General features: G+C 39.4%; 1 protein-coding gene across 2 annotated transcripts; it reads left to right on the plus strand.

The window, feature by feature from the left end:
* Positions 1–26621: 26621 nt before the first annotated feature.
* On the plus strand, positions 26622–112075 carry LRRC3B (leucine rich repeat containing 3B). Of its 2 annotated transcripts, none has more exons than XM_012644546.1 (2): positions 26622–27206; positions 110817–112075. In XM_012644546.1, exon 2 carries the CDS (start codon positions 110977–110979, stop codon positions 111754–111756), a length of 780 nt encoding a protein of 259 aa, XP_012500000.1. In that variant the 5' UTR covers positions 26622–27206; positions 110817–110976; the 3' UTR covers positions 111757–112075. The 2 variants fall into 2 exon arrangements, with proteins under 2 accessions (XP_012500000.1, XP_012500001.1); XM_012644547.1 differs by lacking the exon at positions 26622–27206 and adding an exon at positions 28061–28337 and having other exon boundaries at positions 110817–112071.
* Positions 112076–144179: the final 32104 nt, after the last annotated feature.

The following is a 144179-nucleotide window of genomic DNA, read 5'->3' on the forward strand; positions in this document are numbered from 1 at the left end:
CCAGGCAGAGGATCAGCAAGGGTCAAAGCCTGGAAGTGGTAACAATCTTTTTTCTTTAAAGGACGTAAGAAGACCATCGTGTCTGAGATGAGTGCAGTTATGCAGATACAGCATAGCAAAACTAAGACGGTGCAAAGCCCTGCAGGCCAGAAAAGAGGGTTTAGATTTTATCCTAAGAGAAAGGGGAAGAAGTTGAGAGAGTTTTAAGTGGGTAACATGATATGATTTCTACTTTGGCTAATATGTGGAAAAGATTGTGAGCTAGGGGACAGGGCAAAAGCAGAAGAAAAGATCCATAGGAAGCCTTGGCAGTTTTCCATGTGAGCCAGAGTCATGTCCTGGGTTAGGACCATAAAGGTGGAGACGAAGATGAAAGGATGTTCAGACTTCATTGTAAAGTAGAGAGGACAGGACCTGCTGACCCCTCACTGCAACACCATCCACCAGTAATCCGTGTTTCACCCCAGCCTTCTCATCCTGCACCCTACACTCCAGCCACAACAGGCAAAGCTGTCCTTTTCTAAACTCTCCCTCTTCCAGCCACATCCAAACTTCATGATGGTTCTAAAATAGAAGTCATCCTTCATAACTGCCTCTCAAAGCCATTCTCATCCTCAGAACCAGTCAAATCTTATCTCCCCAAAGGCCTCCCAAATCCCTCATTAGAATTTATCTCCTTCCCTATACTCCCTTTGCACTTTATTTATAGCCATCATGACAAACTGCTTTAAAATGGAGATATTAATACATAGTTTTTGTCAGTCTGAGTGGTTAGATTCAACTGAGTATGTCCCTTGATACTGCTTTGGATGCAGTAAGCACTCAATAAGTGTCACATTGAATTGAAGTAAATGAGATAAAGGGTAAACAGTCTAGTTTTTTGTTTTGGAGAAGCTCTCCTGAATGATGATATACTGATGATGACAATGGTGATGATGATGACAATGATAAGTGCCATTCATTGAACACATACGCTGAACACCGTGCTAAGCTCTTTATGCACTTCATTCTCATACAAATCTGTGACACGAGATTTATTATCATTCCCTCTTTCTAAATGAGGAAGCAGAGGGGTGGAGAGGTTAAGTAAGTTACCTAAGATCATACAGGCAGTGGGGCAGGGTGAGGACTTAAACCCAGTGCCTTTACTCTTAGAAAGCTTGTTCCAAGAAAAGTCACTATGATGTCTGTATTGAAGATTGGGTATAGGGAGATAGGAATGGAGATAGGAATTCTAAGTAGGAGACTCTTGTGAAGGCCCTGGCAAGAAAAAAAAATGATCAGTTTGAATAAGTACAGTTCCCACGGTGGAGAAGAGAGGATGAACTTGAGACATATTTATGAGGTGGAACTGACTGTAGTTGATGACTAATTGTATGTAGTGAGTGAGAGAGAAGTAGTTGAAGACCATATTGATGTTTCTGTTTGAGGCATTTGGGTAGCTGTTGGTGGCATCAATAGATTTTACTGAGAAAGCAAGACTTTGCAGAGGGAAATAGTAGAACATCTTGTGGTGTGAGGCGTTGACATTGAGATGCCTGGGAGGCATCAGTTCTGCTATAACACTTGCTGTAAAACCTTGAATTTGTCCCAATGACATTAATATATTAGGAAATAACTTAGCATAACAAGAATTTTGCATTTGATTATGTGTGATTTCATCCACAAGAAACACTAGGTGAATGCAGAAAACTGCACCCGGCTGAATCAAGCCCATAGGAGTACCAAAACTCACACACATGCATATCCCAACTGTCTACCAGACACCTAGATCCCCAGAATGTATTATGAGCCACACCCATCGATGGACTATTGTTCCCCTAACTTCATTTTCCCATGAGTCCTGCTGTTTTATTGCATGATTTTGCATAATGTTGGAATGTATATGACACATAATACTAGAACTGACTGTGGTTGGTTGATAATAGAAATAAGGACCTCAGAAAAGAGATAAAATATAGATTTTGTAATCATCAGCAGGTCAGTAGTAGTCAAGGCCAGGGGAGTGGACAAGAGCTCTCTGGAAGAAATTTCAGAACAGGAAAAGAACTGAGGACAAGACCCTGGGAAACACCAGCATTTACATAAATAGAGAGCCAGTAAAGAAAATTTAAAATGAACTGCTGTGAGAGGAAGAGGAACCTGGGAAAATGATGCTGTGAAAACCATAAGGGAAAGAAATTTGTAGAAGGAAGGGATGGCTATGGAAAGAAAAGGTCACATGAAGTATGTTGGTCAAGGGGAGTGGGGGTTAAGAAACAGCTACTGGATTTGTTACTCAATCACTAGTCCTTCTCGTTAGCCACAACCAGGTGAAGAGACCCTGTAACTACCCAAAGGCGCAAAGGCATCAGAGCCATTTAACCCTATACTCAGAGACACAGAGTGGATGAAAAGTGTTTTATTCAAACCACAGGGTTAGCAGCACTAGAGGAAGGAAGTAGAACGGTGCTCTTTACTAGAACACCAGAATGAGGCTCGGTTCTACTCTTAGATCTGTCCCTACATAGTTGCACAATCTCAAACACTTTCTCCAGGCACCATTCTCCAGAAATACTTCTTTTAATTATGATTCATCTTGATTAAGTGTGTAATTTGTAAATCTAAGTGGAGCATTTGTTGTGTTTTTCCATTTTTATAGACAGTTGTTTATTTGGCATAAATGATGGGGTAATCACTTCTAGGGAAGCCAGGCCTTCTGGATCATAAGGCCAAAAATGAATCATCACCTACTTGGCAGCAATATAATCCAGTTGTAGGCAAAGTGCTGGGTTGGAAGCATAGAGGATTGATGATGAAGGAAGTGGATCCTTGATCAGAGGTTGGCAAATTATGGCCAGCTGGCCAAATCTTGCCCACCACCTGTTTTTGCAATTAAAATATTATTGGAACACAACCATGTCAATTTATTTATGTATTGTCTATTACTGCTTTTGAACTACAGTGACAGAATTGAGCAGCTACAATAGAGACCCCAGGGTACGCAAAACCTAATATATTTACTATCTGGCCCTTCACAGAAAAAGTCTACTGGTGCCTGCTCTAGATCAAAAGGAACATGGTGAATACAAACGAGGGTGTCCAACCAAGGTCGGGAGAGTGAAGGTCAAGGTCGAGAGCACTGATTCAATATTAAGAAATTTGCAGGAGCATGAAGAAACTCAGAGTTATTAGAACTGGATGCCCAATAGACAAGCAAGAGAAAATACTTCTGCAAAAATGCAATATTCGATATTTCAACAAAGCATCGATATATTCATCATGTGAAAAATAGAACTTTCTTGTGTTTTCACAAATTTATTTTATGTTTTTTATTATTTTAATTCACACTGCATGTGACACATGGGGACACAAAGAAGCAACTTCAACTCTTCCATGCTTAAGGCTTCTAAGGTCTTAATTCAATTCAAGGAAGAATTGTGTTTCCAGGACGGGACTTTAAAGGCAGACCAACATGGTGTTGTCAACTAATTGTGGCTACTTCTATTAGTGCGTTTCTCTTCCTGAAACACCAGCTGTCTTTCTAGATTTTGTCATAATTCTTCCACTTTCCAATAGACTACTTTAGTATAACTCCCAAACCCACCATTTTCTGCTATTTTGGGTAAATTCCTTAATCTCGCTCTGCTTCCTGTTTTCATCTATAAATTGGGCATAGTACTATCTACTCAGGAGAGAATCCGTATAAAGTGCTTAGAACAGAATCTAGCACATATTCAAGCATTCAGAAAATGTTCGGCATTTTAAATGCCTGTTTAAATTCCAAATGTACTTTCTTTAAAGAATATTTAATAAAAACTGGAAAAGGACACGTAGGAGTGACATCTTTTCCACTTAGAAAGAATTAGTTTTTTCTCTAGTAATTTTAGATTTTTGAAATTAAACCATGCATCATGTCCTAATTTGTCTAAAATGGTCTTTTATAATCACTATTCTATCCATAAAAATACCAGACACTTTTTGAAAGTATTTTAGTCCAAAAGGAAAGGAAATAAAGAAACTAATGTGCCAGGTTCTATGCTATACCAATGCTATCTACTTAAAACATTAGAATAGTCCTATATAGTAGGTATTATTCCCATTTCACAAATGAGAAAACCAAGGCTTAGAATAACTTTTTAGGTTGCCCAGGACATAGCTAGTGGATGGCCCCTCCATGAACCCAAAGGTGGTCCTGGTTTCCTTTGGTTTTGTGAATGATTTTCAGTCAGGGTGATTTTGTCCTCCGGGGCACATTTGGCAATGCGAGTTTGAAGAGGTGGGGCAGGCATACTATTGACAGCTATCGGGCAGAGGCCAGGATTTCTGCTAAATACCCTGCATTGCACAGGAAAGCTCCAAATTATCTGACCCAAAATGTGAATAGTGCTGAGGGTGAGAAACACTGAGCTATATCACACTGCTTTAGAGAATTTTTTTTAAGGAAATACATGCAAATAAGATTTCTGAAGTACTTGCTGAAATGGTTTCAGTTGATCATTATTCAAAGTTGCTGGTCAAATAGACTCTGTTTTTTAATATTTAAGTTCTATGTTTTAACATCTATTCTTAACCTTGTCCACTGTTCTCTGAGACTTGTTAATATGGCTCTCTGTAAAATGCTTGAAGTATTTCAAGGAGAGAAGAAGACATTATTTGGCATTGCAAATACCATGTGGACATTGCCCCATATTAACAGAATTCCCTCAGAAGAAACTCAGGATGCCAGACATGATTCTCAAGGCCACTGTGAATAACGCTGTGCCAAGCAGGGATACTTAGAGAGAATGCTTTGGGTGTTTTTTTCTAACTAATTGTATCTGTGATTCATGTCTCTTTGGCACTTTGGCAGACATGAGGCAAATGCTGTTGGTGCCCCATCCAAATCTCCTTCACAGATAGGGGCACCTCTGCCCTCACAGCTATTGTGAGTGTTGGCTGCTAAGGCCGCATAGCTGCCCCTTTCTTGAAGAATTATCCTCCATGGAAGGGGAGCTCCTCACCAGGGAGGCTTAGCCCCATCCTACTGAGTGGCCAAAAGCCAAGTACTGACTAAGGGGTACGAAAGGCTGGTCCCCTCGCTTTTAGGAGAACCAATTCTGCAGTACATTTTCTGTTCCAGAGCTCCCCATAAGATGAGGCTGAAGCTAGACTCCAGTTAAGACTACATCTTTGTTTAGATTTCTTCCCTGGCCTACTCTGCTTCCTACACTCCCCTTCTCCTAAAAGCAGCATCCCCTAGTAAAACACCAAAAATACTGCAGGCTCTGGGTTTATGGAACCTGACCCAAAACGCATGGAGTCCACAAATACAAACGCTGATGAGTATTTCAGGTGCTTCTTTCTCCATAATAGCATTCTCCTCACTCTGCCACATGTCTGTTCTTTAGCCAGGAGGCTAACAGAGAACATGGGGACAGTCAGAGCTCAAAAGAGTGTGGTCAGAGATGATAACACACTCTGCCTGCTAATCACAGGCCTATGGGGAGCCTGTTTCTCCAAACTCAAACTTTTCTCTGAGAGAAGTTTGTCTCCTTGGCCTGAAACCAGGCCCCAAGGCAATTGCAGTTTTGTCAGACACCCAGCTCCCATCAAAGTTAATGGGGAGGAATTTTCCTTACTTCACCATTCCTGTTGAATTTACATATTTGATATTGTCAGCACAAAATAGTCCATGAAATTTTGTATCCCTTAATAAGGCTATTAATTATATCTTACGTGAATTGACCTAATTAAATATTTCTCTTTCTATCCATGATACCTGAAGTATTTGAGAAACATTTTGACCTGTTTATAATATTCAGTCTACAAAGACAGACATAGTCTCTAAATAATTAAAATCACAATTAGGACTGTTTCTTAAGTATAATTTTGCAAGCAATCCTTGGTGGGTGTGTGATTCTTTTTTTTTGTAACGTTAGATTTTTAAAACATACAGACATCAGGTTAAAAAGAAATTCATGGTTTTTCTCTCTACTTTGAGCACACACAGGTTTCCAGAGATCTAAGTGAAGACATACATTCATTTGTTCATTTCTCACATGTTGGTCTAAGAACTTATGCTAGGCACTGAAGAGACAAAGATGGACAAACAGACAAAGCCTATGCCTCTCTTGGAGCTCCTTTTCTAATAGGGAGACAGAAAATAAACAGAATACACTAATAGAATAATATCGAATATTGATAAGTGAAATGAAACATTTAGCAGACTAACTCCCCACTTTGATGAAGAGTATGATAATTTAGTTAAGATGGTGAAATAATGTTTTTATAATGTGTTGACAATTTAGGTGACAACTGAATGAAGTGAGAAAATGAGACATATGGATATTTAGGGAGTATCAACTTGAGAATGAAACATGATTGGCCTGTTCAAGGCACACTAGGAGGGTAGATGGCTGGGGCTCTGAGAGCAAGATGGAGAATGGGGTAGGCAAGGAACTACTGCATCCTATCAGAGGTGCTAAGCAGCTGGGGCAAGTCATTTCCTCATAACCTCTCCCACTGCAGGACTATTAGCTTCCTTTGTCCCAGGTATTAAATGCCAGTAGCACCCCACTTATTGTAACAGCAAAAAATATATCCTACACATTTTTCATAACACAGTGGGATATAGTGCTAGTCCCAGTGGAGGACTAAGCTTTCCAACAAGGAAGTGACATGATCAGGTTTGCATTATTAAGGTCATTGAGGATGCTGAGTAGAAAACAGGCTGAATGGGTAGAGGGTTGTAGAAGAGAAGCCAGTTAGTATGCTAATGTATGCTAAAGATAATGATGGCCAGAGCTAGGAGTTATCAGTGGAAGGGGTAAGAAGCAGCTGGTTTGGGGACATAGTTTGCAAGTGGAGCTGGCAGGATGTGCTGACACTGGAAATGAAGTGTGAGTGAAAGAGAAGAATCATAGAAAACTCTAAGGGCTTGCTATTGTTATTATTCTTAATTTTTCTTATAAGCAAGAGTTAGAAATAATGTAGACAGTTGTCTTATCCTCTTCTGGTCATCTTTGCATTTATTTTTTCATGTATATCTGTGTGTGTGTGTGTGTGTGTGCATGTGTGCATGCCTTTACATTTGAAAGTGACTTTCAAATGAATTTCTCAGCCTTGGCACCACTTTGTTAAAGAGCTGTTCTGTGTGTTGTAGGATGTTTAGCAGAATCCCTGGCCTCTACCCACTAGATGAAATTAGTGCCTTCCTCCTTGTGACAACAAAAAATATCTCCACACATTGCCCAATGTCTCCTGAGGGGAAAAATTGCCACCAGTTGAGAGTCACTTCTCTAAGCAAAAGTGACAATGAGTCTGTGGCCCTGGGTGTGCCTCTAATTTTGTGACCTTGGGAAACCCACTGAACCTGTGTGTTTATCATAAATATGAGTAAGACAGCCACAAACCCAAATTGGAAACTCTATAAATTTCTTAACCAAGTCCTTCTTTCTGGGGAATTAACTTCCACTGAATTTCAAATAAAAAGTACATCAAAACTATCTTATTGATATAAACATAAAGTTAGTTTTTCTTCTCGTAGTAAAAAAATGCCCCCACCAATTAAAGGATTGATTTTCTCAATCTAGACCATAATTTTAACAGGCAAATGTGCCGATATGTACTCTCAGATTCGAAATAGCTTCTGTAATTTCTCTAGTTTCAAAGGACAATTGAAGACTTATCGCCATAGCTGTCCATGTGTGTTTGTGCGTATGCGAGTGTGTGTGTTTTGTGGTCCTTATATAGCAATTCATTCCAATATGTTTAGCTTTGGGTTGACAATACTGAATTATTGTAGGCACTGCTGAGGATCATTTTGCTATATCACATCTGTTCCTTTGCCCAATGAGAGCTGTCCATAAACAGATAAAATTGTCGTAACAGACGGATGTAGTAGCAACCTTTTCTAAATTATCCCACAAAACTCCAAGCAATTTTTTTGAAACTACTTCCTCTAAGTAATTGTATGATTTTTCTGATCCACTCCAAAATGTGAGGTTGAGGAGTGATCATAATCAAAAGGATGGTTATTGGAATATACTGAGGCTGATGGAGGTTCACCTCCAACCTCAAATCAAAATGAAGTTGGGATCATAGCTTAGACCTTTTCTTCTTATATTTTGAGCGTTGCTCACTACACCTGCAATGCCTATTGCTTTGCCAGATATTGAGGAAACAGGCCAGCCCGCAGATTTATGGGATGGGCTGTCAATGTGTATTTACAAAATCATGAATAAAACAGAAAGTCAAATGACATTGCTACATATTTGTGCACGTGTTGTAAGGTGGCTAAAAGCTATTCTGTATGTGTGCCCTCTATCTGAGTGACTTATATGCAGGGTTTCTACTTTATGAAATTTGTAGATGCTTTTTATTAAATGAAAAAGATAAATCAATTTTCTATATTTATCCTGCATTCTAGCTTCTCTAAGCTTGATCACTGCCAGAGCCTTTTAAGGAAAGCAGAGTAAGCTGAAATACACCTGCCCCTTTTTGGCTTTTCCTGAATTCTAGGAGGCCAGTGATCTCCTTCCTGACCTTATCATGGTCAATGCTTGATGCCAAATCGTGGATTGATTTGTGGCATTGACTACTTTAAATTAAGCATCTGTGTGTATAGAGTAGTCCCAGAGGGCTGGATCTGATGAATTCGACAGGGATAACCTTGAGATGACTTTCATTATTCCAGTGACAATAAGGCCAATAAACTTCAGGAAGATGGCAGTGACGTGGCTCACCATAAAGAAGACCCAAGATTTATTGACCATCTTGACTCTGAAGAGCTCTGTGAAACAGGGCTCTACTGGGAAAAGATGTTGCATAAGAAAGCAGAATACATTTATAGCCTAAGGCAGATCATCAGCATACCTTAGAATCCATTGTACCTAATTATTGGAGGTTCTAAAATTTTCTTTGGCTAGAGGACTTGCAAAGAAACGATTACTGCCTTTATTTTTCATTCAACAAATAGTAGAATGCCTACTTTTTCACAGAATTTAATGCTAGGCAACAAGGGGAATATAAAAGTGAATAGGACATAGAGCCTACCCTTGGAGAATTTATAAAGTTGCATGGGTCAGATGGTCATGGATAGTCCAGCTGTACTACACATACATGACAAAATAAAATGTATTTTGTGATGGAGGGTGGTCAAATATTGTAAAATAACAAAAGAAAATACAATTAAATCTAGCTATAAAAGGAACTGTATGTATAGAGAGTGTACTAATTAGGATGCCTCCAACTACAAGCAACAGAATACCCAGTTAAAGGTGGCTTAATTTTTGTGAGTGGCAAGAGATATGGATCCTGTTTCATTCTTCTGTATGTGGTTATCCAGTTGTCCCAGCACCATTTATTGAATAGGGATTCTTTTCCCGAGTGAATATTACCGTCTGTTTCGTCAAAAATCAGTTGGCTGCATGTGGATAGTTTTATGGCTGAGTTTTCTATTCTGTTCCATTGGTCTATGCCTCTCTATTTTTGTGTCAAGATCATGCTGTTTCGGTTACTATAGCCTTTTAATATAGTTTGAAGTTTGGTAATGTGATGCTTCCATTTGTGTTCCTTTTGCTTAAGATTTCTATGGCTATTCAGGCTCTTTTCTGGTTCCAAATGAGCTAGAATTATTTTTTCTAGATCTCTGAAATATGACACTGATGTTTTGATGGGAATTGCATTAAATCTGTAAATCACTTCAAGAAATATGGACATTTTAACAATGTTGACTTCACCAATCCATGAGCATGATATGTTTTTTCCATTTGTTTATATCATCAGCCATTTCTTTCCTTGGTGTTTCATAGCTCTTTGTAGAGATCTTTCAACTCCTTGGTTAAGTATATTCTTAGATATTTTATTTTCTTTGTAGCTATTGTGAATGGTATTAAGTCTTTGCTTTGACTCTCAGCTTGACTGTTATTGGTGTATAGGAATGCTACTGATTTGTGTACATTGATTTCATAACCTGAGACTTTGCTGAATTTATTTATCAATTCCAGGAGTCTCTTGGTGGAATCTTTGGGGTTTTCTAGATATAAGATTATATCATCAGCAAACAGCGATAGTTTGTCCTCCTCTTTCCCAATTTGGCTACCTTTAATTTCTTTCTTTTGCCTGATTGCTCTGGCTAGGAATTTTATTACTACGTTGAATATAAGTGGTGACAGTGGGCATCCTTGTCTTGCTCCAGTTCTTAGTGGGAATGCTTTCGACTTTTCCCCATTAGGTATGATTCTGGCTGTGGGTCTTTCATATATGGCCTTTACAATTTTGAGATATGTTAAAAGACTTAAATGTAAGGCATGAAACCGTAAGAATTCTAGAAGAAAATGTTTGAAAAACTCTTATAGATATCGGCCTAGGCAAAGAATTTATGAATAAGACCCCAATGGCAATCACAGTGACAACAAAAATAAACAAATGGGACTTGATTAAATCAAAAGGCTTCTGCACAGCCAAGGAAATAATCAACAGAGCAAACAGACAACATACAGAATGGGAGAAAATATTTGCAAGCTATATATCCAATAAAGGACTAATAACCAGAATCTACAAAGAACTCAAGCAAATCAGGATGAAAAAATCAAACATTCCCATCAAAAAGTGGACAAAAGACATGAACAGAAGCTTTTCGAAAAAGGATATGCAAATGGCCAATAAACATATGAAAAAATGCTTAACATCACTAATTATCAGGGAAATGCAAATTAAAACCACAATGAGGTATCACCTTACCCCAGTTAGAATGGCTATTATTAAAAAGTTCAAAAACAATAGATGCTGTTTGGAATGCAAAAGGAACACTTATACACTGTTGGTGGGACTGCAAATTAGCACAACCTCTATGGAAAACAGTATGGAAATTCCTCAAAGAAATAAAAGTGGAACTACTATTGATCCAGCTATCCCATTACTGGGTATTTACCCAAAAGAAAAGAAGTGATTTTATTAAAAAGACATCTGCACTTAAATGTTTATTGCAGCACAATTCACAATTGCAAAGATGTGGAATCAACCCAAGTGCCCATCAATTTATGAGTGGATTAACAAAATGTGGTATATGTATACCATGGAACACTACTCAGCCATCAAGATGGATGACTTAATGCCTTTTGCAACTATATGGATGGAACTGGAGACCGTTATTCTAAGTGAACAAGCCCAGAGAAATACTATCCAAGGTTACACTAGTAAATGGCAAAGCCAAATTTCAAACGAAAGCAGGCTGGCTCCAGAATCTGTGCTTTTAACCACTAAACTATACCACCTTCCCAAATGAGAGCAAACACTTATACTGTGTTTTCTATATGCCAGATATTGTTCTAAATGCTTTATTCATAGTAACTCTTTTAATTCTCATAACAACTCCACGTTGTAGGTATTATTCTTGTCCCCATTTTACAGCTTAGGAAACTGAGGCACAGATGAGTGAAAAGGTGAAAAAAAAATGGAAAAATGAACAGCACATGTACTCACTATTAAGTTGGAACTAACCAATGAGCACACATATGCATTGAGGAAAGTAAAACTCAATGGAAATCAAGCGGGGGTTGGGTGGGGGAGTGAAAACCTACCGAACAGGTACAATGAACATTATCTGAGTGACAGGTATGCTAATAACCCTGACTCAAGCATTACAAAAGTGATCCTTGTAACCAAGAATATTTGTACCCCTGTAATGCTTTGAAATTTAAAAAAAAAGTGGCTTAAACTCTTTTTGGAGATCTTGTTAAAATACAAATTCTGATTCAGTATTTCTGAGACAGTGACCAGGATTCTGCAGTTTTAACAAGTTCCAGGTAATGTTGATATATCAGGTCCACTGACCACCCCTTTGAGTAGCAAGGGCTTTTAAAATAAGGCTTTGCATTACCTTATATAACAAAAGTTTGGAGGTAGGTGGATATAGGGCTGGTTTAATAGCTAAAATGAAATTAGCATGGATACAGGCTCCTTCCATCTTCCACTCCCCTATCCTCAACATACTGTCTTTTATCTTCAGGGTTTTCTGTTAAGGTCTCAAGATGGCTGCACTGATTCCAGGCATCACATGGAATCATGACAAAGCACATGACCAGTAGAACAAGAAAGATATTGTTCCTCTTGATAGCTTTTCATATGTAGAAAAGCCTTTATTAAAAACCTCCCAGTGAGCTTCCTCTTGGGTTTCTTTGACTGGAATCCTATCTGGTGCCCATCCTTCACTGCAAATGCAGCTGGGAAAGTAAGTTTTCAGTTTCTGTAATGAGATATGGGCTCTGTTAGAAGAATGGTGAGGAAGATAATGGTCATTGGGTGGTCATTATGTGCCATAGTGGGACCATGGGAATCTTGAAGGGCTAGGAATGCCTCAGTAAGTTAGCACGTGGAAGGGATGATTGGAGTCCATCATAGTTTGGGTCACTTAGATAAGCTCAGATTCCTTAATTTACATCAGAAACTTCTCCCCTTATTGGTCCATTCCTCATCACCATCCACTTCTGTTGTCTTAATTCAGAACACTAACTTTTCTCACCTAGAGCAATGTAATAGGGTTCTAAATGGCCTCACGATCTATGTTTCCGTTTACTCCTTTTCACCCATCTGAGTATAGCAGTTAGAGGTTTTTGGTCTACAAATGGTTCTGTGACATACCTTTTTCAAGATTCTATAATGGCCCCTATATCCTTTATGATAAAATACTAACTTCATAGTAAAGTCTTCAAGTCTCATTATAATTTCCTCTCTGCTACTTGCCTGGCCTCACCTTTCAATATTCCCCACTAGAAGTCAAAGTCAAAGTCTTCAGTGTTTAAGAGAATAAGAGAATAATTTTGCTATAACCTATGATTAAATTCTGTGGACATAAAGTTGTCTACTTAAAAATTCCTTTTACCTCTCTGCAGATTATAAAAAGTGGTTACTGAACTTATCCTGATTGGGGACATTTACACTTTCTAATCCATTCCATATTATAGATGCTCGATCCTCAAGGTCATCCTCAAATATGCCAGGAAGCATTAATAGTAAGGACTCTGGGGCCTTGCTACTCCTTGTGGGGATGAGAGTCATTTGGAGTCAAAGTTCATATTTCCTTAATATTACACTTAGTTTGCCTTCCTTTTTGTGATTTATTAATTTCTACCCAACACTAAAGGACTTTCTGGCTTATTGACTTTTCAATGTGCATGATTTTTATTATTAGTATATCTTCCCCATCTTCTCATTACTTTTATCCTCTGCCAAATATAGTTCATAGATAGTTTACTGTTTCCCTTCTGCCTCCCACCCTCCAAATGTGATGGCTTTGGTGAAAATCACAAGCATGCTGATCGACATATTTTAGGCACTTAATAAATGTTCTTTCTGTTCTCATTCTTAGGTAGTTATTGAGCACCTCTTATCTGGTTTGGTGCTAAGGGGATGAAAATCCAACAACATATGGTCTCAGCCTTTAGATGATCAACGCTCGTTTGATTATTGCCATATTGGAAGTATCTAGATGTAGCATTGAAAATGGGGAGGAAATAGCCCTTAGGTTTGCCTGGAGACTTAGGAAAAGCAATTCGATGGTGTTGGGGAGAAACACCTAAAAGGTAAGGAAAAGCTGGCTACATCAGATGCCAGGCAGCATTCCAGTGAAAGGCATAAGAACGTGATAAATTTGGGGAAACTGTGAGCACCTAAGCTTGGCTGGACCATAGAAGAAGGGAGAGTAACAGGGGATGAAGCTAGTGAAACAGGCAGACAGAAGATTATAATGAGATCTGTGGGCTGTGTAATGAAGCTAAAATGTTATCATGAACCATTGCAAAATCTTGAGCAAGGCATGTCACAGTCACATTTAGAGGCTAGAAGGATCACTCTAACGCTGTGCAGAGAATGGAAGGGAGGGTGAGGGGAGAGTTAGGGATGGAGAGACCTTTCAGGAGGGTATTGCAGTACTCAGGTGAGAAATATAATGCCTGAATCAACATCATAGTGGGGCAGAAAAGAGGGTAATTGTGTGGTATAGACCATTGGAAAGATATTTAAGAGTTAAACTTGGTTCTCTTTGGTGGTGCAAATGGAAGTTAAATGTGACTATGATCTAAGGATGAATATATGGTGTGTGAAGAGAAGAATATAACATCCAGGTGCTTTCATTTTGGAAAGATCCCTCTTTGCTGAAATTGTTGCATGGCTCCTTGTTTAGAAAGCTGTTTACCAGACATACACAACAACCTGTAAACATAACACAATATTCATTCCTGGTAAAACTCTAGCAAGTGTCTCTCTCCATTTAACTCTTAAGGACATGAGTACCATGGCTCATAGAAGCAGGACATTAGGCATGTGTAAATATTGCGCTTTTTCTCTAGGGTATGATCTCTATTTTTATTGAACAACTGTCTGTAGGTCACGTAGCATTGCCAACAACACACTGAAAATAGAATGAAGGTAATTACCTCAGCAACGATTAACACAGAAAGTAAAATTGCACTTATGTAATACTCATCTTTCAGGCACTGATACCAGCCTTCGGTTAGTTTCATTGTATCTGTATCAGCGTCATAACAGAAAAGCACCATCCGTGCCCATGTTGGGGGGATCTACCCTCTATACCACTGCCTCTTCCTGTGTTCTCTAACCCATTCCTCACAGCAGACATCAGAACACTGAGCTGCTCCCAGAGATGATTTCCCAGCAAAATGCTGCAAACAGATGAGAGATAATATTAGCTAACAACACATCAGCACTCCTCTGATGTTTGGCAACTACTTGTCAGTAAACTTCAGAAAAATGCTTGCATTTCAGAGAATGGCAGGCCTGAGAGGAACTTCAGAGATGATTCGGGCCAATCCCCTCATTTTACAGAAGAAAACACTGAAGCCTGTGAGGATTAGATGGCTTGTCTATGGTTTCCTTTGTCCCTTAAGCTTAGAAAAAGGACTGAAACCCCAGCCTCTATTCTGAGCAGGGGCATTTCCCCTACACTCTTGGCTTCTTACAATAAAATAGGGACAATAGGGAAAGCTTACTTGTCAAATCCTTGAAACACCCCCAGTGGGTGGAGAAAACTTAGATACAAAAGAAGAAAATCAACCCCATAATTAGATACAGAACTGACTCCAGACCAACTAACAGAAATATTGTGCTGGCTTTCATGAGTGATACAGAAGGAGGAAAGGAAAGCCTGCATCAGCAACTCGAGGCTTACATGTGGGTCTGATGGAATGTTACCATTTTCATAAAACACAATAACAAAAATAGTGCTGGTGTGCAAAAGAAACGAGAGCAAATAATTGCTGAGGAGGGCCACTTTGACATCAATTGTTGATGTCACCCTGCTTTTCCTTTTCTATTTTGCAAATCTCTGTCATTGCAAACTGAGCTCGCTTATTATATCTATTAAATTGTAGTAATAGGAATATTAATCCCACTGCTGGAACTCTGGCTGAACCTTGTCAGGCCAAATCTTACATCTCTAAAGTAACAGGAAGACATGGAGATCTTACAAAGAAATGGGATGCCCCAGACACAGGCACAATAGTGTCCTATACCCCTGGGTCCCTATTTTAGCTGCTTGGGGTGGGGTGGGGGGAGAGAGAGAGACAGACAGACAGAGAGAGAGACTATTTGCCAGATACAGTGCTGTCATATACAGAATCTCAATTGATTCTTATAAGCACGTTATGAGAAGTTCGTTTTATATTTACAGAGAAGTTGCAAAGATAGTACAGAGTTCTCATGTATCTTTCACCCAGCTTCCCCAAATGTTAATATTTTGTATCACCACATGAACCTAACTTTATGAGCTTTATTGAAATATAATTCCCATAGCATATAATTTACCTATTTAAAAGATACATTTCAATGGTTTTTAATGTAGTCACAGATATGGGCAACCATCGCATCAGTAAATTTTAAATCATTTTCATCACCTCAAAAGGGGACCTCACACCCTTTAGCTATCACCCTCTTTTCCCTCCTCCACCCACACCACAGCCCTAAGCAACCAGTAATCTACTTTCTGTCTTTATAAATTTCCCTGTCCTGTATATTTCACCTGAATAGAATTATATAATATGTGTGTTTTTTTTTTTTGACTGGCTTCTTTCATCTACCATATTGTTAAAAAAGTCCATCCACACTGTAGCATGTATAAGAACTTCGTTCCTTTTTATGACCAAATAATATTCCATTGTATGGCTATAACATATTTCACCTATTCATTTGTCAGTTGGTGGACATTCGAGTTGTTTCTACCTTCTGGCTATTATGAATCATGTGGACCTAATTTTGAGAGAGATCAAAACAAAACATAGAACTCAGAAATAAAACCATTAGCTACAACCAAATATTTTGACAAAGCAGACAAAAATATACACTGGGGAAAGGACACCCTACTCAATAAATGGTGCTAGGAAAATTGGATAGCCACGTGTAGAAGAATAAAACTGGATCTCTATCTCTCACCATATACAAAAATTAACTCAAGATGGATTAAAGATTTAAATGTAAGACCTGAAGCTATAAAAAATCTAGAAGAAAACAGAGGAAAATTTCCAGGCCAAAGCAAAGAATTTTGATTAAGACCCCAAAAGCAAATACAGCAACAACAAAAATAAATAAATGGGATTTAATTAAACTAAAAAGTTTCTACACAGCAAAGAAAATAATCAACAAAGTAAATGGACAACCTATAGAATGGGAGAAAATATTCACAAATTATACATCCCACAAAGAAATAATATTCAGAGTCCACAAAGAACTCAAACAAATGAAGAAAAAAAGCAAGTAATTCCATCAAAAAGTGGGCAAGGACATGAACAGAAGGTTTTCAAAAGAAGACAGATAAATAGCCAACAGACATATAAAAAAAATGCTCAATATCACTATTCATCAGGGAAATGCAAATTAAAACCACAATGAGATACCACGTTACCCCTGTCAGATGGCCATTACTAATAAATCAAAAAACAACAGATGTTGATGTAGATGCAGTGATAAGGGAACACTTATACACTGTTGGTGGGAATGCAAATTAGTACCACCTCTGTGGAAAACAATGTGGAGATTCCTCAAAGAACTAGAAGTAGATCTACCATTTGATCCAGCAATCCCACTACTGGGTATCTACTCAAAGGAAAGAAGTCCTTATATTAAAAAGACACCTGCACCCAAATGTTTATTGCAACACAATTCACAATCACAAAGATATGGAATCAACCTCAGTGCTCATCAGTTAATGAGTGGATAAAGAAAATGTGGTGTATATACACCATGGAGTGCTACTCAGTCATAAAAAGGAATGAAATAATGTCTTTTGGATGGAACTGAAGATCATTATCACCAGTGAAACATTTCAGGAATAGAAAAACAAATGACTAATGTTCTCATTTATAAGTGGTAGCTAAACAATGAGTATATATGGTCATAAAGTGGTATAATGGACATTGGAAAGTAAAAAAAGAAGAGGGTGGGAGGGGTGTGAGCAATCAAAAATTACCTATTGGGTGCAATGTACACTATTCTGGTGGCAGGTACACTAAAAGCCCTGACTTCACAATTATACAATTCATCCATGTAACAAAAAACACTTGTACCCCCTAGATCTATTGAAGTAATAATAATTTTAAAAGGTAGATAAATATTTACACCAAAAAAACCCCTTCGAGATGTACTGCATTATTGATAAAGCTGATTGAAAAACGTGATTTTAGATATGTAAGGACCTTAATAAATTACTCGTGAATTCAACTGACTTGTTCATCCAGTTACTAAGACCTTCCCCAGAGGGTAAGCCCTTAAACACATGGCAGAGGGCAGCCCAAACATGCATGCCCTATGAACTTGCTATCTCCAAAAGAGAGGAAAGTAATAGATAACGCCCAGTTTCTTCTTATAGACTCATCAACCAGGCAATTTGACCCTCTCCTTTAGGGATCAGGAGTGAATGGGCCAGAGAGATGCCTTAGCTTGGGTTATCCCAGAAGCAGACCTTTGGGATAAGGGTGTGAATTCAAGTAATCTATTTGGAAAGTTCTGGTAGAGGTTTAGGGAAGTGAGACAAGGATGGGAAGGAAATCCAGTAAAGGGTTCACTTTTGAACAAGTTAGTGTGGTGGGTAATTAGCGCTCACTCATACTGAGGATCTCTGGGAGACAGTGCAGATCATGCTTTAAGTCACAACAATGGAGGGGTAATATGTGGGATATGTATCCATTAATTCCCATTAATCATTGGGGATGCAGCAATAAGTACCTTGGCACTTCCAGAGTACTCCGCAAAAGACTAGGCATAGAGAAGCAGGTGCTTGCAGTTGGATCCTGTGAGGTTGAGAATGGTGACACCAAGGGGATGTGGTGGACCACTAACAACTACAAGGGATTAAGGCAGGGCTGGGGAACCTGCAGCCTTAAGGCCACGTGTGGCCTTCTAGGTCCTTAAGTGTGGCCTTTTGACTGAATCCAAATTTTATAGAATAAATCCTTTTATTTTTATGAATATATTTTGTTCATCTTTTATATTTTCATTTTATTTTTTAAATGAATGTATTTAAAATACAAAGGAATAAAATAAATTTCAATGAAATAATCCTCCCAAATTGGCCAGCACAATTAGAACATTAGGAAGCCATAAGGGCTAAACTGACAGCTGTTATGCTCATGATTTAGTTCTAACTTCCCCTGCCTGACTGGTGCCACTACTCCACCAACTGCCTCTTTCAAGTAGAACCATAACTGACTGGCAGCTTGAATTAGCGTACAACTTAACAAAACAACTTTATGCAATATTTCAAAAGGAAAATATATATTATTCAATTGCTTTCGTGAATCAACTGATATTACTGATTTGGTGCAGGTTTTATACTTCATTCAGGTCAAAACAGAAGATTTTCTTTGCTACAAAGAGTTACTCGCCTAGGGCATTCTTGTGAACAGAACATGGGAATAGATAGCTTCAACAACTTTCAAAACAAATGTCATGAAGTTGGACTAAATTTGGTAAATTTAGTGAGTGTACGTATACAGATGGTGCACCTTGTATGACAGGAAAACATGAAGGGTTTATTGTACAGACAAAAAAATATTAACAGATCCAGATGCTCTCATTTCTTTTCATTGTATCTTGCATCAGCAAAATCTCTGTGCTAAAGCTACTATTTTAAGTGACACTTTGCAACAAGTTATAAGTATTGTTAACTATATGTGTGCAAATTCAACATGGCATTCTCAGTTTGGGAACATGCTAAAGTTGAACTATGAGGTATTCAGTGTGGATTTGCCATATATTAATAGTTCTAAAGTGCATTGGCTATTTTAGGGACAGGTATTAGTGGTGTTAGCCAAAATTTTATCTCTGTGAGAACAGATAGTTAAAGTTTATGAAAAACATAATCATCAATGTGAATTATTGAAAGAAGATTCCTATAGGAGTGCAGCATTTCTGTGTGGTATCATGTGAAATCAAAATGACTTGAATATTTCTTTGCAAGATAAAACTAAATCTATATCTGACATGTGGGTAAAATTCAAGCATTTCAAAGAAAGCTATCTTTTTTTCAACACTTCTTTAAAAGGAAATTTCAGATGAACATCTTCCCCAGTTAGCAAAAGTTATTAATGAGCAGGATGATATATATGAATCATTTAAAGAATATGCAGCTGTTATAGACCTATTAATTGGAGAATACAATTAAAGTTTCACTGATTTTGAGAATTATGACATCACACTCAAATTAGCATTTCTTCTCACCTAGTTGATATCACCAAGGCACCTAAAGAACTATAGATGGAATTGATTGAGCTCTCAGTAGATGACATTTTTAAAGTGATTGTTTGATGCTAAGAAAGATCCAATTGAAATATGGAAAAATGCAGTAGAATATCCACGCCTTCAGCAGCATGCCCGCAAAATGCTTTTTTGTTTTTCAACCACTTATTGCTGTGAATCTACATTCTCCTACCTAACACAAATCAAGACGCCGTTAAGGTCACAAATGACTGATACCCATCTAGAGGATCAACTGAAACTGTGGACCTCCATGCAACAACCACATATTCAAATACTTTCCAACAAAAATCAGACAAAGAAAAGTCATCAAAAGGTTAGTTAACTTTAAAATTAATAAATTTGGTTGGTGTCTGGAGTTGTGTGGCTACATGTTCACACACTCAGTGTCCTCATCTCCTCCAAGGGAATCACTTTTTAAGTGATCCTCATAGTGGTGTTTTAAGGTTACTTTATCACAAAGCTCCTTGGTTTTTGACTTCTGTGCTTAATTTTTTCTTTTTTAACACCATGATGATAGTATATTTTTTCTATTGCTTCTAGCTAAGGGCTTTCAATCCACCAGTAAATGAGATCAAACACTATTAATGTTGCCATTGCCATTCTTCTGCAAATACTGAATTTTTCCCGTCATTTAGCACTATGCTGCTTCTGTCTGTCGTAATGCTGGCATTAAGATCGTGAGCACTTTTTCTCCAATATTGCAGGCTTTGAAAACTTATTAAGTTATTGATTCAATTTGATATTTTTTCATAATCTATATTTAAACAAAATTACATCATTGAATCATCTTTTCTAAATTCATCTCCATTAAAACTTGCCTTAAGCTACCAGATTCCTTTTGCTACCATTAATCATGCTGTGTGTTTGTGCTTGTATGTCTAATTTACTTTCACAATAAACTGTGTAGTGAAAAAAAAAAGTTTTAATTTTTTGAAATTAAGTACATAGATTTTTACAAAATGATGTGCATTTTTAAGTATATCTAATTGAAGTTTCTTGAATGCGGCCTTATTTTATTACAGCTAAATTAAATGTGGCCTTCCAACGTGAAAACATTCCCCACCCCTGGGTTAAGGTGTTATGAGGTCTCCTCATGGAAAGGCAAGAGGGAAAAGAGTAGAGCTTCCATCCTGATAATGAGATTTCACAAGGACACACTGACGTATATTGGAGGCAGCACCATAGACCTCTACCTACTTGACTATGAAATGGGGATGGATTCTGTGTTCATTAAACCCTTGATATTTAGAACTGGAACTGTATATGAAGTAAAATACCCATCCGATTCTACCCTCTTTCAGTAAACTGCCCCAGAAGAGATATCTGTCCTAAAGAGAAATAGCTAATATGTGATTGTAGTATGGTGGAAAGAACACACGTGTTGGTGACAGATGATCCTGGGTTCAAGCCCTGACCCTAACATACAGAACCTGTGTGCCCTTGAGCAAACCGTATAATCTATGAGAAAAGTCCTCTCTCCATCCAAGTTCCACCCCCTACTTCCCCCCCACAAACCCCCAAGGTCTGGTAAGAAATTAAATGGAATTTGGCAACACTTTAGCACAATGGCTGTTTATAGCATGAGCTAAATAAATGATACTTTTTCATATTTCTACTGGGGATAAGGAAGAGATGCAACAAAGAAATACATTAATTCATTCAACGAATATTTATTAAGCTCATACTATATGTAGAATTCTAGTTGCTGGAGTATAGAGGCAGAGGATCCGAGTGCTTTTACACTTAAAGTCCTATTTTTATTGTCTGGAAAAATAAGGTTTAGTTTATATTGTTTGCTGGGCTTTTAACTTAGAAAAATGTAAGCCTCATATCAAAGCGTCCCCAAATGCTCTCTCTCCAACTTATAGTCAAACATTTTCTGAGAGTCATTTCTCAAACCTTTCTTCAATGTTCCATTAGGTGGAATTATTTTGTTCCTAAATGCCAGGAACCAAATTTGAGCTACTTTAAAAGGCAAATTTGTTGAAACAAGACGATGGATAAAATGATATGGCAAAAGCTATGGCTGGGTCTTTAAAGAGCTGCATCCGGGGACACAGATGCCACAGGGAATCATTCTGCTCTCACACCTGTCCCAGTGCAGCAGCTTTGTCACTCATACTTTGGTGTAGCTTTTTCCCCATGACAGACAATATACCTGCTCACGGCTCCTATGATTTACATCTTGCAGCTTTGGTTATCAGAGAGGCTAACCCAACTCTCCCAGTTTTCTTGTACAAAATTCTCAGGGAAGAGACAGTTCTATCTTGGGACAGGGGTTCTCTATTAGATCATGCAGCTTTATGTGCCAGTAATTACATGGCTGGGGCATTCCTAGAATCCCATAGGTACCCATACTATCTGTTAAGACATAAAACACCCAGAAGGCTGATTCTCGGGTTATGATCACCTTTATAGCAAGAAACACATATAAATAGCAGCTCTGAAAGCTAGAGAAATGAACAAACAATAGAGCTAGAAGAGGCCACATCTTATTCAGTCCACACAAGGTGTCTATTAGTAGAAATGAGCCAACAATACATTACTTTCTGCAAATTTGTTGAGTCTATCCAAAACAAACACATTAAAAAGGGATTATTCACCATTTATATGTCATGGAAGTAATAATAACATCTTTATTGCACATATTAATGTTCTTGAAAGCTTCTAAAGTATTGTGGAACTTCAAAACATTTGCCAGTTTCAGAGAATTAATTAGCTCCCCTGTGGAGTAGCTCACGAGCAATATTGCCATTTTGGAGAGGGAGTGATTGAGTTAGAAAGGCAAGAGGTATTGAATTATTCATCTTTTCAATAAATATGCATCGAGCACATACTTCATGCCTGGCTCTGGGCTGAGGGTTGTAGGGACATAAACTGATTGGGAAAAAGTCTGTTCTCAAGGAACTTAGAGTCTAGTGGGAGAGGTAGACTTGTCAATAGCTAGCCCTAATACAAATCTAAACAAGGCCTAGATAAGATGGATAAACATGAGAAGCTAGAGAAGTGATGAGATAGGACTAGGGAGAGTTAAATTATAGAGGCATTTAAAAACCATGAAAAGGAATTTGGCCTTCACTACATGAAGTCATCATTAAAATTTAAAAAATATATAGAAATTAGTACGCATTCATTTAATTGACTAGTCCTCTAATTGTTGATGAAATTTTCTCAATAAGTGGAAGAAAATTGATCCATTTGCCTAACTCATTGAAATGATTAGCTAGTCCACTTCACCTGGTGTGTTCTGGATTAAAATTTGTAATATGATATAAAGACTGGATAAATTTGTACAATTGACAAGGCTAAACTGTTCAGGTTTTCATTATCCAGGGAGGGTCTGATACTTCTTGGCACTATTTGTGAACCATGAGGTGAGGAACCAACCGCCATGAGGTGAGGAAGTCTATGAGAACCTATGGAAAGATGCACATGGAGAGTCCCAGGTGGAGGGAAACTAAGGTCCTTGACTTTCAGCTCCTGTTGAATGTTCCACTAATAGCCAGCACAGCCTGCCAGGCACATGAGTGAGCCATGTGGGAAATGCATCCTCCAGTTATGAGTCAAGGGGCCCCAGGCTGACATTGAATGGGGCAGAGGTGAGCCTTCCTCAGTGAGCCTTGTCCAAATTCTAGATTTAGGCTAAATAAATGATTGCTAGTATTTTAAGCAAGAAGTTTTAGGGTGGTCTGTCCTTAAAAAAATGGTTAACCGGAACACCTTCCACAAAGGATTCTAGATAATAACATCTTCATGCCTTGATCCCATTCATCCATTAGACAGCAGGGTTTCAGGCACCTCATCTATTCAGATTTCAGAAACTCAATTCCTGGGCTCAGAGGAATTTCCATTTCTGTAAAGAGTTTAAAAGGGAGAATACAATTTAAAATTCTAGGAATTTCCTCTACATGCAAAATTTTCTGGAACATATCGATTTTAAAATGATGTGCCCTTACTTCTAAAGAAAGTTAAACTGAAAATGCCAACAAATCATATTCCCCTTTATATTTCTGTAACATTTGTAATATACGCAGACAACTTTTACAAAAGATCCATTTCTGACCCAGAGGAGCCACTCCTTAGATGTGAAGGTCATGGCCCTTCAACACTGGGCTTCCTTCTCTAGTACACTAATCGAAAGTTATAAATATAACTTCTGATGCCTTCTCTCTCTCTCTTTCTCTCTCTCTCATTTTTTCTTCTTTTTGTATTTGCTGTCAAGACAAGGCAGGGGTAGCAACCAATCAGCTCTTTATATTAAACAGCATATTTTGCTGAGCTGGACTTGACTCCTGGTTGCTACAAAACAAATCTAAGTTTATATCAGAGGTGACAAACTCCATGCCCTGTCATTTATCCTTTTTATAGCATAGGTGACACCAACAGCCAGCAAGTCATGTTGATGACTTGTTGATGAATCAACTAAAGCAGAGAGCATCCAAGTCTAGAGGTTTCCCATGTCAACAGTTTGAAATATTTTCTTATTTTCATTAAAAGACAACTAAGTTAAAAACAAATTCCACTGCTTTTTACTATGATTTTTACTTCATGATTACTGTACGAAATTTTTTTGAAGATATCAAAAATCCCAGTACCAACAGCAATAGCTGCTGTAATATATATTACTATAGATAGGAGTCTATATTTTTTTTTTACTAGAAAATACATTACACCTTAAACTCCCTTTTACACATTTAATAATTGCCAAAGAAAACTATATTGAGATTTTACTATGTACTAAGTACTGTGCTAAGTGCTTCGTAAATGCTATTTTATTTAATTTCCAAAACCATTATGAGGTAAATAACATCAATTGGTGTATTGAAGGATCAGGTCTCAGACCATATATCCAGCAAGAAGAAATGCCTGGTTTCCAACCTAGATTTGTCAACTCTAGATTTTAATTTTTACTATTTTATATCTCACCTTGTACATCTGAAATTTTCAATTAAAATTTTAACCATAATTCATAACAATATTCACCTATTCACCTACAACAGTTCAATGTCTAATATTCCATTGTATAGATTTATAATATATTTCACTATTCCTGTCTTGTTAAACATTTGAGTTTAGTTTTGTTTCCTTTTAATTTTCCACTCATATAAACAACACTTCAGTGAATATCTTTGTAGATAAATCTTGCTGTATATTCTTAATTATTTCCTGAGGAAGAATTTGTAGAATTAGAATCACTGGGAGAATGGCATGCAAAAGTTTTATGCTTTCAATAGTAATGCCAAATCTCCCTTCAGAAATATTATACCAAATTTCATACCTGCTATCGAAATGTATCTCTGTCTGGGTTCTAAAATCTCACTGAAAACAAAACAAAACAAAACAAAAAAACTTAAAAAAAAAACCACCTTCAAACCACAACCTTTTAAATCACAGCATTATAGAATCTAAGAAATGGAAGATACAGGAGTCATTTAGTCTAATCTCCTACATTATGGACCTTTTTCATAGAACATTCCTATTCTGTAGAAGGTGGGACAGAAAAGAAAGAATGATTTAAAATTTCCTTAAACTACAAAGTAAATTTCTTCATCTCCCAGCAATGGAACACTGCTCAAATTGTTTTAAAATGCATCCAGAGTAAGAAAGCCTCATTGCAAATGAGGAAACTTTGGCAGGCTTTCAACATACTTGACACAGGTCATGAAATGATAAAGATTTTTTGGTCATTCTCCACCTGGAATGGATTTGCTCTAGGTGCTGGCAGCTGAATACATATCTCTTGCTTTATGCAGTTGCTCAACAGCTTGGTTTTCCTTTGCCTTTGGGAATTCAGCAAATATAGGTGGGGTGGTCGGCAGGGGGAGATTGTCTAGAAACAAAATGAATTAGTTTTACCTTCCCAGCAAAGGGGCTGTGAGTGTAACTATATGTGTCCCCCCACCCTAAAACTCTTAAAAGTTTCATCCCAGAGTCTCTTTAATTCTAGGGACACTGGGATTTAGCTCATTTCTAAGGAGAAAATGACCTTCAACTGGTTAAGGTATGTGCCCACCTTGAGTATGTACCCATTAGATACAAAACACTGCTGGATGTTGCAGTAGAAACAAATAAAAAAAAAAAAAACAGAGGGAATATTCATAGGTGAATGAAGAGATAGAAATTTATAAATATGTAAGTTCTGCAAACAAAAAGAAGAAGGGAACAGTTAATTATGCCTGGAGTAGAAAAGGGCTTTAGAAAGAAGATGGTACTTGTAGAGGCTGAATTCCTCTGTCCCATATTGGTTTCTGGTGTAAATCTTACAAATAATGAAAATCATGAAATGAGAACATCACTAAAACCAAAAATTTGCCTTTATCATAAAACACGCACACATACACACACACTATTTTTAAGAGGCCTGTTTCCGCTGTACATTCAAGTCATCTCCGGATGGGGAAGAGAAAATTGAATTGTAACACATTCTGTCTTGAGAAGCTGGTCTGACGGAGGGTCGAAATCAGGGGCCACAACTCAACCCCAAAACTATGGGCTTCAAAAAATGCTGCGAAACTCATTCTGAGATCTGACAATGGAGCCCTGGGGGTGAAGGGAGGATATCTCACCTTATTTATCCTCCCTCACAATAGACTAGGACAGCACCTGGCACCCAGTAGGCAATCATTTGTGGAATAGATTGTGAGCATCCGCTTTTTCCCTATCGAGGGCAATCAACCCATCGCCACATTTTGCTTTTTCCACTGGCTTGATTCAGCTTGGATCTCAGTAGTTAGAAAAGCAGGAAAAAGAATGGGGCCATAGCTTCCTGCAAGTGGAGCCGTGCTGGGGACTGTGAGGAAGGAAGGGAGAGGAGCGGAGGGAGCTAATACTCCTACCTCAGCTTATCTCCTCCCGAAGCAAACGCGCAGCCCCCGCCTCCTCTCTCCATTCCGGACCCCCAACCTGGAGGAGAGAGAGCAACGCTGGCGAGGCGATGGAAGGCTCAGACTGTCACGTTAATTCCCTGCTGTTTTTCTAGTCCCCAGCCGCCTCGCCCCTCCTCCCTCATCCCCAGCCCGGGTTTGGAGGCGATTCCCCTCTAGTGACTGAGCCGATTGCATCTGGGCGAGTCGCTCTTTTCCTCCCTCGCGTCTTTGTCTCCTCCTCCTGCCAGGCTTCAGCGCCGGGAGCAGGGTCTGCAGCGGCCGCCGCAGCAAAGCGAGCCAAGTCGTGCCCCGCACGGCCGCCCGTGGCCTCACCCTCGCTAGGTGGCGGCGCCCGAAGACGCCGGCCGCGCCACGCACCGCCTGCGTCCCGCGCCCCAGCCGCGGCGCACCGACGCCGCCGCCGCCGCCGTCGCTGGGGAGCCGAGCCCTCCCGGCCGGCCAGGTCCCAGGTGGGCAGCCCGGCTTGCAGCCGGTAGGAGGTGGCGGCCTCTGCAGCCCTGGCAGCGCGCACACCCCTAGGCATACGCACCCAACGCCTCCTCCCTGCGCCACGAGGATGGAGCAGCCACCCCGGTCCGCGACTGGCGCAAGGTAAGGTGCAGCCGCCTGTTGCTTTTCGCAGAGCGCGGGATCGTCCCTCTGCTCGGGTGCCTAGGCCATCCCTCCGGGAACAAGTAGAGGAGAACTATTATCCCAATTCTGAGCCACGTCTGTCTAAAACTCTTGATCCCCTTTGCGCAGACCCTTGGAGAGACCCCGCCCGGCGAGATAGAGTCGACCCTCTTTGCTCCGGTTCAGCCGGCTGCTATGAGATAGTCTGCAAACTTTTGTGACCCCTCCCCTGCGCGATGCTCTCACCCCGTGCCATGCAAGTTGCACGTTTAGTTCTTGCGTGGGCCCTTCCCCCAGCCCCCTTTGCCATATGCATTTGCCCATTTCTCTGTGTGTGTTCTTGCCAGTCGACTTTTCACTCCCGCAGCTCCCGCTCCAGAGGCGAAGGTTTGGGACTCAGCAGTGCTCCTCCTGCCTATAGAAGCTGGGTAGGAATAGAGAAGGTGAAATAGGAGAAGTGGGACGTGGGGGACGGCTATGGCTACCCCTGGGGTTTTGCCAGTGCAGTTGGAGTCTGTCCACCCTTGCGCACGCCACCCCCAACTCTGTGATGAGAAACCCTTGGAGTGGTTTGCGGCTGTGCGCCGTGGGGAACCGCAAGTGCAGATATGGGTGGGTGAAGTAAGTGGTTCAGGGAGGGAAAGGTTGCTGCTGGTAGGGGTGGGGAGGAAGCTGAGGGTCGGAAGTAGATCTGCCTCTGGTTGAGGGACACGAAAAGGCTCTGCTAATGTGGGCAAGTGGCCAACTCTGAGAGGCCATATGAGGAGGAGGAAAAGGGATTTCAGTCCGGAGGGCGCTGGCCCGGGTGTGTAAATACAGATGGGGGAGGGGCTGGGTACCTGGGTAGGCGCAGAGGCACGAATGCAGCCCTGGAATGCCGGGGCCCTGGGGGATTTGGGAAGGCTGACTTCTGGGTGCCTGGGACGGGGCGATCTCCCTCCCCAGGAGCAAACAAACCTCTCCGAGAGAATCTGAACGCGTTGGCATCTTGGGCGGTGACTGATGGTCAGATCATGGACCAGGGATGCTTCTCCTAGCTCTAAGAGGACCATAGTTCTCTCCTTTCTTTGGCACCCGATTGCTTCTACACCACTTCACCTCCGCAGCCAGGTCGGTAGACCCACACCCACCTTCCTCGCCAGGCGCTCGGGAGTCAAGGGTATCTCCACAGCCGCAGTGTGGGAAGGGGACTCCTGGCCCCCAGAAGGAGACGTGTGTGCAGGGTAGGGGGGAGTCTCCAGCGCCTGCCAAGTAGGTAGGGGTCCGAACACTTTGGAGGAGGGTGCAGGGGCGGAGGCTGCAGTGGGAGCCACTTCCCCCCCTCACCCGCCCCTCCGCAAATCGCACCTGGGCGGAGCAAGGGAGAGGGGGAGCCCTATGCTGCGCTGGGAGGCTCCGGAGCGCAGAGCTGGAGGGCGTGCGGGGGAAAGGAAAACGAGGCGCGAGGGGTGTGGGCATCAGGTGAGGGGAGACCCGGCTCCCAGACCCAGGACCCCGGGGAGAGGTGGGTCTGTCCACCTTGCAGTCCCCAGGTAGATCCTTCTGGTTGTTCCAGATGTTTTGGCGGATATGGGAAGGCGAGGCTCTTTCTCCTTTGCATCCCAGCAATCTGGAGTGCAATACCATTTGCAGGAGGGGACCTAGTCTGCTGTTGCAAAGGAGAAACCCCCTCCCCTCTTAAGCTCCAAGTCCCTTTTTTCTGGGCGTGAGGAACACACTGGACTGTTAAGGCCAGGAAGCACCTGACTTAACCCTTCTTTCCCAAGAAGGTGCACACCCCTTTGGCTGAGAGTTTGTCTCTGGTTCCTACTAGCCCAATATGGGAAGCATTTGGAGATTGCATGGATGTGGAGCCCAGACAGCCTTCCAGGCTCTCTTTTCAGACCTCGCACATGTAGGCTTTTAGGGGCAGAACAACCTTTTCTGCAGGTGCCCTGTGGACGACTCCTGCCCTCCTAATACCAGCTGGGAGAAAAGGGTTAAATTAGAGGAAAGCAGAATTCAGGGTAGTCCCCCTACACCGTTTTTTTTTTTTTTGCCCCTTGACCTGGCCAGACTTGTGGAGACTTCAACTCTCCAGGGCTCCCAGGGGGAGGAATCCCGCGGTCAGTCACTCCCATTCTGGGGCACCTCTGGCGCAGGGAGCTCCCTGCCTCTTCCTCTGCCTTGCTGTGGCAAACTCCAGAGCCCCAAGGAGCAGAACGGGGATTCCCTCAGCCAGGCTCCTGGTGCAGCTCCTGAGCAGGAAGGCCACACCTTCACAGGCCAGGCCTCCCTGCGCTTCTTCCGAATTACCTGGATACCTGAGGTAGGATCCCGGACTTAATCCCCCGCACTCCACAAGATTTAGCTTCTGACCCTCCCAGGGCCCATTTCTTTCTGGATGTTTATCATCTGGGTTTATGCTCTGGCCACTTCTTTTTGCCAGTAGAAACAGGTTAGAGCATGCCCTTTGGGAACGTGAGGGAAGTCTGCAAATCCACACCAAGGTGGCTATTTCAGGATGCTGAACTATTCTGGGGAGACAAGTAGTAACAATAATAATTGGCACTAGCTAGCATTTACTGAGTTCTTAATTAGCATGTGCCAGGCACTATCATAGATATTACATGGGCTTGTGTTAGTTTTAACCTGCACAACAACCCTGAAAGATAGGTTGTGTAGATAGACAAAGTTATTTTTTCCCATTTTGTAGGTAGGGAAACCAGGCCAGGGAGAAATATATTTGCTCATTGTCATCTAACCAGTAAATGGTGGGGCTGGTTCACCTGGTGGTTAGAGACCACTGGGAGTGTCCCATGCGCCCAGCCTTATTTAGTACTAAAACCACGTTGTTCAAAAGGAAGCATGGGGAATCCCCTAACTCCAGATCCAAGGGGCATACTGTAAGTGCCAGTCCCTGAGCCCCCATGGCTAGAATACTGGGGAGACTGATGTTACATATGGCCTGCCTCAGGATCTGTTGGGATACACCTTGGTATGGTAGAATGCTAGTATGGAAGCCAATTTAGAAAGTTGGCTACTGGTATGGGACTTCTCTTCTGAACCTTTTAGTAGACATTCCATTTTCAAATCAGAGGAGGAATGGAAAGAGAGCTCCAAATGGGAAGAGAGATTTGCCCTGTGGTCGAAAACCAGAGGAAGTTTAAGGTAGCAACTGTATTCTGCAAATGAGTGCCTCTCTGGGGATTAAATCACAGAATGTTAAAGCCAAAAGGGATCTCATATATCATCCCTCCCAATCCAGACTCGGGGAGGAGATTCAGAGCTGAGCTCAAGGCCATTCAATGTGTTTGTAACGTAACTAGTGTTAGAACCACTGTCTTTTTACCCTTGATCAAATACATTTATACATGAATAAGTTATGTTCACTGCTGCTGCTTTTCAGCATCTTAAAATTAATTAGGAAAAAGACATTTTTTATTAAAAAGATTATTTTGCTTATTTTTCATAAATGTTTCTCAATCAACATAACCAGAAAAAGCCAGTATCATATAATGAATAAGCCACCAAAAAATGTGCCTCTTTTTGCAAGAAAATTTTCAATGGACTGTTCATAAACCTTCAAGTCCACAAAAATTAACTATGCAACCCTGTGGATGATTCTCAATAAAAGTAAATGGATTCCCAGGCATTCTAGCAAAGACCTCTGTTGGCTGGAATAGCTCTGTCCTGCCCTACTCTCATTCGTGAAAATAAGAAGTAATTTTTCCCATCTTCCCAAAAGAATTTTCCCAAAAGAGGGAAAAATTCTTTTGAATACAATGGAATGAATTGTTATAATTTATCCTGGATTTTTTACTTTGGGTTAAACTTTAAGCTGCTATAAATCTGAGACAGAACAATATATTTCTAGTGGATATACTTGGGGTTCAGAAAAAAGAGACATAGTCCTTTGCCACTTCCTCACCCACTGAGCCACTTCAACAAAGGGGAATCACTTGGGAATTTCACTTCCCTTTAAGCATTCTTGTAGGATAGAAGTCTGGTTTCTAATACCTAGCTACAGTATCAGGATCTTCTTTTGGACACAGACCAAGGAAAAATCAGCTGGAGTAAATGGTTGTGGTGGGGGGAGCCTGTTTCTCAGAGTCACATTGAGGGGTAAGACTTACAGGTAGGTGGTGGAAACCTGGTGTCTTTTGTGTCACCTGGAACAGGATTTCCATCTCTAACACTGTGATGCACCAAGACTGAGGCCCTCGGTAGTGACTGGGATGGAAGAAGAAAAGGTGAGAGGAAGGCAACAGTGTTGTTAGAGGAGGCATGGGGTGGGGGAAGATGGATATCAGGCTTGGCTGTGAGAGGCCCTGGGGTGACAGAATGCCCACAGAGATCCAGCATGCACTAAGAGCTGCTCCCTGCCTCCTTCCTTTCCTCCCCTCTGCATCAATCTGCCATCTGTGTCAGGTCCACTGATCTGAATCCTAGAGCCCCCAGTTACCTCAAGGGAAAGCATTCACTTCTTTCTAGAGAATTTATTAAAAATGAATGTTATTTTTCTGCAAGCAGGAAACAATTGCACAGCTGCCCCTCTCTTTAAGGAGGGCCATTCAAAAATCAGATCATCCCAGAAGGGTAACTTTCTGAAGGTGGGGATACCAGTTTAGTTGGATTATAGCAGCGTTAAAGGGAAAAGATGTAACATTGAATTCAGATGTGGCAAAATTCAAAAGAAGTGGTCTCTATTCTAGGAACCACAGGAAGGAGAATCTGTTAGAACCTGGGCAGACTTCCAGGTTTCCAACTCCTAGCTTTTTCAGGGAAGGTAGGGGAATTAGCTATATCCTCATCTTATTTATATGGTCCAACCCCTTCTACTTATTTTACTGTGGCTGTTGTGTGGTGAAGTATCAGAGGTCACACACGACACTTTTCTGGGACAATTCTTTGGGTGCGTATTTATCTTAAATCATTTAAATATGAGTTTGTATTCATTTAGAATAAAAAATCCTGTTAAACAACATGCTTTGAGGCAAAGGATATGAAAAAATAAAAACTTTTTATTCAGATCACAATGAATAAATATGTTCTCAAATATGAGTGAATTTTCTCATTTTTGGTTAGATATTTAAAAATAAAGAATAATTAAGATCCAGAGCATCTGAGCTTGACCTATTTTTAATAATAAGGGAAGCCAAATCATAAGGTTCTGTAGAAAGAGTTTGAAGAAGATATTGGAAACAACAAAAAAGACCAAAGTAGAACCTGAGAAGCTTTATTCTAAAGGATTTTATTTTGAATAAATGTATAATAGCTTAATCTTTATTTAGATTTGAATAATTCATAAGATTAATACATTTAGTATTCATTTTATCTGCAGATTGTGACTTTGATGAGCTTTGTTTGATAAATGGTTTGGAGCCATGATGGATGCTATTATATCTGAGATACTAGTCTATATCTACATATACTTTATAAAAACTTAATGAATTACTACATCTCAACAAAACATATGGAGTAGCCATTTCATATGAGAATGAAATCTAGAATCTTCTCGACAGCTGATAGACTTGGAACACATTATTTCCACACAGGAGTTAAATTAATAGTAAGGGCCATATAATTCTTTTAAAATAAATAAATGTATAAATACTGAAGAAAAAACCACTCCCAATAAAAACAGATTTTATTCTTTAAGAGGATAAATGAACAGATTAGTAAAGGTTATAAAATGTATGGTTTCATTTTATCCTAAGCTCTCTAAGCTACATTTTATGTTAATACTTGTCCAGTGCAAATGTCACTACATTTTCAGGCAGTTTTAAAGAAGTTTTAAGTGCCTTTTATTAGAATGTAAAAAAAATTATTAAAAATATGTGAGGCTATTCTCAATTTTTTTTTTTTTTTTTGGAGACAGTGCTTCACTCTGTCACAGGGGCTACAGTGCAGTGGCTCAATCATAGCTCACTGCAACCTGAAACTCCTGGGCTCAGCGATCCTCCCTTTGTTCCTCCTTATTTCCTTCCTTCTTCTTTTCTTCCTTCCTCCCTCCCTCCCTTCCTTCCTCCCTCCCTCCCTTCCTTCCTCCCTCCCTCCCTTCTTTCCTCCCTCCCTCTCTTCCTCCCTTCCACCCTCCTTCCATTCCTTCCTTCCTTCCTCCTTTCCTCTCTTCTTCCCTCCCTTTTTTACTTCCTTCCTTCCTTCCATTTTTAGGTCATTGCTGGAATAGATATTCAGTACCTTACTGGGAGAGCCTGCTATTTCAAGACAAGTATGCCCCCTGGTGAGGGCAGAGCTGTTGCACAGTGCACTTGTATGTTTGTCCGGAGCTAAAGCACAAAGGTCATGAGGTGGCACAGGCTTTCTACTGCTCTGATTTGGAGAAGCAATCACTGTATGGCCTGCTTACAGAGGGCTCCCCTGTTAGCAGTGACTAAGCAGTATGCCTTCCTTACGCTTCACTGGGAATTTTTGCACTGAGAAGAGTCCTGGTCTAACCTGCTGATCTTCCCTAGATGTCTGGCCATCAGGGATTATCAAGCAGAATACTTTCCACCCTGTCCACGAATATTAATATATTTAAGCTCAGAGTTTCAAAGCTTTCGTCCTCCTGCAATGGAGTGTTGTGTATTCATTTTTTTGGGTGGCCAGTTTGTTTTTTAAATTGTGTCTCAGAAAGACTTTCTGGTAATTAAATGAATATTATTCCCAAAGGGAAGGTTTAGTGCAGACTGTCAGTGCATCTGCTACAAAACCTGTGGAGAAGGGATGGGATGTGGCCAGCCAGAACAGCAGGGCCAAGCGAGAGGCGATAGAAAAGCAGCAGAGAAGGGTAGGGGTAGAAGAGAAGGGGGAGTAAGAGAGGCATGGCCACAGGGAAAACAAACCACCTGAAGGAGAAGGAAGAGAACCCAGCAATTAGCACAGGAAGACGGAGATAATCTGATAGTAAACCTGAACCAGAGGATACGGGAAAAATGTGTAAGAATGAGAGAAGGCAAGGAAAGAGAATGGGATTAATAAAGACCGAAAGAAGAAGATGTGTACGAGGAAAAAGAATGTTCTAAATAATTCCTAATAGTCTAGATCAACTCAAAGCCAGGCTCGCTCCTCAGCCAGAGGGCAATGGTCTCTTGCTCACATCCCAGAACACCTCATTAACGAGGCTTCTCAATCACCAGGCCAAGGGCTTTTTCTCTCATTTATGCCATGATGATTGGCAATCTGACAAAGCCGAGGGGCCTCAGAATGATGCGTTTAAATGCATTAAATGTATTAAAATGCAATACATAAGATTATAACGCAAACCAATTTTATTGAAATATCTTTTTATCTTATAAAATAACCCACTGTTCCTCATTAATGTATGTGCTTCTTACATAATGCATGTATAACAAAATCTAGTGGTGGGACTTATGATTACCATCTTTTCGAAGTAGGGGTGAGCATAAATGCTACTATGAGATAACTATAGCAATTGTACAATGATATGAAAATACCTCATTTATATTGGTGACAAAATCACTGGTACTGCTACTACATTTGAGGCTTGTAGCCTGCATTCATAATGGAATGAAATGCCACATTGCTGTTGAAGGTTAATGAACAGGTTGTGACTTTTATTTTTCGTTCAAGTTCATGAATCCCTTAAATTTTATTGGTAGATGCCTTGGAGGTCTATGACCCCAAGAATTCTGGACTAAAGTGACCATATAATTTATCATCTAGCTCTGAGATACTTTGAAGAATGAAAAGAATCTTAGTTGTTTCTCCCAGACGGTAGCCATAAACTGGATGGGTCTGGGAAAATTGTAATATAGGGTCTTTCTAGCTGTTTCACCTCTCTGGGATCTTTCTCACCAGACCAGTGTTCACTACTCTGGCTCAGGGAATTGGCTTCATCTGCCCTATTCATAGGGGTCAAGGCTGTTGATACTGATGGGCATTGGGAAGTAGAGAAGACCTTTAGCTGAAAGAGGATCCCATTTCAGGGCTCTAGCCAGGCTATAAGACACCTTTGCAAGAACTGAAAAATGGGCTTCCTTGGAGCAGCAATAGCCTCCCAGATCCTGGCTGGCTGAACACTGGCTTGTAATTTAGTTACCAATGGCCCCCTTGGCTAGGTTCCTTGGAACCTTGGCCAATATCACCTATAGTGAGGGTGAATTATCAGACTACATTGTATTTCAGCCAAAAGTTTCCACTTCCCCTCCAACAATTTTTTTTTTAATCAGAGCTGCTGCAGTGGTTTTTAAAAGTTCACTTCCTTTCCCTGCCCAGTTCCTAGCTATCAGGAAATGGCCTCAGCGTAGGCAGGTAGATGGAGATCCATGGGAAAAGGCTGGGATCTGAAGAATTCTTAAACTCGAAAATAAGGCCTTGAATGATGAAGAGGGAACTGTGGTCCTGGAGGGTTTCCTAAAGAGATGGTTCATATTGTCCGGTGTTGGGGGAAGATGATAGAATGTCCTTCTCCTGGAGATCAACGTGTTTTTTTTCTGTTCTAATTAGTGAAACGGAATCTGCTTAGTAGAAGAAAAAACTCTTCTAAGAAAGCATTTGATTTTGCAGGGGTAGGCAACATCTCAGGAAACACTCTCTTTATGTGCATGTAGACTATTTAAGTGGGAACCTGGCAACCTGGTTCTAGTTCCAGCTTTAGCTCTAACCACCTCTGTGGCACTAGGCTGGTTACATTGACTGTCCTGAGCTCTACGTCCCAAGAAAGAGGATTATTGCAAACTAAATGATCTTTAAAACTCCTTCCAGCTCTGTGGTTTATAGTGTCAAGGATGTGTCTGACACTGTTTTATTTATACTCCATATGGTGGCTTCTCTGTTTAAGTTGATGGAGACTCCCTTCTTTGCATAGGCATTCAAGCCCTTACACACTACAGATCCAACAATGAAAGATGACACACTACAATCCTGAGGGTTTGTGACACCTGGAGCACTTCTAGGAGCCTAGAATAAAAGGATGGGAGTGGCAGGGTGGGAGCTACAGAAAGAAGAATAGCTCACTGGCAAAGGGACGAGGTAGGAAAGAGGTGAAATGATTGGTAACTTTCCTTGCAGCAATAATTGTCAACTTAGGCAAGATACAGGAAAGATGAAAGGAGGTTCCTAAAATTTTGACTGTGTGCCCATCTTGTGTCCAACTCTTTGTAACCATGTGGTCATATCACTCTCTGCTAAAAAACCTTTAAATCACTCCCGGTTACATAAGGAGGATTGCATCCTTAGTGTGGTTTAATAGGTCCTTTATCACCTGGCTGCTACCTGTCTCTTAATCTGTCATTTTCCTTGGCATACCCTATGTCCTGGTGTGTTAGAACTGTCATGCATTAGAACAGGCCTGTAGTGACAATTGTCCACATTTTCTCTCTCCAACTCTGTATTCAGTAATGTCATGTTGGTAGCTTGAAATCAGCTGTGGTAGAAGAAGTTACATCTTGGACACTACAAAGCAGGCCTTTTTCCCCAAAAAGCTGGTTGGAAAATTTACCAGCACACACCACGGCCCCTGCCTCATCAAAAGACTTGCAGTTCCTGCAAGAGAAAGTGCTTTTTCATATCTCTTTCCATTTGCCATTTTCTATTCCTCATGGTTCATCTGTTCTTACTTCCCTACTTCTCACTTCCCCTTCTTCTCTCCCTCCCTTTCTTTTTTCTAACTGTTCATCCACCTATCTACCCACCCATCCACCCAGAGGTAGCTAGGCCAACTTCTAATTCCTCTTCTGCCATTCAGTAGCTGAGTGAGTAACCATGGGGAAGTTTCCTAACCTTTAATATGCCTCAGTTTTCTTTATGTGAAATGGGTATAATAATAGGTAGTTGTGAAGCTTATATGGCTTAACATGTATAAAGTACTTGTAACAGTGTCTGGCACATGATAAGCAATGACTACTTAAATCATCGTTATTAGTATTGAGCAAATCATTATTGATTGATTACTGTGTGTCCAGCACTGAATATACACATATGAAAAGATGTTTCAATAAAACAAGAATGAAAAAATATTCAAGAGCCCTGAACAAAGCCTGGTTAGTTATTCCAGAGATATCAGAATTAAATAAATTCACGATACAAGGGACATTAGAACTGAATTCTGAAAAATGATTGGATATATACCCACCAAACTGACAAGACAGATAGGGGGATCCCAGGAGGAGGAAATCGCATGAGCACAGGCTCAGGAGAGGGAATAGAATGAATGGTATGTTAGGGGAGCTGGGTAGTAATGGGTAGCTGAGTATGAGATCACAAAGGAAGTCTTTGATCAGCTATGGGTTATGGCAAAATCCTCCGGAGAGTGAACTGCAGTCTCCTTTTTGTCCTGTTTTTCTGTTGTCTGCACCAGTACAGGTCTGAGCTTCGGATTATCCCGAAAATGTCAGAAATCCAGATGTTCATGTGAAAGCTCCTGATGTTTAGTAGAACTAATTTAATTAAAACATGGTAGAACTAATTAAAAACAAAATAAAACAAAAACTGAAACAAAACACATCTGCAGGCTATATTCAGCCTCCTGCAGAAAAGTGGAGCTCTGGGTTCCAGAGCTTGTTTAAAAATGATGTACAATTGAAATTCCTGATTTTGAATATGATTCTGCCATTAGCTGTGTGACCACAGGTGAGAGGACCTTCAGTTCTCTGAGCCTCAGTTTTCTGCCTACGGCTATCATATTTATTGCCTTTCATGCCTTGCTACGAGGAGCATTTTGGATGATGGAGATAAAAACTCCTGTAAAGAACTAGGCGAGTGTTAGAATTATTCCGAGGCCCTAGCAGCTGTGGCAGAGCCTTGCACTAGTACAGACACAAGCATGGTTCAAGTCACCCGGAGATACCCGAATGTCCTTACCTGCCTTGTTAATTTTAACAATAGATGGGGGAAGAAAAAGGTAGGTGTATTTTTCACCTTCATTCTGTTAAAATCATCACAAGTAGCTTGACATTCCAATTTGAAAGTTTATATGTCAAAGATCCCACTAAGAGTTATTGATTGATTCTGCATGGATTCAGGATGACAGAAAAGGTGCATTCTATGTCTGTGTGGTTTGTGTTGATTGTTTCTTTGAGATGGGGGAAGGATTCTCTGAAAAGAGTTCAGCTGCACCAGTTGTTAGTCAGGGTTATGTCAAAATCTGCACTTGCATTTGTAATTTTCTGTAATTTTCTGTCTTTTGATCCCTTTCCATTCCAGGCTGGCTTTGATCATACACGCTTTTAAGGAAATGATCAAACTCTAGAAAAGTCAAATTATTTCTGGTTGAGGGGCTGAGCTGGGTGGATGTTGGCTTTGACACTGCTGAGAGTTGGCTACGTACCAGCCTGCTTCATTGGGCCTGGTTAAAAGCTCTCTGTAATAACAGCTTTGTGAAAACTTCAGGCTTATTATAATACATTGAATGTTGGTGTTGTCTGATTTGTGTTATCTTTATTTGTTTTGTTTTATTGCCTGATTAAACTTGATCACAAGAAGCTTCAAAGATGCAGGCAGGCCTGGAAGCAAGGATATCTGACTTACAAAAACACATCTGTTATGGATTTGGGCTCCACTGCAGAGATTTTACCACCTCTGCTTGTTTGAAGAGCTGACCTGAGCCTCAGAGTCTGTCTCACTCTCCTCCAAGCTACAAGCCACCTGGGCCTTCAGAACTGAGGTGTCTGATGCCTCTGTAGCTCCCATCCACTGCTGGTATCGAGAGCCCTGTCCTCCTAACCACTGCAAGAGACCTGGAGGAGCTAAAGCCCCATTCTTCTGTGGTGGATTTGAAACACCTTGGTCTACTCAATTAACATTATAGGCAAAATAGCACGTTTGCTGTTAAGGAAGTATCAAAGTCCTAATCCCCAATGTGACGGTATCTGGAGACAGGGCCTTTGGGAAGTAATTAGATTTAGATAAAGTGGAAAAGGTGGGGCCCTCATGATAGGATTAACGTCCTTATAAGAAGAGACACCAGAGAGCTTCCTTCTTCTCTGTCTACCCGCATGCACCAGGGAAAGGCCACATGAGGACACAGTGAGAAGGCGGCTATCTGCAACACAAGGAACGAGCCCACACCAGACACCAACCCTGCTGGCATCTTCTCCAGAACTGTGAGAAGTAAATTCCTGTTGTTTAAGCCACCCAGTCTATGGTAATTTGTTATGGTAGCCTAGCTAACTAGGAAGAAGTTCCTATAGGTTAGCCTGGGCACCTAGTCACCTTGTGATCTTGGGATCGAAATGTGCCTATTTTTCTGTATCTGGTGTATACTACCAGCCTGGCACACAATAGCACTCCATAAGTACCTGTTGAATGAATGAATAAATATGCTAATGAATAGAGTGACGCATATACAGTTTATAAACCAACACTTAGAGAACAATTTATTCTAGTTTTGGGAACTTCCTGAAATCATGGAATCATGATTTGAGATGAAGGAACAATAAATTATTTTAGGTACACACACACACACACACACACACACACACACACACACACACACCAAGATGTTAACAGCCTCTACTTTTTTTACTAGCTCACCCCACGGAGACATAATGATAGTAAAATAAATACAGTCAGCATGCTTTCCTATTTACCCAGCATGCAAGCAAGAGACTGTTTCTAAGCATTTGCAATTTCATCAAGGTCTCCTAGAACTATTCTCAATAAAGAGATGCTGAGTTGGGCTGCTGACCTGCCAAAAACCTAATTAACTTGAGTTTAGTAAAATAAAAAAAAGTCTTTTTAGAAATAACAAAATCATAGAAAGGGACTTCTGAGGTCTTTTTAAATTTAAAACCGCCAGTGGGCAGGTTGCCATAGAAGAATGTGATATTTCTGACAAAATGGTGGTTTTAGAATTCTTTCCTGTTGCTCTTAGAAATTCCTCAGACACTATGAGGAGTGTGCTCCATGGCTTTCCCACTTGAGAATGGAGAAGCTATTTCCTCAAGATGCTATTCATCTTTATTCATATCTGGATGCAGATGAGTTCGCGATGTGTGGGTGTGGGATTTGAAGAGTTTGAAGTGCTTAGGTAACAGTTGGCATGCCAGTTGTGTCATGAAGAATATGTATTGACAATATTAAATTGTGGGCTGAATCTTGTTTTTGGTGTTTAAAGAAATAGAACAAAATTTCTAAAAGCAACAGCGTTGTTTTTATGCCAGTGGCGTTTCTAAATGTTGGGACAACAGTGCTGAGAAATATGGGCCTCCAATATGCAGCACTTTCTTCTGCCCAGCCTGGGTTTACTGTGGAAACCCCACGTAGCTTTCTTTTTAAATGGAGGGTGCTGTAGTGTTTCTAAATATAAATTCATGTTGCACTCAACTGATTGAGGGAAATAGCTTCAGTAATAGCAGGTAAGAGTAATTCCCTTTTCATATCGAAGGTGGAAGAGCCAACTGGCTTCTAGAAAAATTAGTGACAATTTATTGAGTTACTAGGAAGTTGCTGTTTACTTCCCAACCTCAGACCCCTCAAAGTCACCATCAACTTCTAGGGCTTTCTCAGGCAAAATTGTGTGCCATCACTTCTTTTATAAAATCATATTCTGTTTTCTACTTTGCCTTTTCTTTGTGCTGACAACAGTGGAGAAGTCTTTTATCTCCTCCATTGTGAGGGGAGTGGGAAGTGTGAGCACAACTATGCCCGGGTCTGGGTGACATTTGTGGGTTCTGTGGATAGCAGGTGTCTCTCACAATGCATGGATGTCCAGGGTCCTGGATTACTCATGGAATGCCTAGAACAGCTGTTTGCCTGCTACGGATCCCTTTGGTACTCTGGTGAAACCTATGTACCCCTTCCCAGAATAATATTTTAAATGTAAAATATAAAGTACATAGGGTTACAAAGAACAAAACAAATAATACAAAACACTGATTCTCACAGAACTTACAATATTATGGAAGACTAATATCATTGTCCACTTTGTCATCAGTAATAATTAAAAATTACTTTAAATAACAGACTTATAATAGTTTTCTTAACCATCAGATGTGTTTGAACTTGCCTGGTCTAGACTTATAGCCCATATGTCTATCATATTTCAAAAGACAGCAGTAACTTATAAAGTATCAAAAATTCTCATTTGAACTGTCCAATTTTTCCAAACTAGAATAGCTTATTTAAATGACTGATTTCTTTCCATATATTGACAAAGAACAACCAAGTGTAGATAGGAAAGACCATCAAGCATCATAGATGTCTGGGTCACTAGAGTGAAAAGATGCATCTTCCACCTTTTGTGGCTGAATGACTACCAAGTAAAGAGTTGACCAATACTTGCCTCTATGTATTATGAGGCAGGTGCTATGGTCAGGAGGAATTAACTATCAATATTTTAATGTTGTGACATGCAAAAGTGATATTTCAGGATTTGTGGAATAGTAACTGTATTGCCATATGAAAAAAAAAATAGTTGTGAGTTTTGTTGGTGGTGTCACACGTACTGATAAAGGTAGTGTAGTTTGTTACCTGTCCTTAAAATGGAAGGAAGTGCTGGATTTCAGCTGAAGGTCAATGGGAAAAATAAAAAAATATTCTATACAGTTGTGGATCCCCTGCATTCTAGCCACAGCCTCATTGTGGGGCTATGGACCCCAAGTTAAAAACCTCTGTCTTAACGTGTGAATCAACAACTGATGACGTGGAATATAACAACCAAAGCAGCTATCAGACAGATGAGACCTATAAATGGGATTTTAAAAGAATGTCATTTTCTGTTTGTTAATTTATTTAACAAATATGCTAGAATTCAACCTCCAGATTATAGCTGATTTCATAACTAGATTGTTCGGAGAGAGATGCTGTAGGCTTTATTCGAAATAGTGTTGGGTCTTCATTGAGAATCAGTGGTATACTGTTTTGAATATTCTCATCAATGTTCATTCCTAAACTGTTTTGGGGTGGGTCTGGTATTTTGAAGTAAGCCTAAGTCATTTGAATTATGGCTGCTAAATGTGGAGGGTGATCAAGGTATGTAAACAACAGGCTGGGATTTGAAAGTACCAAGGCTTTTCTTCGGAAGGGGCTCATCAGCTACCCCGAAATCTGCTTCATAGCAGGTGGAGGCAGGGTAGTGATGAGATTCAGGTTATTTAACACACATGGGACTGGGGTTACAAAGATACAGATTGTGAGATCCTGTCTCTGATCTCAGAGAGCTTGCAGACATAGGAGGGAGGGACAGACGTATGGAAAGCTGGGTTCATAAAGCCCCGGGGGTGGAGTGCTACTTGGGCCTGCTGGGTGTAGTGAGGACACGAAGAAGACAAGAGTCATATCTATTGGGTTGTGAGCTGGTGAAATGGCTTCAGGGATCCTGAATTGATTCAGGAAAGATAAAACTGGTGTTCTGCCAGACAGAGGCAGGGAAGGACACCCGAAGACTTCATATGAATTAAGGTGTGAACAGGGAAGCAGAGCCACAATGAATGACATGGAATGATGGATTTATTGCCAGAATCAGACCTTCCACCACTGTGGGAGCTGCTCGGGATGCAAAGTCTGGCAGGGCACAGGTGGAGAGCAGACACAAATCACTGGCCAGGGACCATGAAGGGGGCTGGTGAGCAGATCTATGGAGGTTATTGCCTCTACTACCGGTGGTGTGCCTGAAGTTGCTGTCAGTTAGCGGGGCTGAGAGGAGAAGACACTAGGACTGCCATGAGGCGAGGCAAGGGCAAATTGGGACCTGTGAGGATGAGGTGGGACTTGTGCCCCAGCAGCTCAGGTGGCCTGAAGAAGAAGCTGGTGCCTTTTGCCCTAGAGATGCACACGTGGACTCAGAAACTGAGCGGGGAGACCCAGAGGACCTAGGAGCACTGTGGACCTGCCTGTGCCCTCACCAATGAAGTGAGTCAGCAGATGAGTAATGGTGTGTGTCGGCTGGGATGGTGCCATCCGTGTGTAATGCTGTGTAGCACGCCTGCCCTCCGAATCTCAGGCAGGTTGCTTCTTCTGTGGCCAACCTCGACTGGAATCTCACAAGGAAGGGAAATCTGGAAAACGTGGTCCCGTGTAGCTAAGTCAACACAGTACAGAGCAACTGCAGTCGGCTTAGGAAATCTGTGCTCGGGTGGCTGGATGGAGCGTAGGCACGGTGGGGCAGAGGAGGCAGGGAGAAAGGCAGGGTGTTAGCCCATGCTGAGAGGTCCAGCGGCAGTGGCTGGCCTTGAGGGTACTGTCTGTCTGTCAGTGGATTAAAATGGAGGGGTAATTTGATAAAATAAATCTTCTTTTAAAAAAATCACTCCAATACCCATTTTAGGAGTAGTTCTCAAACTTTTTGGTGTCAGAAACTTTTTAGATGTTCAGCAATTATAGAGGATACCAAAGAGTTTTTTATTTATGTGGCTTATATTTATTCATATTAACCATATTGGAAATTAAAGCTAATACATTTTTTAAATGTTTACTAATTTAAACAAAAAATAATAATAAACCCATTCCATGTTAATATAAAAACATTTTTATGAAAAATAATTTTATTTTCCAAAACAAAAATAATTTAGTGATAAGAGTGGCGTCGTTGCACATTTCTGCGTCTCTTTCATATCTGGCTTAATAGAAGACAGTTGGGTTCTCACATCTGCTTTTTCATTCACTCTGTTGTGATATCCCAGTCAGGGAGCCTTTGGAAAACTCCGCTGTATGCTTGTGAGAGAGTAAGAGTAGAAAAGGCAAATCATGTCTTGATAGCATTGTGGAAATAGTCTCATCCTCAGGAATCTCCTGAAAGGATCTCACGGACCTCGGAGTCCCTGGACCACACTGTGAGAGCCAGTGGTGTGGTATAGAGGGTGGCCCTGCAGCCAAGTAGGGACACCAGGAAGGAGACCTTGTAGCAGCTTAGGGGAGAAAGATGAGGGTCCGCACCAAGGTGCATCCACAGGAAAGGAGGAGAGGATGAATAGAAGAAAAGCTAAGAAGACAGAAACCACAGAACTTAGTGACCAATAGGGTGTGGGGATGAAGGGGAGACCAGAGTCCCTGAGAACGTTCTGGCCAAGGGATAGCTAGATGTCTGCCAGCTGCCAATACAGGCTCGAGGGTGTTCCTCAACCACCCAGAGCCGGACAGGTCTGCTGCTCCACAAGCCTTGACCTGAGGTGGAAAGGAGGCAGGAGGTCCAGCCCTAGAACAATGACTGACCTTTTATAGTATGATTATGCATTGGCAGGCATTAAGATGAACAGAGTTACTAGAAGCATTTAAGTGTGGGCTGGCCCAGTTTGCGTGGTTCATATATGTAGTGACACAGGAAAAAATGGTTGGTTGGTGAGCAGCAAAGACAAGGAGTGAAGTTTACAGAATGCTGTTCTCCTCAGGGATACGCATATTTGTGGTTGTAAGAGCATTTGGGGGAGACTCAGGAAACCAGAATGGTTATATGGTTTTATATATATGTGTATGTTTATGTGTATGTATATATGTATATAGGTGTATGGTTGTGGGACTATATGTATAAAACCATGTACACATGCACACAAACTTATATATCCCCACATATATGTGTGTCTATGTTTTCTATATGATTATTGTGTACCTGTATACATGGTTTTATACATAAATGTCTGCATCAGCCCAGGACTCAGCACAGGGTGGTGGGAAGAGCTGGGCTGGGCATCTGAAGTCATGGATGCAGCTCCTGGTTTGCCACCCACTAGCTGTGGCCTTGGACAGCTCACCAAGGATTGTTGGGCCTCAGTCTCCTTGCCTGGGAAGTGTGGAGGGTGTGAAATGTCAGCAATCCCGTGATCCAATATGCCTTTTTACAGTCCACACAGAGTGATCTTCTGGAGGATACAGGGATTCCATCATTGTCAGGGTTTGTCTGAGTAGCATTTCCTGAGCCCCTTGTCAGTCTTACCCGTTGAATGATCAGGAAATGAATGAGGGTGCAGTCGGTCTGATGTCAGGGGACTATACATAGCAGCTGTGTGTATCAGGAGTTGCAGGTCTTGCCATTTATTTGGATATGGCCCTCAGTTTGGCCTGGAAACTTTTGCACCTTCTTTTCTTCTTAGTTTTGAGAAGGCCTTTCTTGCCAGCTAGTTCTACACAGATGCATACTCACATGCGAGAGTGTATACACACACACACACACACACACACACACACACACAACAATTTGGCCACATTTTGCTCACTGTTTCCAAGTACACCATTGTGGCATAATAGATAGTTTTAGATGTGTGCAAATTTTTTTTTTTGGTATTTATGTATATTTAATAAATATTAAGAAAGATATAGCAAGCATAGGAAATCATTTATTTTATTTTATTTTTTTTTATTTATTATTCCAGGGTTTTGTGAGGGTACAAACATTATAGTTACACTTTCTGTCTTTGCCTCACCCAAATGCAGGTTAAAGGCATGCCCTTCCCTCCCTTTAGTGCTCCCCATGTCCTTTAGTTATAGATTTGCCCCCCATCCCCCTAATCCCTAGAGAATATTTCTGCCTTGTGATCAACCTAGTGTTGATCAGTTAGTACCAATTTGATGGTGAGTACAAATGGATCCTGTTCTTCTGCTCTTGTGGTGCCTCACTTTGGATAATGGGCTTAAGTTTAATCCAGGGAAGTATAAGAGGTGCTAGATCACTGTCATTTCTTACAATTGAGTAATATTCCATTGTAAACATATACCAAATTTTAATAATCCACTCATGGATTGACGGGCACTTGGGTTGTTTCCACATTCTTGCAATAGTGAATTGTGCTGCCATAAACATTCGGGTGCAGATGTCTTTATCGTAGAATGTTTTGTGCTCTTAAATCAAAACCACAATGAGGTATCGCCTAACCCCGATGAGATTGGCCTCGATCAAAAAAACACAAAACAACAAATGTTGGCGAGGATGTGGAGAGACAGGAACACTTCTACACTGCTGGTGGGACTGCAAATTAGTGCAACCTCTGTGGAAAAGAATTTGGAGATACCTCAGAGAGCTAAAAATAGAAATACCATTTGATCCAGCAATAGCACTATTAGGCAAATCATTTTTATAGATATTATTTCTTAGGATAAAAATAGTTTAAATAACTAAAATGACTTAAAGAAAATATAGCATAGGTGCTAGAACAGGTAGAACTTGGATGTAGCATAAATCTTGAAGGTAGTATTTGAGAGACTAATGTGTGTGAAGCACCAACTTAGTCATTTTGATAAGGCTTTTATTTTGACAAATTCAGAAGAGGAGACTGCTTTACGAGGTCATACCTGTTACCTATGTTAGAAGTGTTTTAATTCTTCATTGGTTTGATAATTCAGCCTAAAAATTTCTTTTGAGAGCCTGAGTTATTTCACATCACTTAGTATTGCTCATGTTTGGTACTTAGAATGTTAGATTTTAACCTGGATATAATTAAAGGGAACAATAAGACAAATGAAAATGAGGAGAAATTATGCAAAACAATCAGCCCTGGACTTTACAAAAATGTCAGTGTCATAAAGGACAAGAAAAAAACCATGCTGGGGAACCATTCTAAATTAAAGGAGACTAAAGAGATATGACAATTAAATATAATTAGTGATCCTTGATGAGTCCTTGAATTAAAAATAAAAAGTTATAAAGGACATTCTGGGACACTTAAGGAAATTTGAAAACCAACTGCTTATTAGAAAATAGTATAGTTATCAATTTTCTATTTCCTGAGTGTGATAATTACAGTATAAGATAATATTCTTGATCTTAGGAAATTCATATTGAAGTATTTAAGGATAAAGTACATCAATGTCTACAACTAACTCTGAAATAGTTCAGCCAAAATATAAACCTATAATTAACACATATAATGTCCATGCAAACATACATGCACAGATAATAAATATACACATATATACATACACACATTCATATAAAAATGTAGACCCACAGACATGTACACATATGTGCATATACACATATGCACGTACATAGACACAGTCCCATACAAACATACATGCTCCCTCTGTACATGGAGAGGGAAAGCAAACGTGACAGAATAGTAACAGTTGGTCAATCTAGAGTGTTCATTCTGTAATTCTTACAACCTTTCTGTAGACTTAGATTCGAAATATTCAAAATAAATAGTTGCAGAAAAAATACTAGATTTTTTGAGTTAGACAAGTTCAGGGATAAATCTAAAATTTTTGTCATGTGTATTAAGAAGATGTTAAGAAGTTATTTTTTTTTGCACCTACTAAGGAGCATGTTTACATTGTTCAGAGAGCAGTAATTGCTTCACAGCTATTCCACAGACAAGATTCCCTCCACAAAGTAACCATTAGACATAAAGCTGGTCTCTGGTCAGCAGGGATAAAGAGAGTTCATAGTGACTGCCTGGATTCTAGCTTGCATAGGCTTTACTATAATAACTGATCAACAATAGTATTATTCACAGAATGGCCTCTGCGATGATATATGCAATTTTTATGAATTCTGTATTTCTTCAATAAATGTTTATTGAGTGACTACCATGCTCTAGGCATTGTTCTTAGGGGCTGGCAGTAAGACAGTTAAGATCCTGCTTCTAAAGGAAATTACATTCTGTAGTATGAGGGATAAAATTAGCCAAACAAATAATTAAATGGAGTGATGTCAAAAATTGCTAAGCCTTGTAAAGAAAAAAAAAAGTATGAGGGTAACAAGTCAGAGGATGGTCATGGATAGGTTCTCTCAGGAGATGACCATTAAGATCAGGAGGAAGAGTATTTTATTTTCCATGTGTCTACTGTTTATTCCTAATTCCCCCAGTCTTTGCATTTGCCCTAATGTCAAGGTCAAGGGTCTTCTGAAACCTGACCGTTTTGCTGGGCTACCGCAGGTTCTGTTACCACAGGTTGTGATCCATTCCAAGTGACGATCGAGTGGGTCCAGCCCAAAAGTATGCTCTTGGTTCCTGGTTCTCAGGTTGATGAATGCAGATGTTCTGTGTGCATTTATCATTCACAGTGTAGGCCATCTCATTTATGATGGACTTTTAAAGAAGTTTAATCCAAAAACCAGAGAAATCCTATCATTTGTTCATACTGACACATGGTGATGAAAGTGAGTTATAATCCCTGAATAATGCTGCAGGAAGCCTTCCAACCAGCGATTTTCGATAATGCCACCTTGGCACCCCTCTGAATTACTATCAGCTTTTACTAATTCAATATGACGGGTTTCTAAAGCAATTTGAGTTCAGGTAAAAGCAGTGCGTCAGAGTATTCAAACTTGCTTGAAGGAGAGTCGGGGAAAGAACTTATATTGCATTCTCCTTGCAACACCGATCAAGATCCATTTGGATTCATTTCCTGGAGGCATTAAATATGTTTTATCTTCCTTTTTCAGTCACCATTTCAGTTTCTGCTGATAATTATATTCTATCTGCAGTACTCGAACTTACCCCAGAGTGTAGAACCAGCCAGCTGATTCTTCAGCCCAGAGGCCACTAAGGATAGGAGGTAAAGGCAATATTCTTTAGCATTCAGGGAAACTACCAGTTTTAAAATTCAGGCCAAAAAAAACTCTGTTCATGTAAATATCACTCAGGAGATAGGCCAGCAGGTAAAGAGGAGCCTATGTAGGCTTAGGAATATCAATGTTTCTTCTGTTTGCCCTGTTTCCACCTGGGTGAACCAAAGCTGGCCTCCAGATGGCAGGGTGTGGGCGAGGCGGCATGGCGTGGTGGAAGATGGACAGGATTTGGAGTCAGAGGACCTGGTTTGAGTCCCAGTCCCAGCACTTATGGCTGTGAATTTGGCTCAAGGCCTGGCCCATAGCAAGTACTGGACAAATATGAGCCCCACGCCCTCTTCTCCGTCTCGATTCTTTTTACTCAAGTAGGTAGTTCCTTCCTGCCTCTCCAACTCTTCCCTTACCCTTCTCTCCCTCAGCTTCAGCTATGCTGGCCTTCTTTCTGTTTGTAGAACATACCAAGAACACTCCTGTTTCCAAGCTGCTAAGCTTACACTTTCCTCTGTTTGGCGTGTCCCTCCCTCAGAACACCCCATGGCTTGCTCCTCCCTTCTTTCAATTCTCAGGTCAGACACCACTGCTAGGAGTAGCCTCCCCGGCCCTGGTCACTCTCCAGCACATTACCCTGATGGCTTTCCTTCATGGAATCTCTCATTATCTGAAGTTACTTTGATGATTCATTTGGGTTTTGTGTTTACTGTCGGTCTTTCCCTCTCAGCCCTGAGTTCCTGGGAGCAGAGACCCTTGCTATTGTGCTTTCACCTGTATACCAGCACCTGGCACATATCCATTACTCAATGAATATTTGTTGGATGGCCAGGCACGGTGGCTTATGCCTGTAAACCTAGCATTTTGGAAGACTAAGGCAGGAAGATTGCTTGAGGCCAAGAGTTTGAGACCAGGCTTTGCAGCATAGTGAGACCCTGTCTCTACAAAACATAAAAAAAAATTAACTGGGCTTGGTGATCTGCACCTGTAGTCCTAGCTACTCAGGAGGCTGAGGCAGGAGGATGCTTGAGCTGGGGAATTCAAAGCTGCAGTGAGCTATGATCGCAACCACTGCACTCCGGCCTGGGCAATAGATCAAGACCCTTTCTCTCTCTCTCTCTCTCTCTCTCTCTCTCTCTCTCTCACACACACACACACACACACACACACACAAAATATTTGTTGAATGGAAGTTACTTGGAATTTTATAAGAAATGGAACAGCATTGCAGGGCAGTTCTGAGGATTAGATAACATAATGTTTCTGAGAGTGCTTTGAAATTATAAAACACTATGTGAATAAAACTTGTTATTAAGCCTTCCCTACCTCATCCATGAAGAACTCTCTTCCAGTGCCCTAGCCTGAAGTGCCATCTTCATATTCTTAATCACTGTAAAGACCTGGTGTTTCTGACACATGGTTGAACTCCTGGTACAGCTCACTGGCAGAAGTTTTGAATGAAATTTAGAGGAATTTGAGGCAATAAAAAAATCACCCGGCCTGGAAATTGCTACTCAGTAAACAGTTTAGAGCTGTAAACTTCAATTCCATGGAGTACACAAGGCATACAACATTTAAATGATGTCCAGCATCAGAAGGAGACTGCATTAACAATTTAAGCTACATACAGCCTCCTTATGCTAAGTTTTGCTTAAGGAAAATAGCATTATATGCCTGGTTTATGGAAGGCCAGAAATATATGCAGAGAGTCACCTTGGAGGCAGACAGTGGTGCCATGGCCCAGTTTTGTTCATTGTGTGCCTTCAGACAACAGCGCAGTGATGAAGTGATGAAGGACGGAGTTGGTGATGAGTGCATCTCTCCCATGTATGGTATAAAGAGATTTTTTATTTTTTTCCATCTACTTACCTTTGTCAGAAAAATTTGAGCCTTTAATATTTATAACTTTTTCAGGTTTCAATCAAGATATAGTATGTTGGCTTTGAAAGAGCTTGATTTAAATTGTGGAGGGAAAGAAAGGGGAGTTCAGAAATCTCAATCCATTATTCATGATGTTTAGAAAGATGTGTTTTTTAGAAGTGTGAAAATCATCCTGATAAAGACTGAATCAGGCTGCAATTGGCACTGATTTCAGATGGTGGAAACCCCTCCTTCCCTGCAACCTTATACAGTATGGAATAGTGCTATGCCTTTTTGTTCCCCACATTCTTTGAATTTTTACAAGAAATGAGCAAAGGTCCTTTTTGTTTCAGTGGAAATTAAAATCTCCAGTTTAAGAAAATGAAACCAAATCTTGAATCTAGGAGAAATCACTTCACTTGGGGCTTGCAAAATGGATGCTCTCCCCCTTTCCTGAAGTGCAAATATTTCATCCTGAGGCTGTTTTCTCCTGTGCCCTCCCCAGAGAGCCAGAAAGCTGCCCACACCTCCTAGGATGCGGGTCTCTTTGTTTAACTCCTGAGAGGAACCCTCACACAAATGCTTGTATCTGCTGGGAAAAAGAAATGTATATAGCTCAAGGATTTTGATGCTTGATTTGTATTATTTTACCTATAGCATTTTTAATTTTTGAGTGACTTGATGCGTGAAAAATTGCAAAACCAAATTTGTAATATAGACCGTGCTGTAACATCAGCAAGTTATCTGAAATAAAGACAATAAATGTACTGGCTGTCTTCAGCTCTCACAGCTTACATGGATTCTCTCTTAAGACAACTAACAAATAAGAATGGGACATTTTTCTTTACTGGAGAGCTGAAAATTTCTTGTAGGGAGCTTTATTTAAAGAGGAGAGGTAGATTAACTAGCACAGTAGAAATCACAAATTACGTGCAGCCCTGAAATACAGCCCATTCAGAGGATTAAAATACCGTTTTTAAAAAAGCGTTCATAATATAAGCTACTTATGTTTTTAAGAAAAGAATTAGAATTAGAGGGTAGATCTTAAATTCCTAAAGGGGCCCAGAGGTTTCCTACTGTATCATCTGATACTCAAGTCCTGGCCATCCCAGGTAGGGCAAAACACTGGATAGAACATTCTTAGGGCATCATGCAAGTGATTCTTTCCCTTGTTTGCTTGCTTTTTAGGACGGGCAACTTTTACCGGCTTTTGTGGAGAAACCAACATTTGAGTTCTAACATTCAAAAAGAATTCTTTGCCCCTCTGATTTCTCCTCTATACTGTTTCTTTGGAAATTTTTAGTTCAGAATATTTAACATGGAATACTCTATCAAAGAATCAAAGAGAACTTTCCTAGATGCCAGCGTGTGACGGTCTTTCCCAGGCCCTTCTCTTCACATTCCCCAAATTAAAAATAAGTTCAAACTCTGAATGTTAATTTTGTGGTGTTGTCCAATGTCATGCATTTCCATCATATTTGAGGGCACATTTCCTCAACTCAGGTCTTTACCACTGTATGCCTGTGTCCAAATTTGCTCCGCCTTTGCCCTCTCCCTCAACATTGTACTTCATATCACAACCAGATTCATCTTCCTAAAATACTACTTGAATTTGGTTACCTCCTTGTTTAAGGCATTTGGTGACTCTCATCTACCTATAATGTTGAACTCCTTAACCTGGCGTCTAAGGCATCCTATGAGCGCATTCTGCTTCTCCTAATATGTTTCATGCTGCTTTTCTAGACTCACGTTGAGCATTATCCAAAATGTTGCTTTATGTCTTAACACACTCTGCCTTTTCTACACCCCTGATGTAGTCTCCACTGGGGACTTTCTCCCTCCTCTTTCTCTTTACTTATCCAATGCTATTCCATCCTTATAAAACCCAGGACAGATACTAATACAGAAGTTTCATTGACAACCCCTGATGAAAGTAATTTCTCTTTTTTAACAAACTTCTATCTCTTGAATTATGTTTAATGCCTTTTAAAGTTGTGTATATTTCTATGTTTTGTCTGTCAAACTTGATTATAAAAAACTTAAGGTCCAAGACCACATCTCATAACTTTGTGTATCCCCATTTGCTATCTAGCTTGTCATCACACATATTATAGGTACTCAGTAAATATCTGTTATCTGTTCTTGAAAGTGAGGTTATGCTCTTTCTAACAAACATGAAGGCTGGGTGGCTCCCATTTCTGTGGATAGCAAATAGGCGTTTCTTTTGAGCCTCAGCAATTATGTCAATTTGCTTTACTTCTGGGATCTGGGCTGTTGTATTATAGGGTGTGAAAGGTCCATGAAAGAGAGTGTAAAATGTATTTGGAAGAAGAGATTATGCTAGATCTGGAAATGAAGAGAGAAGAATCACACAGCTCCTTCCACCAATGGCACACCTAGGTCAGGGTAGTGGGAACAGCACACCCTACAGACAGGCAGTAAGCAAGTACATAGAGATTTAAAACTCAGAAAATGAACTAAGAGGTGTTCTGCTTTTTATTATCACCAAACACTAGCATTTCTGAACAACATTATTGATAAAATACTCTTTTCTGCCCAAAATATTTTGTTGTGGTGGTTACGGTTAAATTTTTAATTTTTTTTTATTTCAGCATATTACAGGGGTACAAATGTTTAGGTTACATATATTGCCTTTGCCCCACCCGAGTCAAAGCTTCAAGTGTGTCCATCCTCCAGACGGTGCGCACTGCACCCATTAGGTGTGAATATACCCATCCCCTCATCCGCACCGCACCTGCCAAACACCTGATGATATGTAAGCTCCAAATTAGCACGTTATTATTACCCTTGTCATTATTATTATTTAATAAACAGCATAGTCTATATGGAAGTTAATTCAGAAAAATCCCAATTATGTCTACTGACAGAGTCTCAGTTATCCACTAAATAGTAAGTACATAACTGTTCCAGATTCTTCTCTTGCTTCAAGCATAGCTCATGTCTTCAGCCCCTGTTGGTACCATGTATTCCTGTATTTAAGCAGTAGATTTTAAATAAGCAAAGAGAGCAATGTGATTTTAAAAGTGAAGAAATCAATCTTGACGTACATTAATTCTGTCATTCTCTATGACCACACTTATGCTTTTAATTGGTGTTTAAACATTTGGATATTACAAAGTAAATGGCTTCGTTTGGTGAGTGCACCTTTCAGCTTATACTGGAAATATATTTGTTCCATTCCATGATTATCATTGCAAATCATGTTCTCATATAGAGAAGAGGTGTATTAAAAATGGCTTACTCTGAGAGTCATATATACTAGGAATTCCTGTGTATCAGATGTACTTTTATTCTACAGAACAATTTCCTGAGAGGTCACCAGAGAAGGTTCTGTCTAAATATCATCAGAGAGGCTTTCTCTAATCAACCACATGAAACATGTAATCATCCCTCTCCCTTCTCTGCCTATTCCCTCTCATTTTTACCCTCGTTTGTTTTTCTCCATGTGCTTATCACCATCTGGACCATTATAAATGAGCACGTATATGTGAATCTGTGTGTCTATTTACTTGTTTAGTGTTTGTCTCCTCTGCTAGTCTCTAAGTTTCATGGGGTCACAGAAGTTGCTTTATCAATGTTGCATTCTAGTCACCTAAACAATAATCCGGCATAAAGTCAGGGCTCAATAAATATTTGTTGAATAAATGAATGAGAGAAGTGTTATAATATATCCTGAAGAGTCCTTTCATCTATTCACTTCTCTCTGGAGTTCATCTGAAGTGGGGAGAGTGAAGCTGAGCTTCCTATGGGTTACGGAAGTACCCTTTCCCCTAACCTATAGAGTGTGATCCTCTTGAAATACATAGGAAATTGCCTCAATTTCCCTGTCAGTTCAGCTTGAAAACCTAACTCAAAAGATTACCCTGTAATAAAAATTAACATATATTGAGAATTTACTATAGTTAGTACATATTAATAACACTTATTATCTTAATGAATTCTCAAGAATAGTCATTATGTAGATGAGAAAATGACCACTTACCGTGTTAGACATTGCCCAGGATCCTGGAGCTTGCAAGCACCAGAAGTTGGATTTGAACCTAGGTCTAACTACAGAGGCTGATTCTTTTTTTTTTTTTTTTTTAATTTCAAAATATTACAGGGGTACAAATGTTTTTGGTTTCAAAGATTGCTTTTGTATGCTTGAGTCAGGGCTATAAGTGTCCCCCTCACCCAGATAGTGTTCACTGTACCTATTAGGTAGATTTTTACCCATCCCCTCCTCTCCTCCCTTCTGCCTGATTTCCACTGTGTTTTATTTCACTCTATGCACATGTTTGCTTGTCAGTTAGTTCCAGTTTACTAGTGACTACATGTTGTGTTTGTTTGTCCATTCTTTAGATACTACACTTAGGATAATGGTTTCCAGTTCCACCCAAATTGTTGCAAAAGGCATGAATTCATCCTTTTTTATGGCTGAGTAGTACTCCATGGTGTATATATACCGCATTTTGTTAATCTACTTATGAATTGATGGGCACTTGGGTTGATTCCACATCTTTGCAATAGTGAATTGCGTTTCAATACATATTTGAGTGCAGATGTCTTTTTGATAAAATGACATATTTTCCTTTGGGTATATACTGAGTAGTGGGATTGCTGGATTGAATGGTAGGTCTACTTTTAGTTCTTTGAGGAATCCCATACTGTTTTCCTTAGAGGTTGTACTTATTTGCAGTCCCACCAATAATATATAAGCTTTCCTTTCTCTCTGCATCCATGCCAGCATCTATTGTTTTTTGACTTTTTAATAAAAGCCATTCTAACTGGGGTAAGGTGTTATCTCATTGTGGTTTTCAGAGCCTGGCTTTTAACCATCATACAGTCTCTGTTCTTGGCTGCTTACTATATTTTTACTGGGCAGTGGTGGGTGGGTAGGTACAAACTGTGTGATCCCACAGCACTTCCTGTGAAACGGAAGAAAAGCTAGAGGGGTTTCAACCAGCTGAGGTGATGTTTGGCTTTCTGCAAACCCTAAAGAATGCCATATGTGTGTGTGGAAATAACACCGGTGTGATCAACTGGGGCGGCCTGTCCCTAGGACCGGGAGGGAAGGACAGCGGGGGCCTGTGAGGCAAAGCCCAACCCTTACGGAATCCTCTCCATTTCTCACAGTCTCTGCTGCTTTGGCACCTGCTCCTGCCAGCATATGTTGCTGGGAGGTGTTAGATGTCACCACACAGCTGTGAAGTGGGGCGGAAGAGAGAAGCCAAAGGAATCACACAGAAGAGCCGGGAAACTAAACGCAAAGCTGCAGAGGAGTAGGAGAATAGAGTGTCAGCTCAAATCTTGCAAGAATAAAGGAGATGGTCCTCTTGGTGAAGAATGTATAGGAATCCCTTAGTCTTTAGACTCAAATGTACGTAAAGAGGCTGGGCCAGTTTCCTATGTCCATGTACTCATTACGCTTCTAAAAGTACTCATTATTTTCTGTCTCATTCCTTGGATTACCCAAATCCAAACCCCCTTTATTCTTGTTTTAAAAATAATCCACAGATGTTTTAGAGATTTTAAGTTAACTTTTTAAAAAGTGCATAATTTTTTATTTAAAAGTTTAAAATTCTACTAACAAAACTATAACAGCACTAAAGCAATTAAAGCATCTCCCTAAAAAATGCTAAAAAATATTTTTGCTTTATTCTGAGTTTTTCCCTTTCCAGTCCTTGTCCATATCCATGCACATTTTTATTATGGCATAAACCCAGTTTTTTAATGTGCCCAAATCTATTTCTGGAGGGAACTGCTGTCTCCACTGCCACCAGCATAAGGCATTGCAGGGTCAAGGGGGAAGGGAGGACAGGGACGACAGTGCCCCCTGGTGCATTCATACTTAGGAAGAGGAGGCCCCAAAACCTGAGGCCGAACTTTGGGATAAAAAGAATGAATGAAGTATCAGGGAATATGCTAGGGATGAGGAAATGGAAGTGTCTAAAGGACTGCATTAAAAAAAATATAAATAGACACAGGTGGGGAAAGAGAAAAATGAGGGAAGAACAAAATATTAGTGGGAATTAACAAAAGGAAAATGACTTGCATCTCCCTGACCTTCAATTCAGCTGACTTGTATTAGCCAGAGCCTATGCCTGAACCGTTCCTCCATGAAATCTAGAATTTCTGTCGTTTTTTTACAGACAGAGAAATGAAGACTGCAGAAAGCTGATTTGAAATATTCTCAAAGATGAGCTTGGATACACATATGAGTTCAGATGTTGCAAAAATTGGTCTGTCATTAATAATGGTTTAGGAGAAGCTGACATGTCATTTCTCACCAACTTAAGCCTCTGAGAGGCTGAGAGAGATGGAGTATAAAACAAAACATGTAAATTGTCAAAAGGAAGAACTCATAGAAAAGAAAGCTGATAGTGTCCTTTAAATAACAGTAGGATAACCTGAAATCTAATGGAAATTTTGAGATCTCTTTATCATGCTGGGTGTTTTAGGCCTTAAGTCATTTCTCTGATTATAGCTCAGGGCCAGGTGTTAGATTTTTACCATGAATTGTAATGTCACCCATTTAAATGCACTGTGAGCTGTTGTTTTTGAAAGTAGACTGTACCCATGTGTGTGTCCTGAAGTAGTTAGCACGGCCTCCCTGAAAGACAACATATTGAAAATAATAGTAATCTAATTAGTGGCATTTAGTTTATAAAGAGATGAGTTATGCTATATGGATATTGGAGAAAAAGTTTATAATGTCCATACCTGGTGGCACCAGATGGCTATTTTTTTCCGTGTCTAATTAACAACCTAAAATAGCCTGCTTGATACATTTCCTAGATGGGGAAGCAGTCCAAAGCCTGGCTGAATTGCTGTGATGCTTTCCTGTTCCTGGTGATCTGTTTCTAATAACCTGCACAATAATGGAATAGAATCATGATTTAAAATCTGTCAGAGATTTGGGTGTCCTGGAACAAGACCAGGACGGACTTAGAAAAATGCTGAAGTGGCTGCTTGAGTATCTCTCCACTGCCATTTCACCTATACCAAGACAGGCAAATGTAAGGAACTGACTGTCTAATAGCAGAGCTTAGAGAAGACCATGAGTGTGTATAAAATGTGTCTCAAACTTTGCTGCACACTAGAGAATCTCCTAGATAGCTTTGAAAAACATCCAAGGGTCAGGCTGTATGCTATACAAATTAACCCAAAATGTCTAAGGCTGAGGCTAAGGCATCAGTAGTTTTAAACATTTCCCAGTTGGTTCTTATACACAGCTATAAAATAAGGCATGATATAACAAATGCTAGTGAGAAATACCTATACTCGGAATAATCTGGAGAAAAGAGAAATAGCAAAGACTTCTTTGGCAGGGAATAGGGAGGATGCTATAGGCAGAGAGAACAGCATTAGCAAAAACAGAGCGATGAGAAAGTGTGTAGCGGAACTGCGCAAAGTTCTTTTTGGCGATACCCTGGAGGCACAAAGGAACAGCAAGAGGGAATGTCAGAGGATCAAAATATGATGCAGACGGACATGGATGTCAGGCTGAGGAAACCTTACATGTCATTTCATAGGTAAAAATAATCATTGGAGAAAGAAGGTTCTGTTTGTTTGTTTTTCAGTGAACATAGCACCAGCAAGTAAAACATGCCTGGAAGAAAACAGAAATTATAAACCTATGTCACTTTTAAAGCAGATGTCACTTTAAAATGGCATTTCCTAACTTGAGTCATTACCTTACCATCTTCAGGATTTTTGAAGACAATTTCCTAATATTTATCTTTAAATGGATTTACTTGTTTCTACTTAAATACATATATAAAGGATATCTATCTCTCCATTCATCCACCCACCCATCCATTTATCTAATACTTATATAACTCCCTCAATGGAAAGCTGTTAATAGTGTCACTTTTCATAGATAGAAACCTTAGAAATCAATACTATAAAAATAAGGCAAAGTCGTTTCTTGTTAGATACTCTCACCTGCCACAGAATCTGAGTCTGAGGACTGGTCTCATTGTTGGAAAAGGAGATTTCAAGTGGTGTTAAAAACAGAGCAGTGTAAGCAGGATGGTTGCCATGAGGATGGAGTCACCATGAGGATGGAGTAGAGGGAATGGAAGTGAGACAGCTCAAAGGAGACACACCCAGCCTTTGGACAGTGGCCCTTGTTGGCTCTGCACCAGGGAGATGGGCATTTTGTTAGCTTTGCCCCAAAGATCACGGCCAGTCTGCCATGTGTCAACTTGAGTGCTAAAATACCTTCAAGGGATGTGGCTGAAAAACAGAGTGAAGATCACAACAGCCAATCTTTGAAGATGCTTTCAGATCCAATCATCCCCTTTTATTCTGCCTGCAGAAAGGGCAGCTCCTGTTGGTTTGATAATCTCGGGAAAAATGTACTTGCCCTTGATGTGAATGCATTTAACTGGTAACATATAATGTCACCACATACATTTTGATTTATAGATTGCCGTTTTTAAAGTACAATATTGAATAACATGAACATTCGGAATGCCATGGAATTTGGAATTTGCATACTGAATGATTATAGTTTTAGATGGACACATTTATTTTGGTGATTATTTGATTAAATTTGAACCAATGGGAAGATAATGTGTCCATATGTGTGTCTATGTATCTGTGTTATGTTCATTAAGTACTAAGGTAAATGGGAACTTTATAAAATAAAGTTTCAAAATTACTAGGTAAAGAAATTACTAGATATCACTAGAAAGAAAAGGCTTGCAGTCATAGGGCAAACATTATGACCCTATTTTGAAAGCCAGTGACCAACTGAGAAGGAAATATAATTCTCTCTTATTCTCCAGAGTTCTCTTAAAGCCTGTGAGAGGCATAATAATGCCTATATCCTGAGTTACCTGCTGTTTTGTATATCTAGACTATTAGTAAAAGCCAATCTAGAATCTCCCTATGATTGGCATGACTAAGGCATTTTACTAATGAAGAGATTGTGCTTAAAAATTGACTTAGAATTATTAGTAAAATCCAGTAGTGCTAGACAAAAATATTATTCTGTTCCTTTTCACTAACTCATCTTTCCTGTTTGCATTAATAATACTAACCTTCACCTTTTTAGTTTTCTTTCATAGTTGTGTTCATTTTAGAATCCCAAGTGAAGAAGAACTCATGTCTCTAATTCTGCATTATTAACCATCCATATTACCTTCAGCTGCAATTCTAGCTGTGTCATGATAACAGAAAAACTCAGCAGTACGTAGGCTAAATATTAATGATGTCTGCTGGCTTACCAAGTTTCTATTATGTGCCAGGGACTGTGCCAAGGTCTGTGCTAAGCATATCACATACATTGTGATGTGGTTTAAAATTCACCATAACTTTATTCCTATTTATTGTCACCATTTTGCAGATGAGGGAACCAAGACCTAGAGGCTAAGGGACTAGCCAGAATTTGCATAGCTAATAAATGATAAAGCTAGACTTCCAACTGAGATTGGTTTGCCTGCAAAGCCCGGCCTCATCTACATCTCTATCCTGCCTCGAAATGACTGTCCCTGGTTGTTCATCTCCCCAGATTATTTTGGCTACATGATTTACGAGTGTCCTGAAGAATCACTGCAGGGGTGGATTTGAGAGTCTCTGTAAGTCAGAACAAGAGGCGTATTGCTCTTGCTGCTGCTGCTGCTGCTGCTGCTGCTACTGCTGCTACTGCTGTCCCAAGGGAGCTGACATGCAGGGCTGGTTGTGCACTGCAGCTTAGATGGTCTAATTGCTATAACAGACTGATCCAAACCTGTAATGACAACACAACAGAAGTTTATTTCTCAATCACGTGATTGACCAGGGCAGTTAGAGGTTGGTGGCGACGTGGGAGTGGAAGGTGATTTTGCTCCAGGCAGTCATTCAGGGACCTATGCTGACTATGGCTCTATTATCTTCCATACATGCCTTCCAAATTTGCCATTGTTATCTCTATTCTAGTCAGCCAGGAGACAAAAAGGCTAAGGGAAACGCGCATGGGATGATTTTATGGACCAAGTTTCAGAAGAGGCAAACAATGCTTGCACTCCCATTTCACCAGCCAGAATTCAGTCACTTGGCTACACCTAATTCCAAGGAAGGCTGTGAAATATAATCAAACCAAGTATCCAAGAAGAAGAGGGAATGGGTTTTAGAGAGCACTTATATCAGCGAAGGAGAGGCAAGCACCCAAGAAGAGGAATGCACAGATTAGTGTCTCAGTCCTGATGAGCATTGGGAGAGCCACTTGACCGGTTTCTCATCTGAAAATCAGGATCAATGGTCCTGGTTGCTTTCTGCTCCACAGGATAATTTAAGATCAAAATTAGAGTGAAATAAGATATGTGGGTATGCTTTGTAAGGCAGTTTAGGATTCAGCATGGGAGAGTAGACGAAGACCTAGATTGGGAGATGAAATTTAAGTTCAGATTCTTTTTTCTGCCACTTCATATCTGTGCAATCATGACTCACTCATTCAAGCTCTCTGAGGTGCAAAGCCTTTCTGATAATTTAGGAGTAAAAGCACTTGCCTCACCTTCTTTACAGGGTCCAGAGTATACAGATCAGAAACTTATGAGAAAGTGTTTGAAAATTATTAAATGTCAGAGACACTAAATTTTTTGTTTTTAGTATCATCAGAGTCATTTACTTAAGGGCCTATTGCCTGGAGAGGGCTTTCCAAACTCTAGTCTCCCAGATTCGTGCTACCTTCCTGAATGAAGTAGGGCATTTATACATGAAAATAGTAAATTTTGTCAAAGAACTGAAATAGATGCTGACACTCAACACACACCATTAACGACCATAAAATATGTGAAAGAACAGCCTGAATTATCTCCATATTTGAAATTCTTAGTATTTCAATTATATAGTTCTTGCCTAATTGATACGTGTTCAATTACTTTGAACTTTAAAATATACTTTCTGGTCAATGACAAAAGTGTCCGGGGGCTGGCACAACAGTCATGACTAACTCCTCTGGAATGGAACATGCTGCTCTTACAACTCCCGTGTCTCCCTTTGAGGGTAAGGTTTATCCTGAGTGATCACTTTCCACTTTTCTTATTTGCTAAGTCACATCTCTGAAATGATAGTGTTAGTCATTTAAACAGACTCATGCTGCTTTTGTGCTTTAAGTACTGCCAGAATTAGAGTGATTCATTAGGTTATTTTCCTTTTCCTCTTTTTTTCTTGTTGAAGTCTCTCGAAACTTCTTAATTTCTGCTGAGGTGCTCATTACCTTCGAGGTTGCCCTCTGAGCAGCATTTGACAGAGGGATGATTGCCTGGCCTGGCTTTTCATTCATTTCTGGGCTCACCCAGCTATGAATCGACAGGCATAGCCTGTTCTTCTAATTGTAGGAGGGGATGACTCATTCTTATTTTTCTGGGTTGTTGCAGGTGAGGCCACATCTGCCTTTTCAAGCTTTAATAAGTAAATAAGAGATATCAGAGAAAACCAGGGAGAGACTGGCTGGCTTTGGTTTCAAAATGGTTGCTGCATTGTATCATAGTACTTTCTATCAAATTTAGATAATCTTGACTTTACCTACCCACTGAACAACTAGCAGGGTGCCATTCTTTAAATGACCTTTCCAATGAAAAAGAATTCGTAAGTAAAGTACCGGCAAAGAGATAGCCCCATGCTTCTCAAATTTTTATGTGAATAGGAATCACCTGGGGTCTTCTTAAAATGCAGATTCTGATGCAGTAGATCTAGGATGGAGCCAGGGATTTGGCATTTCTAACAAGTTCACCTGGCATGCTGCTGGTCCAGGTCCTACACACTGAGAAGGAGGGAAGAGTTGATGAGGCAGGTCCCAATCTTACCAGCCTCATTCTTTATTATAAAACATTTTCAGACTCAGATGATATGTTCTCTATGATAAGAAATAATAACCAGGCTGCACTTAGGGAAATAGATCAAAATTACAATCAAGGTGAAAGTGGGATCTTTTATGTTTTTTCAACCTACAGTATTTTTACAAAATGCCACCTCTAGGTTATTGTGAGTTTTCACTATTTAGGCAGCTCCAAGTGTAAGATTGTGTATACACTGACAACAAACAGGAAAATAACTGATCCTATTCCATTTAAGTTGTGATGTGGGCATAACTATAGCAAATTACCTGCTAGAAGGGATGACGAACTGTAAGAGCAAAGATGTATGGGAATCCACAGATGATTAAGGATCTGGGCTGGGATTAGATGCTAACTTCCTAATAATTTTGCACAGTGCATTGGGAGTTTTGGGATATCCAAATATAAATATTGACAATGAAATTTTATAAATATGTTCTTATGTTAAAAAGGGTTGGTGGAACCAAGTATTCATGTGTGTATTAATAATACAGCCACATACATGTATGGTGCCAAAGACTTTGCAAATATTAACTTATTTTATCCTCACAACAGTCCTATGAAGTCTGTATTATTATTGTCTCCATTTTATAGATAAAGAAACTGAATCACAAAAAGGTTTAGTATACTCCCCAAATCAGCAGAGCTCAGAGTTTAAATCTAGGCAGGCTGGCTGCCAAGCCCATTCTCTTACCAGGCTAATACATGGGACTCACGTACTCACATACATGTGATTTAAGTTCAGATTTTTCTATTTGCTTGGGTCCTTGAACATGTCCTTTTGTCTCTCTATCCTGATTCTACCATCTGAAAAATGGGCCTAACGATGCCCTGGCAACCTCTTTGGGATTTTTAGAAAGTTGAAATAAGATAATGCATGTGAAATTTTATAAATAATTCACAGCTGTTGAGACAGATTCAAGAATTAGATAAAAGCACATCAGTAGTACATTTGATTACCATTGAGATAATTTGAATAGTATTGTGTAAATATCCAACTTATGTTTCTTTAGTCTCTATTTCTATACTTTTACCACTTCTTTGGGAAGAACTAGTTTTGCCTGGACACTTAAAGGAAAACAACAAAATTCTTTTGGGATTTGCTTTGTGTAGGTTTTCTGAAAATAGAATGTTCTATAAAGGCTAAAAACCAATAGAAGACCCATCAGCAGATTTCATTCATTCCTACATTGTGAAAGATTATTCCCTGTAGATACTTCTCTAAAGTGTTAGCCCATATGGGTTGAAATGATTCTCTAATGTCTCCTGCATTTAGCTCTTTATTTGGAAAGGTGTTTTATGATGAAAGCAATTTCACTATAGAATTTTGGTCTCAGATTTAATCTATAATTTTTCTTATTGCCTTGCCTTATCCCAGCAAATTTCTTATTCTGCAAAAGCCCTCATTTTTCTTTCAGTTTTAATCTTCTAGCTGCACTCATTTTGCTCCCTTTGAATTTTAGCAGGAGATGATATAGGGCTCCTCTCATAATTATATTACTCAGTCCAAGAATTCAGAGGACCTGAAAATACAGAATTGTGATAAGGAAGGATTATGGCGGTTTTGCTTGTGTTGCTATGTCTCTTTCCTGGATGTCCCCTGATTAAAGATGAATTTTCTTTTCCCTTTGTCAGAAAGACATGGTAGAAAAGCCAGTGAATTTTAACCAGACTTTATTCTGTTTCATTTCATTTAGCCAGATCAGAATTTGTTTCCTTTTACGCCACAGACTATGATAAGTCCTTCAGAGTAAATGTTAGAATTAGATATGATTAGGTCTCTTAAATAAATTATCAAATTCAAAACAGAACAAAGATAGAATGAATTTTGTGTGTAAATAGGTAACATTTTAAAGCTGATTTAATAAGAGAAAAATTATCAGACATCATCATTTGCTTTTAACTGTGGCTTCCATGATAGGGTTCATTTGAGTGTTTTAAATGGCCAGCGTAAGATACTCGAGTAGTCAACATGTGTCTGTGTCTGACAGAGCATTGCTTGCCTTCTCTGGTATTGTTCTAGAGCAGACGTTTACAAAGAAAGGTGGTCCATGAGGACTACTAATTTCCAAGGTACCTAGGTGTATATTTCTGATGTAAAAAATGCAGACTATATAGCATAGTGGTCAAAGATGCAGACTTCGAGGTCAGAGCATACTCAGTTCAAATTCTGCCTTTTTCATTTCTCAGTTGCCTGACCTTGAGTGAGTTAAGTATTTTATCTAAACCTTCGTTTCCTTATCCTTACAATGAAGATAATAATAGCAGCTATCTCACAGGATTATGGTGGGGATTATACAATCATAGTATGTGGCGTATGGTAAATATCTTTTAAAATAATAAAGACTGTCAATACCAGAGTTAATTTTTAGATAATTTTATTCTTGACCTATTATTAATCCATGTGGGATCACAATAGCTCCCATAATTTTTCTTAGGTATTTGAACAATTTGAAAAATACTCTGAATGGATTATGAGAGCTTTTCAAATCAGTCAATAGAAATACTGACCCCAGAGGTATGTACAGCACTGACTGAAAATCCCCTCACTACGTACACACACACGCACACACACACACACACACACGCATGCACACATAGGCACAGACATTGGCCTTTGTTTAGGGGAAAGTCTTATACAAAGGGAATACAAAGTGTTATGGCTCCCAATATGGAGCCAAGAAGGTGATTTCCTCACTTAAGACTACATTTATTACCTACAGTAGGTGGTGTAAATGCTCACACTTTATCCAGAGCTCACTATTGTTTTCAGTTCATGTCGTTACTGCATGCGTCTTTAAAGTAAATTGGAAAAATGCTAACAAATCAGAGGAAGAAATGCCACTCAAAGTCTCCTTTCTCAAACACAAATAGTTTTATATTTTGGTGATATTTTATATCTTCAGGTGTTTAGTTGCTGTTCATTGTGATCATATTGTACAGGATATTTTGTATTTACCTTTTTTTTACTACATTTAAAAATGGTTTTAAGCATTATCACAAAGTCTTTGTAATGGCAATATAACTTCACATCTAATGGATACATTATAGGTACTCTAGCCAACTTTATCGAGTAAAACATTCATGCTTTCCGAGGTCTTTGATGTTATAGACACTGCTGCCATGAACATCTTTGTGCATACTAGTGCTGCAGTGTTTGTATCAGTGATCACACCTTCCTGCATATGACAAATCTGTAAAAGTCATTGGAGTTGGAGCTTGGTTGATACAGTTCTTACTCTACATTTCCTCATTTCCTTAGATTCTTCCAGCTCAAAATCAATGCACAAAGTTGATCTCTGACATATCTGGGCCTTTTAAAGACTGCAAGTTCAGGAAATCACAGAGAGGCCCAGAATGGACAGTGGTTACTCAGATAATTTACACAGATAACTGTGTTCTCAGGCTTACACATTCTGACCTCGATGACCTCTGAAAAACTAGTAATCCCCTGAGGATCTTGAGTCGTCTCTGAAAAATGCTGTTATCCTTAACTTATCACCCCAACATTCATTATCTGTTCCAAAACCCAGTCATACCACTTTAAATATAGTAAAAGAAACATGTTGTTCAGATCTTTTAGTGAAGATCCTCCTTTACTGTCTTATTTTGATAACTGAGTCTTTTTTTTTCTGCTTATTAATGCTAGCCTGCCCTATCTTTTTTCCCCCTAGGCCGTTATAGTCAATTAAATTCATTTACTGACCTTAGACCTCTACCAGGCCCAACTTGTGCTCTACATTCTGGAATCTGGACAGTTTAATACAAAAAAAAATGTTCTTGTTTGGTAGGACTAGTATTCATCTGATATGCTTGGGTGCAAACATATAGTTGCTAAAATATCAAAATACATTACTGCTGATTACAAATTTCTGCCACTCTGTTTCTTTAAAGTGTCCCCATTCACCCCTTAACTTCCTCCCACTCCTGCTATAACCTGGCAGCCCCAACCCTGCCTCTGAAATCTATGATCCAGCTCCTCAGCCTTGCTGAATCTATGGCATTGCCCATTCTGATTGGTTGCTGTTTATATCTTCAGATAGACAGACAGACAGACACGTGTGTTTATGTATGTGTGTGGGGAGAAGGGGTATGAGTTTTAACACCACCCTTACTTTATTCAAGCTGGGCTTTGAGTATGTATCTGAATTTCTTGGAGATGGTATGGCTACTTTGGTGGTGGGAATATCTCTTGATTCCTACACTGCCTCCTCCTCTTGCCAGCTCAGCCAACTTCTTTAGTGGACAGTCTTTTCTCAGGTTAGTGGTGGGATGATAAGGTCAACTGCCATTGACCTTATTTTTAGGAAAGCCTGAAACTGGTTCTTTTCTTTTCCTCTTGCTAATTCTCTCATTTTGGGTACCGAGGATTCAAAGTTGAATGGAGCGTGAGGGAAGGAGTTATGTGAAGGTGTACATCTGTGTTACTCAGGGGAGCCTTCTAGGAACCAAGAGACTGAACACTTGGGCAGAAGGGGAACTGAGTTCTTGTGCTGGCTCTGCCACTCTGTCACTTTTGTTCCCAATGCATCAGGTTCCAGAGGCTAGGGCTGGATTGGGCTGTGCTTTAGGCCCTTCTAGGCACAATGACACCAGAAAAATCCTCTTCCAATCCATTTCCATAGACTTCTCCCTTTTTGTGGCCAGCTTTTGGCTTAACTGAGTTCTGTCTCTGAGAAAGGTACACATTTAAGACATTGCCACACTAGGAAAAAAATTTTTTCCTTGGGACCAAGTGTTTTATTATGAAAATAGAATAAAAACTTCAAAAATAAAATGATCCTTTCTAATTTAAAGAAAAATTTGTTATTTTTATTGTTTTCTGTGTTTTTTTTCAATAAAAAGTATATAAAAACTTGAAAATTAGTAATGTAAAAAGTAACATGGAAATTTGAAAAATAGATCATAAGGGTAAAGTGTTTTCTTGATTTGTCAGACTTAAATGTAATTTAAAAGTAAACATAAATAGAAAAATGAAATTTATTGACTTCTATTCATTTAACCCACATTTTTAGAAATAAATTGTCAATATTAGTTGTAACAATAAGAACATCAACAAGTAAGATTTTCACAAACCAACTGCAATGTTTTGTTTCATGAGGCCCCAGGCTCAAAACTACCATGAATTAAATACAACTCACATGGCAGTTAATATGTTAATGGTGATATTTTTGTGCCACAGTTAGGTATTGTGTTTGCTTGTATCCATATAGTGATTTGTGGAATTCATTTTATAGTTTGCCTTGTCAAAAGCTCATATTAATTAAGTTTTCATTGCCACCACCCCAACACACACGTACATCTTCATTTTACTATTTGTTCTTCTAGTAAAATTTTGCATATGTCTGTGTTTAACTCTCTTAAGAGTTAGAATTTTATTAATTACTTAAAAAATACTGGAAAAATTTCATAACCATTCCATTTAAGCTAATCATGCCTAAATTGTGTTTAACTGAAAGGATTTGTGTATTAATTGAACCTGGTGATTTTGTTGATTAGGCAATTCTCTATCACTGCTAATCAGAACTCCATTTTCTTGCACTGACAAAGTTTTCCACTGACAGTGTTGATTTAGCATATTAGTTGTGTCTAGGTTTCCCAAGGTAAGGGAGCAATTCTCAGTGTGACTGTTTTAGTCCTCAGTCTGAACTGACAAAATGCAAAGGATTATGACTAAGTTAATTGCATCACTCGAGCCACAAACTGGATTTGCCCTCACCTTGTTCCTCTCGGTCATTCAGTACTACACTTATTCAGTCAACATCTTGCCAATTTGGGCTGCTACATATTTCTTGGGTTCCATATCCTCCTCTGATTCAGGCCCTTGTCATGTCTTGCTTGGACCATCATGATTGCCTTTGACTTGGTCTTCCAAGTGATAGAATTGTCGCTCTTAATTCAGCCAGAGGATTTTTCAGTGAACACGTCCAAACATGTAACTCTCATGGTTAAAACCTGTCTGCACAGATTTTACCCATTACCCGCAGAATAAAGCCCGCACTGCTTAGAATGACATAGACGTCTTCCTGTACTTTAGAGCTTCCCCACCTTTTCAACTTCATCACCTGCCCCTCTCCAATTTGAACTTGACACCACATGAGCACCAAATTATGCAGGTTCTTCTCCGTTCATTACTCCCATAGTTTGGTCCATGATTTTTGCTGGAATACTTTGTTCACTTTTCACAGCCTAATTAATCTTCATCCACACTTCAGCAGTTAGCTTGGCCTATCATTTCTTTTGAGAATGTTGGCCAAAACATTTCCCTGCCATTGTTGAGAATTTCGATATTGTTATATTTACAATATCCATTCATGTGTCTGTCCCCCACCACTACTGCCACTAGCCCTAAGTTCTCTGAGGGCAGAGAGGGTATCATTTATCTTGTTGTCCCCAGCCTCTAGTTTAGTGCCTGTCATCTAGTAACTATTGCTAATGCAATGCCAGATCACCAGACTTTAAGCAAGGAAGTTGAAATGTTTACCAAAGGACGATATTTTTAGTTTAGTTTCCTAGAAGTGGATCCTGTGCTGAAGATTCCTGTGGAATTGATTTTTTATGAAGTGGCTCTATGAAACCATAGTAGGGGCGTGGGGAAGTGAGACAGGGAAGTGAAGGCCAAATAAGGTTGTGCTATCAAGACAGTCCCACGGAGGATAATGGCTCAGTTCTGCATGGGAGTTCTGGAAACAGTTTAGATCCCACCTCTGATTTGTTCCCGCCAGGGATGAGGCAGCTGGGTCATTGATAACTCTCACATTCATCACCATTGGCTAAGGGCTTCCTTCCCCCTAAAATATGAACTTTTAGTACTTTGCTCTCCATGTGTGTAGGTCAGTGGGTCTCAAAATTGAGCATGTATCACAATTACCCAGAGAGCTTAATAAAGTACAATGTTGGGCCCCAGCCTGAGAGTTTCTGATCCAGTAGATCTGGGGTAGGGTCCAAGAATTTGCATTCCCAACAAGTTCCCAGGTGATATGGATGCTGCTGGTCTGAAGATCACACTTTGAGAAGCACATGTTTAAACGAAAGAGGTTACAGCAGCCCAAGGGCCATTCTGCAATAAAGATGTGGGTGCAGGATGTTGGGAGTGGAAGCACATCAGAATCCGACATCCCTGGAAATCACCAAGGGATCCAAGAGGTTATGCGTAGAGCAGCAATAGCAACTGCTTCTGAGGATTTGGCCTTGACTAATGCCCAAGAGGATCTGAGCTGCTCAGAGCAGAGTCCTCCTGATAGCCCCATTTCTAATCCAAGGCCAGATCCCAATCTGAAGGACCAATGTATCTCAGGATTTAACTTCTAAATCAAACTTCACATTGCTGTGGTTGAAAATCACATTTACTGAACTATTTCTTCTCATCATCTTTGTTCTATTCTAGCCATCCTTTTTCAGTTCTGCTAAAAATACTTTCTGGAGGCATCGTTGCTTTGTCTTGTTGATGTGTTTTTATTCCCAGCTGACTTCTTTTTGTGTTCTCTTTTATTATAATCTACAAAAACAAACTTCAGCATGTTTCTATGTAGTCAGAAAGGAGTGGAGTTCAGTATTGTCACGTTATAGAGAAGAGAGTTGAGGTAACAAACAATAAAAATATAGTGCAAGAAATAAACAAACAGACACTAAAATTGGCTCAATGAGCAAGAAAGAATCTGGAATTTTTTTTTTAAAAAAAAAAAACCTCTTATGTTTATTTGTCATGCTTTCTTTGCAAATAAGTGAGAAACCTTATTTATACAGACTACTGTAGAAATTCTGATCAAACCTTAGGTGTGCTTTTATTTTTCTAAAAGAGAGTTTCCTTCACCATATTCCTTTTGGTTCTTTGAAAGAGTTCACAGAGATCCCAGAGGCATCATCTGATATTCACTAGAGTAGCTCATGTACCGAAAAATCTGTCTAACTCGGTACTTCAAAATAAATGTGAGAGAGCTAAAAGTTTAGTGTTGTATTTAAATATGACATCATGCTTGAGTGTTTGCAAAGGTGACAAATCATTCAAGAATTATGGAACAGTCCATTGACTGTACTTCTTGTTGATTAATTCAAATCAATCTGACAGAAACATACTGAGTACCTACTGTGCAAAACCAAAGGACGGAGAGGGGAGGGCACATCATGGAGCAAAGAGGATTTGTGTCCTGGGGTTTACTGTGGGATGCCTTTGGAGAGCACTGAGCTTGATCCAGATCCTAAGTTGAGTCAAATGAATTTAGAAAGACTACAGAGAGCAAAGATTTCAAAGAAGAAAGGAGAGCAATTGTGAGCAAAAAGTAAAGACAAAAAAGGTTATGGATGGCGGGGAAGAAAAAAACAGGAAAATGTAAAAATGTCTTCCAATTTATGAAGGTTTACCATAAGAGAATGAGTTTTTCGCCATGTGAACATAGAAGAAGCACATGTCAAAGAATTTATCTGAGAGCAGAAAATGTTAAAGATTGGCAGGATTTCCGGAGTGTGCTTGGAAGCGAGGACATTCATTGGATCCCTACTACAAGCCCAGGAGTTTGTACCTATTATCTCAGCCAGTTCTCCAGACTACTTGGCAATAGATATTGCTATTTTAAAAATAAAATTGAAAATTTAGAATGGTTTCAGATGTACAGAAAGTTGTAAATCTAGAACAGAGAGTTACTATATACCTTCACCCAGTTTTCCCCTGTTGTTCACATCTCATATTTGCCTGATAACTTTGTCACAATTAAGACTCTTGGTACATTACTATCAGCCGGACTCCAGACATTGTTTGGGGTCACCCATTTTCCCACTAATGTGCTTTTCTTTTCTAGGATCCACATTCCATGTAGTGGTTATTTGCTGCACTTGTCTCCTATGGTCTGTGATAGTTTCTCAATCTTTCCTTGTTTTTCGTGATCTTGACAGTTTTGAGGAGTACTGGTCAGGTATTTTGTAGAATAGAAATTGCTATTTTTAATAGAAATATGTCAACTACAACATTTTCATCAAATATAGGGATTTGGGCTAAAAAGAAAGGTATCTCTAACAACTTTTCCCAGAAACAATAATTAAAACTAACTGTTTTATAGTGATTTCTGGGCTCCTTGAATTCTGGTAAATTGTCCCTCTGTGATTTTTTTCACTGTTAGTAAAAGCCCACTTTCAAGTAAAAAGCCTCAGTTCGGACTTGTATACCCAATTCCATGTCCTTTCAGCCCCTGGGAGATTTGATGAGGGTGCTGTCCTTCTAAGTAAATTCTTTTTTTTTTTTTTTTTTTTATTTCAGCAAATTATGGGTGTACAAACGTTTAGGTTACGTCTGTTGCCCTTGGTTCCCCCCCCACCGAAGTCCGTGTTTCAAATATGTCCATCCTTCGGGTAGTGCGCATTGCACTCCTTGTGTATACAAATACCCGTCCCCTCCTCCCTCCTCCCCCCTCCTCCCGCTGCCCTTCCCGTGGTACAGATGATTAGGTTAGGTGTGTTGCCCTTGGTTCCTTCTAAGTAAATTCTTAAGGATCATTAACACTTGTGATTCACTAACTGGACTTAGTGTATTATTAAGTATACTAATCATTCTGATTCTGTATTCTACTAAAATGCCTGGGTTCTCATGCAAAATTCCATATCTTCTACAAGACTAGGTTTAGCTACAAGTACAGAAACTTGAAAAAAAATTGGCCTGTGTGTACAGAAACTTAAAGAAAGAAATAATTTATTCTTTTTTCACCTAGCAACAATTCAGAGTAGGCAGTCCAGAGTTAGAAAGAGAGCCACAGAAACTATTCAGGGACCTCAGCTCCTCCCAGCTCACTGCTTTCCCATCCCTGCAGTATGGCCCTCAGCCATCCTTATGATCTAGAAGGGCTGGTAAAACTCAAGTCATCCCATCCACATTCCATGCAGTCACATGGAGCAAGAGAGGGTGTTCCTTCTCCTTTTTAAGAAGATTTTTTGGAAATAATACATAGTGTTTTCTATTTCTATTTTATTGGCCAAAACTTAGTCACATGGGCACTCTGAGCCTGGGAAATATGATCTTCATTGTGAGTGGTGATGTACCTAGCAAAATTAGGGTATCTCTTACCAAATAAAAGGATGAGCCTGGGCATTGGGAGACAAGTAGTGGTCACTACCACACTTGGTGATGTTGTCCAACTTCTCCTGAACATACAGACACAAATCATTGGATTACCAACAATTTTCAAGGCACCATCAATATTGAAGTTTTAGAAATTGTTTTGGGCCTATCATTAATTTTTGTACGAACAGTGTTTGGGATGTATAATTTTCAGATTACATGATGGGCATATCTGGGTTGCAGTCAATTACTAAAAAAAATGGGTTTGCTCTCTTCGTAATCTATGTTGGGAATACATAGAGTAAGTAAGTTGTCTTTTTCTCCTGCATAAATGAGCCCTGTTGAAAGAATTAGAGAGCTTTCATTCTGCAAGATGTGCCTTGAGAAATAACTAGATTCTTCGATGAAGTAGCAAGTAAGATGGCTGTGAAGGACCATGGCTGAGCCAGAGTTGGTTACTTAAGGAAGTGGTTGAGCATGAAGTTAAAGAAGTTAGTGGGGCAGGATCAGAAAGATTTTGGGGCCATGAAATTGCCCTACAAGTCAATGAGGGAGCCGTTGAAGGACTGCAAGAAGCATGACAGGATGACTTTTCAGTGAAAATATAGTTGTTCTGGTTAGAAATATAATTTTGTGGAATGTGTCATAGTTGTAGAATGCACATTTAGGTTTCCATAGTTTCCTACATCACTAGGCAGGAATGTGTCCCCAGGAAAAAGTAGAAGCAACTATTGGGAACATTTTCCAAAAATCTGGGTTTTTAAGTTTGTAGAGGACCACTAGGGCCTTCCTGATGTAGTAGCTTTGAGATTTTTTGTTAAGTTTTTTGTTTTGATTTTTTTGTTTGTTTTTACTACCAAATGGATAAGTAATTGTTGAAAATTTGGAAAATGCAGAAAAGCAAATAAAACTCCCTAAACTATTATAGCCAGCAATGAACAGTTACCATTTTGGTGTACGATCCTCTGACTCTTTTTCTATGCATGTAGACTGCAAATTTTTGCTAGAAAGTGGAATGCCTTCTAAAAGGCTATTTTTTATATCATGGAGTCTTTAGTAAAAGAATAAAGGTTCAGTGGTTCCCACCTGGCAGCTGAAGAACCCCAGGGAGCCACAGATTACTTACAAGGGTCCTCAAATCCACATGCTCATCAAACACAGTCTATAGACTGAACAAATTAATATGTCACACACGTGTCCAACTGTTGGGTAAACACACAAAGATACTATTATTCACTGAGATTAATAAATGTAAATTCATTCAAAAATCCTACTGAGCTCAGAGGGGCATGCTGCCATTAGCTATTTGTTTCAGTCGATGAACATTAAATTAGTGCAACTATTTTATGGTAGGTCCACAGATATACTGATGTTTTAGAGGATCCTTGTGTTTGTGAAGGTGAAAGCAAAAATTTGATGGGAGGATGAGTGACTTACGGAGCCATTGCTATTTCTACTATGTCATACTTGAGCTTGTGCCAGTTGTGTCCTTCCAGAACAACTCCTTCCCCTTGAATTTTCCATTTTCCTTCATTTCATGGAGGTGCGGAGCAGATTGCTCACATTGGTGGGTGGCTCTTGTTCCATCATTGGATTAACAAAACTGAAGAGGCTTAGCTAGGTGTAGAAAATGAAAGATTTGATTTGATTGTTCAATCAAAAATACTATCTGAATTTACAAGTATTTGTAAAACAAGGAGATGGTGCATATTGCCTTTTTACCTTATGATGACCCCAAGAGTCAGGTAGGAGAACCCCAATTTTTACTAATTGCTTGATTTTTATTCTTTAAGATTCACTTCCTTAGTAAAAATCTGTCCTATTTGAAGAGAGCAAGCCTATAACTTGGAAAATAAAAGAAGTTTCCCCTTTGCCATTTAAAGAAAAAAACTATTTCACACTTCATTACTTTTCTTTCCCCAAGTTAAAGCTTACTTGAAGTCATACGATTGCTAGTGAAAGATGACTTCATGGACTTTCTGTAAGCAGGGTGTGCTAACAGATACCCCTTCTGTGTTGATTATGTTATTTTAGTTTATTTTGGTTTGGTTTGGTTGAGTTTGCCTCCTTAGGGGTGAGGACTGGCTCCTAGGTGAAAGATCAAGCCCTCCTCATCCACTCCATTGTATTCTAATTTTTATCGCATTTTCTTGAACATAAAAAAATGTTCCTTCCCCTCTCTCCAACCTACCTTGCTTTTTCTTTTTAAGTTATTTTAATTAATATTCCTAATGCTTTCTGGACCTGATTGAATTCACTATCAGTTTAATGCCTCATTCTAATCATTTTTTTTGGTCCCATTCATTTTTATCCTGTATGTCCTGTTAATTAATCTAGTTCTTTCATCACAGGAGAAGGGAGGGTGGTTTAGGAAAGGATGTACATTTCCTGGTGGATGCTTAGGTTCAAAGAGAAATCATTTCATCACTTTGCCTTTCAGAAATGAAAGACATAAAACAGTCTTCTACAATATAGACAGACACACCAGTAGTGTTTCTAAGAATAACTAAAGGGGTTTGGCTTTGAGTTCTATCCCCTTCCTCCTACCTGTTTACTTGCTGGAAGATCACAGTGGATGACACAGTGGAAGGTTCCTTGGGTTGTGGTTCTGAAGACTCGAATTCCTGTTTACTGTACCACCTACAGCCTTTGGGCATATTATTTCTTCTTTCTGAGCCTTGGATTTTTTAATCTATAAAATGGAGCTAAGGATATTCCCAAGTCATTTGGGAATCCCATGAAATACCACATGTGCTATAAAAATGTCAGGAATTATTACTACATCAAAGGTTTTATTAACAAGCTGGAGGCAAAAGTCATTTGTTTCTTTATTATGGGAAGAAGTAGTGAGTCCAGACATGAATCCTCAGTTCTACAAGCTAACTGTGTGACCTTGAGCAAGTTATTTGATCTCTTTGTGTATCAATTTCCCCAAGCATAATACAATCACAGTTACTACCTTAACAGGTTAGGAAAATGGAAAGCAATAATCTCCATAAAAAGTTCAGTATGGTATTGGGAACATACTAAAAGCTCAATAAGCATTAATGGTTTTATTACATACAAAGAACTATCAGGGAGAATTCTGATATTTTTGTTCTTTCATTTAATGTGTGTTCATTGCATACTATACCAGATGCATAATAATGCACTCAGCATTAGGAGAGGTAGGCACAGTCCATTTTCTCATGTATCTTACAAAAAATAATTTTTATATATGGAATGATCAAGACTAGCCCCATTTTGCAAAAAGAAATTGAGGCCCATTACGTGACACACACTCAGGGTGTGAAGCAAATTATTTTAATCAGAATCACTCTGACCCTTCAGATATCTGTCCTGGAATTCCTTCTTTTACATTTGGAAACTTGATAGAAAGCTCCCAGAAAGGCAAAAATTAAGATGTTGTGGATTTTAAACACAAAATCTATTTAGGTGGTAGAAAATTGAAACCCCCAAAAAGTAAAAATAACTCGTTTTTAAACACATTTAAAGACCTTTCAAAAACATGGTGTTCTCTGTACCCCCACACCCCCTGCTCTAGGCTTCGACAAGTTAAAATAAACTGTTGTCAAGTAACTTAGATATTCATCCCCCCCCAAAACATGATTTCTGGGTATGCAACTCTGTATTTCTATATTATATTTTGATTAACAAAATGGATTTTGAAGAAAATAATTTTGATTTTTCAAAAGGCAAAGCAGAAGATATCAAAGAAGAAGTATCACAGCTTTTAATTAGATAACATCCTAGAAATCACAGTCAGTGCATTTTATGGGGGAGGAAGGTAGTGATAAATAGGTTGCAATAGACCTTGCACTGCTGCCTGCTTGATTTCTTATTTTCATTCTTCCGTTGCTAGGTCAGTTCTTAACTGTTTGATAAGAGTTGGTTACAATGCAGAGATATGGAAATGTCTTCCCATAATTTCAAGTTAATTGTAAAGAATCCCAAAAGGGATACCTTTCTCTTAGGTAATAACACTGGGAAGATCACCTGCCTTTTGAAAAAGGACATTAGTTCTATCATCCTCTTCCTGGACTGGTAGTTCATGCTTAGTCTCTGCTCCCAGCCTCCAACCTAGTCAGCCTAACGGTGCTACCATTTTTATTATTAAACATAAAATCTCAAGTTTATTAAACAGTTTCCATCAGCAACTATAATCTCAGTCCCAAATCTATTGCTCAAATTAGAGTAGGTGTGCTAAGTAGCTGCTTAAGATTTTGGATTCGAAATATTTGATTTTTTTCCCCCTTTTTGGGTCTTTCAAATACATTTCTAATAGAATGTATCCAAGTCTTTCTGGAACATTCTTAATTCAGAAACAATTCCATAGCATGCTTTTTTTAGGGGCCACTTTTTGGAGAGTAGCAATACTTTTAGCATTCCACCAGAGCAGCTGGGCAAGACGACTGCGAGAGAACAGCAAGTCTGCAGTTGAGTTGAGGGTGCTGGGTCACCACTAGGTCACCACCGGGCCACCGCTAGGTTTACTCATTGCCCAAAAGTTTCACTCCACTAGCCTAGTCTCATAACACCTAGGATTCAAATTCTAGCCTTGGCAAATGTCAATATTGCCACATGAAATGAATCTTAGGGGTTATTCTTAAATAGTCCAAACAAAGGTCTGCTGCAGGGGCGAGCAATCATTTTTGCACAGATGTCAAACCAAGAAAAATCAAAGTGTTCATAGATTGCTTTAATTTTTTTTCTAGAAATCAGATTTGAAAAGACAACACAGCATGCAATACCTAAAACTGAGCTTATGCAGTCTTTTCTCTTATCCTAAGGTTTTCATTTCAAGCCATACTGATTATAGTTCTGTGCCTTTAGACATATTTAGTATGAGATGAAAACTCAATGATGCTGAAGAGGGTGTGGGAGATATGTAGATAGGGAGAAAAAATGACACCGGAGTTGAGCCACAGAACAACGGAAATACCCTTCTATTAATATAATATTAAGGTTTTCTCAACTACTTGGGGAGGGTTTGAGGAGCAGTCTTAGACAATGGGGTGGTGCAATAGGGTGGGGTGGACATATCTACTAGTGAGTGCTTGCCTTCCCCATACCCATTCTGAGCCTCTAAAAGAGAAGAGAATATTCCAGGGGTTCCAGCTCCCTGGCATAGGATGAAGTGGATACAGTACCCACGATCTTGCTTCCTGGCTTGGGTCTCTTAGCCGCTCTGCCTTCCTATTGCATCATGTGCCCTGTGAGGTCCCAACTGCCACCTTCCTGAGATCATCTCCATCCCTACCTCAGCCCACTGGGCAACAGCCTCCTTGACTCAGGCAGGAAGTCTGGACAAAATCAGCCAGCTCTAGGAGAGTTTTCTCAGCGCAGCCACATGAATTGGCAAGTCACACACCCTCTTGCCTTCACTCTTTTGCGTTTCTTGTTCCTGTGTCTTTGAAATACATTTCAAATAGGTTTAAAATTCTCCACTTTGAATGGGTAATTTGCGGACCACATTGGAAAGCCAGGCAGGTTGCGGGAGGCCCAATCTCATCTCCTGATCTAGTGTAGATGGTAAATAACAAATAAATGACAAAGAAAAAAATAGGCTTTCATTGATGAGTTTTTGAACTAAGTCAACTTTGTGATTTGATTAGAAATCATTTAAACCACTTGAATTTTTGAAGTAAGCATACTCCGCATTTTACAGGAGAGGTTTACGTTGAGTTAGTTTTCAGATTAATGATGCTGCACTATCAAAAATGTGGTGATGACTTTCATCACCTCCAAAAGTTAATTGATGGAGAAGATCCTTTTGAAGTCTGTGGGAGGTTGCACTATCTCCAATTCAACAGGTTAATGGCAGATATTTGGTAAATATTTTTTGTCATGTTGTCCTAGGACAAAAGCAAAACATTTACTTATGAATGTGAAAAAACATTAAGATGAAATTAAATAGACAAAAATAAAATTTAAGTTTTTGACAAATTTAGCCAAATCAAAATAAAGTAAAATATTGGGATTATGCAAATGACTTAGTACTTGGCTTCTCTTCTTGTTTTCTTATAAAAAAAGAAAGAAGGATGCTCTTTAAAATTTCCAAATGAATTATATATTTCAAAACAAGTTTTCTCAAGGAATAAAAACATTCTATCAGCTACCCCAGAAATTGCTGCTATTTAAAATTTAGGTTCTCCATGGAAGCAGGGCCCATGTTCTTTCTTACCCAGAACACCTAGCACAGGATTTGACAATTAGTAAATATATTTAATAAATATTTTTAGACGGTAAGTCCCTACTAGACAACCTGGAAGTTCCGTATCACCTCAGGCTGAGCATCTCTAAAAACAAACTCATTGTTGCCCCCTCCTTAGCTGCTCCAGCCTCTACCTGTTGCTTCTCCCATGTTTTTCCATCTCAGTGAAGAGTCACCAGGCCTACACCTAGATGTCAGTGTAGACCGAGGCCTGTCCATTGTCCCCCCTGAATATTTCTCAAATAGCATGTGCTTAAATATAATTTAAAATGGGTTCAGAATAGTTTCATATTGGGCTATTGTGTTGCTATTCAATGACTTGACTTGAAATAATTGGAAACACCCTGGAGTATCACAAGTAGAAAGGGCAAGAAATCCTTCTCTTGACATTTTCTAGTCTTTGATCTTTGTTTTCTGTGTCCTTTTGCAGTATGTCTTCCCTGTGTAGTTCTTCACACTTGATTTCCATTGCATATAATTATATACCTGTGTAGGTAGGTACTTACCATACCGGCAGAAACTTTTGTCATTTTTTTAAAATAAAATGGATACATTGAGGCATAGCATATGACCAGAGCCAGTGATTCTTAAAATCAAATCTAACGTGTACGAGATAGTCTGATTAGATGAATTCCAACTGACAGGAGTAGGATTGTGTCAGACTCATGCCATCGGCCCTGGGTCTGAGCAGTGGCTCCAGGTGACATCGTGCAGTATCTGCTGCCTTCAGCCAGACACACACTCTGCCAACTACCCACTGTCTTCCTGGCGCTCTGGAGAGAGAAAGGTGGGAAAAGCAGCTGGCGGCATGGAAACAATTAATTCTCAACTTCTTTCAGTTTGCGCAGAATATTCCAAGCTGTGTGAAGAAGCCCCAGTGAGTGTTGTTTCCATTTTTGCCAAACAGTATGTGAAACTGGAGGTTTGACAATGATATTGATAAAAAAAGAAGTTAATTGGAATAACTGTTCTTTCTTGCATTGTTGAAAATATATACATATATATATATTTACTATATATATAGTTGAATATAGACTCAGGTTGACAAACATGTATCAATTAAATAATTACATAGATAGCATAATTAAAGGAAATTTGTTTTAATTTTATTTAAAATTATAATCATACAGTATTTTTTAAATAGGGTGATATAAAATGCTTTAATGATTGTTTCTTGGGAAAAACTAGCCCTTATTCTAAAATGTTTCTCTTCCTGTTCTTACTGTTAAAGCTGTTACTTCATGTGTGAAATAATGGTAGTAGCTGGCAAAATAAAATGCGGCAACCCTACATCAGTCCTTGGTTTATTTCATTTTCAAACTTTGCATGCTCATGCACACTGGTCTGGCAGTGTGGTTTGTAGGGAGGGGGTCCAGGCTTCACTGTAGACACTCCCTGGGTGGCAGTGTAAATGGAGGTGTTAGTGCTTCAGAATCACGATATAAAGCAGAGGCTGGGTGAAGTGTCCTGGTGGAGTAGAAATGGTGCTAGTCTAGCAGTTAAGAGTTGCCATTCTTATTCTAGCTCCATCATTGACTCGTCATGAAGGTGAGTCATCAGTCCCCTCATTTGCAAAACAGAGATAAAAACCGTACCCTCCTTCCTCACAAAGATGTTGATTAATCAAAGAAAATCATATGCATGGAATACTTTGATATTTGTACAGTATTATACAAAAAGAAGACACTAATCATACAAGGAAGCCATATTTATCTCTAGGGGATAGCAATGTTGGGGAGGGGGCTGATATAGAAAATTTTTAACCTCCACCACAGAGACTGTACTTTTCCATAAGCTCCCACACGAGGGTGAATCTGAGGGAGGTCTGGCCAGTGACCGGCAGTGGTGACTGCCCTAGGCAGGAAGCATTACGTGAGGCAGGCATTTGCCTGTCGTTGACAAGCACTGCTACTGGAGCGTAGGTTCCTCTACCGTGGTTCCAGCCGTCTCTGGAGGGGCTGGCAGGCTTGCATGTGAGGAAGGGGATGGTCCGTGTGAATCAAAGCAGATTGGCTAGTGGGCCAGTTTGTTGGGGACACTAGTAGCTCCCCTGTGCCAATGCTATAGACATTTGAAGGATATTTAGAGCATGTAAGGAATTATGATAATGTCATAATTCCATAAAAAACCACATCATTTATGTATAACATGTTCTTATTGTTAGCCAAAATTAAACATCAATGTGATGAGTAGCCAGATTAGAATTTTTAAAAGTTGTTTCAGGTACATATAAATTCCAAGAGGCCTTATTGGTGAAACCTGTGAATATCTGGCAGAGGTAGCAGGATTCTTGGTCAGCGTTGGCACCCAAGGAAGCAGATTTTGCATCCTGAGGTGTATCTACACTCAACGTTTGCACCTAAGAGCCAGAGGACCCTCAAAGCCACGTGAATAGTATGATGTGGTTCTTGAAGCTTCTCTGGAAGAAGGATTGGGAAAGTACCACAATAGGAGAATATAAAATTATAGATTCATAGAACCAGCCATACAAATGACTTGGGATGTCATCCAATACTCAATTCATATTCTGTTGAAGGTTAACATGAAAGCCTTTGAGAGTAAAGAAGGAATAAAGGATTTCTGGGAGGAAGAGCTATGAATTCTTTCTTAAATTCTTTCCATGAGAAAAATGTATACTTTTCTTTTTTCTCATTAAAAAAAGTGAAAACTGGAATTTCTTTAAGAAGAACAGATCTCCTGAGAATATTTGGGTAGACTCTCTGTTGACAGCAGCAGGTTTGCTATCATTTAAAAAATATAAAAATATTTTATGAGAAAGGATCTTAATAAATATAACATAGGATTATCAGAAGTAGTCATAATCTGGGGAACTAGAACCATTCATTCACCCATTCATTCAGTTATTCCTTCAGTCCTCCAAATACTTGAACAGGAATGTACAAAATCCCAAAGGTTGGACAGTCTGTATCATGTGGGTGCTTCTGCAGGAAAGGTGACAGTGGTAGTCTTTATGTTGTCACAACAACTAGAGTGATCTTTTAAATATGTAAATCAGGTCATCTCACTTCTATGTAGAAAAATCCAGTGGCTTCTAATCAGGTTTGGAATAAAATCCAAACTCTCTACCATGGTATTTGAGGGTCTCCATGGTCAGCCCCTGCTGAGCTCTCCAAATCTATCTCTACCACTGTGCCTCTGCCCAGTCTGCTTCAGTCACACTGGACTTTTCACTCTTCCTCAGAGAAGCCAAGGGTGTCTCAGTGTCTTGGCGCATGCTGTTCCTCTGGCATGGAAAACTGTTCCCATCATTATCTTCATAGATCATTCTTCAGTTCAGTCAGTTCTCTGCTAAAGTGTTACCTCTAATAACCTTCCTATCTGAAATAACACTATCACATCACACATGCTCCATTCTCTTATTCTGCTTTCTATTTATTACTTCCCCTGACATTAAATCATTTATTTCTGTATTTGTCACCTGTCTGTTCTACCCTCCTCCCCCAGAATGTGAAGCTTTATAAGGGCAGGGACCTGATCTGTTGTGTTCACTGCTGTGTCTGCAACGTGGAGAATAGGGCCTGGCTCTTACAAGGCTCATAAGAAAGTGTTAGTTAAATGAGCAAATGAATGAATGAGAGGGAGTGTTGGAAGGATTGGGGTGGGGAAAGCAAAGGAATGCTATGTAAGGAGAACATGGAATCCTGAGCTTCATTTTTCCCATTGGCCACTACCCCATCCTCTGCAGAACTCACTTGTTTTTCGTCTTCAGCCTGCAGAGGAGGCCTAAGCACTGAGAAATCGTTATACGTATACACAGTGGAATATTATATAGCCACAAAACAATGAAATCCTGCCACGTGTGACAACATGGATGGAACTGGAAAACATTATGTTAAGTGAAATAAGCCAAGCACAGAAAGACAAATCTCTCATGTTCTCACTCATATGTGGGAGCTCAATATTAAAAACGATCTCCTGGAGACAGAGAGCAGAATGGTGGTTACCAGAAGCTGAGAAGGGTAGTGGGGAGGCAGGGATAAAGTGGGGATGGTTAATGGGTGTAAAAATATAGCTTGATAGTTAGAGAGAATCAAACCTTCATGTGCAACAAATCTCCCAGATCTTGTCAAAATGCAGATTCTGACACAGTAGGCCTGGGGCAGAGCCTAAGATTCTGAATTTGTAAGTTTCTTCAAGGTGACATCGATGCTGCTGGTCCACAGGCCAGGGAAGGACAAGTATTATAAAGCCTACCCCATGGGCACAGGTGCTTCCCAACCCGCCTGGTACTCACTTCCTGCCCCCCCCCCCACCTTTGGGTCTCAGGTGAGGTGGAGTTACGATCACAGAAAGGAAAATGGAGAACTTGGCCAAGGGAAGGTCCAGGCATAAATCGGCTTCCCACCCCAAGGCAATTAAGACAAACTCCTCCTGAATTAGTTCTCAGGAGCATCTCAATCCATGCTATTTTTTGTTTTTAAGAAAATTATTAAAGGTCAAGGAAACTATAAAATATGAAAACCCAGACTACCTGGAATTCTGAGATTTACATTTTTTTACTGTATTTATTTTTACAAATAAATGTTTTCCCAGGTGTTATTTTGCATTTCAAAGGGAAAGGAAAAGCTTGTCCTAGGTCCTCCTTTTCCTTTAAAGTTACATAATTTCTATTTCCATGTGTCTCATCTTTGCTAAAGAGTGAAAATAACACAAGAGCTTTTTAGTTGGTTAGTTCCTTAATGGATTTTCATATCAATTCATAAAGTTATTTATTAGCCTTTTCACTGTTTCTACTGACAGTGGAAGAAGATGCCCTCTTTGGTAGTCTGGTTATGAATCTGGTACAGTGTTAGTTAACATGATTGGATAATTTCTTAAACAACTCAAAGTTCTGAGATAGGAACAGGTAGTTTTTTCCACTAGGAAATGAGAACTGCATGTTGGATAGCGTGAAGTATCCCATATCTATGATCTTCTCGAAGATTTTCTTGTTAGAACAAGAAAGTAGCTTCTCTCTGTATTTTATTTATGAATAACAGGTGAAGATTAAAGAAGACACATGGGAGACCATATGGTCTTACTTTCATTTTGTAAATAAGTTTACAGACCCTCAGAGCAGTTAGGTCATCTGTCCAGAATTGCACAGCAGAGCTAGGACTGCAAGTCTAAGTCCTGAGCTCTCTCTTCCTCCCTGTGATATTTTGGTGTCACTAATATTTAGACGTAGGAATTATTTGTCAAATAGGTGGTGACCATCTTTCTGGTGTGACATCTGCAGTCCCTGTTATGAAGACTGGGGGTCCCTGTTGTATTTATTTCTGTATCCACAACTCCCTACTCAGTGCCCAGCTCATAGTAGGTCTCAAATATATAGTTAATGAATGAGAGACTGCCATTGCCGTTTGCTAAGATGAATATTCCATTTTATGGAGAATTGTTCTGGACTCAGAATGTAGCACTCGTCTGTGCTAAGTAGGATGCACTGTGGTTGTCTTTCACCTGCCACACTCTTTCCCTTTAGTAGTGTTGCATATCATCCTTCTTTTCTAAGTGTTTATTCACATCTTCTATTCTCCACCCACCCCCTACTCGAACTTAAAAGGGACAAAGTCATCCCTAGGATCCCCATCCAGCATTCCTTATTAAAAACTCAGGCCCTTATTCTACCACTACCTTCCTTAGCCAGATAAAGGGAAGAGAAGCAAGGCCCAGCCCAAAGCCAGGCTTTATAAGTGAGGATTGTAATTTGGAAAGTAGATACCAGTCTACCACCTACCTGTCACAATGCAGCATGGAGATCTATAACTTCATAATTTCAAAGATTCAATTAACAGAGGTAACATCGATGTTATAGTTCACAGGCTTTGGGAGAGAATCGCTGCCCTGAGGATTCACTGCACTGCTATTTTTTATTCTATGAGAGGGAAGTTCTGACCATTGCCTTTGTAAGAATATCAACAGTTCCGTGGCCAGTATGTGATTTTATTCCATTTCACCTGTAGGCTTGGATCACCTGTCTTTATGACTCTACATAAGGGCAAATTTGAGAGTTAGTATAATGACTGGAGAAGCATAAGTAAATCTTGAGGTAGGGACAATTATTGTCCCCATTTCACAGACAAGAAAACTGAGGTACAAAGAGGTTAAGTAACTTGCTGAAAGTTACATGGTTGATAACTAGCAGATTCAAGCCTAAGATGACAATTTTGTTTTTATGGAAGAACTGCCAATGTGTTTGATAGTTAAACCTATTTTATTGTATTGTTTGATTGAGAAAAGGATGCACAAAGGCTTTGATGAAAGATCCTCAGAAAATTTTTATAGACAGCTGAATCTCCTGGTTCCCACCATGTCAAAAAGTTTTCCCTTCTCATAGTAATTCAAAGGTATCAATAAATTGCGATTATTGTCCCAAGATCTCAAGAAGTTTCCCAGTAAGAATGTTCACTGAGAAAGAAAAATTACATGTGTAAATTCTCTTCTTGAAGTTTCTATGTTTAGGAATCCTGCTAAATTGCACTTTTGGAATATATGCCTCATTAATCTATTGAGGAAATGACTTATATCTCTGTTTTATAAATAAAGTAAAAAAGTTCTGACCAGATTTCTCCCATTTGAGGTCTAATGCCATCGGCAGAGATTGTAAATTTCCCCACGTACCTGGGAAATATGAGTTTTTATTTCATCCATTTGCTGGAAAGGTAGACCAGAAATGCCAAACATAAGACTTCGGTGTAGTTCCCCTCCGTCACCCCATGTCACAGCACGCAATTCTTCCCCTGCAGCCCGGCTTGTCTAAATAGTTGACCATGCTTCCCATCACACAGAATGCCTAAAGCCTGAGGGTGATACGCAAAGATTGTTTTGCATGACATTTTGTAGGGGAGACTCTATAGCCAGTTTTCCCCTTGTGGTTTCCAACAACTTTTATTTCTTTGTGATTAAAAGAAACGAAGTATAGGCTAGCCAAGAGAGGGCATACCATAAAACACAGACTTCCAAATATTTTAGAGAAGTATCCTAATCTATAATAGAAAGATGGCTTTACCTTTCCTGTTTTATTATTAATCATAAGATTTTGTTTGGGAAGCCAAAGACCAAAGGTAACATTGGACAGAGTAGAGAAAACCTATTCTTTTGTTCTCTCAACTATTTATTTTTGTCGCTTATATATGGCACAAGACAATTTAATTATTGTAGTCTGGACCAGGCTTAAAAAAAAAATAGCTTTTGAGAGAGTAAGAAGGAAGGATAGGTTGGAAGGGAGGTAATGCTATATAGTTTCTGTTCCTGTTGACATTTGCTTATATTTTTTATTGCTCTTTTGTGTTTATGGAAGTTCTTTTAGACATAATTAATATGATACCAAACCTTTGGGATCACACTCAGTTGTATTTACAGACATAATTATAAGGTACAAATTTGTGGAAGAAAAATGTGTCATATTGAATATATATTTGTAACTGGGAAGTTGATTTGAAAATTAAGGCACAGTTAAATATATTTATGAGAACATATTATTACTAGTAGCACATGAAACCCCTCTTCCTCACAGTCTATTAAGAAAGAATAGACATAAAATCCGTTATTTCTGCTCAGTAAGAGACAATATTACAATATTCCATAATGTCTATGAGCTCAGGCTCTGGAATTGGCAGATCTGGACTGAAATCCAGGCTTTGCAACTTTTTCAAGCCAGCTTCTCTGAGCCTTGATTTCCTCATCTGTAAAAGGTGATAATAGTGGTTCATACTGTCCAGGGTAGCTCTGAAGGTGGAATAGGATGACATGAAGTGTATAAAGCATATAGTCCAAAGTAAGGGCTAAATAAATGTCAGCTACTATAGTTATAATAATTATTCTTATCACTAATTATCATTAATGTCAATCACTGTCAGGTACTGAAGTAGCAAACAGATGGTTGATAGATATGATATAAATAAAGTATTTTTGAAATGACCAAAGCCTCTTGAGTTGAATACAGTAGTCCCCCTTATTTGCAGGGGATATATTCCAAGACCCCCAGTGGATGCCTGAAACTGTGAATAGTACTGAAAATATATATACTGTGTTTTTCTCCTGCACATACATACCCATAATAATGTTTAATTTATAAATTAGTAATAGATTAACAGTAATAGATTGACAACAGTCACTAAAAATAAAATAGAACAATTACAACAATATACTGCAATAAAAGTTATATGAATGTGATCTCTCCCTCTCTCTGTCTTAAAACATCTTATTATACTGTACTCACATGTTATTGGACTGTGGTAGACCACAGGTAACTGAAACCTCAGAAGGCAAAACCATGGATAAGAGTTTCTACAGTTAACCCCCAATCGCTAGTCACACAGGACTTGGCAATAGCTTTGTAGCCAGCCTCTCCTCTCATCCAACTCTTTTATCCTATGCTCTTTTTGTTTTCTTACACATGACCTAAATTTGAGTCCCGCTCTACACATAGCTTGCATTTCATTATTGCCACCCTTTCCCTTGCAAACTCTCAAGTTCATTCCCTCTTTCTCTTTTTTCCCCCTCCCCCACTCCTCCTCCCCCACCCACATACATATATACATTGTCACTTGCAGAACAGAACTTCTGTGGTTGCTTTCTCGTCAAGTCACCTGGTTTACTGAGTAACTACATTTCCTTTTGTTTTTGTTCCTGGTGGGAAGAGCTATTTATTTTTCCCCAGGAAGTGCTGTCACAGAGTTGAGAAAATACGTTTCCTGGCATAGTGCCACCAGAAAGACATATCCCAGTCTGGAGAAAAATCAAATGCTCCCTTTGGTGGTTGCTATTGTTCACTTTGAAGCACTACTGGGCCTCTCCAGGGATCCCTCCTTGAGGGTTGTCACATCAGGGTGGCATTACCCCCGTGGGGTACTTCTCCCCTTCCCGTTGTACATTGCGTATGGTATTCAGCGCAGCACAGTCAGTGCCAAAAGATTGCTGTTTTTCCTTCTTCTACATCAATTAGCTCTGCATTTCCTATTTCACTTTTCCATATTGTTTATCCAAAGCAATGTAAGATCTGAGATTTCCTAATTTACACCCTGTATTTCTCTATACAGGCATTCTGTAGCATGTAAGAATGACACACACAAACAATCCCATCTTTGTTTTTTATACTAGTTAAACCCAGGCCGCTCAATTCTAAGATCTTTTGTATTCTAGTCATGCTCAGTCAAGTTGCAAGACCTGCTGGGACTTCCAGGGCACCGTTTGGGAATGGGGAGAAGCTTAGGAAAGGTCTGGACCTGGGACAGAGAAACTTAGGCTGTGGGACATCCCTTGTCCCACTGAGGAAGGGAACAGCTGTTCACATCACACCTATAGGACATGGTAACACTAACACCACAGCCATCTGATCTGTTTGATACATTGCGGCAGCAGCAGCTGTAATGTCCAAATATTAGAAAAGCCAGATTTGAGCAGTTGTGGCATCACAGTTCCTTGGGGCCCATCAATGTAGGCCAAGCATAAGCTCCAGTAAGGTCTAGGGAAATGAAGAAGGGGTTTAGCAAAGATATGCTGAGAGTTGCATCCTGAGGGGCAGAGGTTCACGGGAGGGCCCCACCAGGAGATGCTGAATGCGGATCAGGAATAAAAGCACAACCATTTTCAATGTCCCGGTGCAACATGGGGATGGAAGGGCTGCGGCTAGGTGGACCCATAGGTGCCTAAAACTTGCACCCCATTGAAGCAATGAAACTAGTCCCAGACTCCATTCCTAAAATACTACCTACTCAAAGCAGGACCACTTCCAGCACTCTGTCCAGCTCATTAATTATCAATTCTTCTGACTTGAGACAGCAGCCTTGCCAGAGTTTCATTTTGTATCTACCTTCCCCTGTGCTTTTTTCCATTTTGTATCCACCTTCCACACCCCCACTTATTTCCATACCCCTCTTTATTTGTGCAGAGCTGGGATGCCCATTTTTCCTAAGATATCTGCAGCAGAATTTCTTGGGAATAATTTTCTGTTCTTACTTTATAGCACTTTGCTAGACAAATCTTGACCCCAGCTCTTCGGGCTCTTTTTGAGTATAAGGCATACTGACGTCTGGCAGACGCTGATCCTTAGTCCATAGAATTTGTTTCTCTCAATATTTTCTCAGGATCCATCTGGCTGAATTGTCTGCTGTAGACTTACCCCATTTCTGCTGGTGAATCAGCCAATTTAGATGATTTGCTCAAATTGTTCAGCCAAGATCATGGCTGGATAAACAATTCCTTGGAAGCTTCCCCCCCGCCCCCCCGCCTTTTAAAAACAAAGTTGGAGAAGTCCCAGCTCTCTCTACAAAGGCTTTGCATTTTCTAATAGTGTCCAAGAAACCAAGGGGGAAAGCAGATTGTATGAAACTGGTCAGTCCAGCTGGTGCCCATGAAATCAAGTCAATCTCAATCTATGTGGCATTTAAAGGACCACGCAATATCAGGAATTGGGCAGGTTGGTTGGAAAATTATGATGGCATCCTGGCCTTTACTATGATATGTGCTGCATTTACACTTGCTCTTTCCTATCTCTTCTCTGACAATTTTTGGTCTTTTGCTTCAGCTCTCTTATTGACTGTCTTAGATCACTTTGTGTTGCTATAACAGAATACCTAAGACTGGGTAATTCATATATGAAAAGAAACTTATTTTCTCACAGTTCTGGACCAGGCTGAGAATTCCAAGATCAAGGCACCAGCAGGTGGCAAGGGCCTTCTTGCTGTGCCATCATGTGGTGGAAGGGTAAAGCGGCAAAAGGGTGCCAGATTCACTGTTGTATAGTGGTGTGAATCCCACAATCAGCCCTCAAAGGTCCCACCTCTTAATATTGTTGCAATGGTAATTACATTTCACTGTGGCGATGGGGTGGGTAGAGAGAGAGACGTGGGGAGAGGAGAGACTCACTTAATATGCTCTTTATTTGCAGATGCATAATATAGTGTTTAACATGGATTCTGCATGGGTTCTAATTCTAGCTTAAGCTCTGTGACCTTGGGAAAACTGACTTCCCTGTGCCCCAGTTTTTTCATCTAGGAAATGGGGATGATAATTGTGAACACCTCAAAAAATGGTTATGAGTATTAAGTTAGCAATTGTGAAATTATCAGAGAGCAGTACCTGAGGCTGCATATGTATTTGCTGATTAAAATGGAATGATGCCACCACACACATTATTCTGCAACTGGACTTTTTTTCTTTTAGTATTAAGATGCGGCAGGGGTTCTCTCTCTCTATATATATATATTCATGTATATATTTCACTTATATATATATATACACACCTCATTTGTATATATACCCATTTCATTTATATGTGAGTGTCTATATATTTCTCTCTCAATATATATACATATATATCTCTATTACTCATTTTAAAAAACAACTGTGTATTATTCTATGAGGATACCTTAATTTACTTAGGCAGTTCAATTGATGGAAATTCCTATAAGATAATTCAGGAATATGTGGGTTTCATGAATCTCTGTTCACTGTGGAGTTTCTTGCTTTACTCCTCTCAGACCTGGGGTCTAAATGCCATGTCAAATGCCCATCAGTCGTTCAGTGGAGAATATGTCCAGATACGCTCTGTTGATAACTTAGTCCAGTCTCTCACTTATGATATCTTTATCTGAAGGGAAACATTCTCTAAGATTATATTTTCAACAGTTCCCCCAAATAGAAAATACCATCATCTTAGGCTTAGTCATACAAAGTTACTTATAGGATTTACATATACTATGACCCTTGCTTTGCTCAGGCAAACTGTTACTTCTTAATTAGCCATGTTCCTTATGATAACTTCAACACTGTTTCTTTTCATATTTAATTTGAAGCCCACTCTTTTTATTCAATTCTCATTTGGATAATACATCACCTTTTTCTCTCCTGCATCCCCACCTCCCCAACTTGCACTTCTTTGATGTGTTACACAGCTTCTCTTCTTGCGATATATACCAACATCATATTCAAAAGTAAATCTTCACCTCAGAGAAAGTAATAACATAAACATCCCAGGTAGAGTGAGCAAAAATTAGTGACCATAAACTATTACAGGTTGAGATTCCAGGAGAGGTGACTCAGAGATGGGATGGCATGCAGTAGATTTATTAAGGAGTACCCTTGGGATCAGCATTTGTGAATGAGATGGAGAGGAACGGGGAGAGGAGGAGGTGAGCTGTGATGCAGACCCAATGACAGCCTCAGGCAACCCACAAGCAGCTCTGGGTCTAGACTGGCCCTTCAAAGCTGTCCCAAACTGGGCTGAGATGGCCAGGCTTTTATCTTCCCCCACTGGCCAGTCACTGGATGTGGGCTGTTTCTGGAGAGAAAAGTGGTTCTCAGCCCCAGAAACAATTCTGAAGGGGCCGATAGCTGAAAGCTCTCTGCCACCAGGACTCCTAGCAGCCGGGGCAAGCCCGTAGTCGCAGGAACAGCTGGGTGGTGCCTCACAGTTTCCACCCCAGACAGAAGAGGACAGGACATGGGCAACTGTAGTCCAACCCCTTCCTATCGTATAAGCTCAGAGAGAAAAAGACAATTCTGTGTGCTTCGGGCATCTATCTTCTCCCTGCCACCCTACCTGCATTGGTGACAGTGTTTTAAAAGTCTTAATGTGTTTTTCTTCCTTTTCATTATCCTTTCGGGTTTTAATACAGCCCTTGCTTGCTTCTGCTTTTGCTGTCCTTGGCATAATCTTTTAAGGAGACTTCCTCATTTTCTTTTTGCTGCTATGACAATCAGTGTATCCTCTGCATTATAATGACTCTAAATATGGTCTCAGCATCCCTTTTCCCCGAGTTCTGAGGGGATAGTGTGCTTCCAAACATGAGTTTGTTTAATAAAATCTGGCTACTCTGTGTGGCATGCTGCCGCCGAGCATACAATTCCTTTTTCCTTTCTTTGAAGAAGCTACTGTTACAGGGAGCTCTCCCCCTGCCTTCTTTTTTCATCCCACAGATCGTTCCCATACGTCCCACTCGATATTGCCTGGCAGCACGGGGGACCAGAATAGCACGGAGAACTGAAACCCACAGAAGAGCTGCAGCCTCCTCCCCTTGTGTACTTGGGAGCCGAGCTGCTAACAAGTGGCAAAATCGATTCATTTGAATTTCATCTCCCTTCATTTTCTCTGCCTTCCTTCTGGTGCTGGTGATAATAAGCGGTGAAAATGACCCAGGACTGAGGAGGCAGATGGGATGGGAAGAGATCAGGGGTTGAGATAATGCAGAGTCTGAATAATCAAGAATTAGCCTTGGCTCCCCCACCTCCTGCAGCTTTATCTCAGCCCACAGCAGCGCTGGACAGAGCCGCCAATCCAGGGATGCTTCACAAGCAGCCTCTGGAGAGACTTGCTAGATTCTTCCTTGCTTTGGCACTGCAAAGACACTTCATTGAAGCTTCCATCTTGGTCATCTCAGAAAGAGACTCAGGTATCCTTGGTGCACCTGGGAGGACATAACATGGACGTTTTATGATGAGATTAATTAACAGATTAATAGGAAAGGAATGAAACTTTAAAAATACATCCTCATTCCTTTCTAGATACCTGTATATCTGTTCTTTTCTGGTCAACCAGAGAAGAATGCTCCCTTGCAGAGAGGCACAGGCACATATTTTAAATACAGGACTACGGAAAGAATAATACTTGTTGCTGCTTTGTCCTAAGGGAGAAAGTTTGGCCTGGTCAGGGAATATTTGCCAGCACCAATATTTGCCCCATCCCACTCCCAGAATCACTACTCAGAGTATACTTTTCAACCACTCCCTCCTACTTCTGGCTGTAGAATGGGAAGCACAGCCCCTGCCATAAATTATTGTGGGTCAGCTGTGAAGAGATCTCCTTGGATCCCTCAACAGACAATAATATACCCTCTGGAAAGTAGAAGAATCAGCTCTTTATGAGGCCAGGCCTCAATTTCCCCATCATGGGGTGAGTGCCACCTGTTTTTGCAGGTGGAGAGACCTCAGTATCTGCAGCCCTACAACATTTGCCTCGACTCCAGGGAGTTCCAGCAGCTGAACGCAAGGAGCCCTTGTAGACTCTCAGATGCTCCATCTCCCTAAAGGTTGATAATGATGTCGCTGCTTCTAAAGTGAAGACAAAGTAGGGGAAAAGAGAAAAATGCTGGTATATTTAAAGTGAAAATTTTACTTAGCATAGACTCAGTCTCTCCCTGACTCTCACTCTCCATAAGTATTTTGCTTTCATCTTTCACTAGATGGTTCTAAAACTTGCTGGCCAGACCAGGGTCACAGGCTCCATAACAGTGTAGCTGGGACACCAGGACCAGTCTCGACATGTTAAACAATGCTGGCCCCCTGCAGAGCCTGACCTCCCTCTGGCAGTGCCCATCCCTGGGGGGCTGCTGGGGGAACAGAGGCACCATCCTCTTGATTTTGCCACATGTCAGCTTTCATGAATTGGACACTGCCTTGTGCATTTCCCCAGTGGGGGAGGCTCTCTGCTTTTGTTTTGAACCTGATTACACAGGAACAGCTCACAATTAGTGTCTATCTTTCCTCCTCCTCCTGCATTTCCGTAGGGACTGCCATACAAATAAAAGGTGGCAAAGTCTGCATCGTTAAGGGTAGGGTAGCCCGCCCCCAGGACTTCAGCCCTCAACTCATCAGGCTTTTCGGTTCTTGAGAAGCTCCTGTCATGCTTTCAGTCATGCAGCCCTTTATTGAGCAAACGTGTCCTGAGTACATACTGCGTCGTTGGCCCCAGTGCAGCTCTGGGGATACCCACAGCTGTGACAGTCAGATGGTTCACAGGCCCACCCACGCATGGCTGTTTTGCTCTGCTCTGTCCAATCCTCCCATCTGTGATTTTGGGAATTGCTGAATTGGAAACAGAAAAGCAAAGAAGTGCTCAGGTGGGCTGACTTTCTACTTAGACTGAGTGTTATTATCAGGGAATCAGGGAGACCCCACCAGGCTCACCACCTTCCTGTTCTCACATGCTGCGACTCTGCACGAAGGAAAATCCACAGGTAGGGTAAGAATAATGGGGTCGCACTTGACCAAACACGGGTTTGTTGAGCTGAATGTGTATAAAATTTGATTTAATATGGTAGCAATTTGGTCATGCTTTTTGAAACCATGCAATGAAATTTGTGACTGCATGTTAATATGATGATGTTTTACTTTTTAAAAATTATGCAAGCATTTAGAGGAGACTAGATGGGGATTTCCATTATCTTGTTCTGAATATGACTGTGTCTCTTTTGACTTTCTTAGCTTCACCTGAACTGATTCTTACCATTTTCACTTTTCTTACCTGCTGGTTTGTTCAGCAAGAACCACAAATACTAGAATGGAGAATATTTATTTAAATTGGCATGTTATACAAGGAGATAGAGGAAGTCTTACTGCATCATGCAGACAATTAATGGGTTTGGGAAGTTTTATTTGGTTGTTATTGACAAAAGCTAAGTCCCTGGGTAGCTGTTAATTTTTCCGGGTGGTTCCCAGAGGAAAATCAAGCCAACTCAGGGCAACATTATTTTCCTGTGGAACTTCAGTGAACTGCATAGTATGAAAAAGATGGGCCATAATCTCAGTTCTGATTTGCTTTTTTGTTTTTTGGGTTTTCTTTACTGCAAAAGGAAAATTTTTCTTGGTTGGAAAAAACCTATGTCTAACTGAGAAGGTAGAAGGCTTAGGTGGAGAACGGAGAGGGAAGAATATTTCTAGACTATATCCAAGCCTTTGGTTTAAACAAAGGCTGCTCCATTCATCCATTGGCATCATTAGTTAAGCAGGATGCAGCCCATCCAATGATCCTACTGTTAGAATTAAATTGCCACCTATAGTATTCCACCAAGTTCTTTGTATGACTTCATAATTCTACAGATAGTGGCTGGTTGGTTTTCCGTTCTGTTTTCTCCTTTAAAGAGAGCTTAAGTTTTTGTTTTTTGTTTTTTTTTTGAAAAGAAAACATATTACAGGATAAAGTAAATGAGGAAAACTTTGCCCTTACATGATTCCCCATGTGATCATTGAGAAGATGAAATTTGAAAATGTACATTATTAGGTTGTTTCACAGAACGAAGATTCTAAATCTGAAATCAAGGGAAAATCCCATGAAGGTTAGAGATGATTGATACACCACTTGGCTTCTGCTGACATATTGGAGAGGTGGCAATTCCACTTGACTTGATGGATAGTAGTTCTGGAAAGGAAGAATTATGAAATTCAGAGGAGCTACTTTGGGTATGAGATGATTCCTGGCTTTCCCTTTCATACGTTAGCTGTGTAATCTGACTCAACCCCAAACCCCTTACCTACTTCACTGACTCTGGAACTAGATTTTTGAACTCCTGGTTAGGAGGAAAATTGGAAGGAAGGATAAGCCAAGTGAAAATGATTTCTCTATTCATCTCTAATTGGAATCAGCATCCGGACCTCAGTCTTAGGTCATCAGAGTGGATAATTCAGGGAGAATTTGTGTGAAATATGGACAAGGCTTGTTGCGGGGTGGGGGGAGGGTGGTACACTCCCTTGGCATCCTGCTTCTCGGGCCTGAATAATGGAGAATGGGCCCTTTGCAGACAAAGCATTGGGTGAGAACCTCATACTATCTGCATGCTGGCAATAACCTCTAAATTAATAAAATGTTATTTATTTGTGTTCTGTTTCATCAGAATTGCCAAGACATGGCATTTAAATTCTTCACTGAATCTCTAGAACCTTTGCTTCCTTTGTAGTCATCTCTTTGATGTTTCTCTTTGTGTTTGTAAAACAGCTTTTGTGAGCTGCAAGCACTAGGATGGCTATACACATATGCCTAGAACTACGACATAGGCTCTGTTTCCAAGCATGTGTTTAAAACAAAAATCATTAAACAAAGAGAAACAGCTAACATTTATTGTGCACTGACTGTGCCAGGTCCTATTCTAAGTACTTTACTCAAATAATCTCAGTTAATTCTTACCACAAATAGAAGACGTAAATACTGCTGTTTTACTCATTTTACAGATGGGAACACTGAGGCAAAGCAAAGTTAATTAAAAAAACTGGGGTTTAGACTCAGACAGTCTTACTCCTGAGCTCCTGCTCTTAACCATTGGGCTGCACTAATAGAACACTGACTTCATACCAGGAACTGTGTTAAACACCAGGGATATATGAGCAAACAATAATATCTAAAGGTATTATTCAGATTTGACCTTAGAATTGCATGAATGTATTTCATTTGTGTATCAGTTTTTCTGGTCTGCTTAGAGGTTACTGTAACAACTTGGAAATTATTGACTGTCATGGTCAGCAAATAGAATCAAATAATTTGGTTTCTAATGATAATGGAACTGTTGATGTCCTTCAGCATTGGGCAATCACGACATTTTTGAAAGAGGTCTCTATCAAACTTTTATCAAGAAACATACTCTTCTATTAGTTATTAGTGTATATATGTTAAATACTAGTCAGGATTTGTGATAAGAAATATGAATATATTAATTGAAAATAGTCATATATCAGTCTGTTTTGCTATATAACAAATATTCCAAAACCCAGTGGCATGTATGTTTGTTCACAAATCTGTGAGTGGCTTGGTGGTTCTTCTGGTCTTGGTTGGCCTAACTCATTAGTCTGGTCAGCCACAGATCTGGTAGTTGGCTCTGATGATCTAGGCTAGGCTTTTACATATATTTGGAATGTGGCTGGCTCTAGGTTGGGGTACCTCAGCCAGGACAGCTGGCTTCTCCTTTGTATGGTCTCACATCATCCAAAAGACTGGCCAGGGCTTGTTGACATGGTGGCTGGGCAGGGTTCCAAGAACAAAAGCAGGAACATGCAAGGCCTTTAGAGAAGCCTAGTCAGAACTGGCCTAGTGTCATTTCTGCCTCACTGTATTGTATGGTCAGTGCAAGTCCCAAACCAGCCTACATTCAAGAACTGTGAAAATAGACTCCACTTCTTCATGGGAACAGCTTTAAGGTAACATTGCAAAAGAGCATGGATAATATAGGATGAGGATTCATGGAAGTCATTTTTGGAAACAATCTACCAAATCATGTGAAATAGATATTATCACTGCCATTTTACAGATGGAAACATCAATGTCCAGTGTTAAGTAATATGCCCTAAAAATCACCAAACAAATAAGTAACAAATTACTAGTAGTAACTAGTAACTAGTAAAACATTGAATGACAAATTTAGACAAATATAGGTATGCCTAACTCCAAAGCCCTTTTTTTAAAAAACACTACTTTATAAGATTTTTAATGCCTTTAAAGGTCATATTATTAAATGATCTCTTCAAAAATAAAAGTGGTGTCTGATGAGAAAATATCAGCATAAAATTGAAACATAATAGCCCATTCATTTTTATTTACTTATAGGCATGAATCAAGGGACATTTCTTTAATTAAATAAAAATAACCCTTATTCATAGCTATGAATTATTAATTTTTTTCATCTCTGCCTACAATAGACATTAGCTGGTGTTGGGCAATTCCCTATGAGAATACTATGCAGGCTGATAGCAATCAAGTACAACTAGAATTTTCATTTGCAAAACTTGTCACCTCATACTCCTCCAGAATAATTTGGCAAAGTGAGAGTGTGTTAGTATTCTTAGTTGTTGTAGTAGTAGAGGTAGTATTAAATGTTTTTCAATTACACCTGAATTTAGCAATGTCTTATTCTGTGGGTGGTTACCTTGCAGAAGTAATGAGACACGGGGAGGTTTTCAGCAGGGGGCCAAGTATATTTGGGATATTCTGGGTTAATAGTTACTTTGCTGCAACTTCGCAGAACCTTTAACAGCCTGATGCCTGTTGTGATTCTCAAGAACTTTCAGCAATCTAACTTTCCATAGAACCCTCAGAAAATCTGAATGTGACTCTGATCCCTTTGAAGACATATGTAGAGTCAATAATATTTGTCAAGTGCCTGTTAGGAGACAGGCATTATCAGAGCCATATCAGAAACCCATGAAATAGGTATTATTCTTATATTATAGTTGAGGAAACCGAGACTCAGAAAAGTTAATTGTCTTGCCCAAGATCCCCCAGCTGCTATCAGAACTGCAAATTGAACCTGGTTTATCTAGCTTCAGGCCTATGGTGTTTACTGTACACTTTGCTGAGGCTCAGAAAGTTTAAATGACTGTCCGGGACGGCTCAGCTGGGAAGGACAGATGCCATGTCTCATACACTTTCGTATCTTCTGTATCTCCTAGCAGAGGATAGGTTATCATTCGATGCCTACTGGCCAAACCCTTTGTTTATTACCTGGTTGTTATTATGATTATGCTCATGGTAAAAAAAAAGACTGCAACAGTAGACAATGGTGGAAGATAAAACATAAAAATTCTTCTCTACTCCATCAGCCTCCAGAACCATCCCCTAAAGCTAAGACTATTATCAATTTTTTATTATTTTTCATAACTTTTTAAATCTTTTGCCTGTGTGTGTGTGTGTGTGTGTGTGTGTGTGTAGACCTTTCTATTCTGTCTTACACAGACAGCATCATACATGTTAAGTTTTCCCTCAGTGATATATACTTGACATCTTTTTGTCAGGACTTGAAGATTGTTTCATTCTTTTTTAAATTGTTTGGTATAACAGTGTCTTAGTGAGAAAACAATTTTATACCTATATCTTTGCAGTTAAGTTTTTAATGGTGAACACTTAAAGACATCGTTTTTCCCTAGTGATTATTCTTAGGAAAAATAGTGGCTACATCTGTTTCCTTCCTATAACGACACTTAAAATTACATTAGGGCTCACCCAATAATCCAGGATAATCTCTCCATCGTAAGATCCCCAACGTAATCACGTTTACAAAGTCTCTTTTTCCATTAAAGGTAACGTTCACAGGTTCCAGGCATTAGGACCTAGATATTTTGGGGGACATTTTTTAGCTTACCACAATCTACCCTCTGGCCTTCAAAGATTCACATTTATCCTCCATGCAAAATATATTCATCAAATCCTAACATCCCCCAAAAGTTTCAATCCATTGCAGCATCAATTCAAAGTCCAAAATCACATCTAAATATCATCAGCATAAAAGTGTCAGAGCTCATCATTTAAATTAGATATGGAAAGACTCTGGATGTGAGCCATCCTGGGGCAAAATTCCTTTCCACCTTTAAAGCAAAGTATTTGGTCTAGAGCCTTTCACATAGTTGGTGCCCATAAGATTTTAGCTACCATCACAATTATCCCCTTCATCCTTTTCCCTCATTACTTAGTTTATTTCCTTTATCATTCTATGATTCTGCTGTAGTTGTGCCTTTGAATGTGGACCATTCAGATCCTCCTTGGAGTAACATAGGAAAGTGAATAATAAATGAAAAATACAATTATTGACTCTCTAGAAAAAATAGGAAAAAGGACAATAAGACTGGGGGCAATAAGACGGGGCTAGTGCTCTGTAGGCTGCACATTGTCACAGTAGAGAGAAGACAAGGTGTGAGATGACGATGATGATGATGATGGTAGAAGTCATAACTCTTACTGAGAGTTTGTCATATAACAGAACCCTTCTAAGTGCTTTACATGTGTTACCTCAATTAATCCTCACCATACCTTTGTGAGGTGGGAACTTTATTACCCCCATGTTCAGATGAGAAAACTGTGGAACAGAGAGAATATGTAATTAGTAAGTGCCCATGCCATGATCTCTATGTTGCCACCAAGTGTAAGTGACATGTCTCATATGGTAATGCACTAGTCCTTTATCTAGTCCTGGAGCTCATGAAGAACATATTGCTTCTTATTTGACTTTGGGTTTCCCTTTTGTGTCTCTCTAAGGCCAACTGGATTTCCTAAAGCTTTCCTGTTTCACCAAAAAAGCATTTCTTCTCCTCTTGAAGTTCTTTAAAAAAAAAAAAAAATAGAATCTCTCCTACACCAAATTTTCATTTGAAAAAATGTGATACTTTTAGACAAGTTGAAAAATTGGTACAATGAACATTTGTGCATCCATCACCTTCCCTTTACAAATTGTTAATTTTTTGCCACTTCAGTTTTACCTTTCTCTATGTAGGCAGATATAGTTTGTTTTACAGAATAATTTGAAAGTTGCAGTTGTAACACTTTACCCCAAAATACTTCGGCATGTACCTCCTAGGAATAAGGATTATTTCTGTTCCACTCATATCATGATAAAGTTAAACAGTTATAAATTTGACAAAATTAATATCTAACATACAGTCTACATTCAAATTTCCCCAATTGTTCCCGTAGTGTCCGTTTCTAGCATTTTCTTTAAATCCAAAACTTGATCTCTTGCATTGTCTTTAGTTGTGACATCTCGTTTCCTTCAATCTAGAACAGTTCTAAAGTTTATTTTTATTGTTGTTTTATTTTCTTTCTTTGTTTTTGTATTTTGCTTTTTTGTTTTTCATCAATGGCCTTTCAGAGTCTGGATCAGTCACTCTGTAAAATGCCTCAAGTTCTGGATTGATCTGGTCCTTTTTTCTTGATTAGATTCAGGTTAAATATATTTTGTCATGAATTGTTTAGGTCATGTGAGAATCATTTCCTTGTTGGTTATAATTAAGAAAAAGAAATGTGAGGCTCTCAAAACAGAATGATCTGATATTTTAGGAATATAACTAATACTAAAGCCTATGGTAGAGCACCATCTTTGAATGGTCATTGACAATTTCTGAAGCACATTTCACATATATTTTATTTTATCCTTGTAACTATGAGACCAGTGAGGTGGATATAAATGTTGTTAGTCCTAGTACAACAAAAGCATGGATGTATGAGTGAAATTTCTGGGATTCATTCTTTGGGAAGCTGAGGTTTGAATTTAGTTTCTGGACCTTGGTTTTGGATCTCAATCCTATGCTTTTCCTGCCATGCCAATGAATATTTATCACAGCATCTGTTGTAAGAAAGGTAATGCAGGGTTAAGCGGGAAAGTTTTCTTTTGTTTTTTTTTAAATGGCAGCAATCACTCATCCTACTTGGAAATACAACTGATTTCAGCGTAAGTTAGGGCTTTCTAAAGGCAGCTTTCAACTTATCTTAGACTCTGGTGAGTTTTTGGGGGCCTACATTTATGTAGATTATGTGTTTAAAGTTTGCAAAACTCTCATGTTGTAAATGCCATAAGCACTTGCTGGGAAAAAATAGTAGAGAAACAGAAAGAAACCAAGATGGATAGTTTCCCACTCAGTCTCCCTATAAACATGCAGCATGTTGCATAATAAATACAGATGTTACCAAAGACATAGTGGTATCTTTATTCTGTGTTTCGTACTCACAGAGGGATGCAGGCCGGGCTCAAAAAGAAGTGTATTTTTAAAATTTGTTTTTCCAGTGGATTCATGGACAGGAAGAACTTGTAAATCCACTCTGAGGATATAAGAGCATTAGATCATGTAGGAAGGAGGCAGTGCATTTAGAAAAGTCAGTTTTTTCCCAAAACGTTGAGAGTTTTCTTAAAGATTTATTTTGCAAAATAAGTTTCAAAAGAGGAAAAGCAGTCCCCAAACCGACCAAGATCTGGAACAAATGGATTTCATGTGATTCTAATAAAAGTTTTGTGTCAGAATGGCCTTTAAGAAATTCTAACAGGAGATTTTCCCAACCTTTGATTTTCCCAAACTTTGTAGGAAAAGGTCACCGGAGGGCTGGTTTGGCATTTCAAACTCAACACTTGTGTTTACAGACTTTTTATATCAAAAAGTAGCCTGGAGGCCAGGCGAGTTGGCTCACGCCTGTAATCCTAGCACTCTGGGAGGCCGAGGCGGGTGGATTGTTTGAGCTCAGGAGCTCAAGACCAGCCTGAGCAAGAGCGAGACCCCGTCTCTACTAAAAAAATAGAAAGAAATTATCTGGACAACTAAAAAACATATAGAAAAAATTAGCCGGGCATGGTGGCGCATGCGTGTAGTCCCAGCTACTCGGGAGGCTGAGGCAGTAGGATCGCTTGAGCCCAGGAGTTTGAGATTGCTGTGAGCTAGGCTAATGCCATGGCACTCATGCTAGCCAGGGCAACAGAGTGAGACTCTGTCTCAAAAAAAAAAAAAAGTAGCCTGGAAAAGAGATGTGTAATCCCATGCATGTTGAATGGGACCTGTTCTGGGGACATCTGAAATCCAGGTTCTGTACTTTTGCTAACCAGTTATGTGACTTTGAGGAATTTCCATCCTGTAAGTCACTCTACTATACTAGAATAAGACTAATGATGTCCACCATGTGTATCTCACAGGGATGTTTAGATATAACCAAATGATAGTGTATCTGTGAACTTGCTCCACAATCATCTAAAGTAGTTCACAAATGTAAGCAAATGTATAATTTTAGAGCTTTTGACTTAGATATATACTTCAGTCTTTCTTTTTTCCTCCCTCTCCTTATCCAACTAGTCTTTCTTTTCAGCATTCGGCAATTTCCTCAATGAAAAATCCATCTCAGTCCTTGTTCCACATCTTAGTGGAATTAGTTGAGAAGGAAAAAAATATATAGTTTAGGTGTAAAATTGTGTATGGCACCATGTTTGAGCACACATGCTCTGGAAGCCAAAGTTAAGGTCTTGCCTCTGTCACTTAGCAGCTGTTACCATGGGTTGGTTACATAACCTCTTTAAGCCTCATTTTGTTCTTCTGTGCAAGGGTCACAATTACTACCATTTAGGGCTGTTGTGAGGATTGTGTAAGGTGATATATATGTAACAAGAATAAAATGCAACTTTACTTTTTGCCTCCAACTGTTTCTTTAATCTCTATTGTCTTGATCATCTTCTCTAGTCCCTAAATGCAAACTTCAGTCAGCCCTATAATCTTGTGTAGGATAAATACATTGTCCTACCAATATTTTAAGTCACGAACTCAGTTAATGTAAACCAAAGTTAAATGTAAATATCATCATTTAAATGTCTAGTTCAAGAGATTAACCAAAATTCTGAATTTCAGTTAATATTCACCTGTTCTCCCCTTCCCTCTGTTTCAGGCTCAAAGGGAAAGGAAGTAGGGTGGGCAGTTTGATCTCTCCTCTCTGCCCTTCCATCCCTCCCCACCCACAGCTGGGCATAGCTGGGTGCCAGCAGCTCCGGGAGGTAGAATGGGATGAGAGGATTCATGGTGTCTGGACCTGGTGTTTTTCTCCGAAGCTCTTTCATGTCTTTCCCACACATGGCTCCCCTGACTCTGGTAGCAGATATATTCCACATGATCACTTCCCCGGAATTTGAGCACTGACCCTACAGTTGCTGGAGTCCCTCTGCCCTACCAAGGAATCCTATGGGATGGTGAGATAAGACCCAACATGCTTTCCCTTTAGGGATCTCTTTCCGCCGAGTGAGCATGTCTGACCCATAGGAAGTAGTTTCCCATCCCTTATTGACAAATTCTGGGGGTGCTGGCTCACCACAACATCAAACCACCCCCAGCTCCTCACCAACTCCATCTTCAAACAACAGGTTAACCTGGATCTTGTTCTAGGAGCTGGATCTTGGTCTAGCTCCAGGGTCACTTGGGGAGATGACAGGGTAGGTACCTTTTGACCCTTTTTATCCTCAAAGTAGGCGAGGAGATGTTAGACTCACAGAACATGTATCAGCCAAGCTTCATGTGGTAACTTAACCCCACCCTTTGGAATTCTACATCCATTTAACCAGGAACCTAGTTAGAATTTCAATTTTACCATCCTGCTAGATGAGTTCATCACTTAATCAATACTGGACATGTAATAATGTCAAGTAAATGACAGCTGTTTTATAATGAAATGAGAATGTATCCTTATTCTTTTCAATAAATATTTATTAAATTCTTACCAGGAGAACTGAGGGTATAAAAATGGGTAAGACACTGACCCTATGCTCTGAAACCTCATGGTCAAGTAGTAGGGAAGATAAACTGAGGTCTTTAACTTGAAGTAGAAATAGTAAATAATACAGTAGAGGCTAGGATATTAGAGAAAGGAGAGTTTGGAGATTTCAGAAGTGCGCTGCCTTAAACAATTTTGGATCTGCAACCAGATTATGCTCCTGTTAAATATAAGGATCTGCTCTTCCTCATGTATCTGCCTGCCTTGTCAGTTCATATCCTTGATTAAATGATCACAGCTGTTGTTATTAATGGGCACCTAAATGACTCATGGGCCAGATCTTCATAATTGGATTTGAAATCAGGAAAGCTATTCCAAGTTGTAGAGATCCTCAGCTGGTATGGCTTCTAATAAATCTCCTATTTGTGGGGTAAAGTACCTTTCATCATCAGCTTTGTCATTAAGCTATGTTTACTGAGCTCAGGTTACTCGGTCTATGTAAGAAAGTGTGATGTGAGGTACAATTGGAAAAGGAGGTTGTTATGAGCCACCAGGTGTCATTAAAGCTTTTTGACCAACAGGATGACACAGTCAGAGCACTACTTTAACCTGACATTGGGAGGGAAAAGAATGGAAGCAGAGAGAGACTGACGGAAGCAGTCTAGGAAGGAGGCTTTTGCTTTTTCAGAACAAGATGGAAGTTTGAACTAGGAAAGAGGCAATGGGAATGCAAAGCAAGGGGCAGGTAGAGGGGAGAATGAAAATGAAACTTTTCAAGAAATCAAGAAGGAAGAAAGGGTAGCTTATCATGGAGGGGTGAGGTCATTGGCTGGAGCTGAAGGGTGAAAATTATGATTTTACTTTTAGATATGCCCAGTTTGAGGCCCTGATGGACTCTTCCTATGGTAGGTAATTGTGAATGGAAATACAGAACTAAAATTCATGACAACACTCAGTGCTAAAGATGTGAATGAAGGAGTTGTATCTACAAACGTGATCCCAAAGAGCAGCAGTGGTGAGAATTACCTACGCAATTTATTCACCTGAATTATTCAGGTCCCAACTCTCTCTAGTTATTTACAATCACACAGACATCATGATGGCTTATGCAACCCATACTCACTTTATAGGAAAGTATAAACTATTTATGGAAAAGACCAAGTACTAAAACTTTAGGTTTTGTGGAAATAAACAAAAACCACCCAAATGAGAACAAGCAAATGCTGTTTATTCAGAGCTTTCTATATCAAGGAAGGCAGTCACCATCCCTTGCATTTGGCAGAGACTCTAATGTAGGCCAGGGAGTGTAAAAAGCTTTATAGTGGGAAAAAAGGAAGGCTTTAGGTATGCCTTGATTAGAGGCTGTTGGCATGAGGAGGTGGAAGGCGGGCTAACTAGAAGAACATCTTCTGAGATTGGTTATGGGTGCATCGTTGGCATTCTCTGGTTAGTCCTAAGGTGGAAGCAGGGTCAAAAATTAGGGAATCTTCAGTCATTAATCAGGCCCTGGATGATTTGGCCAATTGCTATAGAGCTTGTGGTTTGTATTCCATGGCTGATTGCTGCAGATTGTGGGTCAGGGTTCTGTCTTTATATATGGTTAGCCCATCGTCCATTTGTGTATTCAGTCTCTCATCATGAAACATGTTCTGCTTTTAAAAATCCATTGTCTTCTCATTTGCCTTTGCCCTCTTGGCCAACATTGTCCAACTCTGTCATGACTGAACACTTACTTTCTGAGGTATTAAATTTGGGTTAGTTATTTTGGCTAATCTCTAGTCCCTTTATGTTGTTAAATTTTTTAATTTATTATAAAATAAAATACACTTTTATACCAGAAGAAGTTAAAACCATAAAGAAGGATATAAAAAAAAAAACAATTCCTCTTTTCACCCCGACAGCCCCTCAGTTCTACTACTCACTCAGAGGTAACTGTTATTAATAGTTACTGATATATCCTTTTGGAAATGACCTATACATGTGTAAACATATTATATATATATATATATACACACACACAGACACATATTTGCATATTTATCTCCTTTAAAAGCATTTTCACAAATGTAATTATACTATATTCTTTTTCAAGCTGCTTTTGGGGGTCATCTTTGGACATCTTAACATCAGCACAAGCTTGTTCTTAAATTTAAGAATTTTGATAGATATTCTTGAAATCCTCATATATTAATGTAAAGAGTGTACCAATTTATCCTCTCAAGTGTTTGAGTGTGCTTCTCTCTCCACACATTCATTGAGACTAGATCATCTTCCTAATTTTAACCATGATGATAGGTACTTTAACTTGAATTTATTTTACTGTGAGATCAAGAATATTTTCATGTGATTTATTTTGTATACATAGTATACATTATATACATTGTCATTAGTGTATATTGTTTTTCTGCTCCCCCTCCCACCACCCCTTTTTTTTAAGAGATGAGACCTCATTATGTTGCCCAGGCTGGATTTGAACTCCTGGGCTCAATCAATCCTTCTGCCTCAGCATCCTAAGTAGCTGGGACTATAGGTTCATACCACTGTGCCTGGCTCTTCACTTCATTTATATTAGTTTTTTATTCCTTTATAAGGACGTTGTATATTAAAAACATCAGCCCTTTGTTTTCTCATCTGCTTTTTGATTTTTGTGTATGGCCTTACCTTCTTGCCACATAGAAGTTTTAAATTTTAAATAATTAAATGTATGAGGGTTCCCCCTCCACCGGTTTTGTGTTGTAAATTAAAAGGCCTTCCTGTTTTGCTACGTTTTACTGTTTTACTTTTTAATCAAATCCTCCTGTTTCGTAGCAAAGTTACATAGACTATAAAATTAGAAGAAATTGGTGTATCTGGTATTTCTTTCTGAATTGGTACACTCAGTTATTTCAGAGGGTTAATAAAAGCTTTTGGGTTGGAACCCTTTAGTGTCCCTAAGTATCCTTTAATGATGAGAAGAAAGAAGCAAGACAGAGCTATTAATCAGCTGAATAAACTGTCTTCTCGCTGAATGAACACATTGCTGAATGAACACGCTGCTCAATGAACTTTTTTTCTTCTGGAAACTATATTTGATGGTTGCCACTCGGTCCCAGCATTAACTGCTATATCTCAGCAACCTGTGTGGCAAAAAGATACAAGCAAGGCCTGAGTTTGGGGATAAAATGTTCTTCTTCTGGGGCACAGCCTACATCTAAACAGCACATCCAGAAACATTATGGCTTCCTGGTTAACCCAGACACATTTAAAGGGAATGAGTGGATGAGAACAAGGTAGTCTAATGAGTTGAGAATTGCAAAGGGGGAGTTAGGAGGTAGAAAATATGCTGTTTAACTTGGTCTGTCCCTTTCGTGGGTCTTGTTCCTTATCAAAAGGACAGCATTTTCTGCTGTGGCTGTTTATGCCATCACCAGTGTGACCCCAGGCCCTAGTTTATGTTCTGCCCACACATTCTGAAGTTGGTAAGTAGGCACTCTTTCTGCCCAGCAATATAGCTTGTTTACTGCCTTGGGTTTGTGTGGATTTGATTTGAAACAGAGCAGGAGGGAGTTTTAGATTTTCAAGCTCTTCTTTAGCGCTGTACTCTGCTGGATGATAGCCAATGTCAGAAGAATGTCCACCTTTTTTCTCTGAGGCACATCTCCTCATCCTCCTTTTTCAACAGCCAGTATTGACCTATCCAGAGACTTAAGGCAATGTCAAACTGATGGTCTCTTTGGAAACTGGTGATTCAGTATCATGAAGTAGAGAGCTGCTCTTCCATCCTCTCTGGTGAAGATGACCTTGACTCAATATTTTTGACCTTGATGTCTGCCTCCTGGACATCTGCCTTAGTCTATTTGTGCTACTAAAGCAACAGAAATTTATTTCTCACAGTTCTGGAGTCCAGGAAGTTCAAGATCAAGGTGCCAGAAAATTTGCTGTCCGGTGAGGACCTGTTGCCTGATTTCTTTTTTCTTTTTTTTTTTTTTTTTTTGAGACAGAGTCTCACTGTGTTGTCTGGCCTAGAGTGCCATGGCGTCAGCCTAGCTCGCTCACAGCAACCTGAAACTCCTGGGCTCAAGCGATCCTTCTGCCTCAGCCTCCCGAGTAGCTGGGACTACACGCATGCACCACCATGCCTGGCTAATTTTTTCTATATATTTTTAGTTGTCCGATTAATTTCTTTCTATTTTAGTAGAGACGGGGTCTCGCTCTTGCTCAGGCTGGTCTCGAACTCCTGAGCTCAAATGATCCACCGGCCTCGGCCTCCCAGAGTGCTAGGATTACAGGCATGAGCCACCGCGCCCGGCCTTGCCTGGTTTCTTGATGGCCATCTTCTCTCTGTGTCCTCCCATGGCAGAAGGGGTGAGGGGACTTTCTGGGGCCTCATTTGTATAGGCATTAATTCCACCCTGAGAGGGCTCTGCCCTCATGACCTAATCACCTCTGAAAGGCCCAACCTCCATATATCTTCACATTGGGGATTAGATTTTAACATATGAATTTGTGGGAGACAGAAATATTCAGACCATAGCAACATCCAAGGGCTCAGCAATTTTACATCCTGCACCTTTTGTCACTTTATCGTGGCTGAAGGTGAAGACTCTAGAGGCTGAGTCATAGTGGCTAGCAATCTAGCCAATCCCAGAAGGTTTTATTCACCTTCTATCAAACATCATAGAGAGAAAATGAAATACTTAGTTTGAATCCAACCTCTTTCAATGCAAGGGATGCTCTGCAGTGATGCTCCTCACAAACATTCCATCCAGTGTAAGGTGGACCGTTTGGGGATCACAGATTCCTTCTCAAGAGGGATTGCAATCTGATGTAGAGAACTCAAGCTATGTCTTAAACACTTCTAATCTGTAACCATGACCATTGGACTGATCATTATGGAAAAACCATGACAAAGTCTAGAGGAGCCTGCTGAGAAAGAGTTCCATTCTTCCTTCCTTCCATCTCCTAGGAACCTGCACTTATGTGACTTTTCCAAAGAAAGTCTACCATGTTAACATGTAAAAGCAGTAGACATTTGATGAGCCAATGTTTATATCAAAATATTAATAAAAATAATTACCGTGGAGAAGAAAAGTCACAGCTAGACTCTTTAATTATTTCATTGCTTCATTCATACAATGGATAATTTAGCCCTTACTATATGTGAAACACTATGCTAGGTGTTGAGAATGTATTCAGGAATAATAATAGTAACTATAGCTGACAAGCATTGAGGTTTTACTACCTATTTGGCACTGTGCTGAGTGCTTTACATGGATTATCTCATATAGTTCTCAAATCAACCTTGTAATTAGGTGCTTTTACAATCTCTATATGAAGATAAGGAAAGTGAGGTTTAGGGAGATTGCATAACCTCCCCAAAGGCACGCTGCTAATAAGGATTAAAGCTAGGATACAAACCCAGTGTATTTTCCACTTTATAATTACTTTCTGTTGTTTCTGCATGAGGCAGAAAAAAGTCTCTGCCCTCACGAAACTTTCTTAGAGAACACTCTTCTACAGCTGAACTGTTTTAATCCGTCTCAGGAGAAATGTGACATGTGTCCTCCAAAAAAGGCTTCTCACCTTTCAGCAGGTGTTGGGCTGGTCGCTCACACTCAGTGAATGGGAGTCATTTGATTGATGTGGACCCCCCATACTCTCTACAATCACAGTCATTTCTCCCATCTCCTCTATCTTTTCTATGCCCTCTTCCTAGCATCCTTTGCCTTGTCCTTCTGCTCCTCTCTTTCTTCTCTGAGTGTCTTCCCTTCCATACCTGTTTATTTTTTCTCTCTCCCATCTAGATCATCCCCAGAGTCCCCAAATGCCATGCCATGCAGTTTTGAAGGAAAACATGAAAGGGAGGACACTTTCACTGCAAATGAAAAGAGCCGTTGATAGATGGCTTAGTACTTTAGCATTCTCTGGCATTTAAGGGACTCGGGATTCTAAAAGCACATCCACTCCATTCTGCTGTTGCTAATCTCATTTATTCCATGATTAACAACACAGTTCATTATGTTTTCAGCTCACATTAATCTTCTCTTCTGTGAGTTTGGTAACATTTGGAGTCATTTCCCTCTGTATTTATCCATCGGGGATGTTCATAAAAGATAAGTTTGCAGAAAGTCATTTGTTGCTCATGCAGAAAGTTGTTTGTTTCTCCCTGCTGTAAAAGGAGTGTGAATGCTCTCCTTGTTTCTCGGATCCTGGGAGAAAATCTTCTCAGTTAGGCATGGATTCCCTCCACAATGCAGAGGGCCCCTTCAATTGAGCTCCATGGGGTCCTCAACTTAGAGCAATATCCACAGCACAAGGGATTGGGCTGCAACATAACAGCATCAGAAATCACAAGCAATGCTTGCTGGATCCTGACTATCCTCATAGAGCAGATGGGATCAGAAGAGAACTGTGAGGACAGTGGAAAGAGTTAGGAGAGTAATGAGTCAGAACAAAGACTTTGGCTTGAGTCCTGTCTCTACACCTACAAGCTGTTTAACCTTGGGCAAGGCAAGTCACATAATCTGTCTGAAATCCACTCATCTGCTCTGTGAACTGGTCCCAAAGGTGTGCCTGTCTTTATATTGGAGGGTAGTTTTAAGGGTTAACTTATATTCTCATCTCTGCCCTCTGCTGTTGAGTAGCTTTGTAACCTTGCTTATATCACTTAATTTTATAATTTCTGTGGCCCCCGCAAACACGAACACACACACACACACACACACACACACACACACACACACACGTGTATATGGTGGGAGAGGGAGAGAGAGGAGAAAGAAAAAATAGTCTATTGGGAAATTCTTAGAGGCTAGTCTTTTTTAATTCTCCTCTTATATAAAAAAAAAGTCTTATAAATGTGTGTCATATTTGAAGATATATTGGGGAGGGGATTTGTTGTTTAGAAAACAGAGAGAGAATCCTTTGGAAATTCAGTTAAAAGCCTCCTCCCTGGGATAATGTAATTTCAGAAGGTCACAAGGGAGGCAACTCTTCTGGAGGTTCTGGGTTGTCAGCCTCCAGCAATATTTTGTTGTGAAGGCTAGAATGCATTTATTCCTTTCTTAAATCAAGTAAGATGTTACTTTAGAGACAATATCCCAAATTGGACATCCATTCAAAAGCCATGACAGATATTCCTGCCTATGGTCATTAACCATGAAATATTGGTATTATTTCTCATTGCTGCCCAAGTACAGGGCTAAATTGTATTAATGCATCTGTTATTGTAGAAAGAATGAAAGATGTAATTAAATTTTATTGATGTAGAATTTAGAAGAGGTCCAGGATGTGGAGAGAAGCAGTAGAGATGAGAGAAACAGGGGGTGCTAGCTCTAATTCTGCACAACTGAAAACAAGGCAACAGAATTCGGAAATGTTTCCATTTATTGACGGTTCTCTCCGCCAGCACCTGGGATTTGAGCAGGAGACTCCCATTTCACAGATAATTCCCAGTGGTTTTGATGGAAATTATCTGTATAATGAACCCTCCTCCTCACTTAGAATGCCAGACATCTGATAGCACCTTTAATTGCAATGCACCTCCCTCTGCAAAAGAGCTAATTGCATCTGTTTCCTTTTCCTTAGGTGCCCAAGCAAGGACAGGAATAATGAAGAGACACATGTGTTAGTTGCAGCCTTTTGAACCACACAAGAAGGAAATCAACGGTGCGGACAGGGCTGGAACCATTGCCACACGCGTTGGAGTAAATGAGGAATGGGCTCGTGATTATGCTGACATTCCAGCATGAATCTGGTAGACCTGTGGCTGACCCGTTCCCTCTCCATGTGTCTCCTCCTACAAAGTTTTGTTCTTATGATACTGTGCTTTCATTCTGCCAGTATGTGTCCCAAGGGCTGTCTTTGTTCTTCCTCTGGGGGTTTAAATGTCACCTGTAGCAATGCAAATCTCAAGGAAATACCTAGAGATCTTCCTCCTGAAACAGTCTTACTGTATCTGGACTCCAATCAGATCACATCTATCCCCAATGAGATTTTTAAGGACCTCCATCAACTGAAAGTTCTCAACCTGTCCAAAAATGGCATAGAGTTTATCGATGAGCATGCTTTTAAAGGAGTAGCTGAAACCTTGCAGACTTTGGACTTGTCCGACAACCGGATTCAAAGTGTGCACAAAAATGCCTTCAATAACCTGAAGGCCAGGGCCAGAATCGCCAACAACCCCTGGCACTGCGACTGTACTCTACAGCAAGTTCTGAGGAGCATGGCGTCCAATCACGAGACAGCCCACAATGTGATCTGTAAGACCTCCGTGTTGGATGAACACGCCGGGAGACCATTCCTCAATGCTGCCAACGATGCTGACCTTTGTAACCTCCCTAAAAAAACTACTGATTATGCCATGCTGGTCACCATGTTCGGCTGGTTCACCATGGTGATCTCATATGTGGTATATTATGTGAGGCAAAATCAGGAGGATGCCCGGAGACACCTTGAATACTTGAAATCCCTGCCAAGCAGGCAAAAGAAAGCAGATGAACCCGATGACATTAGCACTGTGGTATAGTGTCCAAACTGGCAATGAGAAAGAAAGTAGTTTGTGATTGCAGTAGAATAAGTGGTTTATTTCTCCCATCCATTGTAAACATTTAAAACTTTGTATTTCAGTTTCTTTTGAATTATGGCACTATTGAACTTTTAACAAACACTACAACTTAACAAATAATTTTAGTTTAGGTGACCTACCCCCTTAATTGTACCCCTGGTGGTATATTCCTGAGTAAGCTACTATCTGAACATTAGTTAGATCCATCTCACTATTTAATAATGAAATTTATTTTTTTAATTTAAAACCAAATAAAAGTTTAACTTTGAACCATGGAAAACGGAGTGACTTATTGGACAAGAAAACAGTACAGTCATTTCCCTTGTTCTAAAGAAAAACACAATCCTTGTGAACCTGAAGAACGATCATAATGAAAAATGTGTTATTAAGCCCTACTGTACACTGGGGAACCATAGCTGAATTATCGACCACGTTAAGTGTCTCTCAGACTTTAAAATACTGAGCCTTACTAGGTGATTGTACACAAGTGTGGCATTCTGCAAAGGCTTAAGTCAGGATGCCTTTTGGCACTGACTTTTCAAAAATAGGTATGATTAGCTACAGTGAGCAAATACTTATTGTGCTTCTATGCTATGCTAGACAGAAGGGAAAAGAAAAAGACAGCAAATATCCTGTCCTCAAGATTACCTTCTGCTGGACAGGGGCATGTGACAAATATGGAAATAGCTAAGCTAGGAAGGACAGTCCTAATAATCACGTAGCATCAATTGTGTGCATGCACTGTGTGAGGCATTTTATACTATTATTGAGTCTCTTAACCCTTATTACAAGAGGAAAAAGTGACAACTGCTCTGTTTGCATAGGGGGAAACTGGAAATGAAAAAGTTTCAATGACTTGCCAGGTAGAAAGTATTAGAACTTAAATTTGAACCAGGTCTTTCTGTCTCCAAAATCAGGTCTTCTCATTACTTTCCTACTGGGTTGGTTTATAGAGGTAAAATTTACGTGTTAAAAAACGCACCCATGTTAAGTGTACAGTTCTGAGTTTTGAAAAACATATAAACCTGTGCATCTGCCACATAACCAAGATATTGTGTTCCTGTCACTTGTCAGAGGTAGGAGAAAGCACATTGGGTGGAGGTGGGGGTGGTTTTAAGGTACTATTGCAGATAGTCCTTGAAACTTGAGTGGGATCTCATGAGGTGATTATGTAGGCAAGGAAGAAAGAAGAAGCAGAAGTAGCAAAGAATAAAAGTATAGGGATGTTTTGGGGATGAAAGAAGGAGTTTGTGTAAGGGAGAAGTGAAAGACAAGGCTGGAACTGTGTCGTGGGCATCGGTTCCAGACTAAGGAATAATAAGAACTGATAGCATTTATGGAACACTTACTGTGTACCAAGTACTTTCTTTGGATTGTCTTAATTAATCCTTACAACTAACCTATGAGACAGACTTTTGTGAATGAGGAATCAGAGACACGGGCATTAAGTAGTTAGCTCAGGATCCTAGAGTTTATAAGAAGTATACCAAATATTTGAAACCCTGTCAAGTCCAGAACCTATGGACCTCATACCCACTGCACTATGCTGCCCTAAAATCATAGACTTTACTACCTCAAGTTGCTGATTCCTCAAACCGATAGGTTTGCAGCCTCCTAAGTGATGTTTCCATCTAAAAATAACCCTTTGTGAGACTGATGTAGGAAAGAGGGATCCTCTGCCACTTTGAAGCATGTGGCCTTCTCCAACCCATATTAGGTTATCTTTGGGCCTCTAGGAGTCCTTTCTGCCCTTGGAAAGCTCTCGAGTCCCTATCTGTAACAATAGTCTCTCTAAAGGTTTGCTGGAGAGAGTCAGGGTCAGCCCATCCAAGACCCATAGCAAGCCACTCAGAGCAATGTGGCCAGACTAGGCTCACAGCACACACTCCAGGGCCATGGGCTTTTCATACCCACCTTAGACTTCCTAAAAAGTGTAAGATCTAGTCTAGAAGCCTGAGATAACTCCCAGATGTAAAATTCAGGATATGGGCCCTAGAACTCCTGCATCCCAGTAAAACGGAAGCCAGACTGTCTGCTTTTGCTAACTGAATTTGAATGTCTTTCCAGTGCAATTGAAGCTTTGCTGAAGAATTAACGCCCCCTGGAGGACAATGCTGTAATGTATCTCTGTAAGTGCTACCATAGAGTGACACCTAACTGAACTGAATACAGGTACTTTTTTACCTAAAGAATAAGCAAAATCAAGCCTTTGCTAAGACAATCTGTTAAAAAATTAAATTGATTGTGTTTATTTGAGTGTATTAGTCACATTTCATTTTGTAAAAGCTTTCAAAAATTAGATAATCCATTCTTGGCTGCTCCTTCCAAAATAATCTTCATATCTGTACCAATAACAGCTTTTTTTCCTAATGGCCAGTTGCAGTAGTCAAGTAAAAGTATTCATAAAGGAAAAAAATCTCTGAAGAGTGTTGTATAAATCATATCCTTGTTCAGATGCAGGAAAGTTAAATTCCCACATATTTAGTTTGAAATTCTCCATATACATAGAGCTAAGAGGTGTTTCATAGGTTAATAATTCCCCTGCTTGAATTCTATGTGTAGATTATCAGTTAACAGTGCCCTAAGTGCTTTTATAAAAAAATAAACTTTAAGTTAGTTTGCCACGAATTATCTGTAAGCCATTGGAGGAGAAAATTAATTTTTTGTTCGTTTTAAACAAATAACAGGCTATTGGGCCCATTCACGACCAGAGGAAGTGCTCTTCCTATCAGCTTGCAGAGATGCTCTGTCCCACCAGACCAACAGTATATGTGACCAGTCAGTGGAAGAACTTACTGAGGCTCACGTCTGTACAGAAAAAAGTCCAACGTGCACACTTCAGTTTTGTTCCCAGATTGTTCCTTAATTTTCCAGACCCTTGTATATGTTTATATTCATGGAGAGCTACCTATTTTTGGACTGTAAGGTTTTTGAAATTAACTATCATCTCATCGTCTGAGGCACATGCCATCTTACCTTCTAAATGTTTCAAATAACAATGTCTTTTCTCAACCTTCTCCTTTTAACCCCAGCCTTTTAAATCCAAAAATACCTGGGAATGTTAGTCTAATTTTTGACAATGTGCTTATGTTTGAAGCAAGGAAAATCATAAAACATGCCAACCCAACTGGAACGTTTTTAACAAACTGATGAAAAGTTATGTAAGGGAAGATTTAAGTTTCAAGAACACTTCGGCAAAGTGTAATGCACCGATATACAAATTCTGCCAGGTACGCGTTGTTCTTTTTTACGTCCTTCTCTGATTCCTCAGAGTAATTCTTGTTTGACTTTGACAGGCACAAGGCAGCCTGGGATGTGGGTGGGTTTTCCCTATTGGCTCAAGACTTTCAATTCATACATTAAGTTCACTCATCTATCTGTAAGAGCTGGGAAATAGAAAATTCTGCTTAAAATTTGTCCAGGTCACTAGAGATAGGTGGGCTCCTTGTCAGGGCTGGAAGAGTCCTAAGGATGATCTCACCTATTTATTGTACAGATGTTGTAATTGAAACCTTTGGCTTGGGGATTAGCATCCATATTCCCCATCCAATATCCCTTATAGGACATCACTTGCCTTTCCTGATAAATCGTTTTCCAATCATCAAAGAAACAGAATAACATATAAGGCTACTATATTACCACTGAGTCATAATAAAGTCTATCTATGATTCTAAAAACCTTCTTGTTCCTTAAGGATATGATGAGGGGATCTGTGTGCCTTTATAAATAGCCCCCAGCTAGCCTGCTGAATGCTGTGCGTGACCTGGCTCCCGAGGGGAGAGATGGAGAGAATGATCCTGGTGCAACTTCCTGGAAAGGGAGAGTCGATTAGCATTTGTTTCCCTAAGTAACGACATAAACCCTGAGTATGGCACTGCTGGCAGGAGGAGAGTGACTACTTTTAAATGATGCCCTTCTCTGTTTCCAGTGCTCTTGTCAGCCTGGCTTCCCAAAATGGTATCACTGATTCATCAGGTTGGCTGGGTCTGCCCCAGACAAAGCCAATGAGAGACAAACTCAATTACCACACATCTGTAAACACCCAACTCTTTCCCAAATCCAAATAGGTGAATCGGAATTTGAGAAGGAAGGACCTGCGTTCCTCATCCCATATTTGTCCATACTTGTTATATGGATAGTCCAAAATGCATCAAATGACTTAGCGAGTCACACAGACCCAGCCAAGGGCACTCCTCAAGGCCTAAGACCTTTTTTTTTCCCATTCAGGGAAATTACGTTGTTGAGGCAACGAGATGGACATAGAGTTTCACGGTTTCATCAGTGGGTGACAGTAAAAAGGAAAGTCACCAACTTTTACAGCTGTTACTTCTTCAACATTAAGAAAGCCAGAAGCTAGTGTGAGCCACTTAAGAAGCATGGCCATGGGGGGGGTGTGTGTGTATGTGTATGTGTGTCCACATGCACATTGGGGTAACATAGGGAATTAGGTTCAGAAAACATCAGGAAAAGAGATCGTAAGAACACTAAAAACAAAGTGTACTTGCCAGTAGTATGGCTAGGGATAGCCTAGACTTCAGGTTTCTTGGGAAATTATTAATGTTAGATATATTTTTAAGGCTGCCCGCAAGTTCAGGGAAAACATTTACACTTGTCACCTAACAGCAACTGAGTTGATCAACTTCATGCACTATGCTCCTTCTTTGGCTGACAAATGCTCTGAATTTTGCTCACTACTTTCACAAAAGAATCAATGCATTTACTTTCTTTCCCTGTGGATATTCAGGCATTCAAATGATATGAATAGAAGGTCTCTGGATCTGACTTTAAAAGGTAGGCCTAAAATGAATACTCTGTGGGTCTCTCTGGGGTTAGGACCAAAACCCCATGTTTTTTCTTCTATTTTTCCTTTATTAACACTTTTTTCTTTCAGAGAAGAGTATATAAAAAGAAAGGCAATATGAAACCTGGCTGTTGGCCTAAGGATTAACAAGCAATCTGTTGAGCTAATGGCATTGACTGTTGAATGGATTTTTAAATAAAATGGCCCACAGGGAGCAGGATGGGGTTAATTCATACAAATCCCTCTTCCTTGAGATTGTCTACATTTCTTCTGAAGGAAAATATCAGAAAGATGCCGGTCTTCTCTCAAAGCCTTTTATCCCTACAGTCAACCTTGCCAATCCCTGAGCTCCCGTAGGAGCCAGCTGCAGTGACAAAACGAGAATGTAAAATGAGAAAGGCAGAAGAAAATCTTGGGAAAGTACACCTGACCCAAGGCTTTGGGGCGGCAGGGGGGCAAACAGAACTGACTTAAACTGACATTTTCAGTATTTTACCATCGACAAGACTTTTATATTCACATTAAAACATGAACTAAGAATCCCTGTGCATAAGTCACAATAAAGAATCTCTTACCAAATAATTCCATCTTTCCCCAAACACAGTTATCATTTACTTGGCATAGTGCAAAGTTCTGTTCCTACCTTTCCTAATTCCCACACATTTATCAAGTAGATGTTATCATTTTTTCCATTTTACAGTTTAGGAAACTCAGGCTCAGCAACTAAGCCCAGGATCACACAGCTGGTCTGCGGTAGTGGAGTCCAGCTGTCTTCAATGTCCTCTGCTCCACCTACATCGCATTGCCTAGTTCAGGCAACATCCTTTAGTTTTATGAAGCCTCATCTTAAGAACCATGATAATAAGTGGAGGAGGATAAGTAAAGACATTTTTCTTGTTTGCACAAGAGGGAAGTGAGGTTCAGAGGAACAAAGCAAGCCTTAGCTCGCTGAGCTAGTTAGCAGAGTCTGATGTTTGGGGACCACAATGGTTCATCCCTTTTTTACACCCGTCCCCCTAGGCCCAGCTCTGAAATCTCATATATTCCTAAAGTAAACCAGGCTGTTAGGCAGAGCAGATGTATATATACCTCATCATGGAATGATGGTTCTTAGTTCCAAGGATCCTCCTAGGATAGTGGTGAGGGTGGTGTCGATGCATTGCTTTGTGGCAGCCACATCTGTCCTCACTCCTTCCATTTCCACGTACACAAGCAAATTTCAACTGGCACCACAGCACGCTTTGCCACTTACACAGCAGGGTGGGAATGCTGGGGAGTTGCCACTTTCTGGGGGCAGCTTCAACTGATGACTACTGAGAACTTGTGTATAGACACCAAGATCTCTCACTTTTAGCAGCATGTATCCTACCCTGCATGGCAGAGTTTCCCCAGAAAGATGGAGCTCCACTCATACACCTTGATAATGGGCTTAGAGAGGCATCATTTTTTGCTGTCTTCCCTCTCTTCTCTCACTTTTCCACTCCTTTATTGCTGTTTCCCAAATAAACATTTGGGAAATACCTCCCAAATAAACTCTTTGCATTCAAATCCTATCTCAATGCCCTCTTATTGGGGGAACACAAACTAAGATATCAGAATGTACTCTACATCAATGCTTTCCAAACTTGGCTAATGATCAGAGAGATTAAGATGGCTTTTGAAAAATATGACTTTCTACTTAGATCTACTGAACTGGAAAACTCTGGAAGTTGGGCTCAGACCTGTCTTTTCTGTTGATCCTCTTCTCCTATGAAGAGCTAGGGTAATAGAGTAGTAACACTGACCTATAAAGCATCCTGCACGAGAAATTTTGTCTGGAATATTGCACTTGGTCAAAGAAAAAGTGGTGCCATAGAAAAAATGAATTCTGTCCACACATGGAGAGTGAGTGTCATGTGTACCCACAATAATGTTTCTTGTTTTGCCTTGCATGCTGGGAAACTCAGAGGAGAAAGAAATCTCTGCTTCAAATTTAGTAACTACATATGCTCTCATAGCCCATCTAGCTGTAGTCTAATTTCCTTTTGACCATCTATTATACATGTCATCAGTTACTCTGAAGGTTTTTAATTTATCATTTGCATGTTTCCATTTTATTACAAGTATTTCTTTAAGATCTCTTAAACCCTTCATGTAATGAAATAAGGAAAAATATGTTTATTTGCTGCCTTTAAATTTTCCTCAAATTTACAGATTGTTCCCAGACTCATTTCATATATTGTATTGCTTAGGTTCTGATTTCTTACAATTTGTTTACCCAAACTTGCTTTCATGTTCCAGAAATGTCATATATCCAATCATGCTTTGCTATGAAACCATGACTGAACCACCAACTTTCCAGATCAAACACAAGTTCAAATCTCCCAATCCCACAGCCCCCCAATGGCTTTTGCTCGTTTGGTCCCTGCCCACCTTGGAAGGAGGAAGGTAGAGTGGATGAGAGCATCATTTTCCAAATGAGAAACCTGAGACCCAGGGATGCTAAATGACCTGCCCAAGGTGTCCTTGGGTGATAAGCGAGAGAACTGGGACTTTCAGGAAGCTTGTTTGACACCAGAGCTCATGCACTGTCCACCTCTCATTTATGAGGCATAACCACCTTTGGAAAGACCTCAGGAAATTCCAAGGAGAAGAGTAATTATCTGGCTTGAGCAAGTCCTTAGGTTTTGTTTCGTTTTTTTGGGGGGGATAGTTCAAAAAGGCCCATATTCAGAGTTGGCAGATTATGTCATCATCATTGCTGATATTGTAAGAAAACAAGTAATATCTTAGTTGCTTGATTGTTGTGTTTTCTCAATTTAATCTATCCAATTGATGATATATATTATGGACTGAATTATGACCCTCAATAGTCATATATTGAAGCCCTAACCCCCAGTATCTCAGAATGTGACTGTATTTGAAAACAGGGCCTTTAAAGAGACAAATTAAAATAAGGCTGTTAAAGTGGGCCCTAATCCAATCTGACTGGGTATCTTCATAAGAACAGGTGAATGGAACACAAAGAGAGACACCACGGATGCATGTGTACAAAGGAAAGGCCACGTAAAGACTGAGAGGGAAGCTGTCTGCAAGCCAAGAAGAGAGGCCTCAGAAGAAACCATCCTGCCAACACCTTTAGACTTCTAGTATCTAGAGCTATGAGAAAATGAATTTCTGCTGTTTAAGCCACACAGTCTGTGTGCAGTCCTAGCAAACTAACACACCATATTAACCCTTGATCTACAAGGAGTATTTTGGAAGGTTTTCTTGGAAGGTAATAGATGAAAATTTTAGGAAATACAATCAATCAATCAAATCCATTACATTTTGGGTGCTATACCCGGTTCTTTCTGTGTTACCCTTAGGTTTTAGGGGCAACTTTGCTTTTAAAATAGATCTACCTCAGTCTTCTGGAAATGCCTCATGCTGAGAAGTATAGTAACTCTGAGACATAAGGACTTTCATGTAGCTGTATGACCAAATGAGATCAAATGAATAAATAATCAGACTGTGCTGCCTTCATTTCCAGGTAACTATTTTCAAGGGGAAAATGGCCATAGGTAATAAAGCATCTTAATTGGGAGAATGATATTAATATATAATAATTATCTGCATGATCCATATTTAATTATGTCCAAATTCTTACTTCTTCCCTGTCCCAGCTTCATTAGGAATTTTCCTCAGAGCTAAAAATCCTGCCTACTCCATTTAATATAGTTTTCCTTAAAAACAGAGGCTTTAAAACAGGAAGTCTTTCTCAATTCCCTTCCAGCAACTTTCACAGTAGATTAGCTCAGATTATAACATCAATGATCATTTCTCTGATTAGGGGCTCTCAAAACTCTGACCAGGATTTTAAATGATGGCTCTTGTCTCTCCTCTCTCAAAGAGCAACAAAAAAACACTATAATTAGAATCGGCTTACCCATTTGGTCAATGATGCACACGGCTGGCTCGGCTGAGCTGGCAGGGGCTATGGTTCTGCCAGTAAGAGACTCAAAAGACTTCTGTAGGCAAGAAATTTGGAAGCCAGAGACAGTGGGAAGCCTATTAGAAAACTGTTCATTGTGCCACACATTCAGCTACAGTGAGAGACACAAGTGCAGAGAGGCCCAATTAACCCAGTATTTTAATTTGCCTTGTGGTGTGGTAAAAAAAAGAGCACAGAACTTGTTTTATTTTGCTTGCAAAGTGAAAATAACTTCAATGTTTAAAAACATGAGGATATAGAATCATACAGAAAATGACAGTAATATTAAAAGACACAAAGAAGAAAGTATAAATGATTCCAAAGCCCACCACTCAGAATTAACTGCTCTTTCATATTCTGAACTTTCTTCTAGACCTCTCTTTCTCTATACATATATTTATAAAATTTCACATGAAAGGGACATATGTACACCATTTGGATACATTTAGTGGCTCCTTACTTCCCTCTCAATAATGTTGAGGCCAGACCCCTTAATGCTAACAAAGCCCTTCTTGACCAACCCTATCCACTTTTTCAGAATAATCTCTTGTCTCTAGCCCCATAATCCACTAGGTTCTTGCCTCTCCTACCTTGAATTCCTGGAAATAACACCCCCCACCTCCCCCCACCCCAACCCCACTGCAATCCTTTGAAGAGTTCTAAGCTGGTTGGGAGCATGATCAACTTTGTATTTCTGAAAGCTAACTCTCAGCAGTATTCAGAATGAGTTGTCAGGGGTAGGGAAAGATTAGAGGTAAAAAGCCCAAGTATTTATGGCACCAAATCCTGGTGAAGAAAAGCTAGTGGCCTAGACCAGAATCGTGTCAATGGAGACGGAAGGAAAGTACGTGAATTTGAACAATTCTTGGGAGATGCAATCAGACGTGTTAGATGCTATCTATCTATCTATCATCATTTTGGTAGTTATTGTTGGTGTGTTCTGGCCCTCAAGTTTAGTGATTATAAGATTCCTGATGAAAATACACAGAATCAATGAGGCTTCATAAAACCAGCTTAATTATTCTAGTCAGTCAACATGGTTTCACTGTCAATTCAACCTGATCTAGCCAAAAATGGATTTGATTCAAACTGTATCACAGATTAAATGGTCTCAAATCTTTTCTTCTAGTTGCCAGAAAAAGATGGAGTTAATTTTATTAAAGACTTCTTTTAATGAAAGATTTAAATCAAAAATTACAATGGCCTGCCACCTTGTAGGAAAATGACTGAGCTCATGTTAATGTAGTTTATTAAATTTCTTGTCAAATTTTTGACCTGAGAATTGTAATCAGCTGGAATCTCTGCCCTTCTAGCTCCTCCTACATCTCCACACATGTGTGGACCTGTTTCTTGGAAAGCCTGCCTAACCTCTGAGCTTTCTGTTCAGGAGATTAGGCTGTGGGATGCTGTACCTTGAGTTCAGCAAAAGAGATGTTCTTTAAGGGTGGGTGAAAACCGAATATTCTTTCCCAAGCCATTCAGGTGCCATCTCATGGAGTCTAAAAGACCAATCAAAAATGTTATGAAGGATTAATGTCTGGTTGCCAAAATAAGATGAAGTGCATGTTTTATTTTTACTTCAAAATATTAATGGGGTACAAATGTTTCTGTTACATGGATAGCTTTTGTAATGCTTAAATCAGGGCTATGAGTGTACCCATCACCTAGATAGTGTTGATTATATCTGTTAGGGAAGTTTTTGCCCCTACCCTTCTCCCCGTTTCCCCCTTATTGATTTCCAATGACTTTTACTTCTCTCTGTGCCCATCAATTAGTTCCAAATTATTAGAGAGGACATGTGGTGTTTCTTTTTCCATTCTTGAGATACTCCACTTAGGCTATTGGTCTTCAATTCCATCCAAATTGCTACAAAAGACATTAATTCATTTCCTTTTATGGCTGAGTAATAGTCCCATGGTGTACATATATATATATATATATATATATATATATATATATATATACACACACACACACACACCACATTTTGTTAATCCAGTCATGAATTGTTAGGCACTTAGATTGATTCTAGATCTTTGCAATTGTGAATTGTGCTGTAATAAATATTCAAGCACAGTTGCCCATACTGCCCAAAGTGATTTACAAATTCAATACTATCTCCATCAAAATACTATCATTATATTTCACAGATCTAGAAAAAATAATTCTATGCTTTGTTTGGAAATAAAAAAGAGCCCAAAGAACCAAAGCAATCTTAAGCAAAAAGAACAAACCTAGAGGCATCACATTATCTGAATTCAAACTATACTACAAGGCTATAGTAATACAAACAGCATGATATTGGTACAAAAATAGAGAGACATAAACCAATGAAACAAAATAGAGAACCCAGATATAAAACCATCTACCTATATAAACAATTGATTTTCAACAAAGCAGACAACAACATACACTGGGGAAAAGAAGCCCTATTCAATAAACACTGCTGGGAAAATTGGATAGCCACATGCAAAAGAATGAAACAGGACCCCTATCTCTAACCATTTACAAAAATTAGTTCAGGATAGCTAAAATACTTACATGTAGGGCATGAAACCATAAAAATTCTAGAATAAAAAGTAAGAAAAACTCTTCTACACATCAGCCTAGGCAAAGAATTTATGAATAAGACCCCGAAGGCAATTACAGCAACAACAAAAATAAGTAAATGAGACTTTATTAAATTAAAAACCTTCTGCACAGCAAATGAAATTATCAACAGAGCAAATAGACAACCTACAGAATGGGAGAAAATATTCACAAACTATACATCTGATAAAGGGCTAATATCCAGAATCTACAAATAATTCAAGCACATCAGCAAGAAAAAAACAAACAACCCCATCAAAAAGTGAACAAAAGACATGAAAAGAAGGTTTTCAAAAGAAGATAGACAAATGGCCAAAAAACATGAAAAAATGCTCAACATCACTAATCATCAGAGAAAGGCAAATCAAAACCACAATGAAATATCACCTTACTCATCAGAATGGTTATTATTAAAAAGTCAACAAACAATAGATGCTGACGTGGATGCAGAGAGAAAGGAATGCTTATACACTGTTGGTGGGACTGCAAATTAGTACAACCTCTATGGAAAACAGTATAGAGATTCCACCAAGAACTAAAAGTAGACCTACCATTTGATCTAGCAACCCCACTACTGGGTATCTACCCAAAGGAAAAGAAGTCATTTTATCAAGAAATGCATTGCTTTTAAGACTCAACATAATAAAATGCTCTCTGGGGCTCTTTCGTATCAAATAGGTTTAACATACACTGAAAAATAACAAAAATAATATTTATCAGCTAATAACACTCATTAAGCAATTACTATGTGCCAGGTATCATACTTAGAAGTTATTATGCCTTCCTTGATTACTCTTCACAGCAACCCTCTGAAGTAGATAATATTATAATTCACATTTTACAAATGAGAAAATCAAAGCTTGGAGAGGATGATAAACTCACCTAAGGTCTCACCTTCTTCAGATGGTAGAGAGGGATTTCAGTTCAAGCAATCTAACACTAGAGGCTACATTACCAAGCCACAGCTGCATAATGTTGTCCGTGCCAGGAGACTACGGGTCTACACATTTTTAATCATCATGATAATTAACATCTGAGTAAATTCATTTAAGCCTGAGAACATGTATTATGTGCTAGTATTATCCTCTTTACCCCAAAATTTGTAGTGTCTCACCAGGTTTTCCAAGTTAGTATGGCAGAACAGGGAACATGAACCTCAGTCTTCCAACACATAATATGCTGTGTTGCCTCTCCTGTGTCAGTGTCACATGATCCCATTCCACATTTGTGCTGTCAATCCAGAATTCAGCTACTGCCTGTCATGGGGAAGAGTAGCTGGGCATTTTATAAATTAAGGGCTGTTGGACTTTATCAAAGTCTATCATTTGTATGTTTTAAACAAGCTACCATGATGGAATAAGAACTTTTGTTTTATTCATCATAAGTAATAGACTAAACAATTTAATAACCATATGCATGTCTGATTATCACCCATTTTGCAATACACAGCAAGCACTGAGAATCTATTTCAGGAGTTGACAGTTACAGTCAAGGTAAAAGGTCTTACTCAAGACAATAAATTAAAATGCTCCACATTCTGGGTACATGCTGAATTCCAAGTCATCAATGCTCACACTGCTCTTCTCTATGGCAAATTGGGTGCTTTAGGCATAACATACACATACTTTTTCTTTGAGAAAGTATGCAATAAATTTAGTTTCCAATTTTTCCTAAACAACAGAAATATCTTCAAAATACGACTTTTTGATTCATCCTGAAAAGACACCAAAAGTAAGAAAAATGCCAGCTTTAAGGGTAAAGTAATCTGTGTATAATTTTAATCTTCTTTTTCTGAGGATTTAGCCTTGCCTAAATTAAATGGTATTTTAAAGTAGCTTTACATACAGCTGTTTACTGTGATTTTATACATAGTTATCAATATAGATATATAGAAAGAGGAACCAGTAGGCAAAATTTAAACAGGGGAAAACAAACACCCCTACAGTTTATTGGATGATGCTCCTGGCACTTCTTACCCAGTGCCATGTGACTTGCAGTACCTCTCCCTGGACCAAAGTAACAATGTGCCAATTTAGAGCTTAGGTGTCAAATGCTTCCACTCATCCTCCTGTCCTCCTGCTATTCATTATGAGAAGAACATATTTCAGGTAGCCACCAATCTAAGAATGATCAGAAACCCAGGAAACAGACCTCCTGAATCCCTGAAGTAGAACATCTGGTAGCCTGAAGCAGAGTCACCTCTGCTAAACTTCAGAACAATGAGCAAGAAAAATAACCATTTTCTCCTTTAAGCCACTAAGATGTTTGGGTTGTTTGTTATGCAGTATTATGGCAGCAGTAGCTGACTGCTACAACCCATAAGGAATAATCCTAAAAGTACACCCGAAGGTAAAAAGATGAGCAAAAGCATTCCCTCAAGATTTCTGTCTCCTACTGTAAATGAGTGGCCTTCAACATCAATGAGGAGAAATTAATTAATGCTACTACATTCTGAGCCTGAAGGGTACAACCACTTTATTTTAAGAGGAAATAGACTATGTATGTGATATTATAGGAATAACCTATGCTTTTACTTTGTAAAATTCTTTGGACAAACCATTCATCAATATCAAGATGTTCTTATATGTTCAGTATGATTCTGACATAAAAGATAAATAACGGTAGGCATGAATATCTATTAATGTTTAGCTCACTTCTGAAAATAGCCATGGACAAATTTAATTAGAACAATTCCAAGTCATGTGACTAAACTTTAATCTAAAATGTCTCCCTGAGATTGTCCTGAAAACCTTATAAACTCAAGGGAAATATAATCCATGAGAAATGAAAGTTGCCAAGGTTTTGCAAGATAATTAGCGCTTTACTTTAGGACCAAGGTACTCGCTGTACCCAGGGATTCCCATCAGTTGAGCTACAGTTCATTGAGAAGAGCAGGTAGCAACTGTGAAAAATTTCCACCACACTTTCTCATTTACATCCTGGTGTCAAAATGCATTGTTAATTCAAAGCATGTCCTGGTATGATTCATGAGGAATACCTCACAATCTGTGTCACTCACAGTATGTGTCACAACTACAGAGTGAGATCCAGGTTGAATCTTGGATTTACAGGGTAATTACTTGGGTGATTTAAATTCTATGAATTTCAGTTTTCTTGCCTGTGAAACAAGAGGTAATAATAACTATTCAGTGCAGTTATTAAGAAGGTTAAATGAGAAATGTATATAATATGTATATAATGTATAGAAAGTAAATAGTGTAATAATGTGATATAAGATCTAAAGTTTGGATTCAGCACTATGTGCTGCCTTGACATCTGGTGAAATTGGGAGGAACACAAACGACCTAACTGCAGATTCCTCTTTCCCTGTTCCCATGAATAAGGTCTCCTAACTAAACAACTTCCCTTACCATGGCGACCAGGCCTGGTCCTTACTTAGCCCTGAGTAGTGGGCTTCAGTTCCCCGCCAGCTCACAGAACTATTCAAACAAGCCAATCACATCCTCCTGTGGCAACCAGGAGGCACCTCATCTTCTTGGTACCACAAAGCCTGCCTCCCACAGCTACTGGTTATTTACTTTGTTCCTGAGCGTAGCTCCTGTGTAACCCTGCATGGTGTGCGATGTTCTCCCCTGATATATGAATATATGTGACTAATAAATGGCCGTCAGTCTCACTTGTCCAGTGTAAGGTGTTGTTTGTTTGGCCATCCCCCAGCTCGGAGGCAAGAATCCCTCTCTTTACAATGTGTTGAAGAGGAGACGATCAAAAAAAATACCTACAATAATACCAATTATTATTTATAAATAAAAATGATAATAAGTATTATTATATTTATTATATATTATTAAATATATATTATAAATGATATATTATTTATTATAAATAATAATAAATGATGTTATAATTTTCAAGAAAAATAAACCCTAATATTGCTCTCTAACTTCCCAGAAACCCCTTTAGACTTGCTTTTCCCCAAAGCAGAGAGGTTGCCAGCCTCTGTCCTTAGCCACTCAGAAGCTGACATTTAGATACTAGGGCTAGAACAAAGAAATGAGGGCCACAACTGGGAAGAATCCAAGTGGCCTTTGAACTTATATGATTCCTGCTCAGTGTGGCCCAAAATGTAAAGGAAGTAGGGATAAAAAGTCAGGTTCCATAGTCACCATAATTATCACAAGATCTCTAGGATCTTTCATTCCACTGTGATCTTACAAGACCACCCCAGGAACATGTCAGAGTTGTTGCCAGTATCTTAGCATCCAGGAAACTTCCTGGCCTGTGAGGCTGGATGTACACCCCCAAGCAATTGAGGAAATGGCTAAGTTCAAAGACCTCTGAGGGTCCTTATAAGGCTGGAGATGGAGACAGCACATCCTCAGTTGCTGGTTCCTGCGGCTTCCTGAGGAATACTTCTTCCTGAAGTTTCAGTCATTACACTAAATCACATGTAGTGCCTGTGTTGTTCTCTGTAGCCTTCACAGCACTTAGTATGATGCCTCGCATTTAGAGGACTCTCAACAAATATGTTGAATGAATTATTGATGGAATGAATGCAAAAGTGAAAAGTGAAATGAATTTCCTGTATGAACCTATTATAATAAAAGTGTAAGAATTATAAAACATGGTCCCTAAACTTAAGGAAATTACAGTATTTTTGAGGAGACAAAAACCAAAAATGAAAACACGTGAAGCAAGGAGAAACTCAGTGTGTGAAATAAGAGTTGTCGGTGGCTCCTTGAAGAAGGTGGAAGACTAATCTGAGTCTGAAAAGATCTGAAAAGAGAATGAGAAGAAAACAAGGAGTCAGCTGAGAGTGGGAACAGGGTGAACAAATACCTGTGCTTTCCCGTTTGAGAATATCCTACACGTTTGTTGTCCCTTATTTCAAGGAGGAAGGAAAAATGCAGGTGCATAGATGCATATTGTCCTGTAGGAAATGCCTGTGAGCCTTTCAAATAAATTGTCTTTTATGTGTCATACTCAACGTATGCAAATTAAATCAAAGAATTTATGAAAAGAGATAGCAATTTTGTCCCATTTAGCTTTCTTCTGAACAGCAACATTATCAATTTGAATGTTCTCATCTATGAAATGTAGTGTACCCAGTGTGACACTAAAATATCGTTGATACAATGTAAATGAATTCCTACCTCAGAAATAAACTCATGAAAAGTGTCAGTTTTCCCTTGATGCTCTTGTTCATTATGCACAGAATGAAAAGAGAGCCATGGTGTAATGAAGACTCGACAAAGCAACGTTGAGGTGACAAATATCTGAGGCATAGAAGTTGAAATGTGACATAAAATATGATCACTAAAGGAAAATAATGGTACCTTTCAAATTGTATAAAAAATCCCCACTAAAGAAATGGGAAACCAGGAGTCATGCTTGTAGGAAAGATATGAAGCCAAATTCTTTCTCTCCTACTGTGGGGGTGTGGTTCTATGTCAAAATATTAGAATTATATATTGAAATCTAGCCCTGAGAGCCTAGATTAATGGACAAAATCACATTAGGAACCTAAAAGGAGTTGCTAACCTTCAGAATAAAATAGTTGTGTTTTGAGAAATTATCTCAACTCCTTTGTGAATAGAAAAGATACAGGATATTTACTGATACATTTAAAAGGTTTTATGACTGATATAAATAGCTTCTAAGTATCAATTTTTAACACACACATACACACACACACACACACTGTTTCCTGTTTATTATTTTGAAATAGAGACTGCATTTCTAAACCAAACATTGCTATCTGTTTAATGTCTGATGAATTTTTCCCAATATCTCACAATCACTAAAAAAATACGAAGAGTATGATGTTTTATTTTACTTAGAAACTCTATATAACTAACATTGTATGGTGTTGACCAGCCTTTTCCAGGGATTAGGGGAGATTTGCGATTTGGATTTAGAGAGTCTCTGTCATGGGAATACAAAATGCTTTTTGAGTTAATCCAGGGAAAGTGGTGAACGCTTTCTTAGTCATTACAGGCCATGCTATTAGTTCACAAAAAAAATCAAAATTAAATTAATATGAGGAACAGTTTTTTCTCAAGTTGTCCAGACTTGAGAATCCAGGAAGGAAATTAAACCTTATGGTATTATGATATGTTTGAATTTAGATACAGCTAGAGGGAAACATCTTCTGCTTGGAGTAGAACCCCTCTCTCATTCTTCTCCTCTCCACCCTGAGTGCATGGGAGGCAAGCTCAGCCTCCTGACTGTGGGAGTCTTGAATACTGAGACCAGGGCAATGTCAACTAAACAGAGGATAAAATGTTGCCAATCAATGTCTAAGACTGTAAAATTTACAGGACATAAGAAGGGACAAATGGAGATTAAAGATTTGATCATATTCTTGGTAAATCTGGTGGTTCCCAAAGGAAAATAATGGGCAATGGGGAACACTTGAGGGAAAAAGAGTTAAAGGAGAAAAAGTTTAGGAACTAAAAGGAAAAACAAGCAACAGGAGGTTCATGGTTGAGAGCTCCTTTCAGAGGCTTACAGGGTATTACTTGTTTCATGGGCATTACCTAAAACTGGGTATAGGACCTAGTGCCAAGCACCCTATCACCCTACCTCAGCTCTCTACTCCTTTGGGGTAATCCCCCAAGCCCTTTAGTTAAGGATATTTAAAGCCTTCTTTGAAATTCACTTAGTACAGAAGGTGTTCATTCTCTTCCTTCTGATAATTGGTGGGCAGAAGCAGCACTCTCAACACAAACCACACGGCAGGGAGGGGCTTCTATGTGAGACCAGCTGCACAGCAGGAAACACAGGAACCTCCAACCTGCCAACTTCTGCTGAAGAGCCAACCAATGAGCAGGAAATAAAATGGTGGTGTGATGGGGGAGTTTCTTCTTTGGCTACCATATTTCAGTTATGTTATGTGGTTACAGAACTATATTGATAAAAAATAAATAAATAGAAAAAAATCAGTTTGGGTCTGATTTGTGAGATGACTAATAAGTCAAGTACTGAGTAGAATACCTTGGCTAAGCATCCAATGCCTTCCTCCAGGCCCCATAAGCAAAGGCGGCCCATGTAGCCGTGCCAGCCATTAGGCCGAGGCCAAAATAATGGGTATTCAGTTGACCCCAAATGGAGCCAAAGCCTCTGCAGCAGTTTCCTCATTCAGATCATCCCCCATGGAAATTTGACAGGGAATGGAGATGAGTAAGAGGGAGAAGGAGGAGTGGCTAGGGCAAAGTGGTGTGAGCTCTGCAGCCTTTAGAGTGTAATCCAGCAAGTCTCAGTCTTGGCTACACAGTAGAATCACCTGGGGAAATTTTAAATGTCCCAATACCCATGCCGCACCCTGGGCCAATGAACTCAGCATCTTGGTGGGTGGGAACCCAGGCATTAGCAGTAGTTTAAGTTTCCCAAGTGTTTCCAATGCGCAATGAAGATTGTGAATCACTAGACTGGTCCATTTTAACATCAGAAAGCACAGATTCAATTCCTCAGCATCTTGGGAATTTGGGGAAATTCTTGTGATAACATGGAGATCTACAGAGACTATGTTATTGGTGGCAGTGCTTCTCAAACTTAGCTGCACATCAGAATCACACCGGGTGCTTTTAAAAAAATCACACTGTCTAGGTCACAAGCCAGACCAACTAAACCAGAGGTTACAAGGGTGGAACACAGCCATCAGTAGTTTTTTTAGATTCCTGGGTTATTTCAAGTCTCATATTTATAGCTCAAGTGCTTCTCACAGTTTAATCGGAAGAAGGAATCACCTGTGGATGCGAATAAAATGCAGACTTAGATTTAGTAAGTCTAGGGTGGAGCCCAAGATTCTGCAGCTCCAACAAGCTCCCGGGTGATATTCATTCTGCTGGTCAATGTACTACACTTTGAGTAGCTTGGGTTTAATCTATTTTCTTGTGAGAAAGCCACTTGGGAATGTAAACAAAAGTCAGCAGCTGCTTTGGGAGTTTAGGGAAAGCCCCTGTGCTCTTGCCAATGATGAGAGAAAAACAAAACAAATAAAATAAAATATGCCCCTTCTTGACATCATACTCTTTTATAACCAAGTCTGAAACCCTTATTCATAGATGATAAAATGTGCTCACAGTTTTGTGCTCTGTGGGTTTTTGTAACATTTTTGCATTAAGTCCGACTTTTACTAGTTATTCTCTGGCCACTAGAGCAAGCTCCTCTGTTATATAATCATATAGACTCTTAGAAGCAAGTTTAAATGTCATCTTTTAGTAGGTATATTTTTGTATGTGCACAAGGAAAACACGTGGATAGGGCAAGATTCTTTAGAGTGGAGATGTGGCTAATAAAAGGGAAATTAGAAGACAGACCACAGTTCTCTAACTGTAAAATCTCCCCAGAGACGTGCTCCAATGTATTAAACACCATTTCCTGCTTCCTTTGTTGGAATTGAAGAGGAACACTAACTACCAAGTAGCTAGTCTACAAATGTCTAGGCAATGGAAAGGGTTAGAAAATTTGAATTTAAAAGACATATAGTATGTTAGACCAAATCTAAAACCACTATTTAAATAACACTTCATACCAATAAGGATGGCTATTATACAAAAGATAAGAGATAACAATGTTGGCAAGGGTATGGAGAAAAGGGAACATTAGTACACTGTTGGTGAGAATGAAGATTGATACAGCCATTATGGAAAACACCATAGAGGCTCTTAAAGAAATTAAAAATGAAACTGCCATATTATCCAGCAATCTGTCTTCTGGGTGTATACCCAAAGGAGATGAAATCACCACTTCTTAAAGATACCTGTAATCCCATGTTCATGGCAGCATTATTAGCAATAGCCAAGACATAGACACAACCTAATTACCTATGGATGGGCAAATGGGTAAAGAAAATGTGATACACGCACACAGACACACACGGTAGAATATTATTCAGCCTTTAAAAAGGAGACCCTGCCATTTGCCACAACATGGATGGGCCTGGAGGACATCATGCTATGTGAAATAAGCCAGACACAGAAAGAAAAATATTACATGATCTCACTTATATTAAAAAAATATAAGAATATTAAAGAAAGTGCTCAAATACACAGAGATAGAAAATGAAACAGTGGTTACCACAGGTGGTGGGAAAGGAGAGAAAATAGGTCAAAGGATACAAAATAAAAGATATGTAATTAAATAATTCTAGAAATCTAATGCACAACATGAGGACTAAAGTTAATGATAGACATGTTGATTTGCTTCATTATAGTAACCATTTTACTCTCTCATGTATCTATTCATCTATACATATTCCATAATATCATGCTGTAAAGCTCAAATATACACAATAAAATTATTTTAAAAGATAGAATAAGATGATAAACTCTAATATAAATAAATGTCATGTTCTACAACTTAGGCTCAGAAAATCAATTGCACAATTGATTGTTTACAAGTATAGGAAGATCTGATATAATAGCAGTAATTAATATAAAATATGTACATACTTTAAATGCAAGGGCAAATTAAGTCAATAAGTAGTATTGCTTCCATTTACTCTTTCAATTGCTCAAAAATACTAGACCAAGTCAGTGCTAGATAGTACATGTACCGAAAATGAGACAGGATCTCTGGCCTTGATAAATTTGTAATCTAATAGTGAGGATGTTATAGCTAATGCAATCATTTACAGAAAGAAGTGTAGGGTCCACAGCCAAAGCCTTATTTGTCCACTTCCTCTCCGCTGATTGGTGTTCACATGGAACATGTTCATTTTTAAGGCAAATATCTTAAGAGGAACATTAACAAAACACATATCTTTAGGAGGCTACCATTAGAACAAATACAATTAAGCTTCATAAAGAAAGGTATCTAGGGGAAGCTTTATTTTGATTTTCAGATATGGGCAGAGCGATTATTCAGAAGTGGATCAGAGTTTATTTTGTAAAGCTAGAGAAAGATGGGTCAGCACCAGTGGGTGGCACTTACTGGGAGGCAACTCTGGATCAGAAAAGACCAGCCCAAATGGGAATTTACTGCTTAGAAAACACAACATTGCACGTTTGCTAAGTGTCCACTCTGCCTGGTCAGTCCTCCCACACCCATCATGGAAGCACCAGACAACTCCATCAGGAAGGATGAAGGAAGATCACGCATTGGCTATGGGAAGGAGAATGGGATGATGCTGGGAAATTTTGACTCTAAAATCTGTGACTACATTGCATGCTACAAGGTCATTGTCTTGTAGCATGGAAAGAACTTCGAATTCTAGTCAGTTAGCAGGAGTATCAGAAAAGGACATTTATTTAAACCTAACTGTACTACAAGTGAGATCATTACCAGTTATAACCAGGCTAGAGAGATGGTCTGTTAAAAGGAAAGAAACTTTTTTTTAAAGTAATGGGACTACAGTCAACCTTACAAATGTCAAAAGAGCAAAATACGTGGAGACAAATGAACACAGCCTGTGAATCCAGTAGTGGAAAGAAGACTCGTTGACAGAGAGGTAAGGGGTCTTGTTCAAATATCAGCCTCCAGAGCACATCAAATGGGGTCTGAGCCTGAAGATCAGTCTAATGACTGAGGAGCACGAGCAACAGTAAGATCTGCAGGAAGCAGAGGCGGTTCTTCATAGTTCCACTTTCACGGGGAGCAATTCACAGGGTCACTGACTGGGTGTTTAAGCAAAGGAAAAGCCTCCAAAGATCTTGGAGCTACTTAGGGAATGGAGCCTCAAAGGAAGGCCTCTGGGGTGTGTGCTTCCTGGAAGCTGCCCTGAGGACAGCTGCCAACACATGTACCAAAGCCCAAATTAAACCTCCTCTGGATTAAGGTTAAAGGGGAAGGAGAAAAGTTTCCAGTGGACTCCTGCCTAGCAGTTAATTACACATGACAAAATTTAAATCGTCCCTGCTTTGGTCTTCTGTGTTATAATGGAACTAGAAATGGAGAAACTGTTTACTTCTCTCATTTACTGGTGGGGGTGGGGTGGGGAACTCTGGACTGTTCTGTTTCAAGGAACTGTTTATTTAGACTTTGAAAGTGAGAGTAAATTCTTTGAAATAAAACAGAAGACTAAGTGGAAAAAAAAAAAAGAACTTTTTTAAGGTGTCCAGGTGGGGAGGCAGGGTCTGAATGTGCTTGGCCCCAACTGGAGACTGGGGTACAATTGACAGGAGTCACCAAGAGCCTTGAAGGCAAAATGTGCCAGAAGTCAGAGCAAAACTGACAAGAGGAGACTGTAATAAGAACCAAAGAAAGAAAAGCAAGATTGAAGCCAAAAATGGGGCCCAAAAAATCAATACAAGAGGCAAAATGAAGCCTTGGAAACTTTATTAGTCCCCATAAGATCAGTAGACTGGAAGATGAGTGTATATAGATATGGATTTGCATAAATGACTTTGGATCAGACTGTGCAAAATCCTCAGGTTTCAGAGGCACCCTTATATGGTACCAGGTGTGTGATTAAAGATGTCTGATGATTATGGAAAATCAGATACATAGCCTTAGCCCGGGCCCCAGAATTTCCAGGTGGGCCTCATGTCCATGAAAAGACTGGGGTGAAATGGGCTTTCCTGCTTTCTCTCCAGCTGATTGGTAAGGGGATAGACTGTGTCCAGCTGGGGCAATTCTTCCTTTAGTTAATCATAGCCCTGATGAATTTCAGCTGGATAACTGGGGATAAAAATTTCCACTTATCTGGTTATTTCAACCGGAGAAGTAGGAATTCATCTGCATGTTCCATAGCAGACAATAGTTAGCACTGATGCGAGTGAGCAGGGAGAATCAACTTTTCTCATATTTCAAAAACACCTGTCTTATAAATAGCATTTTGCTAACCCAAAGAGGGAAAAATTGTAAACTTTAACATTCTTTCTGTCATTTTCATACTTCACTCATCCCATACAAGTGAAGCTCATGTTGTTTCCTACTGAAAGTCCATTCCATTTCATTTTTCATTATTTTTTTAAGCAATACATTCCAAACCTATATTTTTAATCAGTATTATATGTGGGTCTCTAGTGATACCAAGAATCATTTATAAAAAAAAGTTACTTTTCTTAAAACCATTGTAAAACAAATCTGAAAATAGTCCCATCCTCACTAGAATTAATAACAAACCCCCTCACCTATCCCACCAGCCTTTTTTATTCTTAGTAGAGCTCGATTGTGAGTCCAAGCCATTGACAATTCTTCTCCTTAAATCATCAGTCAACAAATTTTACTTGAATATTCTAGACTTTGGGTTTAAACATTAGGCTTATTTTTTTTAACATTAGGTTTAATTTTCTAAAAATCAGGACAAAAGAAGAAACTATTCCTTGGCTCAGTGAATTAATCTGGATAATATGACTGCAAATCCTCCAGTTAGGGGCAGATTTGAAAAGCCTCAATCAACACAACCTTTCATAAAAACCTCTCTCTGCCACATAGTATTTTGCTCTGTTGTTCTTAAAAAGTAGTCCTTTCCTACAAGATATCTAACATACTACATGATGTAGCTTTTGTATCCTGTCTGAAGTCTTGCCACATTAAAAATTAAGATCAAGGTTTGCCTTTCCTTTGTTGGTATAAAAGAAATAAAATCAAGGGATCATAGGTGTCACATTAATAACATGTACATACAATTTGCAAACTTGTCTTATCCCTGAAATCACCTATTTTGCCCTATTACTTCCTTTCTTTATGCTTATGGTTATCTTTTTCTCTTTCTCTTTTCAGTTGTCATTCTTTGCTCTTTATTTCAGCCCTTTCTTCCTTCTTCCCTTTGCCCAGTGAAGAGCCCCCTAGAATATATTCCATATGAAATATCTGAAGAAATATATTTTTCCCGAATTTTCAAAGAGACAGTTTCTTTTCACACAATCCTATCTCCTTTGCAACGGAATGTGGCATTTGGCTTATAGGATGCTTCATGACTTCTCAGCTTCTTTGGAGCTGAAGATGAAGGGAAGAATGAAAACTTGTGACTGGCAGGAAGTTTTCTATTTTTATCTGCAAAGTTTCAGTTGACAGTTCTGCTTGTAGGTGATTTTTATCACTTTCAAAGTTAAAGGAGGACAAAGATTGATCCATTTCCTTTCTAAAGAAAAAAAAACGCAGCAATTGTGATAATCCTGTAGAAATAATGCTCTTTCAAGGACAAACTGCTTTTATTTCAGAGGTTTTATGAATTCTACAGCACTCTTCTGGGGGAATGGCCTACTGTACACAGATGGGAATTATTGTGATTCAGCTGGAGGTAATCAAATAAGTGGTCGGGTCCAAGAACAACTATCATGATAAAATTTAGCATTGTTATCAACTTAGCCAAGAGCTATCGCACAACTCTAGGTCAAAATACAGCCAATCTCCCTTTTATGTAGACGATCTCGGAAGGAATTATTTCTGTCCATTACATATGTTAACTGAGTTATTCTAAATGCAATACATTAATTCTACACCAATACTTACCACATTGTATTGTAAGTATCACTCTATGCTTTTCTCTCTCCTTCAAATAGCTGTTCACTATTTAAAGTCAAGGACTATGTTATATTTCTCTTTCTTGGCACATACCCAGTGTGTGGGAGACACAGGCATGAGTTAGGCATTTTTTAAACATGGCAAGAAATGAAAAATGTGACTCAATTTGGCTTAAATAGTAAAGGGAATCCAAATAATCTGGAGGTAATGCTAGCTACAGGTGAAGCTATATCCAAAAGCAATAAAGATGTCTTCAAGTGCCTTACATTCTTAATATGTTAGTAAAGTTAAAAACCATGTAAAATTGTTTAACAGTCTGTAAGTATTTCTTCCACAGATGCATGGCCTGTGGTGCTAGATAAGAAATGATCAGTTCCTTTAAGCCATGTGATTGGAAGAAGACTTAAAAGGGTCTCAGTTCCCTGCCACGAGTACTTTCAAATGTACACCTAATGGTTGAAAACCCTTTAACAGTGGATAAAGATATTCCAAAGAGGCCAGGCTTATAAGACATGCATCTTAGGGAGAAAGGCTAAAACACATCTTCTATCCAGAAAGTACCTCCATAGTCAAATGTGTTCCTGAATGATTGAGAGAATCTTTGCAGGAGAGAAGAGTTGTATTCTGGATCAAGTAAAAGTGATGTTTGTCAAAGACTCAGCCACTGCTGCTGCTACTTGTAGATATTGTTTTCCTGCCTTTCTCACCATGAATTTCTATTGATCCTACAAAACCTTGCTCTTACTCATTCTTATATCCCCAGTTGTTGACCTAGAGTCTGCTTCAAACTAGGCTTTGAATAATTGTTTAACAGAATGTGTAAATACTTGTTGAGGAAAGAATTACTGGGACCCATTCTGTTGTGAAGGAATAAAGAGACACAATTCATATAAATCCAAACTCCAGTGGCCCCTCATGGCAGGGACATTAGCTATGGTGACCTAAAGCCCATCTCAAGAGCACCTCTTTGCAGACACTGAAAGCCTGTTTTAGCAGGATACCCAGTACCTTGTAAGATCTCAGTCTCTGACACAGACTATATAGGTGGGGCACAGTCTTCATTTATGAAAACAGAATAGTCACTTTCTAATGACTTTGTAAAATAGACACTCATTTAAGATTTGAATTGTATAAAGCACTTCAAGCATTTAAAATACCAAGAAAAACTTTTTCATTTGCAGAATCATAGGTAAAATGTCAGTTCTGAAAAGGTTAAAGCTCTCAAACAGTATTGAAAAAAAATTCAACAACCACAAACAACAAACGAACGAATATATCAGCTGAGATTCTTGTTGGGACTAACTTTTCATATTAAGCTTATCAACATTTATCATGAATGTCAGAGTGTTAGGAAGTGGAGGAGGAAAATAGTAGAAATAAAAATGTATGCTACACTGACCTCACTTTTAAAATATTTCAGATATTTAATTACAAGTTCATGTGGTAGGTAAAGAAGGAGGAATGAAGTACTCATTTTTGGCTTCATATTGTGTATTTATTCTTTTATTTATGTTTTATTCATTCCCACCATCTTTCACTTCAAAGATGATTTAAGGCAGCTTGAAAACATTGAAGCAATATAGAACGGAAAGGTTTATCTGTTTAATAACTTACTTTGGGGGTCAATCACTGCAGAGAAATGACTGAGTGAAAGTCACTGACTGTCACCCAAGAGTGATTGTTCCTGAAGACAGGCAAGGGGAAAGTAGTGTAAACACTGTATATCATATAAATGAAGCTAAAATGTGGCTCTGTTATTGAAAAGGCAGTTCCACTGGTTTTCTATCTGGTGTGCCATCCTGTATGTTACAGCCAGGCAGTGTATCTCACAGCTGTGGATGGGGATTGGATGGGTTGAGCACTCAGCAGGGCAGGTAAGGTGGAGAGCTGGGGAAAATGAAATGAACCCTCCTTTCCTGGGATGCCGTAAAATTCTAATAAGCATGAGCTGGATTTCCCTAAGAAGACATTAGAACGGGAAGAGGGTCAAGTTGAGTAACAAGCTAGATTTGCACAGTGTCTAAATTGAAAATCTCACTAAGATAGGATCAAAATGGAAGGTGCCATACAGAATTGTGACTGGGAAGCTGTAGGGATGTCAAATAGAACCATGCTTTAAAAATCTCCAATGGAAGAAAGGGCCCAAATGACATCTGGGTTCCACAGGGCCACAGAGCCAACAGCACACCACCCTCTGCCTTCCTTTCCTCCACTCCTTATTCGCCCCACTCATATCAGGCATTTCAGCACCACTCTTGTGTCTTCTTCTGGCCAGAAATAGGAGGCATTCTGAAAGATTGCTGCATGAACCTTACCATTTGGAATTCATTCATGGCCTTCCTACACTTGACACATTGATGCTAATACCTACTCAGGTCTTAATTCATACATCAGCATTCTTGTCCCTGCTTTTAAAAGTAATTGACTTTCCTCTCCCATGGAGAAACTTTTCTGATTGTGTTAACTAGATGCTTGCATCTCATTATTGTTTCTCATTTCTCTCTGAAGGTTTCAGGTTGGGATTTCAGGAAGTTCCGTTTTTAATTCATTCTCATTGAAGGAGATGCCAGATCAGGTGATCAATGGGACCCCAGCTCCAGGGGGAATAGAAGAGACCAATGTTATACAAACTGCAAAAGTCTCCTTCCTTCAGACTGAAGAAATGATTGTAGCCATAGGAATTGCCCTTATCACCAAAAATGCAGCACCTATCTGCTCAGGAGTGTCCTCACTCCTCTACTGTGGAGTAGCTTCTTGATATTAATTACAAACAGCATCATCAAATGTACTGTATGCAGCTGGTTTCGTAAAGTCCAGGCCCAGCACACTGCTAACCAAATATTGCCACTGAATATGAAATGTCCCAATTCAAATCAAAAATGTAGTTTATTATATCTCAAACAAGAAGCAGTACAATTAATCAAAATATGGGCCTAAACTATAGACACAGTTTTGCATTCTTAACAGTAGCTTGTTTATGCCAGCAGCAAAGAAGTCTGGAGAGCGAGTGGAAATGAAATCATGAAAGGTGTTTTCCACAGCTTGTTGAGAATTGAATATTTTTCCTTACAAGAAGTGGTTCAAAACCTGGAAGAAGTGGTAGTCAGTACAAGGTCTGGTGAATACGGTAGATGACAGAGAGTTTCAAAGTTCAGCTTTTGTAGTTTCAGCAGCATTGTTTGTGAGACATGTGACCCAGCGTTGTCTTGCGAGAGGATTGGCCTGTCTCTATTGACCAATCTTGGCTGCTTAACCAAAAGCATCCTCATTATTTCATCCATTTGGGTGACATCCACTGTGATCACTTGGCCAGGTTTCATGAAGCTATAGTGAATAATACCAGCACTGGACCACCAGACAGACACCAACAGCTTTTTTCAATGAATATTCAGTTTTGGATGGTGTTTCGGCACTTCATCTTTATCCAACCATGTGCTGAATGCTTGCGATTGTCAAAAGGAATCCATTTTTCATCACATGTAACAATATGGTATAGAAATGGTCCTCCTTTATGTCTTGACAGCAAGGAAAGGCAAGCTTCGAGATGATCTCTCTTCTGATGCTTGTTTAATTCACGTGGCACCCATCTATCCAGCTTCTTTACTTTGCCAATTTGTTTCAAATGGTCCAATATTGTTAGAATAGTAACGTCAAACCTTGCTGCTAATTCATGCATAGGTTGACATGGATTCCTTTCCATTACAGCTTTCAGCTCATAATTATCCATCTTGGTCTCAGGTCGCCCACGTGGCTTACTTTTAAGATTAAAATCACCAGAAGGGAACTTCTCAAGCCATCCACGTACTCTGTGTTCATTAGCCACATCCTTCCCAGACACTTTGTTGATATTTTGAGCTGTTGGTGCTGTATTGGTTCCACGATAGAACTCATATTCCAAAATAACACAATTTTTTGACTTATCCATGGTTTCACACAAATTGCTCTAAAAAAAATTTGGAAGATAATGACAAGCCAAAACATGTGTTTGAAAGACTGAAGATGTACCTTCACAATAAAAACAAAACAAAAAGTGTCAAAGTGAAATGTCAGAGATATCAACTGTCAAACTTAGTACTTAAAGAAATCTGACATTTTATACTTAATAACCTAATAGTTCTGTGAAGCAAAAGAAGGTGCAAGTTTGAGGTGGCACTGTGTGGTGTTAGTCCATATCTATTTGCATTCATCATTTGCTTTATGCAAATAAAGTAAACAGGCATGATGGTCAGGAACCAAGGCCTAGCTATGTCACTTTAATTTTAGCTCCAGTCCATGCAGATATTTTGGAATTAATGTAGATAGAATGGACCAAGCAAGCTCAGGAATCAGATCACTAGGATTCTATTTATAGCCACTAACTGGCAGTGCGGCCTCAGACAAAGTATTGCCTTTCCTTGTCAATTAATTCACTCAGTGAAAATAAGAGACTAGGACTAGATCATTCTGGAGGCTCCAACCTTAACACAGGTCATGGAGACTATCTGCTAATAAGTCCTATCTTCTTTCTGTGGTTTATGAAATAAAATTCTAATTTATCATGTTGGCTTCATAGGTCCTCAACAGTTTGACCCCAATTTATACTTCCCTTCTCTTCCCCCTACCCATACCCCCACAAAAATTCATTTCTCAAGAAGGCAGAAGACAAATACACTCATTCTGATCTTCACAAAACCAGTGACACTGTTGGCCCATTCCTGTAATAAGTCCCCAGCAGGGACTGTCTTCTTTTCTTCTTTGAATGCCCAGCCTAGCCCAGAACCTAGAACATAACAAATGCTCAATAAATACTTGTAAAACAAAGGAACACGGTGTGTTACTTTTGTCAAGGCCATATGTTTACTAAGTGAAGATGCACAGAGGTTAAAATTGCTGTGTTCAAGTACCAGTAACTAGCAATTGCATTTATGATGGGTAGGGAAGTCTTCCGGTACACTTGAAGGTGTATCTCCTATGGATACCACCATATCTCCAGTGCTGCAGTCATTCTCATCTTAGGCCCTTTCCATGCACTTTCTGGAGCCTGGCATGGCTTGCTCTCTGCCTCCCATTTTTGTAAGCCCTATACCATCCAAGCAGTCTCAATCTGCTGGCCCATATTTGTCTTTCATCTTCTAAGGTTCTATTAATAGATCACTTAGCACAACTTCTACCATTCACTTACTAATTATTTATTAGCATTTAATATTTCACAGAAAAAGGCACAGAGCATGGCATCAGGAGACCTAAATTCTAGTCCTAAATAAGCACTGACCAGCTCTAATATTATGAAAAAGTTTTTCTCCCATCCAAGTACTAACCAGGCCCGACCCTGCTTAGCTTCTGACATCAGATGAGATCGGACATGTTCAGGGTGGTATGGCTGTAGACGAAGTTTTCTGCTTCACTTGGATCTAATGAGGGGATTTTATGAATTTGGCCAATAAGTTTCAATTTTTGTGTTTAGTGATAGATAGAGTCTGTTGAGCAGGATTCTGTAAAGATTTTGAAGGCAATCTTCAGGATTAATGGGAAAGGGTCTAATTAGCAACAATTACTATGGCCAGGGCAGGAATGGCATCCTAGCACCCGACTCAGGACTTTTAGCAGTGCATGGGCAAATGTTTCCTCACTTATGCAGTCTTAACATTAACCTTGCCTTACATTTCCCTGAGTGACCTACAGCCCTTAACTCTGTGTCCTGCATATAGTAGCTGCTTTAAGATATTTTGAATGAATAAATGAATACTTAAGCCAAAAAAAATAATTTTTTGAAAGCAGCCAATTAAATCAAATCAAGACACATTGAAAGAAATGTATAGATTTCTCTTTCCAAAGCATAATTTTTCAAGAGTTTATTTTTACTTCACTACTCTGAGACTTAAAATGTGGGTTTATCTGGAAAGAATTCTATATATCCAATGTGAGGATAAAATCCTTTTAAATGCCACTAGAGGGTTATAGCCATATGTTTGATGAATTCCATATGACTGGGTAATTGGGACATTTCTTTTTCTTTTCTTTTTTTTTTACATGCAACATTTATTTTTAATTTTTTAAATAAGAGTTTTATTGAGATACAATTACATACCATAAAGTTTATCCTGTTTAACACATTAACTTCCATGTGAATTGTATTTAACTCATGCGAGTTTTGAGCCTAGGGCCTCGTGAAGCATATATACCTCTCTTTACCTTGGGAACTGCGAGAACTAGTTTTCAAGTTGCATATAACTCTTGCACAGAAAACAATAAAAAATAACAATTCAAAGTTTCTATTCTGTTTTTGTAATAAAACACCATGGCCTCAAGGAATTTTTTTTCTCAGTGTGGCAGTCAATGTGTTAACTGTAGAATTCAGTGTTTTTAAATATATTCATAGACTCGTGAACCCGTCACCACTTTCTAACTTCAGAAAATTTTGTTACTCCCAAATTAAGCCTCAAACCCTTTAGCAGTTACTCCTCATTGTCTCCTCCCATAATCTCTGACAACTACTAAACTGATTTATGTCACTATGAGTTTGCTTATTGGGGACATTTTATATAAACGAAATCATAAAATATGTGGTCTTTTGTGTCTGGCTTCTTTCACTTGCATAATATTTTCAAGGTTCAGCTACTTGTAGCATATATCAGTACTTCATTTCTTTTTATGAATGAATAATATTCCATTGAATGCTATACCATAATTTTTTTATTAATTCATCAGTTGATAGACATTTTTCCTCACTTTTTGGCTATTATAAATAATGCCACAATGAACATGTACAGGAGGGCAATTGCGGGGTCAAATGGCAACTCTAACTCTTTGAAGAACTCTCAAAACAGAAATATTGGGACCTATATAGGTATAAGATCAATCACCTATATTTTAATTATATTGTTCCTAAATGATAAATTCCAGCTTACTCCTTCACTTTTTTAATCAAGCAACTTTGTGACATACTTGGTCAGTAGCAGGAACACTGAGGACGGAATTGGGCTCAAGTGGTGAGCGCGATGAACTAGTACAGATGGGGAGAGTCTCATCATAACTAAGTATTTTCCCGATACATGTTGAGATAATGATGCAATTTCCAGAAAGCAGTGGGGTAGGAAATTTCAGCAAAGAAAGGAATTATCTGTGAGATGAATCCTGAGTCTGATATGCATTGCACAGTTACCAATCTTTGGACAATTTGTCAGCAATTCTTCCTTCTCTGTTTCCTCCTCATTTTCTTGGAACCTCTGCTTTTCTTTCTCCATCTCACAGACAAATTATTTTTCAGTAAGAGTGGGAGCAAATTTCTTAGTGAAGATCAAAACATTTGGAAAAAAACTGGTTCTGAAGCTGACTCTGGAATTTACCTGAGCCTGCGTTCGTATCTGTAATAATACCTATTCCAGGGGATTGTTTCAAGGGAACATGAGATAATAAATGAAAAGTGTCTAATGAGGTACCTGTCACACAGAAAATTCTAAATGAACATTTCAAGTACTTTCCCTTTTTTTATTTTAGTAGATTTTTATTTATTTTCTTCATTTCAGTCAACTACTTTCCCTTCTCTCCGGTATCATGCAAATTTGGATGGTCCAAAGAGTACTGGGCTTATAATCAGAAAATATGAATTTGGGTTTTCATTTATTTTTTTTTTACTAGCGTTATGAACTTGAACAACTCAATCTGTGCCTCAGTGTCTCTGTCTTTAAA

The sequence above is a fragment of the Propithecus coquereli genome, unplaced genomic scaffold, assembly GCF_000956105.1.
Source record: "Propithecus coquereli isolate 6110/MARCELLA unplaced genomic scaffold, Pcoq_1.0 Scaffold214, whole genome shotgun sequence".
NCBI classification, from domain to species: Eukaryota; Metazoa; Chordata; class Mammalia; order Primates; family Indriidae; genus Propithecus; species Propithecus coquereli.

Excerpts from the sequence above, each read along its gene's own strand:
- LRRC3B (XM_012644546.1), top strand. The coding sequence starts at position 110,977 with ATGAATCTGGTAGACCTGTGGCTGACCCGTTCCCTCTCCATGTGTCTC.